The 144,179-nt window shown below is 40.8% G+C and overlaps 2 protein-coding genes and 1 long non-coding RNA gene across 5 annotated transcripts in view; 2 read left to right on the forward strand and 1 right to left on the reverse strand.

Annotated features, from left to right (window-relative positions):
* Positions 1–1,601: 1,601 nt before the first annotated feature.
* Positions 1,602–87,835, reverse strand: WASL (WASP like actin nucleation promoting factor). The gene is made up of 11 exons (XM_038411514.2): positions 87,413–87,835; positions 41,017–41,151; positions 38,469–38,555; positions 37,682–37,778; positions 31,949–31,972; positions 21,184–21,355; positions 15,740–15,782; positions 15,133–15,286; positions 8,073–8,593; positions 6,209–6,317; positions 1,602–4,321 (listed from the first exon to the last, which is right to left on the reverse strand). Exons 1-11 carry the CDS (start codon positions 87,530–87,532, stop codon positions 4,260–4,262), a joined length of 1,524 nt encoding a protein of 507 aa, XP_038267442.1. The 5' UTR covers positions 87,533–87,835; the 3' UTR covers positions 1,602–4,259.
* LOC119859413 lies at positions 85,852–97,770 on the forward strand. 3 transcript variants are annotated; one of them, XR_006275399.1, is made up of 3 exons: positions 85,852–86,675; positions 93,761–93,837; positions 93,913–97,770. It is a non-coding gene; the product is annotated as an uncharacterized LOC119859413 (long non-coding RNA). The 3 variants fall into 3 exon arrangements; XR_006275398.1 differs by lacking the exon at positions 85,852–86,675 and having other exon boundaries at positions 93,182–93,837; positions 93,913–96,365; positions 96,513–97,770; XR_006275397.1 differs by lacking the exon at positions 85,852–86,675 and having other exon boundaries at positions 93,182–93,837; positions 93,913–94,077; positions 95,461–97,770.
* Positions 97,771–138,362: 40,592 nt separating this feature from the next.
* Positions 138,363–144,179, forward strand: part of LOC119862926 (hyaluronidase-1-like) — a 10,639-nt gene continuing 4,822 nt past the window's right edge. Inside the window, exon 1 of the mRNA XM_038420467.1 lies at positions 138,363–139,283. Coding sequence (XP_038276395.1) covers positions 138,363–139,283 — 921 coding nt within the window. The remainder of the gene's footprint in view (positions 139,284–144,179) is intronic.

Genomic DNA, 144,179 nt, shown 5'->3' on the forward strand with positions numbered 1-144,179 from the left:
TAGAATAAAAAATAACCAAGTGTTAATTTCTCCCAAACATTCCTTAAACAATTTTTTGCTGTACTATAAATAAGACTATCACTGTACTTGAACTTCAGGAACTTTACTAACTAGACCAGGAATTCCTCTAACGATTAGATAAAAGCTGTTATGATGAAAAGACAACAATATAAAAACCCCAAGACTCCTACACACATTTCACTCTTGAAAGTAATCCTAGTGAAGATTGTCATTCAATATAAAAACATTTTTATTTCTCAACATTAACTAAATTGAGAGAATGTTAACATTAGTATGTTGTTTTTAAAATACATACACTAATAACTTAGATTCATAGATACTAAGGTCAGAAGGGACCATTCTTATCATCTAGTCTGACCTCCTGCACATCACAGGCCACAGAATCTCACCCACCCACTCCTACGAAAAACCTCACCTATGTCTGAGCTATTGAAGTCCTCAAATCGTGGTTTAAAGACTTCAAGGAGCAGAGAAGCCTCCCTCAAGTGACCCGTGCCCCATGCTACAGAGGAAGGCGAAAAACCTCCAGGGCCTCTCCAATCTGCCCTGGAGGAAAATTCCTTCCCGACCCCAAATATGGCGATCAGCTAAACCCTGAGCATATGGGCAAGATTCACCAGCCAGATACTACAGAAAATTCTTTCCTGCATAACTCAGATCCCATCCATCTAATATCCCATCTCAGGGGATTAGTCCCATTTACCCTGAATATTTAAAGATCAATTACTTACCAAAATCCCATTATCCCATCATACCATCTCCTCCATAAACTTATTGAGTAGAATCTTAAAACCAGATAGATCTTTTGCCCCCACTGCTTCCCTTGGAAGGCTATTCCAAAACTTCACTCCTCTGATGGTTAGAAACCTTCGTCTAATTTCAAGTCTAAACTTCCTGGTGGCCAGTTTATATCCATTTGTTCTTGTGCCCACATTGGTTGAATTTACCTTGCCAAACACTTAGGATTGTTGGGAGATATTTTGGATCTCCAAGTTTAGGAATGGAGATGTTTAGATTACGGCAGAGAAAGGTGCAAGATTTTGCAAACATGGGAGGATAAGGATTCAATTAATAGTTTATAAAAGATCCCAAACTCTTTTTATGCTTTTTAGGGTAAGAAGTGGTCCTCTGCAATTCAAACACTGCAATATTAGGTACAAAGTTTGGATTTACATCGAGAAAAGTGTGTCAAAGTACATACAATACTTGTGACAACAAGCTCAAACATTTGGGGATTATTTGGGAATGCTGTCTAGTCAGGCCACAATTGTTTGACCTTGAAGTGTTAATGCATTATTGCACTTGCCTGTAACAGCACTTGCTTCCAGGGGAGCTGCTGAGCAACTGTCCCATTTGCCAGCAGGACGGGATGTTACGATGAGTAAGAGAATGTGTTTATTCAGTGGCACAATCCAACTTTCCAGACATGAGAACTATTCAGATTTGAGGGCACTATTTACTGCTTTGTGGTCCTGGCTCAGCAGTTGAAATTACTTTTAAAGTTTGTAATCAATATGTAAAGCTATTTTAAAAGCTGTGCTACAGTTAGCACTTAAAAAAAACTACACAAATTTACACTATTTGGGTCAAATTAATTTTATTATGCTCGATGATGGATTGCCACCAGTGCAACATCCTATTCACTGTACATTTCAAAAATTCACATACTAAAAATTTCAATTTGATAAATGGAAAACTGAATGATTGAGAAGTTCTTATGAATTCCATACGTATAATAAGTGGCTAGCTGATATTGTCTATGCACATAATGTCGAGATAACTAGCATGAGGCTTTTAGTAATTGCTAAGGCTATCTGGACACAGTCATTTAACTGGAGTATATAGAGAGGCCTTCATTACAATGTTTAGCGATAGTGAATCAATGCCATGAAACACTATCTTCGGCCCAGAGTGCAAGTGGGGGAGCACTGAAACATGCAGCCATGACATTATTTTAGCTTAATTGCAGTTGAAGTCTTCATGCCTAGATTTAACCATACATATGCAATTTTAAGCAGTTATTAATTTGGACTTTGTGCAATCAAGTGGATATATTTATAGAACAGCAGCATCAAATGCCTTCTTTGCTAAGTGATCCGTGGATCAAACAGAGTTATCCCAAGTACACAGTGTTTAACTTCCAGCTCTCCCAACACAGGGAATGGAGATTTCTTGATGAATGCTAATTATGTATTAAAGTACAGAAATCCCAACTCCATACAGGTTAAACATACCCTATTAAGCAATGTATTAGGAAAGCATCTGGGCCTTGTCCACTTAACTTTAAAATGCCCTTAATGCTATAAAAGAGATAAAATGCTAGAAGTTATATCAAAGCCATAGAATATTCTCCATATGCACATTCTTAAACCCACTTCCCAGACCTCACCCACAGTCAACTCGGAATACTCAAGCCATTACAGCAGCAAAGCCAGGAGAAGTATTTCTAGCAGCAGAGGGCAATGTGAATATTACTGGAAGAAAATGAGACCACTTGGAAGAGATTTCCAAAGTTACATGCTTAAGTTACACTTGGAAGGGAGTTAGCATCGCTGGAATAATTTAACTCCTCTCACACCAGTTTTCAGCAACATAACCTTTTAAATTCTTTTCTTCTCACCCGATTAAGTAATTGATTACTAGAGACTAAATAGCTGGGCTAGAAATCCCAAGCCACATCATGCAGGTCCAGCCTGCCAAGATCAGGCCAAAACTGGGTTTCAGTCAATACAACTCTGGATAACTTAAATGCAGTTTGGTACCTTGACTATAGTCAGAAAGTCTCAGGATTCTATGTGTTAACTATACTCCAAATACGACTGACTTATCTAAACATTCTGTATCAGTGAGATAATGTGGTTCTTTAAAAAGATTTTCTACCTAAATCTTACTGCAAGTACAATAATTAGTGCTGCAGACATTAAATACCCAGGCTAGAGCAGAGTAGTGTATTTTAATAGGCAGATACTCCAATTTTTACCTCACTATTAAGTACATCTTATATAAAGGTGAAACCTGTGAAACAAGAAACCCATTTTCCAATTATGTACTCAAACGCTATTCTTATGAATAGGGCCCTTGATTTTATCACAACTCTTGGTCTTAAAGCCAACATATGCAGACAGAATATTGCAATAATAAAGTTCAGTACATATTTAAAGTGTATATTCTGATTTATATGCTTTTAAACTTTTTTTTTTTTTTAAATGTAGGACTGGTGTCTTAGTGTTTGGTATTACCATATCCCATAAAGACTGCAATGTAACACCACGTAAGTTTACTTTATTAGTATGCCAGTGTCCTACACATTTAAAAATGAATTTAAACCCAACATTATTGAAGCAAGCATTAAATGCAGCCCTTCAGCCCAAAAAAATACATAAAATTGATTTTAAAAATAAATCAAATGATGGTAGGAACAGCCAGATTACACTATAGCCCCAGCAATTTAGGCTCTTCCTCATTCTGAAAGACAGCTGGCAACAAGGACTAAACTGGTTTGCATCAAAAATGCTTTCACCATTGCTATAGCAAAGAGCCATCCTATTTAATCTCAGGCAGAGAGTTTCCTAATTAAAGCCTTCAAATATCACTGCTATCCAATATCAGACAATATTGCTACAGTATAATGGTAAGTTATTAATTTTCATAACTAGCTGTGTATTTTTGTAGTTTTATGAAAAGCATACTGCTAAGATTCGAACAACTGCAATGTTGTGATGTATTGAAAATCGTGCAATATTATAATCAGCCTCAACATTCATGTAGCATTGTATTCGAAGTGAAGGGGCTCAATAAACTAAGAGCTGCATCACTTAAAGAATGTTGTACTATACTAGGTTTTAATAAGAAAATTTAGATACAGAAAAGTAGGGTATGAAAATAGTGTTTTCCTTCTTGCATTATAACTAAATTACATTAAGGTTTTTGTCAGTCTCGCATATTACATTTAAACTCCCTTATTGATGGAATGGAAAGTATTCATGTGTACACTGAGCATCAAGATGTAAACTTGCACACATTAACAGGGAGCAGCTTTGTAGAGGATTATGACAAACCTTTACAGATTAAATGAGGTATTGCACAGATTAATAAAAAAGCAAAAGGCAACAAAAATATACAGCAAATTGGTAGAACATTTACATGATAATTTTACAGACTCCATAGACAGAAAGTAGTGTTTAGTATTTCATTCACCTTAAAAAATATATATATATATATATAATATAATATATTGATCAATCATCCCATTCGTCATCATCCTCAAAGTCTTCTTCATCATCTTCATCCTCATCTTCATCTAGAAGAGGAGCAACAATCATTTGAGCAAACAGAATTTACATCACAAAAAATATTACCTTTCCATTAGAAATCAATCCAGTAGCTGCATAGATGAAGTATAGTTACTAGCATTACAGGAAATGAAATTCACAACTCTAAATTGCTCTCACTATCAATACCTAATATATAAGGTTCCAGTTCTGGGTGTTTTCTTCTCCAGGGAAGAAAAACAAACAAAACAAAAAACAGTTTTTGGATATAGTAGTAAAAAATGTACTTTCTAATACTCTGCCCACCTAAGTATTGAGTGAGGCAGGGTGAAAAACATGTTCTAAATTAGGTTTTCTACTTTTGCAAAGAGGAAAAACCAAAGTTAGATGTTTGCCTCTCCAAATTTAAACTCCTATCATAGGGGTTTCTTTTCCCTTCAAAAACAGACAAAAGTATTTCTATCATGTCCACAGAGCACTTGTGGTTCATGGAATACTTCTAACTTGTGTGTAGGACTATATCCGCCTAAGCATGAAGTACGTATCAGTCTTCAAATAGAATTGTTTGCTGTTCATAGTAGTGCAGTCCAAAATTGTTAACATTTCTAGAATTATTTTTTGACTAGCTGAAGTTTTTTTTTTTTTTTTTTTTTTTTTTAAATAAGCTAAGGAGGGCATGACATTGGACTTAATGTCCTTGTGATATTTCTCTGGAGTAAATTCAATAGATATCAAATTTGCAGAGGACATCAAAATTAAAAGGTTCCCATACAAAGATAGAACCAAACTAATCAAAATATTCACACACAGAAGGACAGAACCAAACTGCCAAGTGACCTGTGGATATCAAAATAAAGATAACTGCAGGCAACAAGGGAAGATTTGGTATTAATACTATATAAAATTCTGGAAGAAATAAGTAACAAGGGGCAAAATGAAGCAATACAGTAAAACAGCTGTACCCACAGCATTAACAACAAGATAGTGAGAAAACTAGCCAAAAACTACTATCCTAAACCTTACTTTTTGCATGTACCCAAGCATTAAAAATTGCAACAAGGCTGGCATGAGCAAGTGATGGTAGTCACTTGTTGGTTGGGCAGCACGTGACATTTAAAGATCATAGTTACAGTTCTAACAGATGCATCTTCAGTTAGAAACAGACTCTTTGGCGATTAAAAAAGGTTTTTCTGAATAAAGGACTCCTGTATGCAATGTTCATGAATCTGGCATTGCACCAAACACTGGGCTGGCCAAATTAATTATATTTAAGATCATACATAATTAGTAATCACTTTCTATAGTCTAAGATTTTACATCAGGTGGTGGATAGTCTTAACTGGTAATTTTCAATACAGCATTACTGCAAACTACAAAACACTGGCCATTGTCTGATGAAGTATGCTAGACCAGTGGTTCTCAAAGCCGGTCAGCCACTTGTTCAGGGAAAGCCCCTGGTGGGCCGGACCAGTTTGTTTACCTGCCGCATCCGCAGGTTCGGCCGATCGCGGATCCCACTGACCGCAGTTTGTGGCTCCAGGCCAATGGGGGCTGCGGGAAGTGGCGCGGGCCAAGGGATGTGCTGGCTGCCCTTCCCACAGCTCCCATTGGCCTGGAGCGGCAAACCGTGGTCAGTCGGAGCAGCGATCGGACGAATCTGCAGACGCGGCAGGTAAACAAACCGGTGCGGCCCGTCAAGGGTTTTCCCTGAACAAGCGGTGGACCAGCTTTGAGAACCACTGTGCTAGACTACTGCGGATGGTCCAGTGGCTAGGTCTGGTATATTCTGTTTCACTATACATCTAGAATTCAATATAGTCATCAGGAAAAAAACAAATGTAATTAACATTTCATGTTCCACTGTATGTTAACAGCTACACTTTGACAAACCAAAGCAAAAGTTCCCACAAACCTACCTGAAGAATGAATGGCTTTGCTCCTTTTCTGCATAACCTCCATTAATGCACCCACAATTCCTGAGGTGGGTGCAGCTGTGGGTGGCAAGGGCTCTTGGCCATCAGATACCTTGAAAGAAGAATACAATGCTATGATATAATTAAACGGAGAACCTTTATATTTCCAGGCAAATCGTCTTTTAGAAAATTGAATTTTTTTTTCAATTATGGAGGGAGATTAGAAGTTATTTGAAACTACAACCTCCGGTATAGCTAAAGCTAAGAAAACTAAGAAAAAAGAAAGCTTGGCAAACTCCATGTTTTCTAAATGCAAGTTCTTCCACTGTTTTTTGCCCAACACAGTTCCAGTTAATCAGTACTCTGACAGTGATGATTAAATACATACAACTAAACTCAGCAAGCCTTATCATCATCAGGAAGAGATCCCACACGGCTGAGGGAAAATTCCACAATAGGATAGGCAAGCCTTGTTCAGTTGCATAATGGTCTATGTTCAAGATAACAGAAAACTTATTCGCAAAAAGAAAAGGAGTACTTGTGGCACCGTAGAGACTAACAAATTTATTAGAGCATAAGCTTTCGTGAGCTACAGCTCACTTCATCCGATGAAGTGAGCTGTAGCTCACGAAAGCTTATGCTCTAATAAATTTGTTAGTCTCTACGGTGCCACAAGTACTCCTTTTCTTTTTGCGAATACAGACTAACACGGCTGCTACTCAGAAAACTTATTAAATTTTTTTGCTAAAGTTTGTTGACTAGGTCTAGTCTAGGCAGATAAATCCTGCATCTCCCTAGTAGGGATTTATAAAATTGCGTACTGCGCCCATGTATTAACAAGTCTATTAATATTTATAGATCTCCATACTTCTAGACAGTACTTTACAGAAAGACCTAGTCTGCCCCAAAGAGCTGAGAACATGCTCAGAAAAACCTAGAAGCAGACCAGGCAAGGATCCGGGGTAAGGAAAGAAACAAAAATAATGTGAGTATTGCACTATTAACAATGTTACAAATTCAGGTGTTTTTGTTTTTTTAAAGACTGTGACGGCAAGACGAGAGATGGTGCAGAGCGGGTTTGAGAAGGGATCTGACAAGAATGAGTATGTCTGCCGCACTGGAAGAGGGACTGTAGGAGCTAAAGATTGAGAAAAGTGGTCAGAACGAAGGGTGTTTGTATACATGCATTAGGAGAGGAGTTGAAAACTGGAGCAGACCTCTGAGGATATGGAGTTTGAAACTCAAGAGTAAAGACAGGGAAACAGTGAAGAGAAGTTGAGCATAAGGAGAAATCCAGATGTCTCCCATGGAATTCATCCTCTACAGTTCTTCAGAAAACTTTCATAAAGCACAGATGCTCCTGGCAAAGTTCACCATAACCTCATGTGCCATGCTAACATTACTAAACCAACGTTTAATGAAAATGTAATTTGATTGTAACGTCAGAGGTGCAGGACTGCACGTTGCGTCTATACTAGATAATTCCAATAAACTAACTTTTAATCTCCGTTTTCAAACTAAAATCGAGAAGAATTATTCAATTATTATTATTTAAAACATCACTGAAAAAGAGATCTAATTTGCTAAAAAATAATGGAAAAACCTCCTTTAAGGATTTCAGAGGTGGGCCAAAAGTCATAAATATTGGAAATGGAGAATCAATTTTAATGATGGTGTGGCAACAGCCAAGACATAACATTAAAGAAAAGTGGCCTAGGATTTATCAAAAAACAAACAAACAAAAATATACACCATATCAATTCCCTACGACTCCAACCCCCACCAAAAAAACAAAAAAAACCCCAACCCATTGGCTATTGCTCTAAATTAGTTTTGGAAATTTAGAAGACAAACAATAGATACTTACAGACTTCAGCTGTATACCCTGTCGTATCTGGTCTAAGAGTGCATCTCTTCCTGAGCTGGACACAGGTCGACTGTTCTGTTCTACTTTCTTTAACTGGGCACCTTCTCTGATTTGATCTAAGAGTGCTGCTTTATTTCCTGCAGGAGCTGGAAATTGGTTATCAACCTCTGAAGTGAAGCCAGGTGGTGGAGGAGGACCAGGAGGGGGAGGTGGTGGAGGAGGCGGTGGAGGTACACATGAACTACTTGCTGATGGTGGAGGCGGTGGAGGTGGGCCAGACGGTGCAGATGATGAGTGCACTGGAGGTGGAGGAGGATACATCCTGTTTGGAGGAGGAGGGGGCACTCCTGCACCTGGTCTAGATGGAGGTGGGGGTGGAGGTGCTGCTGTGGGGGCTCTTGAAGGAGGAGGAGGTGGAGCTCCTCTTCCCCTTGCAGGAGGAGGAGGAGGACCTGAGCTATGTGGAGGTGGTGGTGGAGGAGGGGGTCCTCCTCTGGATGGTGGTGGCGGCGGCGGTGGAGCTGAAATAAAACACAGAAGATAGTGCCTAGTTATATATGACACAAAATTCTTATCCCAAGTCATTCCATCTGAGACGCATAGGAAGGAGTAAAACATAACGATGCCAAAACACCTTTGCCATGTCTCTAACAAGGATCTCTGTGCCTATACAAAGTCCTAATCTTGGTATGCTGAAAATATTGTCCATGTGTCTTCTTGCCTGTGTATTTTTCAAGAAAAGAACTGATATAATACTAGTTATCAGCACTGCACTATGTTTGTAAAAAACACCACCAAATAAGCCATAAACCATAAGCTGGGTCTTGATGAGTGGCTTGTGTTATCATTGGGTAGGAATTTCCCTGAATATCCACAGTCCTTTTTGTATAGGGAAATATTTTAGGACATTAACATTAAGCTTTCCAAGACATTCTCCTCAGATACAGAGGTATGGTTTCAGAAATATTTAGTTTTTGCTAAATTAAGGGTGAGCAGGCAGAAAATACTAATTAAATGGAAACCTAGTCATTTCTACAAAATATAGAAAAAAATGCTCTATTGCCCATGTGATGTTTCAACTCTTACAGTTTGAGTTTCACCACTTTAAGTGAATCTCAAGTTATAATTAACTTGTAGATGCTGATTTGTTTTTTTGAACTGCTTTTCATCTTGCTCAGATCATGAAAAATTTATTCTTTATAACAATATCCTAATGTGAAAGAATGACAGAAGGAAATGACTTCTTAGATGTCCACCTGAATACATTTTTGATAACTAACTTAACTGAATTTTGTATCGAAATGATTTAATATTTATTTGGACAATAGTTATCTTCCATAGCATAGGTTCACTTTACTTTCAACTGGGCTTCTTCTAATAGTTTGTGTGATATTATAGTTTGTGTACTTTATTTAAATACTTAACTATATGGATGATCTTTAGGTTTTTTGAGAAGCATGTGCATTCTTTTCATTTGTTATGCTTTGGAAGAAGGAATGGTATGTGAAGTCCTGGGGCTCTGGATAAGGGAAGTACAAGAGGAGATGAAGGTGTAAACTCAGCTCCTCTGTTCTGTGAAATGCAGAGCTAGAGCTCCCTCCCTGCCTTGCGGGGGGGGGGGGGGGGGGTCATGATAAGAGGTTTCCTAAAGTTTATGATCAGAAGGGCCATTATTAATTCTATACTACAAGGAAAGGTGAAAAAATTAGGGCTGTCAAGCGATTAAAAAAATTAATCACGATTAATAGCGCTGTTAAACAATAAAAGAATCTCACTTTTATTTAAATATTTTTGGATGTTTTCTACATTTTCAACTATATTGATTTCAATTACAACAGAATACAAGTTTACAGTGCTCATTTTATATTTATTTTTTATTACAAATATTTGCACTGTAAAAAACAAAATAAATAGTATTTTTCAATTCTCCCATTACAGGTACTATAGTACAATCTCTTTTTATCATGAAAGTTAAACTTACAAATGTAGAATTATGTACAAAGATAACTGCATTCAAAAACAAAACTGTGTCAAACTTTAGAGCCTGTAAGTCCACTCAGCCCTACTTCTTGGTCAGCCAATCGCTCAAATTCACAAGATATTTACGTGCCAGATGCTCTAAAGATTTGTATGTCCCTTGATGCTTCAATCACCATTCCAGAGGACATGCAAAACCTGTCATCAGCATGGATGCATGTCCTCTGGAATGGTGGTTGAAGCATCAAGGGACATATGAATCTGTAGAGCATCTAGCACACAAATGTCTTGTGATGCAAGCTACAACAGTGCCATGAGAATGTGTGTTCTCAATTTCAGGTGACATTGTAAACAAAAAGCGGGCAGCATTATCTTCTGCAAATGTAAACAAACTTGTTTGAGCGATTGGCTGAATAAGAAATAGGACTGAGTGGACTTGTAGGCTCCAAAGTTTTACACTGTTTTGTTTTTAAGGGCAATTATGTAATAAATAAATAAAGTAAATTGGTAAGTTACATTTTCACAACAAAGAGATTGCACTACAGTACTTGTATGAGGTGAATTGAAAAATATGGTTTCTTTTGTTTATAATTTTTACAGTGCAAATATTTGTAATAAAAAATAATACAAGGCGAGCAGTGTTCACTTTGTATTCTGTGTTGTAATTGAAATAGATATATTTGAAAATGTAGAAAAACATCCAAAATATTTAATACATTTCAATTGGTATTTTATTGTTTAACAGTGCGATTAATTTTTTTAATCACGATTAATTTTTTTGAGTTAATCACGTGAGTTAACTGCAATTAATCAACAGCTCTAGAAAAAACCTAATGTCCCTGCCAATATGAGCTGTGGGAAATTCCTTCCAGACCCCACATCTGCTGATCGTTTGCCTTTGAGCATGTGAGCAAGACACACCAGCCAGGCATCTAAGAAAGATCATTATCTGTACCTCCTTAGAGCACTGGTCCATCCCATCTCGTCTCCAGAGTTCAGATGTGGCCAATTCCCAATGCTCCAAAGGAAAAACTACCAGAACAGATCTGGCCAATTATGCACAGGGGTTGGGGTTGGCGCTTCCTGATCCCTGTGTGTGACTGGCTGATGCCCTGAAGAATGAGGTTTGATTATAGTCAAATCACCAGGAAGAGGAATTTGAAGCAGGAACTGCAGGAGGCACAAGTTCCTCACTGGGTAGATTCAGGGGCTCCCAGCCATTCACCCTGTAGGTGAAGCAGGAATAGCTTTAACAAGAAAACGTGTGTGCCAACAGAGTTCAACATTCACTTCCTCTCCTCTAAAAGGAGTGAGGATCTCTCCTTGCTATTACCTCTCTCTTCCTTCCAAAAAGAGGGAAAGAGGATATTCTACTCCCTGCCCAAACCTCAGTTTCATAGATTTTTTGCCTCAGAAATCAATGCTGCCAACATTCTTGGTATTATGAGTATGGGCTGTATTGCGGAAATTTTCCACTTTGGCCGCTAGAGGTCACTGTCACCATATGTAACATCTTCAGTAAGAGCTATGTATGTTTTTCTGGATTACTGAAAAAATATACAACTTTGCCATGCTTCAGAATTTGTGCTGCCTCCATAACTTGTTGCAGTCCACTTTCCTTGACAGAGTAGTGTTAAAATCTGATTTACAGATTTTACAATAGATTACAATACAATTACAATAGATTCATATCTAGAGGGGGAAAAAACCTGCCATATCCCTGACAATACAGTTAAAGCACCAACATGATGACTGTGGAAATAAGAGTCTGAAGTTTTATGAGGCTCACTTGCACGCAAAGAAAGAAATTTGTTGAACAAATGTTACATACCACCAAGGGAAAGGCTGAATGCCTTATGGATTTTCAAAACTGTACAACTCAAAGAGCGAGAGTAACCTCACACCAGAAAACAGAATGAGAGAGTATCTGAGTTTTATGAGGAAAAAAAGTGAGTAAGTGAAACATTCCAAGCAAAAGATAGTTCAGTTATATCAGTCTTGATAAAAGCTAAATTACTCTATTTTTGCCAATAGTTATGTTCAAAGTTTCTTAAAACCTTCTAATGAAAACAGCCTTGCTAAAAAACCCATCAATTCTGCAAGAGTTAGAAATGAAACCTAAGACAAATGACTTCTATTTCAAAATCAGCTAGCAGCAGAATGGATTCAAACTCTACCCAACATCCTGTCAGGCCTAATGCCAACCATAAGCACAGAGAATCTTGCAATAAAACACAGAAAATGAAAAATTTCAGGGGGGGAAGAGGGAGAGAAGGAGGTGGTTTTTCAGTGAAAATCACAAAGCACTTCAAACCGCAGTCAAGATTAAACATTACCTTGTACATTATGTATAAAACAGTTACAGATAAAAGCATTCTAGCTGACAAAGTTAAGACCTTTAGGACTATTGAGCTACTTCTAACACAAAGGAGGCCCCCATTTTATTTGTCATGCATGCTAATATGAGGCAGCAGCTTTTTATTTGACTACACCCATGCAAAGTGGTGGAACTTTAAGTTAATGCACAACGTAGTAAAAGCTAGTATTGTACGCTATCTGTAAAACACCAAGGACAAGTAAAGAAACACCTCAAAGACTAACATGGTCAGGCAGTTTCAAAATTTGGTTCTTTATACATATTTTAATTTTAAAAGAGAATCAAACTTCTAGAAGAGAGAAATACAACTGGAAATTTGCAAATCCAATGTTTTGATATAAAAAGTCCTAATCCAAGCCAAATTTCAATGGTAAACCAACACTGAAGGGTAGTTTTTGACTAGATTTTTTTAGTGTCACAATTACTGTGTATTTTATTGTTAATAAATAAATTTTTGCCTAACACTTCTTATCCATTAAGTAAGGGTCACACAGTCAAAAAATCCATATTTTTTTAGTGATATATGCTTAAATGACAGCTCAATACATACCACTCCAATGTGGGGGACCTAGAGAATAAATGTAACAAGTTACTATACTCTGAACCTGTAACTGATGAACAAATATGAAGCAATTTACCAAGCACCCTGAAACTGCTATAATTCCAACAGCATTAATATCGGTACTCCTTGAAAAATAATCAGGAATTATTTTGCATTTTGATAATATCAATCTATTTTTAGCAGAATGACATGTCACATTACATCCTCCCACCACTACCCGATCACTCTCTATAGTGTGTATGGTAATACCCATTGTTTCATGTACGTTGTGTATATAAAATCTCCTCACTGTATTTTCCACTGCATGCATCTGATGAAGTGAGCTGTAGCTCACGAAAGCTTATGCTCCAATAAATTTGTTAGTCTCTAAGGTGCCACAAGTACTCCTTTTCTTTCCACCACTAGTAGTTACATTAAGATGTTATGAAAAACAGCAGATAAATATGATGGCAACAAATATTTGAATGGAGAGAGGTAAATAGTAGTGTTCCTCTGGGGTCTGTACTGGGACCAGTCCTATTCAACATATTCATAAATGATATGGAAAAAGGGGTAAACAGTGAGGTGGCAAAATTTGCTGATAACTATCATGAGTAGTTTTGTAAGTTCAAAGCAGACTGCGAAGAGCTACAAAAGGATCTCACAAAATGGAGTGACTGGGCAACAAAACGGCAGATGAAATTCAAGGTTGATAAATGCAAAATAATGCACACTGGAAAACATAACCCCAACTCTCTCTCTCTAAAATGCTGGGGTCTAAATTAGCTGTTACCACTTGAGAGAGATCTTGGAGTCATTGTGGATAGTTTTCTGAAAACATCCACTCAAAGTGCAGCGGCAGTCAAAAAAACTAACAGAATGTTGGGAATCATTAAGAAAGGGATAGATAAGAAGACAGAAAATATCATATTCCCTCTATATAAATCCATCGTAGGCCCACATCTTGAATACTGCATGCAGATGTGATCGCCCCATCTCAAAAAAGATGTATTGGAATTGGAAAAGGTTCAGGAAAGAACAACAAAAATGCGTGGAGGTATCTTCCGTACGGGGAGAGATTAATAAGACTGACTTTTCGCCTTGAAAAGAGATCACGGGGGGGGGAATATGATAGAGGTCTAGAAAATCATGACTGGTGTGGAGAAAGTAAATAAGGAAGTATTATTTACTTCTTCTCATAATACAAGAACTAGGGGTCACCAAATGAAATTAATAGGCAGCAGGTTTAAAACAAACAAAAGGAAGGATTTTTTCACACAACGCACAGTCAACCTATGGAACTCCTTGCCAGAGGACATTGTGAAGGCAAAGATTATAAGAGGGTTCAAAAAAGAACTAGATAAGTTCATGGAGGATAAGTCCATCAATGGCTATTAGCCAGGATGGGCAAGGATGGTGTCCCTAGTCTCTGTTCGCCAGACAGGGAAAGTTCTGTTCATTCCCTCAGAGGCACCTAGCATTGACCACTGTCAAAAGACAGGATACTGGGCTAGATGGAACTTTGGTCTGACCCAGTATGGCCATTCTTGAATACATTAAGTAGTATTATGCTGGAAATGGCTCATTTATGAATAAAGTTCCAGTAGAAACTTAACTCCGAGACCATTTGATTACCAAGCAATAGTTCCGCTACTTGAGTTAAAAGGAGAACAATCTGCAGGCCTCTGTATATTAGAAGGTACATTACCTACTGTACTAGAAAGCTTAAGTTTGCATCAGACACACATCTGTCTTTCCTACATTTGATGACTCAACCATGTTCTTTACCTTGAAGCGACAGCAGCAATGGATTTCTTGAATCATATCTTTAAATATTTATGATTTTGCAAGACCATAAATAAAATATGCAATGGAAACTACTTTAAAAATTCAGATGGGAGATATTGCATAGCTTTGTAGTCAGTGAAAGTGTTACTGAAAATTACTTATGACATGCAAAACATTTTGATCAAAGAAATATTTTAGAACTATACTCATGGGTGACACTGGGACACTTATGTAGTGTTCTGCAATGCACAGAAATCTCAGACTCAATATTCAATTAAAAGCATGAGAAGACTTCCAGAAACTGCTTCACATCAGTAACATTTTTTAATCCTTAAGTCAAATAGCTCAGTCTGATGCATTAGTAGCAGATGACTTACCTTGCCTACGCAGCTCATTTTTAACAGCTTCTACTCCTCCTGTTTTTTCAATGAAATCATATATCACCTTCGATGTTTCTTTGTCTTTTAATTGAGCCTCTGAAATTCCACACAAATCAAATAGTTTTTTCAGTTCCGGGTCCAAGTTGTTCACCTGCAAATCAGACATGTCAGTACTATAATTTATTTATGGATACTGTTTTCTCACCTGAAGTAAACAAATTGAAAAAAGATTCTTATTTTACTTATAAATCATTTTTGGGATTAAAATCCCATCTAGCTAAGAGGAACAGCTAAACAAAAAATGAGACTCAAGCACAGATTTCTGTGCTGAATTCCTTAAGAACAGACATTTCTTAGTGCAGAAAGAAAATATTAAGCACAAAATTTAAGGATTAGCTAGCCTTCTACAAATATTTCCCCCGCACAAATCCTTTTAGTATTTTCCCTCCACACAGAATTTTTCCAGAGGGCATCATTCTGTAGCATCGCAATAGCCATGATTTGCGATGGAACTTTTAGTTTTTGATGCCATTCTTGGACAATTTAGTCAAAAACATGATGCCCTTAACCATCTGATGTTATGTACAATACTGAAGTTACTTACATCAAAACCTGTGTTTGGATCCCAACCAACGTGCCCAATGTGTCTAAAAAAGCAAAATTAAAGAAATCCATGTCAGGGAAATGACAGTCTTGTGGTTAGAACACTGGACTAGGACTCCAGGAGCTCTGGCTTATGCCATACCAGCTTATGCCATAGTCTTTTTGTGAGACACTGGGTAAGTCAACAGTCAACACCTCTCAGTGCTTCAGCTCTCCATTTGTATTATGCACTATAAAGTAATTTTCCTCTCACCTGTTTTCTGTTTCACCCAGATCACAAGTCACACTCATTTGGTGGAGAGGACCAAATTCCGCTACTTTTGGTTATTGAGTGTAGCATAAATGTATGACTCTATACCCCAGCATAATACACAGATGTTAACTGGAGGCTTGCACAAATATCAAGAATAGATTTTAGCTTTTATACAGTAACTACACTTCTGGCTACTATTAAAGTTATTTATTGTCACATTCAATACCACACAGTGCGAAAGTATGCTGGCCCTCCTTCTTTGGGCCACCACCATTTTTGCTCTGTTTCTTTTCCTCACCAACAGCTCCTTTCTCCATTTCTCTCCTTTTCCTTCTCTTAGTGTTTCTGTTCTACGCTGCATTTCCTTCCCTAAGCAATTCCCAGTTCCTATCAGCCCCGGAACTCTCTCCCACACCCTTCCATCCACTAAAACAGTTCGTGTTGACATTTACGTGCCAGCATTTTATTTAACATTCCCAAGAGATTAACAGAGGACAAGAGTTCACACCTCTCCAAGCCATTGTTTCAGGCTGCCTACAGAATCAGGAAGGCAGCACTACATTAGTTTACAAGCATTTCATGTTTGGAATGTCTTCTGACAAAAACAAGGGTTTAAAAACACCTTTTTAAAAATCAAGTTGAGATTCTGCACAATCTGAGTAAGTCATGACAGTCACAAAAATACCTCAGGGGGGATATTCAGTTGAGAAACAGCATACTTCCAATTAAGTTCATCAAGACAGGGACTGCCTTCATATGTGCCTAGCGCACTGGGGTCCCAAACTTGGTTAGGGCTTCTAGGTGCTACCCTAATACAAATATTCCCTTACAAGAATGATAAAAATGGGCTTTAAGACCAAAAAGTAAGCAAAAATTAGAAGTCTCTTACATAAGATGGGCAAAATGAACAAAAAAGTCTAGTCTAAAAAACCCCCTTATTAATCATGCTATTATTCTAAACATTCATATGAAGTGACATGAGCTGTCTCTAGCTAAATCATTTTATAAGTGTTTACGTAAACCCATTGTCTCATATCAATATGAAATATAATTACATATACAGTTTACTCCTAATACTTATTGTATAAAGTCAGCTGAAATTAACAGAGAAATTAAACATTTAAGCTAATTTATATTTCACACTGCTCCTCAAAAGTCTTACAGATGGTGCACAGAATATCATGACTGGCACTAAATTAACATGTGTATGTTCATTTATTTCTTAAATATTCATGGTCATTGCTAGTGGTATTAAAAACAATAAAAAAAATCTTTGGAAAAACAAACATGGAGAAATATCACACAGATTACCTTTATGTATTGACCAAATTTATTTTGGAAAATGCTACATTACTCTTTCCAATAAACAAACAAAAATAAATTTGTATGAAAATGCTAAAATATTTCACATACAAGTTTTATGATTATGTGTAAGGTAAGGTCTTGTCTACATAAGAAAGTTGCAACAGTATAATTAAGAGTTGTTTTTTTAAGCCAATTTAGTTAACTCATGGATGCACAACTAACTAAATTGGTTTCAAACAACATCTTTAGTTAGCCAGGTTCAACTTTGATTTATACAAGGTATATGTAACATGAATTATGCTTAGAGTTAGTAGAGAAGCCAAATTTTAGGTTTGTGAAATTTAAGTTTCAGGAAATATTTTTTGGCCTAATAAAAATGTGGCATTTCCAAAACAAAATATATTCCCTGAGATCCCTGGATGCCTGCCTGGCAGGTTGAAGTAGAACCAAGGACCCTGAAAGCCTTCACATGTGTTGACTGAAACGGACATGATTCTTATCACTTCAGTGCTGTCACCATCAAATAGCAGTGATGAAACTGACCAGATTCTGGCTAGTGTGACAAGACACAATGTTTCATTTTTGATGAATCAGCAAATTCTGATGAAAAAATGTTTCACTGGAATTTTCCCAACGAGCTCCAGTTCTGATGCTCAGTAGTTCAGTACTGTAACCACAGTACTTATTTATATCTATGCTGGACCAAATTACGCAACATCTACTGTGCTGTCTTGACAATATCAAGCATTAGAACTTCCCTACGTTTGTAACAAAAGCAGATATTAAACATTTATCCCACAATACTAGGTCACTTTAAACTGGGAAACTTGTAATGTATGTATGTACATATACACACACACACACCACAGCCCCACACACTCCAGAATAAGACCATGTCCCACCAAAGTAAAAAACAATGGAAAAACTTTATAAATGTAATTTCTTCACTAAGAATTTTGCCTTTGTTACAGATATCTGTGATAAGCCACTGGTATGGCCACACTAGTGCACACTGAGTGTTGGTTTAAGCAACGATAAACTCCACTAGTGCAATTGATAATTTATTGTGATTTTGCTTATCTATGCTAGGGATCTGCATCAGTGGAGCTCCATCATTAGTGGGCCACAGATAGCTGAAATCTCCACTGTAGACCAGGCCTGATGGTCACTTGAGTTTTTCCTTCTTTTAGGTCACGCAGTTCAGCTTTTCCCTATTGTCTGTTTTTTTGGCAGTAGTGCTTCTTTTATTGTTTATATTCTGGTTGGGGCCAAGGAGCCCCAGTCACAGACTAGGACCCCATTGTACTAAGCACTGTACAAACAGATAAAATGATTCTGCCTCAAAGAACTTAAACATCACATTTGGTAAAAGGATACATTTTATCCTCTCTTTCTTCACCTTTACTGAGCTCTCACTATATTCCACATTCTTTCCAAACACTATTAAATGAGATTGCTATAACGGTAGTGCTACTAGTTCCATGGGAAAGTTTACCAGGCTATCCCAGCGTGCTAGTGATGGAGGATGAGGGTTCAACAAAACAGGATTGCTCGACAAGGGCATAATCCCACATTGAAGAAAACCTTGATTTTGTATTAAGGGAATTAAAGGGGATGCCTTCTGTAGCTAACTCAGGGTCTTTAAATTCCCGTTGCTATAATATGACTATGAAACCTAGTGGATAATCACAGAAACAGAGGGCTGGAAGAAACCTTGAGAGGTCACCTAGTCTACCCCACCTCCCCTGGGTTTTTGTTTGTTGAACCTCTTCTTAAAAATCTCTAATGACAGGGATTACACAACATCCTTTGGTAATCTATTTGAGCACTTAACTATCTTTATAGTAAGAATTTTTTTCCTAATATTTAACCTAAATATTCCTCCCTGAAGATTAAGCATCATCCTCTTCATAACCACCTTTTACATATTTGAAGACTATTACCAAGTCCTCCCCCATCCTGCAATCTTCTTTTCTCAAGACTAAAAACTGCACATTTATGTTTATTAAAATGTTTCCTCACAAGTTATGTTTTCTAAACTTTTTATCATTTGTATTACTCTCCTCTGGATCTCTCCAATTTGCCCACATTTGTCTTTAAGTGTAGTACCACAATTCAAGCTGAGACCTCACCAATGCTGAGTAGAGCTGAGAAATTACCTCCCATGTCTTACATACAATGTTCTTGATAAATACATCCCAGAATGACATTTGCCTTTTGTGCAACAGAATCACCACTGTTGACTGATGTTCTGTTTGTGACTACAATGCTCAGATTCTTTTTTGCAGTACTGCCTAGCCAGTTATCCCCCATTTTGTATTTGGGTATTTGATTTTTTTTTCTTCCTTAGTGTAGTACTTTGCACTTGTATCTATTGAATTTCATCTTGTTTATTTCAGACAAATTCTCCCATTTGTCAAGGTCATTTTGAATTCCAATCTGCTTGCAATCCCTCCCAGCTTGGTGTCATCTGAAAATTTCATAAGTATACTTTCCACTCCATTATCCAAAATATTAACTAGTACCAGACCAACGATGGATCTTTGCAAGACTACTAGATATTCCCTCCCAGAGAAGTGAGCTGTAGCTCACGAAAGCTTATGCTCTAATAAATTTGTTAGTCTCTAAGGTGCCACAAGTATTCCTTTTCTTTTTAGTAAACCATTGATAACTACGGAGTACTTTTTTTTTTTTTAAACCGGTTGTACACTCATCTTATAGTAATTTCATCTAGATCCCATTTCCTTAATTGCTTATAAGAATGTAATGTGGGACTGTGTCAAAAGCCTTACTAAAAATCAAAATGTATCACCTCTACTGCATCCCCCTATACATTAGGCCAGTAAACCTGTCAAAGAAGGAAATTAGGTTGGTTTTGATATGCTTTGTTCTTGACAAATCCATGTTGGCTAGTACTATTACCACAGGTTTCAGAGTAGAAGCCATGTTAGTCTGTATCCGCAAAAAGGAAAAGGAGTACTTGTGGCACCTTAGAGACTAACATATTTATTTGAGCATGATGCTCAAATAAATATGTTAGTCTCTAAGGTGCCACAACTATTCCTTTTCTTTTTACTATTACCTTATTATCTTCTCATTGATAAACAATTTATTCAGATGTCTTTCCGAGTATCAAAGTTAAGATGACTGGTCTATAATTCCCTAGGTCCTCTCTGTTCCACTTTGTAAAGACAGCTATCATATCATCTCCAGTCCTTTGATACTCTCACCAGTCCTCTATGAGTTCTCAGAGAATCACTAATAATTCTGAGTTTGAGCTAGTTCCTTAAGTACCCTAGAGTGAAATTCATCAGGCTCTGCAAACTTGAACACACCTAACTTAAATAAAAATATTCTTTAACCTGTTCTTTCCTTACTCTAGCTTGTGTTCCTTTCCCCCTTATTGTTAATATTGTGTTAAGCATCTGGGTCACAATGAACTTTTTGGGGAAGACTGAAGCAAAACAGGCATTAAACCCCTCAGTCATCTTGGTGTTATCTGTCATTACTTCTCCTTCCCTGCTAACGAGTGAATAATGCACACTTACTTTTCAAAAAGTATTGAGATTAAATCTTGTTAAATTACAATTCAGGAAACAGATAAGAATTAATCTAAAATGGTATGAATGTGAAATTTTAAAAAAATAATATAAGTGAAATAGGATCTAACATATTTCATGTGTAAAAAGAAATGAAATTAGAAAAGAACCGTTAAGCTATATAAAAAGATACGATACCTAACAAAATGTTAAGAGGAGGCTTTGTTAACTAAGCAGTCAGTTTGAAATTTAGGGCTAACTTGCTAACAACCATTTAAACAAGCCATATTTATGTGGCTGAACTGTTTTTCTAAGCGGGAAAACAAACAGTAATACAAGTGTCCTTACTGGAAGTTGCTTGGAGTTCCAATATCTGCCTTTGTCAATTTCTTCTTTTTCACTTTTCCTTTTTTCTTGATCTCTTTGGTATACGAAATATTGTTGACTTGTGAATTATAAAATCTGTTAGTTGTAATTTCTGGATTTTTGATATCAACAGTTGCCATTGGTAGATTTGGACCTATGAAGAAAGGACATGGATTTCACTACTGTACTATACTTAACCAAAGTGGATTACACCTTTAACCTACCAACTGGATGATTCTGTATTGCTGACACATACATATTGCACCCATTCGCTCCCCAAATGTGGTACTCTGCTTGAGTTCTGAGTGTAAGTAGATTAGGAATCAGTAGAGAGGCTCAAGATAAATTATTCATTATTCAGGACTAAACTTTAGTCTGATTTGGGGTACTGCCATAACAATTTCACAAACAGGACATTTGTTTTATATCATTTTTGTATAGAAGAAATCAAACAAAATCAGAGTAAGAAAGCTCGTTCATTCCATGATTTTTATTGAAGCATAACAGTAAGATTTGCTTGCACATAGATCTGTGTTTGAAATATGGAACACTAAACCCTATGTAGTCAGTAGCAGTGTACTACCACTATCATAATATCATGGCAAACAATGATGTCTAGAGACAAGAAACCTCAGACTACCAGAGTGTCAGCCTTGTGATTGAAATATTTGTGATGAATGCCTGTGATGTCAAACTGTTTTTAAAAAGGACAGTAGCTAGCAAGATAGCTACTCTGTTTCTGAGATTGACAGCAGCCAAAAATTAAACTCTCCTAAAGCCAATTCCAATTTACTTTACTCACATAAGTGGCCCTATTGACATGAGTAAGGTGAGTAGGATTTGGTCCTGTGACTCATCCAGTCAATATTTCCATTATAATAAAGAGGATACTAATGTAGAGGAGAGTAATGACACGTGGGACACTATAGGCAAATTCTCAGATGGTGTAAGCTGTCATCTCTTTATTGAAGTCAACGGTGCTATGAGAATTTACCAGCTGAGGATATACCCGTGCATCTATACAAACCAATTCTGTTAGTGAGTCATTCTTTTGTACTATTCATTCAAGAGGAGATATTAATGTAGTAATTCAACTGATTATATGAGAGAGTTTTATGCTTATTTCCATGGGAAGTCCCATTGATTTCGAAACATTTACTCCCACAGTTCAGCAATCCACATGAAATTTTTTTGGAAGGGACATTAAAACTCATGCTTCAAGGCCCAAGTTAATCTACAACTATTAGAGACCAGAACAAGACTTAACATCACAGACAGATTATCCCACGTCTACCTCTTACAGGATTTTTACACCTTCCTCTGAATTTTCTGTTGTTGGCCATTGTCAGAGACTGGATTAGATGAGCCTCAAGGTCTGATTAAGTATGACAATACCTAGATTCCAGGATAAGTGTTCAAAGGATTGGGCTTTAATGTTGGAAGTATATGGCAGCTGCAAGGATCATTCTATCTGGTCCCTGCTCAAGCTCAGGAAGGTATGTCACTGGTGGATCAACTGACTGTCAACTGAATATAACCTGAAGTATCAGATATCCTTAAAAATCCTTTATAGTGTTAGAAATGCTTTCATTTTAACCATGGGCAATTTCACATCATATGATAAAGACTGAATAATGAAGGTATGGAAACAAAGGTAAATCTGCAGTCTTGAAAAAAGAAAAAAAAATCACTTTTAGCTTGTTTTTCTAGAATACCTCAATGTAGAAAAAAGTAATCTTCCAAATACACCTGTCTGTGTTTCTAGAAGTCAGTATTATTTTTCTCCATCTTCAATTATTCATAGGTGGAGCTGATAGCAATGCCAAAAGTTAAGGCTGCTCAACACTTTGCATTAGAAGACCCTATTTTCAGTTGCTTATAACTTTAGAAAACTTTAATCTTTTGGGCTGAAACCGCATATGCCTCAGGAAGACTTGGTTTTGGAAAGTTTTGGCTAAAACAGTTCCGCCATTTCAGAAAACAAAATTTGGGAAAAAAACATTGGTCTTACCCATGTTAAATTCCTACAACTTTTCACTGACACAAACAAACCTCTGTGCTTTGGAGCAGGAGCTTGAAGTTTGGCAGGGGATTGTCATAGTACCAGGGATCTGCATTTTACAGTCCCCATGAAAGTCTACCCAAACTTATCCAAGCTATAAGCCACTGAAAAGTCAGTTTGCACATGTTCAGTATAGAGGTTTGTTAGAGGCTGGCAGCCAAAATCCATCCCTCACTGTTCCTGCGCCATCTCCAGAATGGCTGAGCATATTCCGTCCTGAGGCTGCAGGGCTGAGCAGGACTTTCTCAACAACTGGATCTCACAGCAACTGAGGGCTGTTGTGGTACTGGCACCAGAAATGAGAGCAAGACTTCCTTCTGTTCAATGCCCCTCCTGCTGGCTCCCAGACTGCATAGAGAAAGAAGCAGCCTCACTGGAATGCAGATGGATGAGGAAAGATGGTGGGGGAACAGAAAGAGGACTGGACAAGCTGGCAGGGATGAGGGTAGAAGGGACCAGGCCAGAGGAAGAAAACAGACAAACAAAGGTGTGTAGCCACTACAGGATATTCCCTTCCAAAATTTAGAACTGAACTGAGGATCACTAGTCTCAACATTCCTTGGCTGTCTATCAAATACAATCACACAATTAAAGTCAAAGCATACACAGAACGTGACTGATTGAAGTTGTAAAAGAAACCTTAATTCTGGCATTTCTTAACTTTTGGGTACTTGACTTTGCAAATTTAGCATATGTTCTTCTAACAGTTGTTCTGGATGTCATATTAAATATCAATTGAACATCTGACTTTGATAAGCTGAAAAAATAGAACACTCAGTATTAACAACTAGAAATTTTTTTCTGAAGGCAACTGACTATATTCAAATACAGATATTCCTAATACTAATGAATTCAGGAATTATTTGTCTTACATTTTCCTTAATATAAAAAGGTTATTAAAATGTATTCTTGGTAGTATTAGCTAATAGGTCTCCTTTTTTAGTTGCCTGTTTGTTTTAGTGGACTTTAACAGGGAACGATTTTTCTCTGCACAGCCTTGAATACGTTAAGTATTGTTTGACTCCTGAAATTTGTCCTTTGAAAGAATGCTTGTGTATTATTTTTTCAGAGACTTACTAAATATAAATGAAAAAAAGATAAGATAAACTAATTGTATGCTCAGTGCTTGGTTACTGGGGCAGTGAATACATATTACTATAGGTGACAAGATTTTGTAGAGGCACTGCATATCACATTTAAAAACTGTATTTTAAAAGCTTACTGACTCACAACCAAATCTTAAACCTGAAGTTATATATAATCTTGAGTTCTGTAATAAAATTTTGAAACAAAATGAAATTACATTTATATTTACATGATGCATTAACAATTACATGCTTCCAAAATAAAGTCACTACAGAAATATTATTTAACTATTGATTTTACTCTTAGTTTTCATGATTATGGTTATACATTTGCATGATAGCAGTAGTTTTAATATATTACTCTTAAAAAAATTATTCCAAAAATCAAACGGAATTTGTAACATTGTCTTGGGGGCGGGGGGAATATATTGCATTTTCTTTTGAGATCAGAACATTTCGTATCTCACCTTTTCTAACAGAAAGACTAAATCTTCAAATATTCAGTATGTTGAATATATGCTGCCCACACACTGTATGTAAAATGCTACAACTATAAATGGTTGTCCATTCAAAGAGTTAGATAATTTCATAATTAATCTTTATTCAGCTGTAATATTTGAAATGTTAATCAAGTTCCCTGATATTCACAACACCTGTTCCAAAATTCACAGAACAATTTTTAGCCAGCTGAGAATGCTTACCGCCAGGTAAACCTTAGTTGTCCATGAGGAATACAAGAACCTCTGCATGAACTATCATTTTCTTCTAGTACTGCCATATTTATATCCAACAAAATATTCCCCATCATAACACATGCACCTTCCCCATCAGCTGTAGACAGCTCAATAAATGAAGATGAGAGAGGCAAATAGAGTTCATCATTTGGAAGTACTTGACAATATAGTGGCCCTAAGCATCCACTGATGTTAATATCTGATATCTTCTGAAGCGGCTCCAGAAAAAGTAGTACAAAACATTTCAGTATTTTGTATTTTATAGAATCCTCTGTATTTTAAAGCTTTGCATGTCATCTGTCCCAGAGCGCAGACAACTCTAGAATAAATCTAATTGGTTGTAGTACTGTATTACAGCTGAAATAAAAATTGTACCACATGGTTCTTAGAATCTCTCAAAACCTAATTCTCTGACAAATCCCTTTCTTTTTTCATCCAGAATTTTACCATGATGTCAGTATAACCACAGCAACTCCTTCAATTTGCATAAAGAGACTTTGCTATTACCAATGAGAGTAAAACAAATCCCAGGAAATTTCAGGCTAATGCATTTTACATAACCATTTATGCTAATTTGGTTTTAATCCTGCAATTCTGTTTGAAATCTTAAATTCTTAATCCTAAAGGTCATCCATAACAGGATTTTTTTTTTATTTGAAGTATAGCTCTACAGACAGCCTTCTCTACATGTGCAGAAAACTTCAGAGACTTTTAAACATTTTGGGTGAGATCTGGCCCAAATCAATGGCCACTAACTTTACTGGGGCCAGGATTTCACACATCTATTAAAAAAAATCATATAGCTATGTTTATAAAAGGTTTTGTTACCTGGAATATATATCCATTTTATATCTATCTATATAAAAAATGATTATATTCCAGTTCACAAAACCTTTTATAAAAATAGCTATGCATTGAGATGATACAAAAAGTAAAATAATATTTTTTCCTAGAAGAAGGAAATGTATTTTTGTTTTTTATTAGAACCTCCTAGGAGCTGGAGGAAGTTATATGAAAGAACAGTTACTTAAGCTGCAGTGACTGTGGTTCTTAGGGGTGTGTTGTCCATAGGTATTCCCTTCTGGTGCACCCCTTCCACATCTCAAGTTGAGAATATTTTGACCAGCAGTATTTGTTGTGGCCATCCCTGAACCTTGAGTACCCTCGTACTTCCTCCTCCTCCTGAGGACAAAGTGTGGAGCGGGGCCAAATAGCCTTCAGTTCCTTCACCAATACAGAATCCAAGTATTATCAGACTTTATAGTAGCAGGAAGGAGTGCAGGATGTGGAATACATACAGACAACCCGTCAAAGCCCCCCACTTACTGTACGGTAAATCACTGTTCTTTCTTTCAGTGTTTGTCTATATGTATTCCACTTTGGTGACTTACAACAGTGAATTGATGTAAATAAGGAGGGTGCTTGAAGTCTACCTGAATAGTGACTCTAGGATAGCTTTGCCAAAATGGACATCTGACCTAGATGCCTCAAAAATGCATGTAATGATCCCCATGCAAATGATCCCCTACAAATATCAGAAATGGGTACGTTTTTCAAAGAAGCTGCAGAGGATGGCTGAGCATCCTCAGAATAGGCCAAGATCCGTATGTAAAGGAAGGTCTAATTTATCTAGCTTATAACATGCCCTAATACAATTAGCTACCCACTTAAAGCCTCTGGGTGAATATTACCTGACTCTTCATCCTATGGATAAAGGTCATAAGATAACCTTGGGCAGACCCCAAATAATTTAGTTCTATTAAGGTAAAAGGAGAGGGCTCCAAATATATCCAAGGTGTGAAGTCTATCCTTTCCTTGGTTGGCATGGCGTTAAGGGAAGACTGAAGACAAATGAATCATCTGATTCAGACGGAAGACAGAACTTCTTTGGTAAAAATTTAGGGTGAGCCTAAGGAGAACTTTGTTTTGATGGAAGACAGTGTATGATGGCCCATTCATGAGTGGCTGCATTTCCCTACTCTGCAGACTGATGTAATTGCCACTAGGAATACCATCTTCATGGAGAGAGGAAACTGAGTGCAATGAGATCCCAGGAAGGAAGGGAAGCTTTGAGGAAATGAGTAGACTAGGCTCCTCAGGAACTTACCTACCTTCAGGAGTGAGAATACAGAATGCCTTTTTGTAATTGCGTGATCAAACACCTATAGTCTACTGAGGACTACTGCGCCAGCCAGAGTGACCATGGTTGATGGCATCACATTATGTAGTGAAGTTCACAGATCTGTCTCAATCCTGTAAATCCACAAATCTCTAAGGTGGTCCCGCAGGTGGCAACAGCTGGGGTCAGGACATACCCCCTTTTGCATGCTGATGGAGAGTTTGAGACCAGTAGCTAGGGTGTTTTTGTCCATCCTGGCAAGATGGCTGAAGAGCATGCAAAATGACTTTTGAATATAATGAGCGAGATCATGAAGCTTCACATGAAGTCAAACCACTCTACGCTCAGGATTTTGCACTCACAGTGTGTATGGAATGCCTCTAACTGATCCAAGTCTGCCTGTAAGAGGATCCACGTTTCTGCATAGCAATGCGGGCAGAATGCAGGTTTGATAGATCCTTGTCTCAGCACAAACTTTTTTGCATCCATAAATGAGACACAGACTTCACACAGAAGGCAGCAAGACCTATTCATTGAACAACATCTGGTTTGCTGCAACTGCTTGAATTCTACTTGCAGCCTTGGTAGAGGAACTAGTTAGTGCTTTCCACAGTACTCAAGCGCCCCTGCTCTGAGGGCTTTGGTGGCCCAACTCCAAGGTTCTGTACCTTGGTCTTCTACCATGAAATGTTTAACCCCATAGTATGGACAGCATCTACCTGTCAAAGTCTCAGTCTCCTCCACAAGCAAGGCAGTGTCATCTGTGTAGTCTTGGTTGATGAATGCTTCTTGACCAAACTGATGCTGATGTATGAATCAGCAAGTTCCAATATCCAGTCAATAGCTCAACAGAACAGTGGTGGAGTGAGAATGCACTATGTCACACACCTGATGTTATGCAGAAAAGTGGTGAAAACTGAGGACCAATGCACCGGTACTGGTGTGAAGATTTTGCACTAGCTTTCCCAGAATATCAGGACTGCCAATTATCAGTATGAGCCAAAGTGCTGACCTGCTGGTGGAATCAAAAGCCATTTTAATGTTGACAGATGCCAGGTGAAGCAGGTGGTTAAATTCTCAGTGCAGTTCAACCAGAAGCTGGAGGGTAAGAATAGCGTCCATCATTGACCATCCAACAGCGAAACCTGATTGTTGTACACAAACAATACCTATTAAGGAGCACCTGTATTCTACCAAGCAGAATGTGAATGAACACCTTTCCAGGGACCAGTAATGCTATTGGCCTGTAGGTGCACCACAATGTGCGAGATGCTTGCCCTTGTTCAGGGACACTGTGATGCCATCTTTCCATTTTGCTACTATTCTGATGTCCACACTTTTAACAATAGTTGATGCAGGCCAATGCTCACTGGTTCCAAGGCACCTTTGATCAGCTTGAGTGGAATACCATCAAGTCCCGCTACAGGTCTGTTCTGAAACTTTTGGATGGCCTTTTGTAATTCCAGGGACTAACACTGATCCTCTGTCACTTGAGCATCTGAAGCGGTGTGGTTTGCCAAGTCAGGTAGCTCTGGACAGTCATCAGCATGTCTGTAGTTCAACATGCTTTCATAATGTGTTTTCCATCTGCCCAGAACCGTGTCCACTGATGAGCAGGGACAGCAATCTGGTTTCATAACGATGTTAGAAGGCTTTTATGGCTGCCAGCCAGGGGCTTGATGGGTCCGTACACAAGATGTACATTGTTGTTCTTAGGCCATCCTCTGCTTCATCAGCCAGGGATTTGATGTATATCTCATGGTCACATTTTGCAATGGGCCAGAAAATGCCTTTGTGTTTACATTCTTGTACATCTCCCAGATTCCATGCTTCTACTTTTGCACTAATATCACACCTTAAATTCAGCAGTGGAGTAATGTTACTCCTTCAACAGTAACTTGATTGCTTTATAGCAAATGAGCCTCTGTGGCAATAACGATTTTGCAATGGGTGAGTTCTTTGACAAACTGTCCTGTACCCAATGCTGTTTAGTGTTAATGCATTCCATGTGGTGATAGAGAACATGTGTCTAACATCTGGTTTGGACCATCAGGAAGCTGCAGTCACTGGGGTATTTCACTGTTCTGGGAAACTGGAATTAGCAGTAGCATTATTGATGGCTGACTAGACTGTCATCAGATCTGCCTACCAAAGTTTCCTGGGCCAAGTTGCTGCTTCCAGGATTATTACCATGAGGGGTTTCCTAAGCTTTCTCAAGACGCTTCATATTAGAGGAATTGGTGGGTAGGCATACATTACCCTCAAGGCTCCTGGGATGAGGAATGCAATGGATTGTGATCCAGGGCTCAGACCTTCCCTGCAACAGAAATTAACATTTTGCCTCCGAGGCAAACAAGTCCACGACTAGGAGACCTCGCTGGTGGAAGTGTTCTGTATGATGGAATCCTTGACTGAACATTTGCGATCTCATGAGAACTTTCTGCTTCGTGATTTGCTAGGTTGCCTACTTCTGGCAGGTGCAGAGCTACTAAGTTGATGCGACAGCCTAACACACCAATTCCCAACAGAGAAGGAGTACAATCAAGCCCTTGCTTGTTCACATAGAACGCGGCTGCTGTATTATCTGTCATAGCTCGGCCCTGGACCATGGGCAGGAAAGCTACATAGGCTAATCAAAAAGCTCTAGAACATTTATATGTAGCGAAGGATTAAGTCTCCTTGAGTGTCCAAAGGTCTTTTTGATTTGGTCTTAGTAAGCTCTCCACAGGATGCAAGGACAGCTGTGTAATTAATAAGGAGCTTAAATCAACAAGTTTTGCAGAAAACTTTTTTGGAATGAAATTAATATTGTCTGATTTTTCTGATACCAGCTACTTTAAAGAATTCTGATAGCAAAACCTTTCAATAATTGTCGCAGTTTAAAATATTTTCTTCTTTTAAAAGAAGAACGAAGGACAGTTCTGCTTCCCTGTTGATGTTTACGTGTCTTCAGCAGGGAAGACTGGACAGGCCTAAGACACTGAACATGCTCAGCCCATTCCTTTTCAGGCTCTTCCCCAGACCCAGGGGCCTGCTACGTGGCAGCCTCTTCAGCAGCAGCACTAGCATGAGACCAATCAGGTTTCCAACTCCCCCGCAGGACTTGCAGAGGAATTCCACTGCTTCCCTCCTGCACCACAGTAGCCTCTGCTCCCTGGAAAATCATTTCCCAGGAATCACTGCTTTTCAGTTTCAATCACATTCAGCGCCCAGTGTGCTCGATATCAAAGGTTGGGTAACCCCCTCCCTCACCTCTCCACATGCACACACTTGTGCCTCCTCCTCCTTCCCCCATCTGACAGAAAGATCCATCCCTTATGGAACTGCTTGTTTCCTCAAATCCCTTAGAGAGGCTGAAGGGATACCCCCCCCCCCCTTCTGTCAAGTCTTTCTGGTGAAAATAGCATGCCTCCTTTCTCCCTGCAGCCTAATGCCTGACTGCCTTCTCCATGCCTATGGATGAATCCATCCCCACACACCACCCACTGCCTCCCTTCTCTCCTAGTCCCTGGTAGTGGCAGAAGTGAAAAAGAAAGCATCTTTCCTGGCCTGACTGTTCGAAGTTTCTCCCCAGGCCCCATGGAGCAGTCTGGGGTTGTTATGCATACCCCATTTAGTGCTAGATGCTCCCCAAATCCTTGAAAAATATTTGGGAGTGAAGGGGCAAGCCATCCAGCCCCCATTTCTCCCCGCTGCCATCCTTGTGTGGAACTTCTGAATATAAACAGGCTCCCATTACTCCTTAACCCTGTGCAGGGGCCTGGGAAGTGAAAAAAGGGACTTCTCCTGGCTGCCCATTTCTTCCTGGCTCCATGCAGAGATTCTGGGAGAAGAAGGAGACACTCCTCTGGTCTTAAACTCAAACAGCAACTCTAGTGCCTTGAGAAAATTGTGCATATGCGCTCTTCCACTCAGTGCAGGGCCAAGAGTGATGTCTCATAAGTACTGAACATGAAGACAAGGGAGTGCTATTGACCAGCATAACAGAGAAATCAACTGTCCACAAAGTGCTGTCAAATGCATAAAATAACCGAACTGAGAAGGAGATTTTTTGCTGGTTTTGCAGTTATGGTAATCTTAGATGCTGCAAATAGGTTGAAACAGTTTTCTGGAAGATTAGGCTGAGCACATGCCCTCAAGTTTCTAGTAGCACTTTGAGCTGAGAAGACAGTAAACTTCACAAAGTGAACTAAAGCCGTTTTGTCTTCCTAAATTAACAGGTAGTTCCAATGCCTGTTCTGCTTTTACAAGCAGCAGCACAAAACTGTCAAGACTTGGATCAATTTCACTGTTGCAGTTCAGAACCTTATAGATACTTGTGAAAGATGAGAATGTCAATTTTACACTGTTTAAAAAAAAATCACTGCCTAGTAAGACTTAAGCACTCCTGTTTTTACGATAAAAAGGCCACCCCCCTCTGATTTTATTGTTGTTTGCAACTTGATTGCTGCAATTTGGAATTTGTTTGTATATGAATCTATGGTTTACCTTACTTGTAGACAATTCCAAACCTCAGTTCTGATCTCATTCAATAGCTGCCCCTTATCTTCACTGGTAGTGTTCATGAACTACTGTACAGGTAAGTAATCATGTAAACATTAAAATTCTGATTTACTGGAATCGATCCTTTCAGGACAGTCTAATACAACCATTAGGTTACGTTAAAGAAAGCCAAAAGTCAGTGTTTATGTCTAAATATGAGGGAGTTAAGAAAAATGAACTGCAGTAACCCTATGCAAAAGCTTACCATTTAGTGGGTCCCGTCTTTTTTCTGTTAAAAAGACAAAACAAAAAAGTATTTATTCAAAAGGTAAAACTGAATTCAACATTACACACATCTCCATAACTTGTAGTTTTAAAAATTATAAAGACTTCCTACATCTGAATTTTATTCTTTTAGTAATATACAAATTATCCATAATTGCAATTTTGTTTTATTTTAGCAGTTATATTTTTTGTCCAAGAACAGAGGAAAAGATAGCAGATTTAGTCTCCTCAGGGACTTAGATTATATGCCACAGAGAGCCTAATCACAGCAAAATTAGAAGTTACAAAACTATAAAACCCACATTAGGAAAGAATTAGTTGTTTGAACAGTTTACACTGAGTAGGACACTGTGGAACTAGCTAACTTTTTTTCCAATTGAAAATTTGATTCAGGCCAATTTGAGGCTGTAACATTTTGTATGGTGAAGTGTTCACATAACGTTAGTTTTCAAATGAAAAATAAAAAAATATGCCTGATGCAAAGATTGTTAAAGCAGAACTTCTAAAGAGAATGCACTATACTCTGTAAAGTCCTCTCTGAACAGACACTATTCATTTATGTGAAACTACTCACAATCTGAGGTGCTTATATAGTGCCTTTATCAGTAGATCTCACAGCACTTCACAAAGGAAGCATCATCCCCATTTCACAGATGGGGAAACTGAGGCAGAGGTGAAGCAACTTGCCCAAGGTCACCCAGCAGGCCAGTGGCTCGGCTGGGGTTAGAATGCAGGTCTCCCGAAGTCACAGTCCACTGCTCTATCCACTAAAACACTGTCCCCACTGAAGCAAAAAATATTACATTTTGAAATATTAGAATTTAATTGCAAGTATTTCATATAGAGCTAAAGCTGAACAAGCCAAATAAGGCCAACTTGGCCACCAACCTACAGCTTTAACTTTAACAAGCAGAGGGGTCAGCTTTGATGTTCAACTCTACCATTTAAAATGGCTTTCCCTCCAATAATATTATTCTCTTCTTCACCCATATGCACTCTTCTGTTTGTAAATGCTTATGTGTGAGACATATTTGGGATCAGCTCATTTCTTTTTTGGAATTAAAATGGGAAGGTTTATTTTAGATTTACTTTATTGCACAAATGGGTATGTGTTTTTATTCATCTATATTAGCTTCCTGATCATCCCTCCTAATGCAGCAGGCAGCTAAATTTGAAGTTTCTGGTTTAAAATTAGTCATCTAAATGAAAGCAGCCTTGATGTTAAAGGCACTGAGCACCCACACTACAAATGAAGTCAACCGAAGTGGCACGTACTCAGCATTTTTGATTAAGTATGGATTTAAGATGACTAACTTCTTCAAAGCAGGGTGTCTAATTACAATTTTCATAGCTACCTATTTTCCAGCAAGGCAACTGAAACTGATCATAAAAGCTCTGGTGTGTAGCAACTGGATTGCAGGGGAAGAAGCAGCTTTCCTCCTGCAGTTAAATGTAAAAAAAAAAAAAAAAAAAAAAAAAAAAAAAAAAAAAAAAAAGCTGCCAGCTGATACTCTCTAGAAATGGCTGGACGGTTTTTAAGAGGACTCTAGAGATCTAAATTGGGAGTCAATGTAAGACTTCTAGTTCTGTTCCTTCAGAATTTAAGGTGAAGGCAGGTAAGGAGATCTTTTCAGGGGAGGTGAAGGGAGAAAAGACTGACAAAAAGCAAAGGGCACGGCTGCAGGTCTACAAGGTTAAATGACCTTCCCAGCCAAAACCTGTAGCATTTTAGAACAAAAAACTCTCCCTAACATCCCACAAACCAATTAAGCTTGGGTGTGGGGGTGGAAGATACAGTAAAGACTCTTTCCTCCTATTTCCTTTTGTTTTATCCATTTAGCTACATGGGCTTAAGACTTTTGTTTTGTGGGAGTTCACAACTGTGCTTAATTAGGAGTCAGTCACAGCCATGTACCACCAAAAACCTCCAATCACCCAATCAGAATATGTTCAGTAATTGTTCTTTCCCTCCATACTACCTCTCGTTTTATTCTCTCCTTCCTTCATCCAGATTCTCTTTCTATCCATCCATTCCTCCTCCAACTCAATTTCTTTCTCCTCGTTTACTACCCAGTCAATCCATCCTCCTTTCCTTGTTTACCTGCACCCAGCCCTACCAGACCATTCCGCTACACTCTTCCCTCCACACTGTACTTTCTCTTTTGAGGAACACTAGGGGCCTCCCCTCTTCTTCCTGTCTTCCAAATCTCTATTTTAGCCTTGCCAGATGAGCTCCTGGGGTAGCTGTTACTGCTGCTCCTGCGCACCTCTGTTAAAGAATCCGTGTCCTTATCACATCCCAGCACTTCTAGTAGGAAGCGGTTGGCAGAAAATGGGGAAGAGCAGGAAGCAGCAAGTAGGCACTCTATGTGCAAGCCCCAGCTCCAAGACCTAGTTCACAAGAGCATAAAATTGTTCTGCTCAGCCCCTTCCAATGATGAAAAGCCTCAAGGGACACCTGGAAACTTTCCCAATAGTCCTGCGGGCTAGTCAGAACCTCCCAGGAGTACTTTGGCAGTGTGATCACTTGCCAATATGTCAGGTGGCACCTGTTCCATGTGAAGTTTATTTTGAGAGATATACTAGAGCGGTAGGATTCTTGTAAAAAGCAGAAAAAGATTAACATTCCAGTGTTTGGCATTATCAAAGTAATTCCTTGGAAGTCTAGAGTATCACCCATTACCAAAACTGCTCAATATGTATGACTATTCTAATACCATGTGCAGACAGCACTAAGAGCATTAGAATACATTATTTCTACATCTGAAGAATCAAGGTGGAGACGCATCAGAAGCACTACATAAGCATATCCATTTACTAATCAAGCTATACTGTGTAGTTTTCAGATGAGTGAGAAATACTGTAGCTATTAATTCAAACACCCAAAATTAGATAAAATCCTGTCTGAGGTATATACACATTCAGAACTCCATCTGGTGGCTTGATCTGAGAACTTCACGAGTTCTGTACATGAAAGGAAAAAAACCTAGAAATGAATTAAAAAGGAGAAAAGCAATCAACTGAAAACTATGCAATTAAGTAGCTGTTGATTATGTAGCGTTTTAAATTAAAACAGAGAAACTTTTCAAAAAGGATGAATAAGTCACAGTGTTACTATGGTGCATAAAACATGAAGTTCAAACACACAAAGCGGTACAGGTTAATATGGCATGCTTATATTGTGTTGTAAAGTAAAAGCGTCTTTACATGAAAAATACTATATTAAAAATGAACGTTATTTTTATGAAATCTTTTTTCTGTATTTTTGAAGAACGCTTACCATGGCCAACATCGTGCAAAAGTCTGCTCTGCAGCCATATATGAATAAAGGCTTTTAGAGTTTTAAAATGTTGCTTTGCTTTAGAATCATCTTTATGAGAGTGAAACTTTGGGCTTGTGAAAGTTGCAAGGCTGATAGCCTTGGAGAACATGTTTACCCAATGAACAGTTAAAGCACAGGCACCATTCCTGCGAGTGTCCACCACTGTACCCCACTAACATATTCCAACTCTGGACATTCACTAAAGGACTTAAGTTTTGTGATGCCAAGTGTCACAATACCTAACTTAACTGCCTAGATAATCACAGGAACAACACTGCAGTTCACAAAGCCTGAATTAGGCATGTAGGCTTCCTATAAAATGAATGAGTTGAGACAGGCACTATAGACAGTGATTCACAAAAGTCAGCATGGTCGGTGGGGAGCCACTTAAGCTAGTAATGGGAGATGGCAATGAAATGGGTGTGTCCTAAGTCTTGGTCCTCTCTTGATGATAAGTGCCTATCTCTACCAGTGATTCACAGCTGGGAACCGCTCTCCTGGAGTCAGGAGGCAAAGGCACCCAAAGTGTTTGTTGTGAGAAGAAGCTAGGTGCCTGCCTCACTTCACACAAGACAGGAGGTGGTGGTGGGGTGCACCTTATCACTGTTAGCTCATTATTTATTTATAATTAATAATAAAATAGTCGAAGAATTAGGCACAGGCACCTGCAAAAGCTATAGAATGACTCTGGAGCTTGGTGGGAGACCAGGGTCCAGACCCGTTGCTTCAGGGACTATTTATCCGAAATAGAACAACTTGACCAGGAGAGACTGAAGCAGCCCCACATCGGAATATCACATTGCTCTAATCACTGAGCTCTAATTCTGAGAAGTCGGGGATCCCCGTTCAAATCCTCTCTCCCCCTCAGGCAGAGAGGGATTGAATCTGGGTCTCGTCTCCCACATCCCAGGTGAGCGTTCTAACCACAAAAGCAAAAAGTTATAAGGGGCACCACCACCATCTCCTCCAGTCAGAATCTGAATGGAATCCAATCTGGTAGGTGACTTCTGAGCACCTGCATGCAAGATTGGCGTTCACCCACCTATCTTCTTCCAGTTGTGAATCGCTCTGGGGCTGAGATGGGAGAAGGTATCCAGACACCTACAGTGAGGCAGCAGTGCACATATCCAGAGGCAGAAACTTAAATATCTAGGGAACTTTTACTCTGAAAATTCAGGTGCTGAGTTTAGATGCCTACAGAGTTTGGTGGGAGTTTTGTGAACTGCAGCACAGCCTAAAACTGAGATTTAGGTGCTTAAACCCAGATTTAGGAACCTACACAATTTAGGGAATCCCACCCAAAGAAATATATGCTCCAATCCTGTTAATGAGCTCTACCTGCATGGGGCCTCAATGAAGAACAGAATTCAATGAGGAATGCACTGCAGGATCAGGCCCTTAGCCTCTAAATGTATTCAGATTTTGGCCTCTGATCTGATTACCAATTGTTAGGGCAGCAGATTTGTCACAGCTTTTTTTTTAAAAATCAAAAATAATGGCACAGTCATAGTAAATTTAGTAAAAGTCACTTGACTCTTTGCGTCATCAAGGGGGCATCAATTATTTGCAGCAGCACCATCTATCCCCCGAGCCACAACTCTAAACTTGGCTCCCGTGTCCCTTGGCGCTGGACCTAGCACACTGCTCTGCGTGTTGCAACCAGGTTCATGGGGGTTTGCAGCACCCTCTAGGTTTCACTCACCCAACCCTCCATCATGATGGGAGGGATGGTTGTGCCATACCTGGAGCAGGGAGCCAGCCCCACAGGACACAGGAGCTGCAGAAACCACCACTGTGGGATGAGACACTGACAGAGAAAAAACTCAAACGGGGGGAAAAAAGTAATAAATTTTCTGTGTTTTTTTTCATGCCATAACACATATGTAGCCTTACCAATTGTGACTAAGACATTTCTCCACTAATAACTCGATTGATGCCAACAATCAATTTCACATGGACTACTGGACACACCAGATAGTAAGAGATTTCAGTTACTAATCATTTGGGCCAAATTTAAACAGTAGAGTTAGTTAAGAGAAACCCAGAACTGAATGGCTGGTTAGTTTAATTTGCCCACAATTTACATAAAGATTTTCAGTTCACAAGCAAACTTTCTTTACCTCTTCCTGTCTGTTCTTTCAAATACCACATATTAGAGGAGCTTCAAATTGCAAAGAAACTTTAAGATAAATACATTTTTGTATTACCTTCAGGAAATTTGTACTGCATATTTTTCTATATCTCACACACGAAATAAGCTTGTACAGGGAAATTAACTTCTAAATATGGCACTAAGTTCTTAAATAGCTTTCAGATATGGAAGTATCAAATAATCCCCCCGTTACCCATAGCCTAGCCTCAATTTAATGACGTGTTAAATTGAATATTTACCAGATTTTCTTTGCCGTCGTCCAAGCAAATCAGTTATTGTTTTCCGGAATTTTTTAGCTTCTTCTTCATTAGCAAAATTAAGACCAACCTGACATGTCTGAAAGAAAACATCAGTTTTTTTTCCCCCCATAGAGACCAAGAAAGTTGCTTTAAAGTTTTCTAAAAAAAGCTTAAATTGTGAAATATTCTAAAAATTAAGTGAACAGATTTTGTTTATGAAGGAATAAACAATTAAGACTCATCACCTTATAGTTGTAAGTAAAAAACGTAGAAGCAAATAACATCAAATTAAAAAAAAATCCACAATTTGAATGTTTTTAAAACAAGATGTGTGAAGTCCACATTTTGTCAGATCTGAGCAACATTTCAAGTACAAAGAATGACAAAAATGAAAATTTTATGTTAAGGGTTCATAAAAATTGCTTATGTACTTGAAAATGCTCGTTTGGTGACACTAATGAAGCAACTATCAGTTGCAACTGAGGGTGTTATTTCCTTGCCAGAGAAAGAGCACATTAAAGAGATTTTTTTGTGCTCCTGTTCCATTCGTAGTTTAGATTTTCTATTTTATCACTGACATTAGAAAAAGTTCTTATTTATAATTAAATCTGCAACAAGTTGCTAGAAAGAAGATATAGGTAATACTGTACTTTATAAAATTACTTGATTTACAAAGTGAAAGGTGAAAAAAGATATGAGATATTAAAAAGTTATTGTACAAAGAAAAAAAGCAGGACAAACATTTTAAAAATAGCTATTCAAGAATTAAGTTAATATTGAAACTTACATCTCCAGCAAAGGTATGAAAATATCCTTTAGGACTATTATATACAAAATTATTGTACAGTTCCTGCTCCCACAATAGTTTCCCATCCTGGAAAGGAAAGAAATGCAGATACTGAAAACCGAAGACAGTAATAAAAAAAAAGAATGACTAGACAAACTTGTATTTCAATAGTGTTCAGAGGCCACAACTGGAGACAACAGTCCTATTTTGCTAGACACTGTATACGCACTATGAAGAAGAGATGGTGTCTTCCCCACCGAGCTTACAATCTAAGTCAGATGATTACTTGAACTTGCAGAAAAGCCAAATTATTCTTACAGGTTACTATATTATTGCCCAATTTTCCAGATATTATCCAACTATATCCTTCAAAATTTTATACATATACAATGACACTGGTCAAAATCTAAATAATGGGACAAAATAAGACAGGAGCTATGGAGCCTTTCATTTATAGGTTGCTGTGTCATATCAAGGTCAGGTTTGTAACAACTGGAAATAGTTATCTTCCAGAGGACTATGAAATTTCACCTTTGCGAAGTGTTCTAAAATGTCTGAATGAAAGGTGTTACAAGAGTGCAATATCAAAAGAATAGGTGGTCTCAGTCCAGTGCCTAATGATCAAGTGACAAAAATCACAGACGTACAGCTCCTCGGCGCTCAAGTCTCTTTTGAGCATGGGATTTAGGCACCTTTGAAAGCTTTATCTCTGTCTGAATTGAGACACATTGGCAGGATAGAATGGGAAAATCTGTTGTACAGCTATGTGCTATAGAGTATACTTTTGTTTATTCAGCACTTTCCAAAACAGATACTCTCAGGTTGTGACACCTACATGGTCTAGACAGCAGCTCAGAGTTGGCATACCACTGACACTACACCAACTCCCCATGATTTCCTCTAGAAACAGCTCACAGGAGCCTTTCTTTAAAATTATGGCTCAGATGAAAGGCTGCTTAGAAATAAAAATTGTCTTTGTCACAGTTTTAAATTCATATTTTAAATTAAATATCAGATAGTTACACAGCATACTTAAATATGAAAAACGCCCCCTACAATTTCCTCCCCTCCCCCATCATAGAAATGTGGGGCTAGAAGGGACCTCAAGAGATCATCTAAATCATCTCTCTGTGCTAAGGCAGGAATAAGTATACCCAGACCATCCCCGACAGATGTTTGCCTAACCTGTTCTTAAAAACCTCCAAGGATAAGGATTCCACAACCTCACTAGTAACCTGTTCCAGTGCTTAACTATCCTTAAAGTTAGGTTAGATATTAAGAAAAGCATTCTATATCTTCCTTGCTGCCAGGGGTAAAAGTAAATCACATGACTTACCGGTATGAGGGCCGGTGCCTCGGGCAGAAGGGGCAGGGCTGGGGGGGACAGCGTCCCCCCAGCCAGACCATCCACGCTACCTGGCCCACACTGCAACAGTGTTTTAAGTAGGGTCCTTTGCCGTGCCAGTGCTTTAACATCGCTGCCCCCGCATCAGTGGCCCTGCTGGTAGGGATCTGGCAGGGCCGCCAACCCGTGGCGGGGTGGGGGGGGCACAAAAGGGGCAGCGATGTTAAGATCAGCTGGATGCGTGCCGGTACTGGCGGCCACTTTTTACCGGTATGCTGTACCGGCCTGTATTGGCTTACTTTCACCCCTGCTTGCTGCAAACTAAAAGGATTACTTCTTGGACAGGGAGAACGACTGATCACTGTCTGTTTGTTAACCTTTTACATATTTGAAGCTTGTGTCTCCCTCATTCCTTGCCTTCTCTTCTCTAGAATTGCACCGGTTTCTTCTTTCAGCTTTCTTTACAGGTCATAATTTCTAAACCTTTTATCATTTTGTTGCTCTCTTCTGGTGTATCTCCAATTTGTTTACATCCTTTCTGTAAGTGTGGTGCCCACAACTGAAGTGGAGACCTCACCAGGGACAAGCAGAGCTGAACAATTACTTCCCATGTCTTATGGCAATCCTGTTAAATACATTGCAGAAGGACATTTGCCATTTTCACAACAGCAGAGACTTTCTTAAGTGAAGTACTCCATTTGCCGTTACTGAATTTCATAGTGTAGATTTCAGATCAATTCTGCAATTTATCAAAATAATTTTGAATTTCAATCCTGTTCTCCACAGTGCTTACAACTCCTCCCAGCTTGGTGTCATCCACAAATTTTATAGGAAGACTCCACTCCATCATCCAAGTCATTAATAAAAATATTAACTATTATTGGACCTAGCACAGACTCCTGTGGGATGCCACTTGATAGGTTCTCCCAGTTTGACAGTAAGCCATTGATTCTAATACAGTCTTTCAGTCAGTTATACACACCACTCATAGTAATTTCATCAAGACCATATTTTCACGGTTTGCTATCAGAATGTCACACGGGACTTTATCAAAATCTTACTAAAATCTAATAGGCATAATTCTTGCATTACTCACTTTATAACATCCCTTTATGTAATTCATGCAAACAGTTCAAGGAAACATTTAATATAAAATGACCTTATTTTAGCAAGTAAAAAGTTAGACAGAGAAATGTTTCTCACCTTGATGTCAAATATCCTGATAAAATAAGACCTTTGTGGATTGTCTTTTACAAGGCAGGCTACTCCACAGCATTTTTTTGACCACATGGCATTGCGATCTGCTGCATATATCTGGACAACTGCTGAAGACATTGTCTAAAAAAAGATGAGAAAATTCACACTAGTTAAAGCTTAAAATTAAGAGTTCCACATTCCTTCTTCTAGAGAAACCTACACCTAGTTTGAGTCTATGCATCAGGCAGCAGCAACAAACCACCAGTTGTAGTCAAGCTTAGAAGGTCTAAACATTTTTTTTTTAAATATCATAGAATCAGTCTTTAAGGTCAGAAGGGACCATTATGATCATCTAGTCTGACCTCCTGCACAACGCAGGCCAGAGAATCTCACCCACCCACTCCTGTAACAAATCCTTAACCTGTGTCTGAGCTACTGAAGTCCTCAAATCATGGTTTAAAGACTTCAAGGTGCAGAGACTCCTCCAGCAAGTGACCCGTGCCTCATGCTGCAGAGGAAGGCGAAAAACCCCCAGGGCCTCTGCCAATCTGCCCTGGGGGAAAATTCCTTCCTGACCCCAAATATAGTGATCCCCTGAACCCTGAGCATGTGGGCAAGACTCACCAGCCAGACACCCAGGAAAAAATTCTCTGTAGTAACAGATCCCACCCCATCTAACATCCCATCACAGGCCATTGGGCATATTTACTGCTAATAGTTAAAGATCAATTAATTGCCAAAATTAGGCTATCCCATCATACCATCCCCTCCATAAACTTATCAAGCTTAGTCTTGAATCCAGATGTGTCTTTTGCCCCCACTGCTCCCCTTGGAAGGCTGTTCCAGAACTTCACTCCTCTGATGGTTAGAAACCTTCATCTAATTTCAAGTCTAAACTTCCTGATGGCTAGTTTCTATCCATTTGTTCTTGTGTCCACATTGGTACTGAGCTTAAATAATTCCTCTCCCTCTCCGGTATCTATCCCTCTGATATATTTATAGAGAGCAATCATAGCTCCCCTCAGCCTTCTTTTGCTAAGGCTAAACAAGCCAAGCTCTTTGAGTCTCCTTTCATAAGACAGGTTTTCCATTCCTCGGATCATCCTAGTAGTCCTGTGATCAACCAATATTCTGAGGTAGTTCTCCTCCTCTGTTACTTGCAAGTGATGCATCCCCAGTTTATAACAATAATTCTTGTTATTAATCCCTAACTGCATGACCTTGCACTTTTCACTACTAAATTTCATTCTATTACTATATCCTTTTGTAAGGTCCTTTAGATGTTCTTTTAAAAAAAAGAATAGGATTTTGAGAATTCTTAACCAGACACCAGCTAGTAAAAATAAATACAAGCAAGAGGCGGATAGGTAACTGGGGTGATGGTATAGGTGATGTAGTTAGCATCTGTTTGCAAAGCACCTATGCAAAAATTAATGGAACGCGAGAACACTCAATAGAGAGAATTATTTAATTAACTCAATTAGGACTTCCTTACACTAGGATTTTGAATAATGTTTTCACATGTTAATTAACGTTTCCTGTCAACTCTAGAATTTATGATGAGGTTAGTTAACACACAATTAAAAACAATTGAGGGGTGTCTCCAAAGGGGATTTTTTTTTTTTTAAAAGATGAGCAACAGCTTCATTTTTCAGGTTTCAGAGTGGTAGCTGTGTATGTCTGTATCAGCAAAAACAATGAGGAGTCCTTGTGGCACCTTAGACTAACAAATGTATCGGGCATAAGCTTTCAAGGGCTAAAACCCACTTCATCAGATGAATGGAGTGGAAAATACAGAAAGTTTTGCTTTTTTCTACATCAAGTAATGTTTTAGAACCTAGGAAAAAGCAGCCAATTCCTACTCTTCTGCATCAACTACCAATGAGGGCCTCACACATGGCAATTTATGCTTTCCATTGACACTCCACATTACTCAACTTCTGCAAGATTGATAGCATAAGTAATTTTTAGTCTCATTTCAGGGTTCAGAGACTTGGAAGCTCTGCTGGCAAAGCTCGTAACTTATTCATATTTACTGTACCAACAGATTTGTGAGTCAACCACTATGAATATCAACTATTTGAGTCCAACTTCAAAGTCAGTTTATTTTTCCAATTTATAAGAACTGCCTGTATCATAGCCTGAGAACATTGAACCAAGTTTTAATTTTACATATCTCAGAATTGTAGTACTGGAAGGGACCTCAAGAGGTCATTTTGTCCAATCCCCTGCACTCATGGCAGGACTAAGTATTATTTAGACCATCCCCAACAGGTGTTTGTCTAACCTACTCTTAAAAATTTCCAGTGATGGAGATTCCACAACCTCCCTAGGCAATTCATTCCAGTGCTTAACTATGCTGACAGAAAGTTCTTCCTACTGTCCAATCTAAACCGCCCTTGATGCAATTTAAGCCCACTGCTTCTTGTCCTATCCTCAGAGGTTAAGGAGAACAATTTTTCTCCCTCCCCTTTGTGACAACCTTTTATGTACTTGAAAAATGTTATGTCCCCTCTCAGTCTTCTCTTCTCCACACTAAACAAAACCATTTTCCTCCCCAATCTTCCCTCATAGGTCATGTTTTCTAGACCTTTAATTATTTTTGTTGCTCTTTGCTGGACTTTCTCCACATAATGTTATTTAAAGTATGTTGATTGATGTGTCAGATTTTTTTTGAAGTCATCTGATTTCAAGAGTTCAATTTCTGACAAAACATCCTGTGACATTCTGCATTCCAAAGCACCCCATATTTACCACAGTGATGTAATGATGTGTTTTGTACAAAATATGCCCTGAGGTATTATTCTAAAAGTCTTGATCTGCTAAACATTAATATTTCATTGGATTATATGTGCTGTCATTGTATGTGAAGTTATAAAGTTTTGCTATGTATGTGTTACTGAAAGATATTGTAAAGTTGGAAACACCCACAACTAGCCTTTCAGGTATAACAATGAAGAAGCTAGACAGTGCTAATGGCCCATCAATAAAGACAATGGACCATGGAAAAGGCTTGTCCTCACCTGGGAATCTTTCAGACAGCCTACGGATGATGATAGGTTTCAGAGTAGCAGTCGTGTTATTCTGTAGCCGCAAAAAGAACAGGAGTACTTGTGGCACCTTAGAGACTAACACATTTATTAGAGCATAAGCTTTCGTGGGCTATAGCCCACTTCATCGGATGCATAGAATGGAACATATAGTAAGAAGAAATATATATACACATACAGATAAGTTGAAAGTTGCCAGACAAACTGTGAGAGGCTAATTGGTTAAGATGAGCGATTATCAGCAGGAGAAAAACTTTTTTAGTGATAATCAAGATGGACCATTTAGACAGTTGACAAGGATCCTCACAAGGATTCTCTTTCTTGTCAAACTATCTAAATGGGCCATCTTGATTATCACTAAAAAAGTTTTTAGTCATCGGAGGGTGCCATTGATATTGCTCATACTGGAAAGAAGTTATATTTTTATGAGTACACCACATTTCTTGGTCCATGAACCAGATTTGGTTGTTTATTGTTACCTTTTTTTTTTTTTAATGCCAACACATATGTTGGTTTTATATAATTTCCAACAACCTTTTTTTTTACTGTAAATTTATGGTGAGATTACCTTCTTTTTATTTTAAATTTCACTTTCCTTTTTTAACGAAGGTACCCCATTTTTATTGGGCTTCTATTGTTTTCTTTCATTCTAATTCAGGTATTTATCATAATTTATTTCCTTCTGGAGCTATTTTATAGGACCCTGTTTCATTTCCCCAGGTGCTGACATATATTATCGGATACATTTCCTGTGCCTTTCCACTGGCTACACCGGAAAGGACAAGAGTGCACTGGCATATGGTACATGTACGCACTTGCACCTTCCAGGTATCTTTGAACGATTGATTAATGTAAAAGTCTTGTTTTTTAGTTTCACTACTACTGAGGGGGACACCTGTGCCTCCCAGATGCACTCCCTAAGCTAGGCAGCAAAACAGCCTCTTCAGACCCTGAAGAATTAGTCCCAGACATACATGAGAAACTTCTACTCAATGCACAACCACACTAGAGCATATGAAGGAGAAGGAAGAAAAAGAGGAAAAAGTAGGACAACCTGGGTGACCACTCCATCTGAGTCAGATTAGGAGTTCACAGCAGCTTGGCTAGCCAGGTCTATTCCCAGAGGGATGACATCCTAGAATCTAGATAGAATATAAGCATTCTACAGGAAAAAAAAGTGAACTGAATGTACAACACAATGGTGTCAGAACAAATCTCTAGACCAGTGGTTCTCAACCTTTCCAGACTACTCTACCTCTTTCAGGAGTCTTATTTGTCTTGCGTACTCCAAGTTTCACCTCACAAACTACTTGCTTACAAAATCAGACATAAAAATACAAAGTGTCAGAGCAAACTATTATTGAAAAATTGCTTACTTTCTCATTTTATCATATAATTATAACATAAATCAATTGGAATATAAATATTGTACTTATATTTCAGTTTTCAGAGTAGCAGCCGTGTTAGTCTGTATTCGCAAAAAGAAAAGGAGTACTTGTGGCACCTTAGAGACTAACAAATTTATTAGAGCATAAGCTTTCGTGAGCTACAGCTCACTTCATCGGATGCATTTGGTGGAAAAAACAGAGGAGAGATTTATATACACACACACAGAGAACATGAAACAATGGGTTTATCATACACACTGTAAGGAGAGTGATCACTTAAGATAAGCCATCACCAACAGCAGGGGGGGGAAGGAGGAAAACCTTTCATGGTGACAAGCAGGTAGGCTAATTCCAGCAGTTAACAAGAATATCAGAGGAACAGTGGGGGGTGGGGTGGGAGGGAGAAATACCATGGGGAAATAGTTTTACTTTGTGTAATGACTCATCCATTCCCAGTCTCTATTCAAGCCTAAGTTAATTGTATCCAGTTTGCAAATTAATTCCAATTCAGCAGTCTCTCGTTGGAGTCTGTTTTTGAAGCTTTTTTGTTGAAGTATAGCCACTCTTAGGTCTGTGATCGAGTGACCAGAGAGATTGAAGTGTTCTCCAACTGGTTTTTGAATGTTATAATTCTTGACATCTGATTTGTGTCCATTCATTCTTTTACGTAGAGACTGTCCAGTTTGGCCAATGTACATGGCAGAGGGGCATTGCTGGCACATGATGGCATATATCACATTGGTAGATGCGCAGGTGAACGAGCCTCTGATAGTGTGGCTGATGTGATTAGGCCCTATGATGGTATCCCCTGAATAGATATGTGGACAGAGTTGGCAACGGGCTTTGTTGCAAGGATAGGTTCCTGGGTTAGTGGTTCTGTTGTGTGGTGTGTGGTTGCTGGTGAGTATTTGCTTGAGATTGGGGGGCTGTCTGTAAGCAAGGACTGGTCTGTCTCCCAAGATCTGAGAGAGCGATGGCTCGTCCTTCAGGATAGGTTGTAGATCCTTGATGATGCGTTGGAGGGGTTTTAGTTGGGGGCTGAAGGTGATGGCTAGTGGCGTTCTGTTGTTTTCTTTGTTGGGCCTGTCCTGTAGTAGGTGACTTCTGGGTACTCTTCTGGCTCTGTCAATCTGTTTCTTCACTTCAGCAGGTGGGTACTGTAGTTGTAGGAATGCATGATAGAGATCTTGTAAGTGTTTGTCTCTGTCTGAGGGGTTGGAGCAAATGCGGTTATATCGTAGCGCTTGGCTGTAGACAATGGATCGAGTGGTATGATCTGGATGAAAGCTAGAGGCATGTAGGTAGGAATAGCGGTCAGTAGGTTTCCGATATAGGGTGGTGTTTATGTGACCATCGCTTATTAGCACCGTAGTGTCCAGGAAGTGGATCTCTTGTGTGGACTGGTCCAGGCTGAGGTTGATGGTGGGATGGAAATTGTTGAAATCATGGTGGAATTCCTCAAGAGCTTCTTTTCCATGGGTCCAGATGATGAAGATGTCATCAATGTAGCGCAAGTAGAGTAGGGGCATTAGGGAACGAGAGCTGAGGAAGCGTTGTTCTAAGTCAGCCATAAAAATGTTGGCATACTGTGGGGCCATGCGGGTACCCATCGCAGTGCCGCTGATTTGAAGGTATACATTGTCACCAAATGTGAAATAGTTATGGGTCAGGACAAAGTCACAAAGTTCTGCCACCAGGTTAGCCGTGACAGTATCGGGGATACTGTTCCTGACGGCTTGTAGTCCATCTTTGTGTGGAATGTTGGTGTAGAGGGCTTCTACATCCATAGTGGCTAGGATGGTGTTTTTAGGAAGATCACCAATGGACTGTAGTTTCCTCAGGAAATCGGTGGTGTCTCGAAGATAGCTGGGAGTGCTGGTAACGAAGGGCCTGAGGAGGGAGTCTACATAGCCAGACAATCCTGCTGTCAGGGTGCCAATGCCTGAGATGATGGGGCGTCCAGGATTTCCAGGTTTATGGATCTTGGGTAGCAGATAGAATACCCCAGGTCCTGGCTCCAGGGGTGTGTCTGTGCGGATTTGTTCTTGTGCTTTTTCAGGGAGTTTCTTGAGCAAATGCTGTAGTTTCTTTTGGTAACTCTCAGTGGGATCAGAGGGTAATGGCTTGTAGAAAGTGGTGTTGGAGAGCTGCCTAGTAGCCTCTTGTTCATACTCTGACCTATTCATGATGACGACAGCACCTCCTTTGTCAGCCTTTTTGATTATGATGTCAGAGTTGTTTCTGAGGCTGTGGATGGCACTGTGTTCTGCATGGCTGAGGTTATGGGGTAAGCGATGCTGCTTTTCCACAATTTCAGCTCGTGCACGACGGCGGAAGCAGTCTATGTAGAAATCCAGGCTGCTGTTTCGACCTTCAGGAGGAGTCCACCTAGAATCCTTCTTTTTGTAGTGTTGGCAGGAAGGTCTCTGTGGGTTAATATGTTGGTCAGAGGTGTGTTGGAAATATTCCTTGCGTCTGAGACGTCGAAAATAGGATTCTAGGTCACCACAGAACTGTATCATGTTCGTGGGGGTGGAGGGGCAAAAGGAGAGGCCCCGAGATAGGACAGATTCTTCCGCTGGGCTAAGAGTATAGTTGGATAGATTAACAATATTGCTGGGTGGGTTACGGGAACCATTGTTGTGGCCCCTTGTGGCATATAGTAGTTTAGATAGCTTAGTGTCCTTTTTCTTTTGTAGAGAATCAAAGTGTGTTTTGTAAATGGCTTGTCTAGTTTTTGTAAAGTCCAGCCACGAGGAAGTTTGTGTGGAAGGTTGGTTCTAGGTGGACTCCTCCTGAAGGTCGAAACAGCAGCCTGGATTTCTACATAGACTGCTTCCGCCGTCGTGCACGAGCTGAAATTGTGGAAAAGCAGCATCGCTTACCCCATAACCTCAGCCATGCAGAACACAGTGCCATCCACAGCCTCAGAAACAACTCTGACATCATAATCAAAAAGGCTGACAAAGGAGGTGCTGTCGTCATCATGAATAGGTCAGAGTATGAACAAGAGGCTACTAGGCAGCTCTCCAACACCACTTTCTACAAGCCATTACCCTCTGATCCCACTGAGAGTTACCAAAAGAAACTACAGCATTTGCTCAAGAAACTCCCTGAAAAAGCACAAGAACAAATCCGCACAGACACACCCCTGGAGCCAGGACCTGGGGTATTCTATCTGCTACCCAAGATCCATAAACCTGGAAATCCTGGACGCCCCATCATCTCAGGCATTGGCACCCTGACAGCAGGATTGTCTGGCTATGTAGACTCCCTCCTCAGGCCCTTCGTTACCAGCACTCCCAGCTATCTTCGAGACACCACCGATTTCCTGAGGAAACTACAGTCCATTGGTGATCTTCCTAAAAACACCATCCTAGCCACTATGGATGTAGAAGCCCTCTACACCAACATTCCACACAAAGATGGACTACAAGCCGTCAGGAACAGTATCCCCGATACTGTCACGGCTAACCTGGTGGCAGAACTTTGTGACTTTGTCCTGACCCATAACTATTTCACATTTGGTGACAATGTATACCTTCAAATCAGCGGCACTGCGATGGGTACCCGCATGGCCCCACAGTATGCCAACATTTTTATGGCTGACTTAGAACAACGCTTCCTCAGCTCTCGTTCCCTAATGCCCCTACTCTACTTGCGCTACATTGATGACATCTTCATCATCTGGACCCATGGAAAAGAAGCTCTTGAGGAATTCCACCATGATTTCAACAATTTCCATCCCACCATCAACCTCAGCCTGGACCAGTCCACACAAGAGATCCACTTCCTGGACACTACGGTGCTAATAAGCGATGGTCACATAAACACCACCCTATATCGGAAACCTACTGACCGCTATTCCTACCTACATGCCTCTAGCTTTCATCCAGATCATACCACTCGATCCATTGTCTACAGCCAAGCGCTACGATATAACCGCATTTGCTCCAACCCCTCAGACAGAGACAAACACTTACAAGATCTCTATCATGCATTCCTACAACTACAGTACCCACCTGCTGAAGTGAAGAAACAGATTGACAGAGCCAGAAGAGTACCCAGAAGTCACCTACTACAGGACAGGCCCAACAAAGAAAACAACAGAACGCCACTAGCCATCACCTTCAGCCCCCAACTAAAACCCCTCCAACGCATCATCAAGGATCTACAACCTATCCTGAAGGACGAGCCATCGCTCTCTCAGATCTTGGGAGACAGACCAGTCCTTGCTTACAGACAGCCCCCCAATCTCAAGCAAATACTCACCAGCAACCACACACCACACAACAGAACCACTAACCCAGGAACCTATCCTTGCAACAAAGCCCGTTGCCAAATCTATTCAGGGGATACCATCATAGGGCCTAATCACATCAGCCACACTATCAGAGGCTCGTTCACCTGCGCATCTACCAATGTGATATATGCCATCATGTGCCAGCAATGCCCCTCTGCCATGTACATTGGCCAAACTGGACAGTCTCTACGTAAAAGAATGAATGGACACAAATCAGACGTCAAGAATTATAACATTCAAAAACCAGTTGGAGAACACTTCAATCTCTCTGGTCACTCGATCACAGACCTAAGAGTGGCTATACTTCAACAAAAAAGCTTCAAAAACAGACTCCAACGAGAGACTGCTGAATTGGAATTAATTTGCAAACTGGATACAATTAACTTAGGCTTGAATAGAGACTGGGAATGGATGAGTCATTACACAAAGTAAAACTATTTCCCCATGGTATTTCTCCCTCCCACCCCACCCCCCACTGTTCCTCTGATATTCTTGTTAACTGCTGGAATTAGCCTACCTGCTTGTCACCATGAAAGGTTTTCCTCCTTCCCCCCCCTGCTGTTGGTGATGGCTTATCTTAAGTGATCACTCTCCTTACAGTGTGTATGATAAACCCATTGTTTCATGTTCTCTGTGTGTGTGTATATAAATCTCTCCTCTGTTTTTTCCACCAAATGCATCCGATGAAGTGAGCTGTAGCTCACGAAAGCTTATGCTCTAATAAATTTGTTAGTCTCTAAGGTGCCACAAGTACTCCTTTTCTTTTTATATTTCAGTGTGATACTTGAGCCTGTTTTTCACTTGTGAGCCTTGTCTGAAGCCTGAGCCCCACTCCCTGGGGCTGAAGAATGTAACAGCTTCACAGAGCCCCCTGTGGTGTGAGGTCCTGTTCAACTGCCCAGCTTGCTACTCTCTAATGCCAGCCATGCACTTGCAACCCTCCTGAACCCATCCCAGGATCCCTGTGGGGGTCACAACCCCCAGATTGAGAAACAATGACCTAGATGAGTTGAGTTGAAGATCTCTGCGTACCCCCAGGGTTGAGAATCACTTCTCTAGACAGCTTAAACCGACAACTTTAAGTATAAACTCCTATTTCTTTCAGTGGAATGAACTCCGAAGCCTGCTAATTGCATGTTTAAATTTCAGTGTTAACAATTTCACCTGAGTAAAGGAAACGAAACAGAAGTTGGGTAATCATATAAAAAATTGCATAAGGTACTGTGACTGATCTCATTTTATAGCATCCTAAATGGATGGAGCTTGTGCAAGTATTTGGCAGTGTGGTTTCCAACTCCATCATCATTATGAGGGCTCTATTATTAGACTACACTGTTCTTGTCTCATATTTGTGTTTTCCAATAATCACTTCACTTCTTGGTTAGACTCCTTAACATAGAAACATGATACTACTGGCCCTTCAACCTGGCCAAGTATTCAGAAGGTGCTTAGCCGCAACTGGGAGAAGTTCTCACTTTCTACATCATTCTGGAAAGGAATTCCTCAAATACACCTAAAATGTATACACATTAAGTCTGGTATCTCATTCATTTGACCTTCCTGGAAACGTTTTGCCACTCAGAAGAGAATTGGGGCAGGAAAGCTCCAACTACCCCAAAGTCTATTACTTATTCCTTGGAACCAGAAGTTTTGTTGTCACTATGTTTAACACAAGTCTTAAGCTAGGTCTACATTTAAAATGCTACTGCTGCAGCACTGCAGCTACACTGTTGTAGTGCTTCAGTACAGACACTCACAACAGGAGGAGTTCTCCTCTTATTGTAGTTAATCCACCTCCCTCAGAGGCAGTAGCCAGGTCAAGAAAAGAATTTTTCTGTCAACTTAGCACTATCTACACCAGGGTTAGGTCAACTCAGCTATGTTGTTCAGGGGTGTGGATTTTTCACACACCTGAGCAATGTAGCTGGGTGGACCTAACTTTTCTGTGTAGACCAGCCCTTAGATGTTAAGAAGGAAAGGACTGTGGAGAGGAGTGTCAGAGACTGGAAAGGTTTCCCTGTCTAAATGTTTATCATCCTTTCTTCCCAAGACTGCATCTGCACTGGCATAAATGGGAGCTACAATATTATGTCACCCATTGGTGCAGTTTGAGCTACTCTAGCTACACTACAACTAAAGGTTAGGCATTTTTGCAACTTGAGCAGGGCTAGATGACACTGTACAGCTTCAACCACTGCCATCACCACTCAAATTACGGTCTCATTTTTGCCAGCATAAACAAGGCAAAAGAAAGCAACAGTCCAAAATGGCAATAAGGAACTTTGCATAATCACAGGTTTCAGAGTAGCAGCCGTGTTAGTCTGTATTCGCAAAAAGAAAAGGAGTACTTGTGGCACCTTAGAGACTAACAAATTTATTAGAGCATAAGCTTTCGTGAGCTACAGCTCAGATGAAGTGAGCTGTAGCTCACGAAAGCTTATGCTCTAATAAATTTGTTAGTCTCTAAGGTGCCACAAGTACTCCTTTTCTTTATAAGGAACTTTGTATCCAATGGAGAACCTCAGCACACCGATCTCCCATTCCCCTGGACCTCATGAATTGGGATAGGCTCTGGGATTCACACAAAGAGAAGGGACAGACAGGAAGATAGGCTGAGAAAATATACATTACTCCACCACTTGAGCATGGAGAATGTCTAAGGGCAATAGCTCCAAGCTGTATAATATTTCTGTCATCTCTATTAAATGTTACAGATATCCTCTAAAGGGTATCCCTCCAGGGTGAGCTGCTAGCTGCTAAACTCTGCCGAGGAGTTTGGAGTGGGGAAGGTGGAAGAAGGGTGACAAAGCTAATGCAACTGGCTTCCCACCCATACACCCATCCAGAGAGCCACAGGGTTTATGGGCTGGTCCAACACCCTGTTCCACTTTCACCCAGATGGAAAGGTAGTTGAGACAAGGAAAAAAAGTCTCAGATTTTCTTCTCAACCTCTTCTGGTGGGTCTTCCTCAAAGGAGGGTTGATCAGCTACACAAAATGTATTAATCAGAGGCTTGAAGAATGCAATGACATTGAGTTTACAGCACATATGTAGATTTTCCTGTGGATGGACACATTTGACTTTTGGGTCCTTGAAAGACCCTACAGTATTTTGAAGCAAAAATTTAGATCTCTCTTTGATGGCTTTTAGATTGTGCAGCTATCAAAGCCTGGCTTTGGATTCTGCATTTTAGCACCAGATGGTTTCCTGAATCTTCACAGAGGACATTAGTCCCACATTTGGCAACATTCATTTATTGTAGCTTTAGATGCTATTTTTTGTGATTTAGATAAAATTGTATGAACTTTAACTTCAAAGCTATTACAGATTTTGATTAATGACTTGCCAGTATTTATTGTGTTTTTAAGTTAAACTGTGGATTTAGATTGACTGACTGCTGAGGGACAAGACTGAGCCTTTAAATGAACAAAACAAACCAACCCCACAGTTCAACAGCAGTCCCCCTTAATGCATTTACCTTAAAACACTGTGTACAGAGTTTTTACTAGACAACTTTTGTTGTGGGCTCTAATTTAAAACAACCTGTCTCTCATAGCTGAAATGTCTACTCTACTTGAAAGTTGTGTTGTGAATATACATTGCACATATGACTTTTTACACTCTCTTTACTGTTAGCTTTCCAGTTTTTCTGCCTGAAGTTAGAGTATTTATTGAGAGAGAAGTCCACAACAAAAGGATGCTGCAAACTTTTCCTTCACTGTTCAAATAAAGGTGGACTGAGGAAGTGCAATGGAGAGCTACCACAATACTTCAGGTCACTCAGAAAATGTGAAGGATTTTAAGAAGGGCTAGAACAGGGGTCATGTCCAACACATTCCCTCTGAAGACAAAACATATTTAAAAAACTAAAAGGCAAGGGACAAACAAAAAGACAACCCAAACCTTTGCAACAGATTCTCAGTGCTTCTCCAATCAACATAGTAGGAACAGAAATCACCTGCAAAAGTTCCCTGCTCAGAATTCCCCGGGTTGTGGAAATCCCCAGTGACCATAAAGTCATGCCGGGGGGTTGGGGGGGAGAAGAGGATGAGTGGCTGGAAATGTACTCAAACAAAACAAAGTTAATGCTGAAGAACATGGAAAGTTGAGATTGACCATTTTAAGATTCCTTCACCTTCAGTGAATTCCAATTCCAACACTTTCAGTGTTTTATAGGGAGAGATTAACGAGGCTAGGACTTTTCAGCTTGGAAAAGAGGAGACTAAAGGGTGGATAGGATAGAGGTATATAAAATCATGAGTGGTATGTAGAAAGTGAATAAGGAAAAGTTATTTACTTGTTCCGATAATATAAGAATTAGGGGCCACCAAATGAAATTAATGGCAGCAGGTTTAAAACAAATAAAAGGAAGTTCTTCTTCACTCAGTGCATAGTCAACCTGTAGAACTCCTTGCCTGAGGAGATTGTGAAGGCTACGACTATAACAGGGCTTAAAAGAGAACTGGATAAATTCATGAAGGTTAAGTCCATTAAAGGCTATTAGCCAGGATGGGTAAGGAATGTGTCCCTAGCCTCTATTTGTCAGAGGATAGAGATAGATGGCAGGAGAGAGATCACTTGATCATTACCTGTTAAGTTCACTCCCTCTGGGGCACCTGGCATTGGCCAGTGTTGGTAGACAGGATATTGGGCTGGATGTACCTTTGGTCTGACCCAGTATGGCCATTCTTATGTTCAAATTTTCACTAACTGGGAGCGCTCTCTTTTTTGGAGAAGTTAAAAAGGTAGGTATGTCATTGATTTTAATACTAATGTGTTTTCTCTGCATGGTTTATCTATAGGTTTTTGTTAAATTAACAGTTGTGATGCTTTGTATTTAGTTTTTAACTTTGAAGTTTTTAAGATGCCTTGTACAGGAATACATCTAGAAGTCCAGGATATAAAAATTTAAATAAAAAAGGCATATAATTTCTTAAAAAGGTCAGACTAAAATTACAGCCCATTTTAAAATGGATTTTTTGTACGGGGAAAGAGAAAGAACACCATTTATTTCAATGAGATACTATTTCACACTTTTATTTGCAGAAACATATCCACAATCTATTCCATAAATTAAACATACTGCTTATCTTTCCAATGAAGCTGCTTTCAAGATATTTGTAAGGATTTTAAGTCGCCTGTTATTAAGAAAGTTACCTTAGACACCCCACAAATTCCTCCTTGAGAAGATACAGTAAGATAAGCAACTTCACATCCACATTTTCTGAAACATTCACATTTTTGATCATATATAGCCTACACAACTTGCAAAATGTTATTAATGCAGTTTGATAAGCACTCAACCTGCTATATTCAAGGAAACAGCAATCCCCATCACTTTCCCCAATATTCAGACTACAGGAGCTGCTCATATTGTGGTTCACAAAAGTCCTACAATTAGGGTGTGGCTAGACAAAATACCAAATTCCAGTTCAAATCAGACAACCCCAGGACTGGTTCGGGGGGGAGAGGGGGGAGGCCCTTAACTAAACAAAGCGTAATTTAAACTCCCCCCCACCCCAATCCCTATCTAGAAAACAAATATTATTGAAGCCTTCCAGAAACAGGATGTAACCATAAACACATTCCAGTATAACTATGCCACTCAAAGCTCTCTAGTAAATTTGACTAATCCATCTCTCTGCCAATTTGTCTACAAAGATTTATTACACTAGATACCAGCTTGACTTCCTTCTACCAATAAAGAGTGGCATGTGAATATTGTAAAGACCTGTTTACATCATTCACCCATATAACCTCAAGTATATTGTGTTCCCGCCTGTAAACCTACAAAATATGAATAGTCAAAATGTGTAGCTGCACGCATAACGCATAATAGCAGTCATGCTACTGAAGTTTTAAAAAATGGTTACTTTCTCATCACTGTTCTTCGAGATGTGTTGTTCACGTCCATTCCACGTTAGGTGTGCACACACTGCGTGCACGAGCGTCGGAAACTTTTTCCCTTAGCGGCTCCCATTGGGTCAGTGGGCCAATAGCCAATATATAGCCCCGCCAGCCTGACCCCCTCGAGTTCCTTCTTGCCGGGAACTCTGACAGAGAGGTAGGAGAGTGAGTGGTGGAATGGACGTGAACACCACATCTCAAAGAACAACAGTACAAGAAAGTAAGTAACCGTTTTTTCTTCGAGTGCTTGTTCACATCCATTCCACATTAGGTGAATCACAAGCTTACCACTGGAGGAGGGTAGGAGTCACAGAAGAACTGCTCGGAGGACTGCTCTGCCAACCGCCGCATCATCTCTGGCCTGCTGGTTGACTGCGTAGTGAGTCATGAAGGTATGCACCAAGGACCAGGTGGCTGCTCTGCAGCTCTCCTGGATCGGGACCTGTGCCAGGAACGCCATGGAAGTCGCATGCGCCCTGGTCGAGTGTGCCATGACTGCCGGGGCCAGAACACCTGCGAGCTCATAGCACGCCCGGATGCAGCTTGTAATCCAAGACTAAATCTGCTATGCCAACACTGGGAGGCCTTTCATCATCTCAGCTACAGCCACAAACAGTTGTGCGGATTTGCGAAAGGGCAAATAGAACACCAGCGCTCGACACACATCCAGGATGTGCAAGCTGCGGTGACTCGGGTCCGTATGGGGTTTTGGAAAGAACACCGGCAGACAAATGTCCTGGCCCAAATGGAATTGGGAGACAAGGAAACGTCCCACCATTGGGTGGGAAAACACTGAGCCCCCCGAGAACCCCGGATGGAAGGCGGAGATGGCTGCCAGGTGCACTCTGAGTGAGGATGGGGCTAGCCCTTGCTGCTTGAGGTGCAGGAGATACTCCAGGATGGCCTTCACCAGGGCCTGGCATGGACGCACCTGCCAGGGTTCACACCAACATGAGAACCTTTTCTACTTGGCCATATAGGCTGCCCTGATGGAGGGCTTCCTACTGCCAAGCAGAATCTGCTGCACTGGAAGGGAGCACTGGCTCTCCAAGGCGTATAGCCACAGAGTCTCCACACCGTTAGGTGCAGTGAACGTAGGTCGGGGTGGAGAAGCCGCCCATCATCCTGTGTAATGAGATCCCAGTGTAGGGGCAGGACTACTGGGGCCGCCACCGACAGCTCTAAGAGTGATATGTACCAGTGCTGGCGGGCCCAGGCTGGAGTGATGAGGATCACTGCCGCTCTGTCCCTGCGCACCTTGAGTAGGACCTTGTGCACCAAGGGGAGTGGGGGGGAAGGCATACATCAAGCTCCCCCTCCATGAGCGTCCACTCATGCATGCTGTACGACCTGCTGAGGGAGTTTGCCAGCTCATTTTGTACTCCCGGGAGATAGGACGCCTAAAGGTGAATTGCATGGGCTATGCAAAGGTCCCAGAGAAGGAGAGCCTCATGACAGAGTGGCAAGGAACGAGCCCCGCCCTGTTTGTTTATATAAAATATGGCAGTAGTGTTGTCTGTCAGAACTGTCATGCTGTGAACACTCAGAGTGGTGTGAAAGGTCTGGCAGGCAAGACGAACCACCCTGAGCTCCTTCACATTGATATGGAGCGACTGCTCTGCTCCGGACCACAACCCCTGCGTCATGAGGTCCCCCAGGTGAACCCCCCATCCATGGTCTGACACGTCCAGCGTCAGGTCTGGTTGTGGGGCAGCAAAGGGGATGCCTTCGCAAACCACAGGCTGGGACTGCCACCACAGCAGGGAGACCAGCACGTCCCTGGGGGCTGTCACTACCAAGTCCCTTGGGGCGGTCCCTGCCTGGGCCGTGCACCTGAGCAAGCCATGCCTGCAGAGTCCTGAGCCTCAGTCTGGCATGCCTGACCACATGCGTGCGTGCATGCTGCCATGTGGCCCAGCAGCTGCAGGCAGCACCTGGCTGTTATCGTTGGAAACTGGCACAGGGAGGCCACCGCTTGCTGGATAGCCCAAAATTGGGATACTGGAATTCCACTCTCCACGTGGGTACGAGCGTGGACTTGGGGACGTTGACCAGGAGCCCCAGCTCGTGGAACAATCTCAGGGCCACCTCCACATGGCCGCACTTCTGCCTCGGATTGGCTCGCCAGGAGCCAGTCATCAAGGTATGGGTACACCTGGATTCTCTGCCTCTGTGAAGGCGGCTGCCACTACCAGCATGCACATCGTGAACACCCTTGGGGCCACGGCTAGACCAAACGGGAGAACCGCAAACTGGTAATGCTCTCGGCCCACGGTCAAACGTAGGAACCACCGATGTGCTGGATGGATGGCGATATGAAAGTACGCGTCCTTCATGTCGAGGGCGGTGTACCAGTCCCCCGGATCCAGGGAAGGGATGATGGTGCCCAGAGAGACTATGCAGAACCGGGCCTTGACCAGGAATTTGTTGAGCCTGCACAGGTCTAGGATGGGGCAAAGGCCCCCTTTGGCCTTGGGGATGTGGGAGTAGAATCCTTCCCCCTTCGGCTGTGTGGCACCACCTCTACCGCCCCAGCCTCTCACAGCGAGCAGACTTCCTTCTCTGGGAGATGCTCGTGAGAGGGGTCCCTGAAGAGGGACAGGGAAAGGGGGTGGGAGGGGGAGAGGGAGGCGAACTGCAGCGAGTACCCGTTCCGCACCGACGGTCCGACGTAATGGTGGACCACGCACGGGAGAAATGGGACAGGCAGTTCAGAAAACAAAGGGACGGATCGGGTGACTGGTCTGGTACGCTGTCCTTGAGCGCACCTTCAAAAGCTTGGCTTAGTGCCCGGCTGGGGTTTGTGCTGGCCTTGGTTCTGGCCCAGTGCATTATTGTTATTATTGTTGTTGTGCCGTCGCCTGTTATCCCTGCCTTGCTTACGGTAAGGCTCATGCCTATGGCAAGGCTGGTACTGGCGTTGAGTGGGAGACTGCGGCTTAAAGGGCTTCCTCTGGGTCGCCGGGGTGTGCATACCCAGCGACTTGAGCGTAGCTCGCGAGTCCTTGAGGCTATGCAGCCTCATGTTTGTCTGGTCCGAGAAGAGCCCAGACCCTTTGAAGGGGAGGTCCTGGACTGTATTCTGGACCTCAGGTGGCAGATCTGACTCCTGGAGACACGTCGAACGCCTCATGTCCACCCCGATGCGATTGTTCTAGCCGCCGCATCTGCTGAATCCAGGGAGGCCTGGAGAGAGGTCTTGACTACTACCTTGCCCTCGTCCACCAGGGCCGTGAACGCCTGTTGGGAACCTTGCCAGGAGGTTGTCCTTAAACTTCTCCACCACTGCCCAGGAGTTGAAATTGTGCTTGTTGAGGATGGCCTGCTGGTTCACAATCCTCAACTGAAGGCCCCCAGACAAGTACACCTTTCTGCCAAAAAGGTCCAGGTGTTTCGCCTCCTTGGCCTTAGGGGCCGGGGCCTGCTGTCCACGGTGCTCCCTTTCATATACCGCTGAAACCATTAAGGAGCATGGACTCGGGTGGCAGAATAGGAACTCAGAATAGGAGCTGGGGCAAAGTATTTACGCTCCACTCCTTTAGCCGTTGGAATGCTGGAGGCCGGGGTCTGCCATATAGTCTTATAGTTGGACTGAATGGTCTTAATGAGCAGGAGCGCTATTCTGGATGGACCTTCAAGGCTCAAAATGTCCTCCTGCTCAACCGTCTACTAGGCCTGCAATCCCAAGTTTTGGGAGACCCTGCGCAGCAATTCCTGGTGGGTTCTATGGTCTATTGGTGGAGGACCAGACATCTCTGTACCTGCCACCGCCTCATCGGGGAAGACGAGGAAATTAGCTGCTGCTCGACCCCCTCTGGTTGGTCCTCCTGCTCCTCATTTCCCATGGGAGGGGCCTCCGGCTCAGGCCGGGGTGGGAGTCCATGGGACAGCACCAGCTCAGTGCTGATCTCTCTGGTCTATGCTGGGGGGATGCTGGAGGCCTGGATACTGTTGCCTCCAGCACCGTCTGGCATCCGTGCGGAGACCAGGACCGCTGCACCAAGTAACCTGCACTGGACAGGGCCCCTTGCCGCTCCTAATAGGCCCAGGGGGTCCAGAAGGGCCAATGGCCTGGCGGCCCCCATTGGAGTTGCCAGCTCTCATGAGGGACCCTGCTGTCTGTGGCCCGGTGTGGATAGCTATAGTGGCCAGAGTCGGCACCAGACTGCGGCGATGCCGATCACAAAGGCCATGGCAGTGTCAACAATCTGCACCAGCGGGAGAATGAGCGGCTCCTGGCTTAGCGGGAGCAATACCGGTATCCCCGGGACCGGGATCTGGACCGGGACAGGTGCCGGCATTCCCTGGACCAGGACCGTCTGCGGGAGTCCTCTGGTGAGGGCCATCTCAACTCCTCCCGGTGCCAGTCTCTGGGTGGTGCCCGAGAGTGGCATGCCCTTTCTGGTGCTTCTTCGCGTCGACCCACTGCCGGTACCGCAACCTCCTTCTGGGCTGCTGGCAAGCGTGAGTCCAAAGAGTCAGAGCTCGACCAGGACTAACTCCAGGAGCGGTGCCAGGACGGTGTCCTCGAGCGGCACACCGTTGCCGGCTTACTCCTTGACAGCACCCTAGGCATGGGTGCCGGAGGGTTCTTCTGATACAGGAGGGGGCTCGCCGCCGACAGCTCGATGAGGTCCTTTGCAGCCTCAAAAGGTGCCAGGCATAGAGGGCTGATCCATTATGCCCTCGAGCCCATCGTCCACACTGAGCTCACTTAGGTCTGGGCTCGGTGGGGCTTGTGCTGCTGGGACCGCCGGTATAAGCGCTGGTACCGCGGCCTTCCCGCTCTTATCAGTGCTCAGGGCTTTGGGAGGCGCAGTCATCCTGTGCGGGCAAGAACTGCGCCTTCCTTTAGGCTGCGCCGGGGTCTGCACCAGGGAGGACGAGCGGTGCCAGGGCCTAGCCTGGCGGGGCCCACAGTTTACCGTGCTTAGCCGCTGCCGGGTCTCTTGATGGCTCCGGGGTACTACGCACCGAGGAAGCCTGAGCCGGTGTCGGGCACTCCAGGGCCGGCAGCTGCAATGCAGCCTCCAGCAACAGCTGCTTTAGGCGAAAGTCTCTTTCTTTCCTTGTTCTTGGCTTAAACACCTTGCAAATACTACACCATTCAGTTTGATGTCCGTCCCGCAGGAAACGTAGACACGAGTTGTGGGGGTCACTAACTGGCATAGGTTTGCGGCAGGTGGCACAAGCCTTAAAGCCGTGGGCCTGCGGCATGCCCCGCAGCCTGGGGCAGGTGCTGGAGGTCTCCAAGCACCTAATGACTTAAGCGTCCACAATCTGTATATAAACGAACTGATAACAGCTACTCTAAAGGCTAAGGGACTGCTCTTCTACAAGAGATAGAGGTTGTTCCAGAGCCGCCATGGACGGTAAGAAGGAACTGGAGGGGGTCACGCCAGCCGCGGTATATATGTACGGCGCAGTAGCACCACTCGGGGGCCCCACCGGCCTGCTGGGAGCCGCTAAAGGAAAAAGTTTCCAATGCTCGTTCACATCTAATGTGGAAGTTTCAGTTACTTCCAAGAGAAAAAAAATCAGATGTTGTAGACTGAACACATGGTTCCTTGCAGGTGCTCCTCTTTCCTACCCCATAGAGCAGTATGTAGTTAATACTTTAAGAAGTTCGGATATGCCCTGCCTTATTAAAAAACTTTTTTTTCCCCAAAACAATGGATGTTCAGCAATATTTAACAATTTCTGATATGGGGTTTAAATCTAGGAAGTAAAGAACATTTCCTTGAGCTTTTTCTGTTAATTTGAAGGATTTTGAACCACCCCACCAGTTTATTAATAAAGACAGCCAAAAACTTGACATTAAGCCTGTGGGCATGTAGCACATTTGGTTGCCAGCACTGTACTTAGTGGATCTGGATGGATAATTTTACATCAAATCCCCCACAGAGCAGAACAAAAGTTCCGTATGGCTGCCTCCAACTTGCTGTGTGGATTGCAACTTTTGTAGAAGTCATAGCACACAGAGCAGTGCTTGAGATGGGGTCTGTTCTGTCTTGGAGTGAAGTTTGCTTGCCCATCACAGACAGAGCCATGCCAGCAGATGCAGAGCTTGAAGATAGTGGACTTCACCTAAATCATCCCAAAAGACAAGTGTAGGTGGGAGTGGGGTTCAAAACCCACAACAAACAAAAGCTCAGTGGGCTTTTCTTTCCTTTAGATTCAACCGCCACAAACCTTGGTAAGTGTGCCCAACTACACTTCAATTACCTTACCTAGTTAAAACATGGAGAGGCAATTTTCTCTAACTGCATTCCTGCCTGATATTAATACAGTTAGCCACAATTGTTACTCATCCATCTATTGGCCTAGTATTTTTGGGTGGCAGGCACAAAGACATACTTCCATCCAGAAAGATTTTAGCTCTAGAACTGAGGATATGCACTTTCCCTACATTGGGTATCCAAGCAGGTAATGTTTGAAGAATATCAAAAGGTTCCAGTGTTAATCTCTTTAAATGTGACAAGATTTATCCAAGTACAGTACATTCCTTTATTCCTTCTACAGCTACATGTGTGATGAGTGGTTCTTATCTAAAACCCCATTTTTCAGAAAAATATAGCTTAAAACATTTTTGGTAAAATACACAGACAAAACCCCAAAACAGTATGCATCGTCAGGTATAATTTAGCAAGATGCAGACTGCTTTTTTATCTGAGACATCTTTAAGTTTTAATAAGTCATATAATATGGAGTGCTTTCCACAAACGAAAAACAAAACCAATAAAAGACTCAAGTTTCCCTGTGCCAGCCTAGCCAGAAGTTACTCATTTTATGCAGGAACGATGGTTCTTTGAGATGTGTCCCCCTATAGTAGGCCAAAAGCCTAATGAGAAGAAATTGTCTCAAGTAAAATTGTACCCCATTTTGCTTATTTTGCCTTATACTCCATTTTGCTAGCTTTGAATTAGTAAGAAGAAACCGTTTTGAGTTTATTTTTTACTGATTGTGTTAATGATTGTTTTTAGAAGAATAGATGTTTAATGGCTGTAAATGCCTTATTTACTGTTTGGTGTGAGTGAAGAATGTATGGCAATTAACTGAGAAAGGACAGTCTGCTAGGCCAGATGGTCAAGAAGGGAATGGGGGAGTCGAGAGGTGTCAACTTTCACCCAGATGGCAGACTGACTACTCTAAAGCAAAAGCATACATCCCAAGGACAAGATAAAGAGTGAAGCCAGAGGGACAAAATAAGAAACAGCTGTGGATAACTCACAGTAACAACTCAAATAATGCCGACTGGAGCAACCTTGAACAGCTCTGGTGTAACACAGCAAGGTTCAGAGACTTGTATGGGAACTTATTACTATGAAAGAAGGGTGTATTGCCATAGGACTTTGGGTTCATTCTGCATCAACATCGGAGCTTCCAACGCATTCGACAGAGCCCAGCTCCCCCTCCCTTGTGTGCAGTTTCAGCTGGCCACTGGAACTGACCGAGCAACACTAAGGACTGGTAACTGTATGATCCAGCTGCAGAAGCTTTTGTGTGTGTGTGTGTGTGTGTGTGTGTGTGTTTGTACGTGCGAATGGAAGTGTATGCTGATTTCATTGCTTAAACTGTACTCTCAATAAACTTGGCGTATAGTCTTATCCCCTTTAAAAAGATTCCATGTGGTTCTTATAAGTTTAACACTGTGGATGGGTCCTTCCATCAGTCTAAGAATTTGCTGGGAATGGGTGACGGGAATGGATCACTTGACAATTTCTGTTCACTCCCTCTGGGGCACCTGGCATTGGTCACTGTCAGAAGTATGCTCAAATAAATGTGTTAGTCTCTAAGGTGCCACAAGTACTCCTTTTCTTTTTGCGAATACAGACTAACACGGCTGCTATTCTGAAACCTGTCGGAAGACAGGATATTGGGCTAGATGGACCTTTGATCTGACCTAGCATGGCCATTCTTATGTTCTTTTGATTGCTTGTCTCTGATGGTCATTGAAAGGAGCTTGCTTATATTGTCTGGTCTCAGGTTTCAGAGTAGCAGCCGTGTTAGTCTATATTCGCAAAAAGAAAAGGAGTACTTGTGGCACCTTAAAGACTAACAAATTTATTAGAGCATAAGCTTTCGTGAGCTACAGCTCACTTCATCGGATGCATCCGATGAAGTGAGCTGTAGCTCACGAAAGCTTATGCTCTAATAAATTTGTTAGTCTCTAAGGTGCCACAAGTACTCCTTCTCTTATTGTCTGGTCTGTATACTGAACCAAACCATGCTTGGAGGCATCTTATGTGTAGTCGGGTACGAGCAATGACCGATTTGCCTGCGACCATGTGCCCCAAAAGCTGAAGGCAGTGCCTGGCTGAGACTTGAGGACTAGATTGTATTGTCTCTATCAATGAGGAGAGACTGAGAAATCCGTGATGTGGTAGGAGTGCCCTCACTGGAATGGAGTCGAGGTTGGCTCTTATAAATCTAGTCTTTGAACTGGTCTTAAGGTAGATTTTTGTTCATTGATCTATAGGCCCAGACTCAGAAACAGGTCTCACATGACCTGAGTGATTTGTTGGGCCTACGCAAAGGATCGTGCCCTGAGAAGGCAATCGTCCAGGTAGGGCATCATGATTTTTCTTGAGCGCGTAGGTGGGCCACCACTAATGAAATGACCTTAGAGAATATTCTGGGAGCTGATAAGAGGCAGAAAGGGAGTACTCTGTACTGGTATGGTTCTGGCCCAGTGTGAATCTGAGGTAACGTCAGTGCCTCGGTATGATGGAGATGTGAAAGTATGGGTCTTAAAAGTCAAGGGCCAAGAACCAGTCTCCCCCTCCTAATGCTGGGATGATCATTGAAAGGGTGACCATCTTGAATTTTTATGTATCTGTTGAGCGCTCTGAAGTCCAGTATAGGCCTCCCTTTTTCTTCCATATCAGGAAGTAATGAGAGTAGAAACTTTTGCCTCTGAGATGCGTGGGTACCGGCTCTAAAGCGCCTATGCTGAGAAGATGGTTCACCTCTTGATGTAGTAGACTCATGAGAAGGGTCCCTGAAGAGGGACAGGGAAGGTGTTTGGGAGGAAGAAGGGAGGAAGTGGATGCACATCTACTCTGGATGATTTCTAACACCCACTTGTCGGAGATTATCCACTCCCAGGTGCAGCAGAATGGGATGAGATGATTTCTGAAAGGAGGGGTGGAGATTCCCAGCGTGAGATGACAAGGAAAGTGTTCTATCAGCACCTTGACAAATCCATCAAAACTGCCACTTTGAGGCTAAGGGCTGAAACAAAGATGGTTGTGGCCCCAATTGTTCGGGCTTAGAAAATTTTGATTTCTCTCTCTATGGCATGTACAATCTCTGAGATGGATATTGAGATGCATACTGTGATGATCTGGACTTGAACTATAGCTGAGGGCTATATTTTCTCTTGTAGCCCAGCATGTATATCCCCAGGGACCAAAGAGTTGCTTGAGAGTCCTTCAGCATATGAAGGGATGCACTTGTCTTCTCAGCAAACAACTTTGTTACTTCAAAGGGGAGGTCATCCACTGTTTAGATCTCCTTAGGGAAGCAGGACAAATGGAGCTAAGAGGCACTCCTCAATAACCACAGGCATGGAGATTGAGCATCCTGACAAATCTGCCACATCCAGAGTGCACTGCAGAGACTTTTTGCCACCAGCTGGCCTTCGTTGATAATGGCCAAGAAATGGTCCCTGCATGAGTCCTGGAGTTGGTCAATAAAAGCATTCATTTTTGCATAGTTCTGATAGTCATATTTGGCCAATAGGCCCTGATAATTCACCACCCTAAACTGGAGGATGGCTGAAGAATAGACTTTCCTGCCAAACAGGTTAAGCGCTTCCCGTTGCAGTCATATGGGGTAGACATGGATGGTATTGTCATCTCCTAAAATTAACCACATCCACTATGATGAAATGCAGAGGTGGGTGGGTAAATAAAAATTTCATGCCCTTCGAAGGCACGTAGTACTTTTTGTCTGCCTGCTTGCATGTCGGCAGGATGGATACCAGGGTCTGCCATATGACCCTAGCAAGGTCTAGGAGCACTTCGTTAACCTGGAGAGCCATTCTAATAGAGGTGGAAGAATGGAGAATGTCCACCAATTTGTGATGAGGCTCAGTCACCTCATGCAGCTGTATTTGCAGGGCTTCACCCACTCTTTGAGCTAAGTCTGAAATGATTTAAAGCAGAGGTTCTCGAACTGGGAATCATGACCCCTCAGGGGTCACAAGGTTATTACGTGAGGGTCACGAGCTGTTGGGGTATGGGGATGGAGGCTGCTTCACCTCCAGCATTTATAATAGTGTTAAATATAAAATATATATTTTTAATTTAGAAGAGGGGGGTCTGACTCAGACTTGCTGTGTGAAAGGGGTCACCAATAAAAAACTTTGAAAACCACTGATTTAAAGTAATCTGCCAAAGATGGCGGGGCCGGGACGGAGGGATCACTGCCTCATCAAGTGAGAGTGATGACAGGCAGGCTTGAGGAGTGTCTTCCTTTTGTGCCTTGGCCTCCACTTCCTCCCCCAATAGTTCAGGAGGGTCAGACACCTTTGATCCTGCTACTGAAGGAGGATACCTCTTTGCCTGCTGGTATACAATGCTACGGGCCTGTGAGGCTTGTTGTCTCTTGGCCTTCTAGGGGTCCCATTATGGCCATTCCAGGTAGAGAGCTGGCGGCTGGGAACCACAGCTTCCTGAACCATGGAGGTGGAGAGCCTGGCTGGTATGCTTGTTGCCCAGGGTGAGAATGAGGCCCATAAGATGGATAGGATGAGCCCCAGTCCTCTGTCTCACTATTCGAGTTCGAATAGGATGGTGTATGGTCTGGAGATGTCACGGAGTCCGCTAGTCCTGGTGAACTCTGTACCAGAGCCCTGCTGCTGAGATGGGGGAGAGTCTGGTGTGTTGGACACTGAAAGGTCCAATGCGCACCTCTATTTCGTCGATGCAATGATACCAGTATCGGTGCCAATGACCGTCGGTGCCAGGAGGCTTGTACCAAGTTTGTCGGAGACACAGATCTGGTTGTATGGTCCATCGGTGCCATATGCACCGGGGTCAATGCTGGTGGCTTTGTGGATGGATCTGTCCCTGGGGCGGAATGTCTGTTTCTCATGCCTCTACGGTACTGGTATTGCCTTGTCCATGCCCACTGGGTCTTTGGGCGCTCCGACTGTCTATCGGCTTGGTACCATGCATGCCCTGTATGTGTAGGTGACTGTAGGTGACTTTGGTGTCGTCACTGAGCTGGAAACAGTTTCTGGCTCGATCTGGGCTCGCTATGGGGACTTTCAGATCTTTTCTTAGAGGTCTTTAGTGAGTGGCACGTCTTCTTCGGATCACCTGCCTTCAATGTAAAAGGTTGCAGTGACAGCTCTCGCTGGGACTCCAGGGGTTGAAGGGCCAACTCCATGAGCAGGAGTTTTAGCCATAACTCTGTCCTTCCTGGACCTGGATTTTCGCTGCTGGCACCAACCACACTTTGGTGGATTATGCTTCTCCCAGGACAGCCTGAGGAGCCAGACATACCCTTATCCGGAGGGAGTGGGGTGGGGGGGCCCTCACACCAGGGTTGGCGGGAAGCAAACCCTTTCTCTTTTTCTTTTTCGGCACAGCCAACTTAAAAAAAACCCCAACAATTAAGTAGCAAGAGAAAAGGTGCATCAAAGCAGCAAACATTTGAAAAACTGCAGAAGTGAACTATCCACGAATGGACAGCTCTAACTCCATCTCCAGCCTAGAGTAGTTGAGAAGAACCTGAGGAGGGAATGCCAGCACACATTAGCTAGACTTATGGCTGGAGGGGTACCACACAATCAATACAGACTGCTACTGAAATTCTCTGACAGCACGGGGACATACACACACCTAAAGTGGAGCACTCATAGGGACACTACTCAAAGAAGAAGTTGAAGATTATTGCACACTGGGTTTTTTAAAGAGTTCTATAACTCATACAACATGAAGATGCTGAGGTGTTTTAAACTACTAGTGTGGGAAAGCTAAGTCAAACAGATGGGTTTGCATTCAGGTCTGGACACAGAGAAAGGATGGTCATTTTAATTGCACCACAGGAAGTTTCATACTTCTTGTCCACCTGCTGTGAGTATTCTGTCTCCTGCTGACACACAACTTAGTTTTTATAGTGAAAAACCACTGTTATGTGAGGTCATTATCTCAACAGAGAGATTCTCCTCTTATAGTTAGCTTGCGTGCTGTGCAGAGCTTTAAAAAAAAAATACTGGTACAGCAACCTTGAACTGGGTTGTATTTGATGGGAAAGAAATACAGAGAACAACAAATTTGTTGTTATCCTAGCAACAGTGGAGTAATTTTTCCCAGAAAGTTGTGGGAGAAGAATAATCCTTCTCTCTAAGTGACAGGAATCTGCTCAAGGACCGCCTATCCCCTCACAGCCCATATGGTTCAAAACCCTTCCCTTCCCCACATTTCTTCCCCTTTTCTCCTGCCAAGTGTCCAGTTTACCCTCCTCCCAGCAAGTGCTTCATTTTCCTCAGTGTCTCCATCAAATCCTTCCCTTTCACTCGAAGGGATCACTCTCTGCAGATGTCTCTCACTGATTTCCCATTCACTGTGGTGTTTGCCAGAATTTAAAGACATGCAGAAGAGACCTTTGGGAAAAAAAAATACACCACATCTTGTACCATCCTTGCATATCAAAACAAAATAGGCACAAAAGTTATTTTAAAACCTTTAGACCCAATTAAGTGAAGGCACAAATTCTTCATAGGCCTACTCTATGTTAGTATACTTGCTTATACCAATGTAAGAAAAAAAAATAAATTAAGGGTCCAAAGCAATACTTTTTTCAGAGTAGCAGCCGTGTTAGTCTGTATCTAGTGGGAGGAGGTGAGAAGTTTGAACACCAGGAATTCCTGACTCATAATCCTAGCTCAGGAACTAACTGCCTGTGCCTTTGACATGCTACTTAATTCGTTTTCCCACATAAAAAGTGGTGATGATTACATCGCAGAGGTGAGATACACATTTGCTGCTCTGCAACGTTCTTTGCATCAGAGTGTCTATCATGATTAATACTCCTAGGGAGTTTGGAACACTTTTCAGGAGTTCTGACTCCACAGACTTTGATAATGTTGGAATAAAAAACAGCTCAGAGCACTTTATAAAAAGAGAAAATGTTGGTCAACTAAATCGTTTTTATTAAAGCTATCACTTTTATGCCAACACAAACAAGCACACCCTTCTTAATATGAACCAACTTCCAGAGAAGGCTACTAAAAGTAAAATCACTATGAATGACAGCCAAAGATATAAGCATGCCACCAGTGTCCTGACAGCTCACTCAAAAGCAAACCCAATTAATATATATAAAAGACATAAGGATATACAAAACAAAAGTTGGGCTTGCTGAAATATTTCCTCTTAGTTCAGTAATTAATGAACAATAATTGCTTTGTTACTAACTAAAATTAGAGATAAGCAAGTCAGTAAATGTACATAGGGTCAATTTATAGCAAAATGTTTGAATCTGTTAAGATGCCTACCCACCCTCAAAGGCCAAATTTTGAAGGGCAGCTGTGCTTTTGGAAAAAGTAGCAAAGAAAATTTAGCAGTTATAATTACATCATCATTGGCTGGATTCAAAAGCTACTGTGCACCGTGAAGACAAGCCCTTAGTTTGTTTGTGGTTGTTCTTGTACAAATCTTAACAAGTTTGAAGAGAAAAGTACTACAATTCCTTTTCAAGTAAGATGTACTACAAATGTAAATTCTTTGTAGAGACTGTGAGTTTACTTACTGAGTTGTTTTTGAATTTTGCTACATTGTTCATTAATTTCCTCCACACTATACATCTTCACCCTAATCCTTTTGGTTGTTTTTCTTAATACTGAGGAAGCAGGAATATTAGGGAAGAGACTCAAAACCAAGTGATGAAACACAGCGAATTACCACATGGTCAGAAGTCATCCTGAACTCTCCTCACAAAAAACAGGACTCTATAAACACCCACGGGGGAAATTTTCGACACAACAAAAATTAAAGCAGAGTCCTAAAAAAAAAAAAAGAGGAGACTTCGAAAGGAAACCCTGAGGTCTGATGAGAGATACCTAGGAATTGTCATCCACATACAAGTGATAGCCAGGATCAGGAATCAAATGGAGAATTATGAAATAACCCCTGCCAACAGAAGTTTCATCCAAACACTCAGTTTCTGTTTTGCTTATATCATGAAGCATGAGGGTTGTATCATTATACACGTATCAGACACAAACTATGAAAAAGTTCTAGTTTTGAATTTTGGAGTTCTGGATTTATTAATTTTTTGAATCCAACTAACTGTCTCAGTGTTACTCTGTAACAAGAAGTTAATGAGTAACTAGTTAAAATATATATATTTCTTTTAATCAAATTTTAAGTTCTTATTCCTAGATTCTTGTCATGCAAAAGAGTAATTCTTTCATTTGCCATTTGTTATTTTGTGTGTTTGATATATTTTCCCCTTATTAGGCTCCTCTCTAAACAGAATGCTTACTGAATGAAGTCATACCAGGGTAATATTTGGATGTAGTTATTTTATTGATGGGGAATAAAAATAAGGAAAATTGAAATCTTGAGATGTAGCTTGCCAAGCAATGCAATTTTCAGATACAACAGGAGAACACAGGCTCAGAAGCCAGGTTGAACTATTATGAAAAAACATGCAAATATGGGATGAAGAAAAGATAAATTAACTCTTGAGTAATTGTAACTCTAGTGTTATTCTTGACAGTATTTGCCTTTTTAATCCGACATCTATTAACCACAAGCAGACATAAAAAGGGGAAAGAAACCCTTTCCTCTTTTCCCCATACAGATGAGTCTCTTCTTTCAGAACCCATCCCAATACCTCTATTGACAATAGCTTTTCCAGACAGCAGTTTACCATTACTTAAGACTATGAACTCTTTATTACCGTGGAGATCTACAAGCAAAAAGCCTTCAAGAACAGTTTACGGATTTGCATAAAATAATTTACCCACAGAATATGTTCACCAAGAAAGAGGGCAGCTAAACCTGTTTCGCCCCTTGTCCCCCAACACCTTTGGCAGGGGTGACACAGGAAGACATTACGTTTATAGGATTCAAGTCTTTGATTGTATGATACACATACCTTTCATACTTTAATGCAGTGGTTCCCAACCAGGAGTACATGTACTCAAGAGGCTATGCAGAGTTCTTCCAGGGTGTACCATCAACTCATCTAGATATTTGCCTACTTTTACAACATGCTTTATAAAAAGCACTAGAGAAGTCAGTGCAAACCAAAATTTCATATAATTACTTGTTTTATGCTGCTCTATACGTTACACTGAAATGTAAGTACAATATTTATATTCCAATCATTTTATTTTATAAATTGTATGATAAAAATGAGAAAGTAAGCAATTTTTCAGTAGTAGTGTGCTATGACAATTTTGTATTTCTATATCTGATTTTGTAAGCAAATAGCTTTTAAGTGAGGTGAAACTTGGGGTACGCAAGACAAATCAGACAAGGGGCACAGTAGTCTAAAAAGGTTGAGAACCACTGCTTTAATGGACTGCAACTATTCCATTCGGGAGGTGGGATAGCTCAGTGGTTTGAGCATTGGCCTGCTAAACCCAGGATTGTGAGTTCAATCCTTGAGGGGGCTATTTAGAGATCTGTGGCAAAAACTGGAGATTGGTCCTGCTTTGAGCATGGGGCTGGATGACCTACTGAGGTCCCTTCCAACCCTGATATTCTATGCTTCTAAGAATGGCTCCATTTCAAAGAAACAGAATAATCTTATATCATCAATTACAGAAAAGTGAATATGTGCAGCAATTTAAATCCACAAGCCCTGAATACAAAGAAAAAAGGAATTTTCTGTTTGAGAGAGCCCACACAACTCCTGTTATAATTTAACGTATATGGCTACTTGTGAAACTTCTAGCTAAAACGCTAAATAAGATGTTTTTCCATATCCGATATTAGGTTTGATACCTTACAACACAATGTACCATCACAAACAGAAAGCAGACTCTCTGTACTGATGATAGTATCAATGTGCACCTCTGTTAACTGCAAACTGTGGCAGATAGACAGGCAGCTTCTCAAGTTGGTAGATCTCAAATCCTTTAAGTCTATAGATCAAAGATCAGCACTTTAAACTCTGCCTGGAAACCAATAACCAGCCAGGATAAATCTTCAATACACTTTTCTGAAGGGATATCATTTTTTTTTAAAAGCAACATAAGATCAACAATTTGACTTAAGAACTAAAACCATGGAAACATATTTATTTAGAAGATTAAAACATGCATAATTACTATATCATAACAAAAAAGAAAAATACCATAAGGATGCTAAAAGATTCTACAACAGACTGACTGATTTTCCATCTCTATGAACGACCAATAACCACCACAAACGAGGTTATGTTTTTCTAAACAAATACAACCTAAAAACTAGCAGTTCAGCACTAATGAGTAATAGTATAACAACAAACTAATTTGCATATGACTGAGCACTGAAAAGGTAATACAGCAGTCGGCTTCAGTATGAGTCTCGTAAGTGTGTTAATACGTTTAAGCAACTGTAAAACTTCAACTTGAAAAAAAACAACATCAATGAAACTCTTAATATACCATACTGTGTACTAGTATATGACATATTTGATTTTAGTCCAAGGAAAGCTTACAAAGCGAAATAGTACTCCAACCAATCACATTTGCTTCCTAGGTTAAGACTATTAATTTGAGTAGCTGCACATATATTGATATTATATAAACCTTGTTAAAAGAAAATTATGGTTCAAAGTCAAGCATTCAGTTGTTAGGAAATCCAGAATTAAGGTTGACCATTCAAGAACAGGAAAATGCAGTTTCTGCAGTTTTCCGGTGCATCTGTTCATGAGCCTTTGCAGCTTTGTGCAACATATTGATCAGTAAGTTACAACTATACATTATGTCATAAAACATACAACCAACCTGAATTTAAGTTTTGTCCAGAAGTAAATTTTCCCATAACAGATACTGTTACAGCCTTCAAGGTGTCAATAACGCCACTCAGGTTTGTACTAGTTACCCACTACTCCACAAAAACAAATACAATATTACGCAAATTAGAAATACAACAAGCTTCCAGTTTTTACTATTCTGACTCATAAAAACCATTTGAAGTTCACTCACTTTAGGAAAGACAAGCTCTGAAGACAAAATACACTCAATACCTTCGACCAAACAAAAAAAAAAAACCCCTCTAAATCACTCCATTTTTTTTGCATTAAGTACAGATTTCCATTTATATGTTGCTATTTACTGCTCCTTTGGACTAGTCTTGTGAGTTTTTTAGTTAATTCAGACTACTGCTTGAAGCAAAAGAGTGCTGAGTGTTAGGGTTTCAGCTTCAATTCTACAGCCAAATAACTCTTAGGGAATAGTCTCCTTTCTGTACCGTAGTTAGAATGAAACATGAAAACAAAATTTTCAACCTGAAGTTCAATGGAAATTTAGTCAACAAGTATCCCAAGTCTAAAGAATATCAATGCATACTAATCACATTTTAGATCTGAAGCATTATATACTTCTATATCCTTTATGCAAGTATTGGAAACTTTTCTTAATTTACTGAAATTTATGAGAGACCATTCAATGGTTAGTGGCCCTCTGATGTGACAGAAAATACAGCAACAGTATTGGAGACAGGTCAAGGGCTTGTCAGTTCTTGCATAAATGGAGGACTTTAGAAATAAATTGTATTGGCTTTACTGTGATAGATGTACAAATTGCATGTCAGCAATATATCTCAGGTATGCAGCAATCTGCCTCACTAGTTTAATCAACTGAGAACCCTCATCTGTGCTTATTTAATCATTCAAGTTTAGAACTACACATGCCATTCATTTCTTCTAATTTAAAGAACTGATTTGTTGTATCAGCATTGGGCTTTTTGCCAGAAATCAAGCTAATGCAATAGATAATTCTGCAGTGACATTTAAATAGTCATAGTCTACAATGCAATGAAACTTTGGTTTGTGGTAGAGTACAAATTCATAGACTGAAAAGATGATGAATGATGGAATATAATGCCCAAAGGTGCAGGCCAAGGTTATCACTGTCAAAGGAAGGTCAAACCACATGGCATATTCTATGTCTACTGTAAGCCTAAAATCCTTCATTCCTAAATAAAGAGCCTGATTAGTGTAGAATTGGGACTAATTTGTAAATCAATCACCTCAACTTTCCTCCTCCCAAAATAGGTACATGGCAATTGCTAAGTATACAAAATAATAAGTTTAACTGACTAGTGAAATGACTGAAGAATCATTTAGTCTTATTTTCCCTCTAGGAGAAAAAGGTTGTTTGATATATACTCTTAACTATCAACTAAAGTCAGTAACAGAGACATTTGAGTAGTTTCATTTTTCTGATCCTATTGCTTCCTTTTAACAAAGGAAGGAGGAAGCTAATCTGTGGTATTTCACTTTAAAAACAACCACCACAAAACCACACCACTATAGAAAGTTCATAACTTTCTTTCTCTGTTTTCAATTACCAAAAAAGCAACTCTGTCTTTATATAGAGAGGAGTCTTTATATAGAGATGCATCTGTGCATATTTAGCATCATAAATAGACTGGGCAGAATTTTTTTTTTTAATAATTGACGTGCCAATGTTTATTTTTAAGCATTTTTATTTTTGTTGATTTATATTTTCACAGTTGTTGGAAGTTACAGTGGGGACAGTCGGTGGGGGGGAGGTGAGGGGAGATAAGAATTATTTAATGACGGATGCCAAGATTCAAAAATTTAAGGCTTTAAAACAGTTAAAGCTGAACTGTAAGCATCACATTGCAAAATTTACAAAGCAAATATCCTAAAATCAAATTCTAGTAAGTTCTCAAGTAGTTTTCTTACTTTGTTCATCTATACATTTCAGTTATTACCTATGGAAATATTTTGTTTGGGTTTGAATGTATAAAGTGAAATCAACATTTATTGATAAAAATCTAATCCTTCCAAGTCTATTCATAAATCAAATTATGTTTCTCTTGGTTTTTGCTGGGGACAAGAGTGAGCAAAGGAAGACTGTCTACATACAAAGTCTGACCATAGAGAAAGAGATAATAGTAATGAGAATACCAAAAAAAAAAAGGAAATAACTTGCATTACATTCAAATCAGTACTACAAAATTCTGTGGTTTCAAATCTCATCTTGAAAAGTAGCTGTTGCTCCATCTTCCATCCAATATTTGTTCCATTAATGCATTACTGGTAAGTCAAGTTTTTATACACTTCATAAGAACCTTAACATTCCATATTAACTTTAAGGCATATATTTTAAATTTAAGTCAATCAGCACAAAACCTAGTTCTAAAAAACATAATTTTCTCATCTGACATATAAAGGGTTCAATTTTACTGGCATAACTAGTCTAACACAACTTACAATTTCCTTGAGAAGTCAGCAAAAAAGACACTCCTTACTGAAGGTTATTTACATAGAAACTAAGTTTCAGGTGTTTTTCCTATAATTCTGTCTAAAAAGACTCAGATTTTAAAAAAAGACAGGAAAGGTATTTTTCCATATTTGCAGAATTCAAACAGCTACGTGAATGTTCCTTTAGTTTTTCAAAATATGAGGAAAAAAATCTCATTTTTTTGGGTTAAGGCTAGGTATAGAAGTTTCTACACAAAAGGAAATTTTAACATTATGAGCATGTGAAAATACATGTTAACGTTAAAAAATGGAAAACCTGTGAGGAATATTTCTCACCTTTGACCATGAGCCTTGACAGAATCTTCTAGCTTTAGACTGGCCATATCAAAACCATAGAAGATCCACCAACTACACTGCTCAGCAAATTTATATGAAACAAGAATGCCGGATAGACATTAAGGGCCATAGTCTGCTCAATAAAAAAACACCAAGATCTTTTGATATAGAGCATAAGAATAAAGGTCTCAATGGAACGGGGGTACAGGTGTTAAGAAATGTTGACAGGATGTTATCCTTATTAGTGTATAATGCCATCACAATCTTTAAAAGGAATCTATCATGAGTTCTTAGCCCTACTTTATCCTTGTAAAATCTGAAACAAAGTGAAGCTGCCATTAGGGCCTGAAACCCTGCCAATTGAAATCACTTTCCTGGTTAGTAACCCTCGATGCAACAAACACCCCAAAATAAGCTCAAAGGAACTCAGAGATCCAAGAGACGCTTTCATCAGCTTTTTCAGGACTACATTAATATTCCACAACACAAGAAGCTTTTTAATAGGAGATTCCTAAGATGACTAGCTCTGCATTAACGTGACAAGAGACTGCGGAAAAGTCACCTGCTGCTAACTCACCCATGGAAGGTTGAGCTAGCAGCCAAACATACTTAAGTTAGACTCAGTCAAGTTGCGTGGGACAAGTAAGGGGGCCATACCGGAGTAGTACAGCGCAAACAATGTTCCTCACCTTGGCTCTCCTGGTACTCTGCTTCCGAGATGTCAAGAAAATCACAGCCCAGGTTGGAGTCGCAGGTCCACTTAGTCTGCTTTGCACTGTTTGACTAGTGCACAGTGAACATAAACTGGACAAGCGGAGAACTCCCTCTATCCAAAGATAATAAGTAACACCTTCTACAATCTGTGATTACCTGTAAGATCCCAATAATGACCTGGCCTCAGTTATGCAATAGACTCTTTCATTGCTTATCTGGACTACAGCAATGCAACATATGACGGTTTAGGAAACTACAGCTAGGACACAGTTCTGCAGTGTCTCTTAAGAAACACAGGATACTGCAAGCACATCAAACTGTCCTTCACTTTCTACACTGGCTTCTTATAGAATATTAAGTTCAAAGTCTTAGTCCTTATCTTCCAGACACTGAATTGTCTTGGCCCAGGATATCTAAAAGAACACTTAATACACAGGAATTAGGACAGTGGTCAACAACTCAGTTTCTACCATATGGCTAAAGGTCATCTGTGTAGAGCTTTCTCAGGGGCAGGTCCAAGACTGTGAAATGAACTCCTACATGAACTAAGGTAGGATTACAAACATCACCCCTTCCATTTTAAGTGCAAGACACACTTCTTTGACTTGCTTTCTCTGTCCAACAAATAGCAGCATGTACATTTTAAAAACCTACCAAAAGAAAACTATATTGCACATACAATTCTCCTGGTAGGGAGAGAATGAAAGAAAAGAAAAGAAAAGAAAAGAAAAGAAAAGAAAAGAAAAGAAAAGAAAAGAAAAGAAAAGAAAAGAAAAGAAAAGAAAAGAAAAGAAAAGAAAAGAAAAGAAAAGAAAAGAAAAGAAAAGAAAAGAAAAGAAAAGAAAAGAAAAGAAAAGAAAAGAAAACACATGACTGATGTTAGTCAGGTCATTTAATGCACTATTTGAAGCCACTCAGATTTTATGGTAAGGAGGGATGTATTAAAATAGCATATAGAATAAACAGAGAAGCCCTCTACAGACAGAAGTGACATAGCCATTATCCACTGGGGGAAAATCTGATCTGCTTCTCCCTGACTCAGGAACCCCTTGCAAGGATTTATCATGGACCAATTCAGCCTGATACCTGTCATAGTTCAGGGCAACTGCACCAGTATTTCCTGCCCCCGCACCCTGATCCGCGAAGGGACCCACTCTAAGTTTCTCAGCCATTGCACTTCTTGGGCAGAGAACCACATCACTCCCACTCCTGACTGGGGTTTTTCCAGGCCACACATTTCTCTGCCTACCCTGTGTTATTCCCAGCAAGCCTGATCAAACAGGCCAGCATCTGTACTTTGTTCTCTCCAGAGGCTAGCAACAGTGTAATTGCCCACGGTTATAAGTAAGGCTAAGATTATGTCATGGAGATCACTGAATTCATGACTTCCAAAGACAATTTCTGCCCCCGTGCTGGAGCTGTCAGCAGGCAGCCCCGCAGCTCTTGGCTTCTGCTGGCAGTGGATCCCCAGCAGCTCTTAACAGGGCAGCAGGGGGACCCCAGAGCTCCCAGTCACGGCAGGTGCTGAGGGGTCCCTCTACAGCCACTGTGTATGGGAAGGAATGAGGGGACCCCAGAGCCCCCAGCTGCTGTGCAGGAGAGAGGTGCTATACCCTCTGGGTGCTATACCCTCTTCCCTTCCCATTTTGTGAGGGATCTTTTTAGTAAAAATCTCAGACAGGTCACGGGCTTCCATGAATTTTTGTTTATTGCCCGAGACCTGTCCCTTATTTTTACTAAAAATATCCCTTACAAAATCTGAGCCTCAGTTATAAGTTACCACACAGCTCTTTTTAAACAAGCACATTTATCCTTAAGGTGAAAGCATTACAGAAAAAATATATTAAAACAAGAAAAGAACATGCATGCATGGTAATAAGCTTACCAGAGATCACCCCCAATTCCAATAAGGTCTCCAGTAAGGGTCAGTCCTTCAAACCACACCAGCAGGTTTTTCTGTGGTTATAACAAGTTCATAACAGATTTAACTCAGAGCAAGCATACCCATTCAAAGGTTAGTCTTTCCTTTATTCAGCCTTTGCCTATTATGATCTTCAGGTTCCGGAAATGGGTAATCAGTAGACAATTGTCCTTTCCTTAGGGGACAGCGTCAAAAGATTGGGCTTTCACCTACTCCTAAATACTTCGCAGGAAATCCACTTTACACGCATTGTCCCAAAAGACCATTCTTGTCTGCCACATTGTTCAATATAATCCTTTAATTTTCCAGGCCCACAATAACACAGAACCTTTGCACTGGACTCCAAAGATACTCAAACTTAATTCAATAAGGGTTTTCAAGGATACTGACATCTGTCACACCAACATCCTTCTTCATTGTCAAGAATATAGCAACAAGGAATGTTTTGTGACACAAAGACCACTTCCACATCTGCAGTGCTTCCCGATCCAGTAGGCAAGAACTGGTAACTCCTTCCTTGTTATGTAAAAACATGGAATGGTCTGAATGTTTCAACTAGAGATTCCAGATCTCTGAATGTCATTAAATAATACAGGACTACCCTCATCTCTAGAAGTTTATGTGCAACTGCTATTTTTGGAGAGTTCAAGTTATCTGGGTTTGGAGTCCCTGTGTGTTGGTCCCCACATATCAAGCTGGATGCATATGTGGTTGAATAAATTTGGATGTCCATTCCTAATTGTCAGATGTCCCTGAATTAACAGTAGGACATTATCCAGGTGAAATGTAAGAGTGCTTGTCATGCTGGCTTTCACAGGGATTTAATAGTCCACTGTAGCTGCCTCACAAGGGGACATGGCATGTGCACTAAGAAAAGTCATGAACTTTAGACCCAACTTTTAAAGCATGGTCTGACCAGTCATTTGTTGACTCATGCTCACCCTTTTTAACAGACTAGCAGCATTCTGGATCCTGTCATAGGGAAGAACACCGAGTTCAGCTAAGTCTAGCAGGACTCCTATATACTCCAATTGTTTGCTTATTACAAGGTAAGACATTAGGTAGTTTAGCATGAACACAAGAGACCAACACTCCAGTGATGATACAGATTAACCTTTGACAGACTCCAAAGTGGTGCCCCTGATCAACCAATAATCCAAAGAAGAAAATGCATGAACTCTGCAGGTACAAAGCACAGTCTTTGCCTTTCCTCCCATGGAGGAAAAGATAGATGAGTGAGATAAGACCCAAGAAATCAGAGTGCGACTTAAGGCAAAGGAGCCACCACTTGTTTTCCAAATTCTCTCCAGTGCAAGGCAGGTCATCAATCTCTCTGGACTTCTTGGTGAAACCCCAATGCTTGCAGCCAAGTGCTCTGTGAGCACAGTCAGCTGCCTTCTATATTCACACCTGCATTAAATGCTGCCTGACCCAACATGGAGCCAGGTTTTTGGTTTTTTTAAGTTTTCCTACATTTCTCTTGAAGAAGAAAATGGACCAAAGACCTTCATACTAAAGTGCACCTGGCTATAAAGACCTAGTAGTCTATGATGCAGGGGGCTGCATATACAGTCCAGCTTCTTCCCTTTAAATTCCAGTGGTGCATCTCAGGATTCTGGGATGCACTATCATGAATGTGGCTGATCTTTTCTCTAGACACTAACACTTCCAAACTCTTGTGGGGAAGGTGGGAGATTTATCTAGCAGTCTCAAGAGGTACACACTTCTTTGACCACTTCAAGAGAGCAGCAGAAGCTTAAAGAGGTCTGCAAGCTAATCCAAAAGAGGGTGTGAGAGCTCTGCAGTCCTACTGGATGGCAGTATCCAGATCAGATACCTCTTACTGGATATGTCTTCACAGCAATGTAAGCCTAAGGTTAGTGGGACTCAAGTCAGCAGACCCATGTCAGGGAACCCTGGGCTTGAACATCTACACAACATTTTAACTCTAGTTTAAGGATTTTCTGACCCATTCTTAAACCTATAGTTCTGGTGTCCACACTGCAGTGCACAGACCTGAGTCAAACAAAGTGACCCTATCCCAGAGAGACTAGTACCCCTCACCCCTGCAGTGTTGACACTCTAGCCCTAAGAATGTGTTGCACTGTGGGAAAAATCTACTGCCCACCCTATTCCCTAACTTTGATGGTGCTACTGATGGGACTCAGGTCCCTAAAGATCACGAGTACATAAAGTGCTTAATTAGCTACTTCGATGGCTGTCTCAATAGAATGACTGCAGTTCAATAAGGCTTTATAATGAACGACAATCTAATTGAGAATTGCACTATTCACCTCTAAACTCAGTCACATTGAAAGGAAAATGCCCATGTGCACCTGGCTCTAGTGATAATAAGGACATCATTCTCTAGAGCTGAGAAACTATTAAAATGAAACTCTGCAATTCTTAATTTTTAAAATGGAATGTTCAATTAAGGTGTTTTTGTTTCGTTGTCTTCTTTATTTACTATTGTCTGTTTGTTTTGAAGTTTGTAAAATCAAGGTTTCAGAAGAAAAAGCATACACACGCAACCCAAACCTGCTGCCAACGGTGGAACAGTAAAGTGCATCCCCCAGGGCTTGGGATGCAGTGTGCTCCAGAACTGCCCGGGGGATCCCTTATCTCTGCCCCTGCTGCACTCTAGGAGGCAGGAATAAGTAATCCCAGAGGGGTTGTGGGGAATTTTGGAGGCTGGCTCCCACTCACTGCCATCATAATGTGCTCTGCCCAGCCGCCTCTACACATGCAGACCCAGAGACGGCAGGAGAGCCTGGGAGCAAGGGACAGAGAGCTCAGTTTCTCGTATTTCCACTTTTCCCACCCCAGCCACAGCAGTGACTCTCCCTTTGGAATGAATCACACCCAGTCCTGTCCCGAGTCTGTCCATATTCCTTTCAACTGATCAGAAGGACATACAAGAGTGAGGCACTCTGGGTCTACACCAAGAGAAATTTTCACCTAAACATGTTGCGACACACGTGGAGCTCCTCTGAAATATTTTATGAATACTGTGTGCTGACCTGGTAATTGGGATGTTTATGGTTTGAAATATACTGCTTTAGTTTACTAGCATGCTGTAAGGAAAACAAGCAGGAAGGATGAAGAATAAGCTAAGGATAAGCTACCCTTTAGCAAACACCTGAAGGTCGTTACGGTTGTTACGTAACAATAACAGAGCCACTGGCTCCAAGGAGCTTGGCTCAGCCTCCCATTGAGCCTAGAGACCCAGTTTTGACAAAATGAGCCAAAAGTCCGGGAACTGACAAGAGGGTCTCCCTCTCAAAAAGTGAGATAGTTATTTGGGGAAAGCCAGGGTTCCACAAGGGTGTCTGAAGGTGAGGCCTGCCAAGGCCACCATAACAAGACGGTAGGGCATTAAGTAAAACAGATGTGTGGTTAGAGTATTTATTGTTTTAAAATCCTTTCCTTTTAAAAACTTTGTTTCTACTATTAAAATTAAATACTTTGGTTTAAAAAAAGGCTGCTTGGTCACTGTATTAACTATTCACAAAGAGAAGAAATACAAGTGCTGGGAACGGTGAACCGCAGCCACAGGGAACTGATGGGCTCCATGCCTGCAGACGCTCCAGGTAAACAAAACAACAATGTATTAGATATTCAATTCAATGATTTCATAGAGTGTAAAATCATCAACTTTTGATGTAGACCTGTTTATAAGCCGACTCCTGCTCTTTGATGCGTCACGTTTTTACCAAAAATATTCGGGTTATGAACGAGTATATACGGTATGTTGACGCCATTTCCAGCTATGTGAAGATATGGAACATCAGAGAGAAGAAAGAACTTAAAAGCTTCAAATTATTTTATGATTAGTACATGGTACTTTAAACATTAAATACTGCACTGATATGAAAGTGCTGTGAAAAGGTGTCACAAATGTACATATTAAACAATCACTCTAGTCTATGACTAGAGTTGGATGGAGAAAGATAATTCTGTTTCAGTATGTCAAAATATGGTTTAGTTCCACTTTGGAACAAAACTCAAATTTCAGAATTCTCTGCAAAAAGGAGTGGAATCCCTGCTCCAGAGCAGTAGACTCTGGAAGCTCTGGCCTCAGGACAGCTCAGGCTCCCTAGCAGCCCATAATATACGTTGCTGAGGAGCCCCTTCCAGGGGGATGGAGAGAAAAGATGAGAAACTGTCAGGAAATTAGACAGGTTTTGATATCTGCCTGGCAGGCAGTGTTCTGTCAGAAGTTCAGTCAAATGTAACAGTGTCTGTGATTTTAATCAGCAGATTTTAACAAAAAAACTAAATTATTCCAACCAGCTCTAATGATCCAAACAGTTATATATTGTTGCTCCCATCCCTTCCATGTAATTTTAATGGTATTAACCTTTCATTAAAGGCACATAAGAATTGTGATTTTGAGACTGTCAGTATTAATTTATAATGAAGTTCTTTTCTGCAGACTCTGTTGCTTTCTATTTGGACAGAATATGAAGAAAATGTAAGGTGCTTCAATGCCTTGTAATAAACCCTTGAATGCACTGGTTCAATCTATTAGAAAGTTTTTAAATATATGTAGGAAGGGCCATACATATTCTGTGGCATAAGCACAGAACCCACACCTGCAGCTGTGTGAGAAGAAGGTATCATTTTAAAAGTTGCAGAGGAAATCTTATAAACACGAACTGAACATAAGCCCATGGAGAGCTGTCTTGAAGAGTTTGATCAGACAGCACAAAACAGCTATAAGAGTTCTTAATTACACAATTCATCTCAATGGGTTGTTAACACTGAAATCTCAATGTGTCAATTTAAATATTTGTTAACTATAAATTGCCTCGGGAGGTTGTGGAATCTCCATCATTGGAGATTTTCAAGAGCAGGTTAGACAAACACCTGTCAGAGATGGTCTAGATCAGGAGTTCCCAAACTTTTTCCTTCTGAGGCCCTCCCAAAAATGCTATAAAAACTCCACAGCCCACCTGTGTCACAACTGTTTTTCTGCATATAAAAGCCAGGGTCGGCATTAGGGGGTAGCAAGCAGGGCATTGCTCAGGGTCCGATGCCACAGGGGCCCCTGAAAAGCTACATTGCTCAGGCTTCAGCCCCATGCAGTGGGGCTTCGGCTTTCTGCCCTGGGCCCCAGTGAGTCTAATTCTAGCCCTGCTTACAGGACGCCTGAAACTTGGGATGGTGTGCAAACAAGGACCAAAAGCAACTCTGTTTCAGCACCCTGAATTGCCCCTGGAAGCAGACAAAAAGCCAACAGTCTGCCAAACAGAAAAACTAACACTAAACAAGAAGGAAGTCAAATTTGGTGCAGATGAAGCTCTCAAAAAATCTTAAACGTAGGTCTACTAAGAGTATTATAATAGTCTAACCTGGAAGGCTATGACCATTTCTTTCATAGAAGCCATTAATATAATGCCAGATGCTAACAAAACAAGTATTTTTATAGATCAAAACCATCAGAAGTAATCAGACCACATGAGAACCTTTAAACCCGACTCTCATTGAGCAGGTAAACTCATGTGTTGTTAATGATGGAGCAGACATTGCCACCATCAACCTCTTTAGATGCTTATCCAAACAAGATCTGCTCTCTTCTATGGACTGAGATGCCGCGACCTTACTGTCATCCATCCTCGGTTAGGCACCAATAGTGTCTGGGTCCAATGAAAGAAAAACCTGCTTGCAATCTGCATATCCATTGTTCTGTAGCCCAAACCACCTTGCTATCTCCTTACTAGTCAACAATACATGTTGAGTAACAAGATAGGAAACAGAACATGGAAAGTGTAAGAGCACTTACAAAGACATCTTCCAAGATAACACAGCAACACTAGGCCACACCATCCTGAAAGGGTCAACATTATCAAATTTACCAACCAATCGAAGACCTCAACATGGACACCCTACCTTTATCACTTGGAAGAGATAATCAACCAAAAGCCATCTTTGTGCCTATATGCTAGCATGGGCTGAAACCCTCCAGGTGACACTACACTTATTTTGCCTACCACCTTCTCTAATAAATCTGTCCCAAAGGTGTGTTAGACCTTTACAGTTGAAAGTTTAGCACAAGAGTTAATATCAAACAATGGTAATGAGGCCACAGATAACAAACCCACATATTTGAGATGTCAGCACCACGTTCTCCCCAGCAGTAGTGTCTAAGGACTTGTCTACACTGACACTTTACAGCGCTGCAACTTTCTCGCTAAGGGGTGTGAAAAGAGCGCAGCAAGTTTTAGCACTGTAAAGCGCGAGTGCAGACAGTGCACCAGCACTGGTAGCCACGCTCCACGGGTAGGTGGGGTTTTTTTAGAGCACTGGGAGAGCTGTCTCCCAGAGCTCTGCCACGACTACACAAGCTATGTTAAAGCGTTGCTGCGTGTAGCTTAGTCCTGAATCTATTCTAATATAAAGAGTGTTTAGGGTGACACTGACATTCCCCACCAGCAATGCATCCCATACTTCTTAGTTTGATTTTACTAGCTGTGTAAACAGGTCCAAGTAACAGCAATAGCTTGAAGTCTGACAGAACATCCAATACATCGTATTAGTGAGCTAACTGGTAAAAACAGACTAGTGACACATGTCCCATCCAGACTTGGACCTGAACGCAAACCCTTGTGCACAGTCAATCCAGCCTAAATCCAAGTTATCTCAGATCTCAAGAAGTTAGGTTAACTTGTCATAGTGAGAAATACTTGGTTTGCAGAAAATGGCAAGTGCTCACCAACTAGAAAAGTGAAGAAATACAATGTATGTTACAGAGAAGAAAGCATGCATCAGCACAGCACACAACTTTAAATACTCTGATGTTGAAGCCTGTCAGGTCACCAGTACTCTAGCCTCTGCCTTATGTTTCATCTGTCATATAGATCATAGCACAGCAATTTGAGAGAATGATACAAGAGGCGGAAGCATTAAGGATGATGGTTGTGGAATACTGGATGATCCTAATGCCCCCAGAGCACTACGCTCAAGATATCTGAAGACTCTAATCCAGAAGACTCCCAAGGCAGACTTTAGTTACAGGTCCCTACAACAATAATTAAGGTGATCTAATTGCAAACTGGAGTGTGCTGTGTGGTCAGTAGAGCTAGTTGGGAATTTTTAGATGAAACATTTTTTCATCAGAAAATGCTGATTTGTCAAAACTAAAATTCTGTGGAAATGTATTGCTTTGACAAACTTTTTGTCAAAAATGCCTTGCACATCCAGGATGGAATTTCTGGTCACAACCAGCAAAAAACATGCACACAGAGCCTAAAGGTTAGGGAACTCAATTGGGTGTGGGAAACCCAGGTTCAAGTGCCTGCTCTGCCTAATTTACAGCAGGAGACCCATATTCAAGACTATTATCCCAGGTCAGTGCCCTAACCACTGGACTATTGGCTATTCCAGGGTGGAGTCTGATTTTTTCTACAAAAAAAATTTAGGCCTAGTTTTCATTCTGATACAGAACAAAAACAAATGCTGAAACCTCAATTGTTTTTGCAAAATGTAACTCCTGTTTTCTAGGCAGTCCTACTACTCAGACCATAATAAAAGCATAATCTTTCTTGAATTCCTAAAATGTTCAACCAAATTAAACAACAAGATTCAGAGTATGCCACAAATATGAGTAGAATCTAAGAAAAGATGGGATAAATCCAGTGTTGTTTGGCCATCATGGTTTACAAAATCAACCCAGAAGAGCTGCCATCGGCACTGACATCCTGCGTGCATCCGATGAAGTGAGCTGTAGCTCACGAAAGCTTATGCTCTAATAAATTTGTTAGTCTCTAAGGTGCCACAAGTACTCCTTTTCTTTTTGCGAATACAGACTAACCTTTGTGACTTCTGCTAAGACTTGTGCATGATACACTATTTAAAAATGAGTATTAAATTATAATATAAACCATACATACAATAAAAATATAATATAAATTATAAAAATATTAGGTGCCTATTACTGATGTTCTAGGCACATGACAAACAAAGAACAGCATCGAGTCAATGTACCATACTATGTTGTAGCCTATCAAGGAGTTTTATACCAGATTAACAAGGGCTGATTCTGAAAATCTTCAAAAATTATGAAGAGTATTCCATAGATACGAGTCCTCTTTGGCAAAGATCTGAACAGTAATTTTTCCATTTTTGCAGCCCCAAAGCAGCTTATCCTCTATCTTTAGAATACAAGATGTCATTTAAGAAACCTGAAACTAATGAAGGTGGCTAGGACCAGGTATATGAATGGCTTTTAAAATCTTTTTATTGTGTTTTTGGATGAACGCAGCAATGGAGTTACTGTATCTGCAAGTCTGAATCCATTGTTCAGGCTAACAAATTCATGTGGCCAGACAAGCTAAAAACAAGTTAGACCCAACTCTGCTAACAGTTTTCCTGTAGCTTTCTGAATTCAGCTTTGTCCTACTGCAGGTGCAATCTGGCCAGATTTGTTCAACCTTGTCAACTGATTAAACTTTTCTACCGGATGCTGCAATAGCTCTATTGTTGACTAGCTCTCACACCAAGTCAGAGATTAGCTGCACTGCATACTGGGCAAACCCTCGTCACACATACCCACAGAAGTACTCGGTAGCAGGTAGAGGGAGCGGGGAGGAGGAACTGAGCTGCCCACAGCATTCGGAGACCAGCGGCTGGAAAAGCAGGTCTGAGCAGATCTGCACTACCCAGGCCAGTGAAATGAATACCCCTGCCCCTCTCCCATAATGACATTCCCAGCTCCTCAGCAGCTGAAGTCCCTGAATCTGGCCCAACTCCCGAGTGCTCCAGAACCAGCAGGCGCAGACGCTGGCTCCATTGCGCATGGCAGCATCCCAGGAGCCATGGGGGGGCGGGGGGGAGAGGGCGAGGCCTGGCGGAGAATTTCGGGGAAACAAGCCCTCCGTGCTCTGCTGGGGGAAGCAGAGCAGCGGCGTTTCCTACTTCAAGAGCCCAGGGAGAGGCAAGAAGCGCCCAGCACCTCCGCAGCGCAGCGCAGCGCCCGAGGAGGCGGGTCGCGCAGGGGCGGCGGCGGCGGCCCCTCGCCCCAGCTTCATTCATTCCTCACGCCCCTTCCCCCTGTTCTCCCCGCGGGAGGCAGGAACCCCCCCCCCCCGAGTAGGGCACCGGGCCGCTCTGGACGAGACACCGGGCCGCCCAGGGAGCGCGCTGTCCCGGGGCCCCCTCGGGCCAGCGCCCTGGGACACGGGGGAGCACCTCGGCCGCCTCACCCAAGGGGCCCGGCGAAAGGCCGCGGCAGGGAACTGCCCCCACCCAGCACAGGGAGCCCACCGGGCAGGGCCGGGCCCCTCTCGGGGTGGGTGAACGACCCCGCCCTGCGCTCGGCTCCTCCCCAGGGGCTGCTGCCCCGGGCCGCGCTCTGCCCTCGCCGCCCGGGACTCACCACGCATTTCTTGCCCAGGAAGCCGAAGAGGCTCTCGTTCTCCTGCGGGGTGAGGAGCAGCGAGCCCACGTTGCAGACCCTCCGCGGCGGCGGGGGCTGCTGCTGGCTGCTGCTGCTCATGGCCGGGGCCGGCCCCCGGGGCTCCGCGTTGCTCTCGCCGTCCGCGTCCCCTGGCCCAGCGGCCTCACAGCGCCTGCATCGCGGAGCCTCCTCTCCTCGGGGTGGGGGGGGGGGGCAGCTGGCGGCGCCCGGCAGCCCAGCGACGGGGCGGGCCAGCCCCGGCTCCCGCGGCCCGATCGCCCCCAGCCGCTCGGAGCAGCACTAAACTTCCAACTTCGCCCCGGCTCCCACGGCCGCACAATCCAACATGGCAGCGGGGGCGGGCGAGACCACACGGCACCGGAGCGAGAGGGGAGGCCGGGACTTGCGGCGCCGCCGCCGCCGCCACACGCTGACGGAGCCCGGCCCCGCCTGCAGCGCCTGTGCTGGGCCGCCCCTGGCTGGCTGGGAGCCGGTGCCGCTAGTGAGCGGCGCCGCCCTCACCTTCGCCTTAAATACCTGCCCGCCGCCTGCTCCGACCTGCTCTGCCTGTGCGGCGGGCGGGAGCGGCCGGCCGAGCGGGGCCGGGGCCGGGCTCTTGCTGGGGGGACTAAAGCGCTTGCAGGGATGCCGCTGGGCTGAGTTGGGCGGGGAGCCTGCCGCGTTGCTAATGCCTGGGTGGGTGCACAGATGGTGGGGTAGCCTGGGGTGGAAATGGCGGGGCGAGCCCGGAGTTGTGAGCGGCCTGTGGGGGCCAAGGGATGGGGGGAGCCTGGTTTGTGAATAGGCTGGGGAGCCAGCGATGGGGGCGTGGTGGCAGAAGGTATGGGAGAGGGGACTGGTGGGGCGAATGGCCTGCGGGGGAGGGGGCAAGGGTTGGGGGAGCCTGGGTTGAGAATCACTAGGGGATGAGAGGCTTCAGAGTAGCAGCCGTGTTAGTCTGTATCCTCAAAAAGAAAAGGAGGACTTGTGGCACCTTAGAGACTAACCAATTTATTAGAGCATAAGCTTTCGTGAGCTACAGCTCACTTCATCGGATGCATTTGGTGGAAAAAACAGAGGAGAGATGTGTACACACACACACACAGAGAACATGAAACAATGGGTTTATCATACACACTGTAAGGAGAGTGATCACTTAAGATAAGCCATCACCCACAGCAGGGGGGGGGAAGGAGGAAAACCTTTCATGGTGACAAGCAAGGTAGGCTAATTCCAGCAGTTAACAAGAACATCAGAGGAACAGTGGGGGGTGGGGTGGGAGGGAGAAATACCATGGGGAAATAGTTTTACTTTGTGTAATGACTCATCCATTCCCAGTCTCTATTCAAGCCTAAGATAATTGTATCCAGTTTGCAAATTAATTCCAATTCAGCAGTCTCTCGTTGGAGTCTGTTTTTGAAGCTTTTTTGTTGAAGGATAGTCACTCTTAGGTCTGTAATCGAGTGACCAGAGAGAGTGAAGTGTTCTCCAACTGGTTTTTGAATGTTAACTGGTTTTTGATGAAGAAGCCCTATGTCGTGAATGGCCTGGGGGAAGCCTGGGTTGCAAATGGCCTGGGGATGAGGAAGCCCTGGGTTGTGAATGGCTGGGGGGAGGGGCCAAGGGATGGAGGAACTGGGATTGGGGAGGAGTTAGGGGATGGTAGAACCTGATTGCAAATGGGGGGGGGTGTGTGGAAAGCCTGGTTGCAAATGCCCCCCGGGATGTCAAGGGATAGGGAGGAGCCTGGGTTGCAAACGGCCTGGGAGAGTATGGGGGGTGGGAACCTGGGTTGCTGATGACTTCTGCCACTTCTAATGAAGCTCTGTATTAGGTCTCTGCTATAGAAATAGCCTTATGTTGGTTCTAATCTGCAATGTGACAGTTGCAGGTAACAGGTTTCAGAGTAGCAGCCGTGTTAGTCTGTATTCGCAAAAAGAAAAGGAGTACTTGTGGCACCTTAGAGACTAACAAATTTAGCTGTATAGAGTGGAATATTTTTTCTTAAAAATTTGTTAGTCTCTAAGGTGCCACAAGTACTCCTTTTCTTTTTGCGAATACAGACTAACACGGCTGCTACTCTGAAACCTGTCATTATGCAAGGCACTGAATTTAGCCGTATAGAGTGGAAAATTTGTTAGTCTCTAAGGTGCCACAAGTACTCCTTTTCTTTTTGCAGGTAACATTCACACATAGGTTTGGGGCCTGATTGGGCAACTCTCTCTGAAGTCAACAATTGCTGCGGAAGTTCAGCTTCTCTGTAAATCAAACCCAGGGTGCCTGATTTTGCTCCCACTGATGCCAATAGCATTCACAACAACAACAGCAAAAACCCAACAACTCCAAGGAGCAAGGAAGAGAGATTTGATCCTTAAGTCCCATTAAAATTAACTGGAGTGTGATTGCATCAAGAACTATCCACTAAAAAAAAATCATTGATACATTTTCTTAGTTGTAAACTATTTTCATTATCTATAATTGGTGTATGACTTTTCAAGGAGGTTTAACTTTATGGAGTATTTGAAGGGGTATTGGTTTTGAGTGAAAGGGAGAAAAGGAACATTAGATAGAAGTCAAAAATTTAATTCAAGGTAATTTTGTAGTGACCTGTAACTTAAAAATCCTATGAATTTTTTTCTTTCGATGTAGGAAAATTCTCTTTTCAGCATACATCTGGCAAATTTTCAAGCCAATCTAATTTCCCAAACCAAAGTTGTAGTGTGGGTAAAATAGGATTTTATTGGGAAATGTATACATCCCTAAATGTAGAGAGGCTATTACAATCTATAATAAATCACACTTGTGGAGAGCAGGAAGTAGGATAATGGGATGTTAGACTCTGAAACACAGGCCATTTGAGGCAAAGGAATTTTCCTCTTAGCTAGTGCTAATGGCAGTAGATGCTTTGGGTTCTCTGTGGGCCAGCTATTAGAGATTGTCATAAAACGGATACACAAAGTCAGTAGTTTTATCAATTGGACTTCTTCTCCCTCTTTATTGCAGGGGTGGGGTGTCTTGGTGAGATGGAGGCTTAAGACAACTATAGGCTCACTTTAAACCAATTCACATAGCCCCCAACTGCAAAGGGGAAACAGTCAATCCTCCACTACGGCTTAGATGAAAGCAGGTATCAATGAGAGCCCCTAGTTAAAATTTTCTTGGCTTTTTAAGGGAATATTATGTCAGCTTCCCCCTCTCTGTTGGAGTTTGGCACCTGCCTGGATAATGTTAAATCAACCTTTCCTAATAATTCATTTCTTGCATTAAAAATGAGCTGAGCAGGCTTGGGGGGAAACCACAAAAAAACAAATTTAAGAGAGCCTATCATGGTGTCTGGGAATGTGAGGGAGGCATAGTATTGTGGAAAGTCCTGAGCCTCTGATGTGGAGAGATTGAGATCAATGCATGAGAAGTGCAGATCTCTGGGGGAAGAGAAGATGACCTGGGTCTTGGTTACGGGAAAATAATTTATTTAAAAAGGAAAAACAAATAGCTTAGGCCATGATCCTTCAAAGACTTATTCAATAACTCATAGCTGAAAGCCTGTGCTTTTTCTCTTGCCTGGGTGTAGCATGATAATCCACCATCTGTGCAATCTCCTTCATATAATTTACATTTTGCATGCAAATTAGCTGTAGAGTAAGAGTTGTAATTGGTTGAGTTATCTCTCGTCTCACAATGGCCTAGGACATGGCATGGCATAGATAGATGCCTTGCTGTTGCATGGGTTTAATTGGTAAAGTCAAAATGGCTGAAAACTTAAAAAATGGCCGGCAACAAACCGAGAATCCCAGTGATGTTTGAACCTGGTGATGTTCTGAACAAAAAGAGCCCTCAGCCCTGCTCATTTCCTTCACTTCTCACTGACTGCACAGACATTCTAGGCTTCAGAGCGATGCAGACAGGTGATGATCCTGGAATTTTATTATAGAGATACTGCAGTTCCTCATCCCTCTTCTGTGTAAGCTTATGCACCCTTTGGACACGTGCTGAGAGAAACATTTTAGTGGAAGCCCCTTATTAGAACGTTGGCAGCATTACATTGACTGAAAATATACACAGATGATAAGACATGGAAATACTTTACAAGCTACGGAAGCTTTTTTTGTCTTACAAATAGTGCACTGTTTTGTAGCCAATAGCTACTGTAGATAAATTCATAAACCTGGCTTTATTGCTGGTCAGACCACGTACTGGAAATTTGACAAACCTCCGGCCATTAAAACCTGGGCAGATTCATCTTTTGTATTGTCCCTTGTTCACCCTGACTGTTGTCACATTTTCCCCACTTCCTATTGACTGTTCCTCACTTCCTGTATTTCCTCCATCCACTCTCACACCCGAGAGTCCTGGTGCTACTGGCGTTATTTCTTCCCCTGTCCAGCAATCATTCCGAACTGTCATAGATCCTTCAAATTCTGATATTCCACTTCTGTTATTATAGGGTCCTCATCCAAAGGATCTTGCTTACTGTTTTAATTGTAGTAGGTAGGTGGGGGGAAATTACTATCATTGTGTGAATCCCATTATTTATGCAAAACGCTCTTCTGTTCCTGCAGCATTGTCATAGTAGTGGGATAGAAAATATCAATAATTGGCCAGGGAATCACTTTTTTGTCTCTTGTGATGGCATTTGCAGCACCAACAACAAAGAGCTGCTGTTCCCCAGTCCCAAATAAATCTCCTCCTGCTAAGTCACCAACCAGAATTATGAGCTACTGTTTTAAGAGGTTGCAAGGCTCCTGAGAAAAGCTCTTAGGGGGATTGCTGTTCTATATATTGCCCAGATGGGCTTCTGAACCTTTGGGTTTTTTTCCTGAAAAGCTCTATTCCTGTTTCTTCTGGGTTTTGTTCTGGATTTCTCCCTTGTCCTCTTAAGATTCAAGCTGAGTGGGTCTCTGGTGACAGTGACTACAACTCTGTCACTATTTGTGGGGAACTGGTGGCTGTTCTTAGAGTCATGCAAATGTATTTGTTTTTTGAACCTACTTATAAAAGTGCCCATCACAACACCATGACATACGTTCTTCAATATGAGCAAGTTCAATTATTTTTGTGGCCTATTTTATAAATGTGAAATTTTAGTAATTTTTTTATTTCTTGTTAGAGGACTTACTTTTGTAAACAAAACGTATCTATTAATATCTTGATTGTGGTAAGGTAGCGCTTGATTTAGTAAAGCATTTGACACAGTCCCACATAACATTCTCATAGGCAAATTGGGAAATATGGTGTGGATGACATTACTATAAGGTGGGTGCACAACTGGTTGAAAGACTGTACTCAAAGAATAGTTAGCAATGGTTTACTGACAAACTGGAAGGGTGTATCTAGTGGGGGTTCATCAGGAATCAACTCTATATCCTAAGTTCCCTGTAAGCCTATTAAGCACCGTGCAGGCACTCAGGGAACCTGCCTTTCTCCTGACCTGTTGTGGCTGGGAGAAAGGCACCCCTCCTCTGGCCCCAGCCTAGCCTGGCTCCCTGCCCAAACCCAGCCCCTGCCCCGACCTGATGGGGGAAGGGTGCCTATCCTGCTGCCCTGTGCCCCCACCTCCCCTTAGAGCTGCCACAGCAGGGAGAGGCACCTCTCCCCTCAGCCCAGCTGCTGCTGTGAGGAGAGAGAGCTGGGGGGAGTCCTCTCTCCCTGCCGTAGCCCCAGGGCAGCCTGCACCCCAAACTCCTCATCCACCCCTACCCCAGAGCCTGCACCCCCAGTCGGAGCCTTAACTCCCACCCCAACCCAACCCTCTTCCCCAACCCTGAGCCCCTTCCCACACTCCAAACCCCTTGGCCCCACCACCACCACATGAATTTTGTTATGTGCACCGATATGGAGGTCACACATCACCTCCATATTGGTGCACTTAACAAAATTCGTTCCTCACATGTGTGGGAAAAATTAGAGGGAACACTGCTTATATCCAGTTGTTAAACTGAAACTCAGAGTAAGTACGCCAGCTACAATTCTGGTTTCAGCAGCAGGCTGTTTTCACCCCTCAGGATCTATCACCTGGGGTTAGATAGAAGTTGGTATGCCTCCCACCTCCCTTGTGTGGTATAGTGGACAAGAGAGAGGATTTTTCCAAAACAACAACAACAGATTTATTTAAGGAAAGTAACAACAGGAACAGAAAAAAAATCATGAACCATAACCAAACAAGTGAGTTGTGGTTTAACAGAGGCGAGTATAAAACTCGGGCCTGAACTAACCAAAACCTTTGCAATAACTAAACAAAAGAGAACAAAAGAATACCCCAAGATACTTTGCTGTCTCTAGGTTTTATTAACCAACAGGAATGAGGTTAAGATGCATTTGTCTTCACAGGTGATCCACGGGTTCATGGGATGTGGAAGCTGAAGTAGTGGGACCCGAAGGTGAGAGCCCTCAGACTAGTCCCAAAAGTAAGATGTTGGAACTCAGGAACACGATGTTTAAGGTAAGTGACTAGATGTTAATAGTCTTTAATGTCTTTACAGCTGCTGGTGATCTTGATCCAAATTGCCTGGTCTGGTGTCTTGATCCAAAGACCGCACAAAAAAGATTGCACCTTGACTGTCTCTATAACGGACATCCCCCAAGCAATGGTTGCTGAGAGTAATTTAATTTAATTTTTTTTAACGCGCACTCAACAAAGTTCTAAGGTAAGTAGCTCTACAGGAGCCAGTTGGAACTAAGTAGGACAAGAAGTAATGGGCTTAATTTGCAGCAAGGAAGATTTAGGTTAGATATTAGGAAAAAAACATTCTAACTAAAAGGGTAGTTAAGATCTGGAATAGTCTTCCAAGAAGTATCCTCATCATTGGAAGTTTTTGAGAAAAACTTGGACAAACACCTGTCAGGGATGGTCTAGGTTTACTTGGTCCTGTCACAGTGCAGAGGGCTGGATTTGATGATTTCTCAAGATCCATTCCAGCCCTATATTTATATGATCTATGAATTCTGGTTATTAATTTCCACAAAATCTTTTATGACTTGTCATTGGTTGTGAATTAAATGTCATAATTAATCTGAAATTATAAATAAAATTAAAGAAAACATACAAAGAGAATAGAGATGGAGAAGCCTATTTAATATTAAAATCAGTCTCCCTGCATTGCATTGTCTCATAGATAGGGCCCTACCAAATTCACACCATGAAAAACACATCACAGATCACAAAATCTGGTCTCCCCCATGAAATCTGGTCTTTTGCATACTTTTACTCTATCCTATAAAAGTACCCTATACTATAGAGTAAAAATATACAAAAGTACACAGCATTTCTAACACTGGGGATTCCAACCCAAAAGGGATTCATAAGGCTATTGTGGGGAGGCAGGGTCATAGTATTGCCACCCTTACTTTTGGGCTGCTGCTAGCAGTAGTGCTGCTTTCAGAGCTGGGCAGCCGGCCAGTGGCCACTGCTCTCCGGCCACCTAGCTCTGAAGGCACAGAAGTAAAGATGGCAATATCGTGACCCGTCTACAATAGCCTTGCAACTCCTGTTTGGGTCAGCACCCCCAGTTTGAGAAACATGGACTCTTAAGGGCTTTACATGTTTATATTTTGCTGTTGTAAAATACACATTAATGTTCGTTACAACAATGTGAAATTTAAGATTTAAATATCTGAAACCGTGAAACTGAAGATTTTTAAAATGCTATTACTGTGAAATTTACAAAAATAGTGAATTTGGTAGAGACCTACTCAGAGAATATTTTAAATGCTTTGTCAAGTCTAGTTTTAAATGCCCAAAGTGACTTCCATTACATCCCGTTGGAAACTCATTGAGGATTTTTTTTTTATTCAGCCAAATTTCCCTTCACTTCATTTTTTCCCATTGATAAAGTGAACTTTATCAAAATGTGGTAAAGCCCTACATGGCAGTGTAATTTTTTTAAAACAGGAGTTCAAGGTAACTGCTACATGTGGCAGAGAAATGTTTTTTAATTTTTCCAGCAGACCAAGAGATAAGTGATTTGGCCACAAGAACAAATAAAATCAAAGGCCAGTGCAGATCTTAATATAAATGTCTTTTTGCTCAGATCTCACATTTTCAGACCTCAGAGAAGATAGAATCTAAGTGACACAACATATGAAGAGCAAGATCATCATAGTTGCTGCCACATAAATATAATTGGTGGAGACCTGAATTGAGAATGTATGATTATTGTAGCCACATTGAAAGAGGACATGAATGGTATAGTAAAAAAATGGGAGAGTGTAAGGGGGACCATGTTTCCCTCATCGTCCTTGTGGAGGATGTTACTCCATTTCCTCCAAAACCACTTGTGGTAACCAAGAAAAAACTCCAGTTGTGGTTGAAGATGCGGTTTGAGCTGTGACAACAAACACTTCTCTTTTTAAGAAAACAACATTTCCCCCCCCCCCCCCAAGAGAGAATTTGTCTGACAGAGCTAGTTGTTCAAATGGCTATTGAATCAATGAGGAATAGATGTGTATATAGTTATTTTACTGTCAGGAGATTAATTCATTCACTCACTCATTTACTCTCTGGGTACTGAACCTTTAAATATATGAGGAAATGCTAGCTTGTTGCAGAAGCAACTCTGAAGTATCTACTATTTTATTGTTCAGTTCAGATATAATCACTGTATTCTTTTTCCCATGGAGACTTTATTCTTTCTTTCTTTCTTTCTTTGAAATAAAAGTTGATAGATTGTGGTATGCAGGTTTCACTCTTAACTGAATTTATGCCAGAGAAACTTCTGTCACAGAAAGACATGAAACAACCATACAGCCTTAACAGAGGTGCTAATTATGTTTTATTTTAATTAGTCAGTAAAGCCACTGATAATTCTCTGAGAGTCCTGGACTGGGTTACTGTTAGCAGGAAGCATCTCTTTTTGAACATTGACAGATCTGCAGACCACATGGAAGTGCACCCTAGCCACCAGAGTATCCCGACTGAAGTCTGAGACTCAGTGTGGTAGGACAATAGGGTTTTTCATTACCTTTCATTAACACTGCTGGGGTGCCAGCTAGAGCTGTGTTTTAATTGTGCCTGCTGTTCATTTCTTCCTGCTTACTGTATCTTTTTCTATATACTTTTAAACCTTGATCTGTTTATTTTCAGATAAAGAAGGAGGAATTTCCATGTTTGTACCCCTTCCAGTTTGCTCAGCAGAAGACAGCACCAACTTAGTTTTAGCTATAGAGCCAGAAGATTTCACTGACTTGGAATGTACTAGGGAAGAATAAACCTAGTGGTGATACTGATTTGACCCTAGAATCACTAAGGGGCAAATCCAGTCCACTTCTCCATAGCCAAGGAGAGTCCATGTGCAGTCCCTGAGTGGCATGGAGCCTTCTCCTGCATGAGCCCCCTGTTCAATGATAAGGAGAGGCCAGAAAATCTGGTGTTACAAGGAACCTCCTATCTCTGTTCCTACACCCTTCCTGCATAGAAGCTGCACAAGTGTCCTGGCCATTGGGCTGCAGTAACCTTTGTGGAGCAATTCAACAACCACTCTACAGAGTGGAGGGAAGTATTTTTCTTTCCTGCCCCACCAAACATCAGCACACCACCACAGGATTTTTTGGACAGTTGGCGTATTGTTTGCATTTTGTGCTTATTTTGTTTAGTTGGTTCATACCTTGGTGGAAGTGTGATTTCTGATTTTAAACCTGGAAACAATCAATAACGATGTGTTTGATTGTATATATTTATTTTGATTTATATTCACATCTGTGAAAAAGGGAACCTATTCCTGTCTATAAGGTTGACAATTCTTAAATAATACAGAAATGAAGAAGACCATCCTGTAAATCCCTTTTCATCCTCTAATCAGCATATTTACAGTAACCAACAACCCCACAGCAAAACTTTGGCATATTGCCATTTAATTTCCTAGATAGGCCTCACAATCCCTCAAACTGATTGTCATACCGTCTGGAGTGGCTCATGACTGGGAGTCCCTACCTCAGGGCAGTCTGTCCGAAGAGGAGAGACACCCCAAGCTGGTGATGTGTTCTATAATTAGATTTCACCAAGCCAGTAACAAATATGAACTCCTTGATCAAGATAACAGGCTTACCATGGAGTTACAGACAGTCCCCTCTGGTCTATCTTGCCACCCAGACAATCTGGACTTAGTGATAAATGGTCACTTTCACAAAAAAAACCTCACAAATTTTAGGTTGCATCCAGTTCCATGAGACCAGGCACTTACCACAGATCAACTGGTACCCTAGATCTTACACAACAGACAATACTTATAGCCAATCCTGTGTGACAAAGTTCCTGCTCTGCCTTGGTGGGTCTTGCGCTTATTGGCAGATTTGCTCGCCTTGGAGCTTCACGGCAGCCCTCAGCTTGGCCGTTTTTCTGAACTCACGGTCCAGGTCGACTCCTCCTGTGTCTGACCAGGAGTTGGGAAGATTTGTGGGGAACCCGGGCCCGCCCTCTACTCCGGGTTCCAGCCCAGGGCCCTGTGGAATGCAGCTGTCTAGAGTGCCTCCTGGAACAGCTGTGCGACAGCTACAACTCCCTGGGCTACTTCCCCATGGCCTCCTCCCAACACCTTCTTTATCCTCACCCCCGGACCTTCCTCCTGGTGTCTGATAATGCTTGTACTCCTCAGTCCTCCAACAGTCCGCTTGCTTACTCTCAGCTCCTAGTGCCTCATGCTCCCAGCTCCTCACACGCACACCACAAACTGAAGTGAACTCCTTTTTAAACCCAGGTGCTCTGATTAGTCTTCCGTAATTGATTCTAGCAGCTTCTTGATTGGCTGCAGGTGTTCTAATCAGCCTGTCTTAATTGTCTCCAGAAGGTTCCTGATTGTTCTGGGACCTTTCCTGTTACCTTACCCAGGGAAAAGGGACCTACTTAACCTGGGGCTAATATATCTGCCTTCTATTACTCTCCTATAGCCATCTGGCCCAACCCTGTCACACCTGTAATAAACTATCTAAAGGTTTATTAACCAGGAAAAAGAAATGAGAGTTATTTAGAGGTTGAAGCAAGCAAACTTACATACACAAATGAGTTCTCAATCCTAAGAGTGACAGAATTATAGTGGTAAAGAGTCCTGTGGCACCTTATAGACTAACAGACATATTGGAGCATAAGCTTTCATGGGTGTATACCCACTTCGTCAGATGCATGTCATAGAATTGTAGTGTTCTGTCAATTCAATTCATAGTGGACCTAGGGGTAACTCCTGAGGCACTCTGCCTCAGTTTAAAGTCTCTAGTCATGTCAGTGTGAAAACAGTCAAGAGAGATGGAAAATTTTCCTGCAATTTTGTTTTATTTCCTTTATTCAGCTTCCAAGTCCCCAAAATAAGCTTCCTTGCACATAGCATTTCCAAGGTGCATTAACCAGTTGTTTGTATTGTGACATTCCTTCATGGCCCATCTGATTTTGATAGTCCTTCTGGATGGGCAAGGGAGGGATGGAGATGGGGACGATTCCCATGCTGGGTTCACAAATTCAGAGCAAATATTTTCAAAGTTATAAAGCAAAACTTGCATACTTATTGCAAAGGCCCTAGCAAATTCATGGCCATGAAAAATGTGTCATGAACCATGAAATCTAGAATCCACCGTGAAATCTGATCTTTTTGCACTTTCACTCTATACCATAGAAATTTCGTAGGGGAGACTCTTCTTACTCTAACTGGGGGTCCTGACACAAAAGGGGGTTAAGGGGGGGGTGGTTGCAAGGTTATTTTAGGGGAGTTGTGATATTGCCACCCTTACTTCTGCGCTGCCTTCAGTGCTCGGTGGCCAGAAAGTGACAGCTGCTGGCCGAGGGCCCAGCTCTGCAGGCAGCATCACAGAAGTAAGAGTCGTAATACCATACCATGCCATCCTTACTGCTGGTGATGGCACTACCTTCAGAGCTGGGCTCCTGGCCAGCAGCTGCCACTATTCGGCTACCCAGTTCTGAAGGCAGCGCTACCTTCAGCAGCAGAGAAGTAAGGGTGGCAATATCATGACCCCCTCCAATAATTTTGTGCCCCCCACTTCCCCTGTGAAATTTCATATTTAAATATCTGAAATAATGGAATTTATTATTTTTAAAATTCTAGGACTGTGAAATTGACCAAAATGGACTGTGAATTTTATAGGGCCCTACTTATTGCATAGAGTACTGACATTGCAAGTGAGATTAGTGCATGCAGCAATTTACTAGCATTTCATAGAGTCTAAACACAAAATACATCCTTATAAGACTAATACCTGTTTTGAGCAAAACTAACAAGTGAACTGGTTTGCTCTCTAGCTATGAGTTTGCTAGTTCTTAGCTAATGCGTGCCATCTTGGCAAGAGCTGGTACCTGGTTTGCCAGTGTCACACTAATATTAAAAAAGATTTCATTAACAACTAAAAGCTCCCACTGGATTTGAAATGTGGATTCTCTTTTGTAATGTCACCAACCTCCTCACCCCAACCTGCCTCTTTCTTAACCAGGAAGGAACATGCTGGGGGAGAGGGTAGTATAATCTTCATGTTCATTCAAACTTCAGCCCTTCTGCTGAGACTAATAAGTATGATGTGCAAACTGTCCATTAAGGACTGATTCAATATCACAAGTTAATTCACATAGGCCTCTGAACAGCTGTCAAATGGTAATGACGGTCAGTCAGTAAGTATCACCCCCTGGGTTGGATCCTCATAGTTGACTTGGTGGGTATCATTCATTACAATAACTATAATTCTTGTTAATGTTTATCTTAAGAAAAATGGAAGTTTTCAGCCCTGAATGTGACATAAGTTCACCTGAACTGTTGATAAAATATCAAAAAAATAAATAAGTATTATTTAGCTCAAACATTTTTGTAAGGGTTTTTAATAACCGTCTAATATGGCCAGATTTGCATTAACTTCTGTGCTGTATTTTCCAAGAGACTGGATAAAATGTTCACATCCATATTTAGGAGAGAAAATTTGCCTATAGAACATATAGTTTCCTGTGTCTTTGTAGAAAAAAGAGAATATGTTTAACAAATATGGCAGCTTGTCATCTGTGGAAAAAGAAAAAGTAAACACAATATCTACCTTGAAAAGAGAAATGAAAGTGATATATAAGAAAATCACTTGCAAAATGTTATGCTGGCTGCTAGTACTGGGGATGAGTGGGCTGGGAGGCTAGAAGATCAACAATCAGTCTTGTTATTACACAAAGTCTGAGTGAGTCTGAGAAATCTGCATTTTCTGAAGACTTGTTTAGATTCCAAAAGAAAGAAGATTCTTAATTAAAGAAGATTATACAATTATTTTAAGATCTTATGAATGTCTAGAAGAACGTTAATACAAGCAGTCAAATTATTCTAACTAGTGTTTTCATAGCTACCCTATCACTACACTTGATTAACTAGTCTCCCCTATTATAAACAATTGTTATGAAATGACACATAAAATGAGGATGTGGTATGCAGATGCCCACTTAACATGCTTGCCAATTAATTCAAAACAACATGAAGGAGGTGGAAAAGTTGGGGCTTTTTTATTTTCTAGCAACTGTCTAGCTATTTTGTCTTATTTTTATTTATTATTTGCATTACAGTAGTGTCCAGAGGTCACAATCACATACAAGAGCCAAGGTTCATCCCAAAAAGCCTTAAATATTACACTTGCTGTAGATGAACATCCACAATGATCTTCCTATTAAAATGTTAAAACTTTTCAAGTGTGCTTGTAATTAAGTAATCATGGGTGCTCAAGTTGGACAGACTAGTCAACTAGCTTCTCTCTTTCTCTTCGTCCCTCTCCCAAAAATTGGCAAATGAATATTACACAACTTTTGAACTGTGGGGAAAGTCTCTATTTTTAGGGTGTGAGAATTCATAAAACCCTTGTCTTAGTAACTTCAAATCTGACAGAAATTCTAACTCAGCGCCAGATCTAACCTACTAATTTTGAGTTGATATGACAGTTTTATGGATTTTAGAAGAGTGTCAGAATTAGATTTATAATGGAAACTCATCTGGAACATTTGCAATGGAGTGTTTGCTGCTACTCCATAATATGCACACTGAGCTTACTTATTCAATGGTGTTCTGTGGCCTTGGATTTTTCCACATGTGTATAATAGATAACACCAAGTCTGCTGACTTAGAATATTTTTTAATTCATTAGACTAAAACAAGCAGTTGCTTGGAGACTACAAACATACGGCACAGACAATGAGGCTATCTGGGAAAACATCAATGCTTCTATATTGCCTTTTCATAGAGGTCAGGGCAATGAGCCAGAGGGAGGTTTGGTAGACAAATAGGAAACCCAGAAGAGAACCAGTTTGTCAGCATTTACAGCTGATTACCTTGAGAATAATTTTCCTTAAGTATAGACTGTGTGGCATTTGTTTAGGAGGAGTATGTTTGTTCAATAAACCTCCTAAAAACGAAGTCTATATTCTATGTGGTGTGGAATCATTTGCTCAAAACTGATGAACTAAGGGTTAATGGGATTTTTAACTATGTCAGCAGGTTTGTCCCTGGACTTGATGGGGAGTGAAGAGAGCCTGTTACTACAAGAACAAGGAGTATTCTGAGCTGAATACTCCTAGATATGAGAAGGCAACTTGCTAACTTTTCTCACATAAGAGTCCTTATCATAGTTGTATATGTTGGGAAAGGTATTCTTAGGTTTGTGTCTGCCAAATATTTTTATTTACAAAGTAGCAGAGAAGGAAAGAGGGGAGACTTAAATTCAAATAGAGACTGAAGTTAGAAATAAAAAGAAGTCAGAAGGGAAAAAAAGTAACATGAGTGAGAATGTGAGGTGGAGTAAAAGTGCAGCTGTACACCCAGCTAAAGTAGATGGTAATATCACCAAAAGAAAATACCAGGTGTAAACATTTAGTCTGGGAAATAGAAACATTTGTCCAAGAATTTAGTTAGCTAAGACTGAGAACTGGTAAATTGGTAGTTATATGAGAGAGAGGATCACCCTTCAGTTAAAGAGAAAGACATTTCTGTACCTTAAGAGGATGATTTTGGATATGTGAGTGTTGTCCACTGATTCCTGCTGGTTCCAGTGACCAAACACAAAGTGTCTCAGACCATTAACTGAGAAATTGAATATTAACAGAAGAAGAAAGTTGGAAACCCTGTGTCTCTAGCCAGCTGCCATTTGCCTTGTGCTGTTGACTGCCAGTTGGAAAGCCAAAATACTGCCAACACAAAATACACTCATGCAGAGCTTTGAGTGTGGAACTTTGCTGGAATAAAGATATATGTTTCAAATGTTAATGTCAAGCTAAGATTTATTTGCTAGAATGCACATGACTTTGGTCATATTCTCATCTGCATAGATGCTGTGTCTGGCATAGATGTGATAGGAGGTAAATGTAACTTCATGCCATCTTTATGTCACATTCCCACCCAACAATTTTGCTGTCAGACAGGGGCTCAATTGTCCATTGAAGTAATTTAGAGACAGATCAAGACAGCTTTAAATTATGTCAGCTATACTGGACCTCAAGGAGCAGTTTTAACAGCCTAGGGTCACTGGAGTGAAGCAGTGTTACATTCATGCCTTCCTTTTCCCGGGCCATGTCCATATGCTAGGACAGGGCTACAAAAGAGGGCAATACAGGGCCATTACATCAGCTCTATGCCATCTGGGGACCTTCTTCACACTAGAGAGTAGCTCCTTTACTGACTGGAGCAAAGCAGGTGGAATGCAAACAAGGTACAAGGATCTGGCCCACAAATTCAAAAGCTGTAATCTGCAGTTTTCCGCAGAGAAGATAAAAATCATAACATTTACACTGAAAAAGGTATCTGCTGAAATAAGTGATAACTCACTCATAACGTTACTTGGATGTACCTAAACATTTGCCTCCTTAAGTCTGTTTGCTTTATATGATAATGTTTTCATTTAATCAAAGCATGATGCAATCCATTATCTGCATTTTGGTTAATTTTTCAATGAAATGTATGAGCTGCCTTACTCACTGTATCCTAATGTTATTTACCCTTTTGATTTCTTGTTGTTTGAAGGGTAGCAATAAAAACGGTCTCTGATTTTCCAAACGGGAGGAGTCCAGAGTCCCCTGTCTTAAATTATGTGGATGACTCAGTGATTTTGGGTCTCCAGGAGAAAAATTAGTCTCTGAACAAATGTTTCAAAAGATTAAGTTTATTAAGACTTTAGCTGCTACAGTGGGACAACTGGTACTATTGGAAAGCACATAATAGAATGGCAAAAATATATTGATATATAAATAATATAAGACAGATATATTAGTTATATTTTGTCAGTCTATTAAGTGTCTTCCCATAATACCAGTACTGTACTGTATTATTTACTACAGTATACTGTAGTAAATAATACAGCATATAAGAATAAATTATAATACCATTGAAGCCAGAGCTTATTTTGATTAGCTAAACATTTTTTTTTTAAATTACAAGGAAAATCTTCTGTTTACAGTTTAACAGCTTGGTCTATTTTCTTCTCACTACTCACTCTCCCGGTCCAGAACCAAGGGATGAATATGTTCCTCCATGGAAAGAAACATCTGTTACTCTGTGATAAGTGTTGGATGGACCATGTTTACAGAAAATTAAATGTAAAATCCTAATATGTTTCCTCTCTAAAGACTAAAGAATATGGATTTTTTAATTTTATGGCTGGTTAGGCATTAAGCTGCAGTATCTTGGTGGACAGCCTTTGCATATTGTATATAACTATACATAAATTTAATAAGGTTGGGAGTTGTTGGACTAGCGCACGTCTACTATCTAATCAGAAAGATGTGATATGTAATAGTACAGAACGAGCCAACACATTGCAATTATTTAAATAACATTTCCTATGGGAATAATGGGTGAGGCAGCTCAAGACAAATGAAAAAAAGTGTTTGTTTTTTCTATTAAATAATGTTACTTCCTTTGCAAGCTTCATCTGAAACAAATATATAAATACAATGCAAATAAGTATCTTAATGCATCACAGTGGATGAGATTTTAAACATACAAAAGTTGGGAAATTCAGAGATACTCAGGCCAAATTCAGCTCAGAGATGCGGTAGTTGTTGGTATAATTCTACCGAAGTTAGCTTCACTCCAACTTTATACCAGTGTATCTGTGATCAGAATTTGGGCCAGGCACACGTAAATAATCCCCTCACCCATATATCGTAGTTTGTCTCTCTGTGCAGATTGTTAATGATAAAGTCTTAAAATGCATGTGCAATGTGACTGAGTTGCTGCAGGAACCATAACTGAGTTTCTTGACTTTTGTGTATTCAAAATTTCAATCATCACGTTTTTGTTACTGTAATTAGAGAGAAGCTCAGTATAGAACACTGGGGATCTGAGCTCATGCAAATGTTGGGGAAGTTCAGGTCTAGATGTTGGTCCAAACAGTACAGCTCAGGTATGCCGTATCTCTACAGTAGGCTGTTTGGAACAATAAATCTGAAGAAGACTGAATTTTAAGTATGGATTTCATTTGTAATTTAAATCTCGACTCTATCATCTGATGTCCTGCCCTAGCATTAACATTTTTTCTTGTTTCCTTGTGTTTCATTTATATTTTATTTAAAAAAAAACAAAACAAAAAGAGAAGAATGTGGCTGAGAAAAAAGTAAAACACCTAAAACCAGGAGACTATAATGGGAGCCCATCTTTAAGTTTAGTGACTGCTTTAGCAATGCCATAATGTTTCAGCTGAGTGTTTTTGGCTTAGGTTGTGTGATTATTTTTATTTTATATTCATTATCTGAAGAAGAAAAGGAATCTTCTTCACTGTCTCCTTCATAAAAATTTAAAGACAGCATTCCTTTTTTTAATTTTGTTACAGTACGTATGCTGGCATAGCAACTTCTTCCTGTTGATTGTCTGTGAAGTGAATCAGCATGCTATTTCACTTCCTGGATTTAGTAAATATTTATTTGAATTTAGTTGAAGATAAATCGCGGTGGGAGGGGGCGGAGAGGGAATCCTTATTGTACTAATAAGATGTTAGATCATAAATTCCAAAGAGGATAATATGCTGCCTTAGAGCCTGTTCTATTAAAGTTAATGGAAAGATTGGCTTCAATGGGCGTTGGATAAATGCCTTGGACTATAATATGAGAAACAACAACAGACAACTATGCTGTTTCCTTCTGGAAGTTTATTATCCCACTCAGAGCCAAGTACAGGAGGAATGATGTTGTTAATTTTGAGCAATGCTTAACCATATATTAAATGAGCACTGCAGCATGTTGAAAGTCATCGCTCATCAAGAAAGACATATCATTCAAAATGTAACAGATAAAAGGGGCAGATCCTTCAACTGGCATAAATTGTCTTCAGTGGAGCTTTGACAATTTACATGAGCTGCGCATCCATCCCAAACAATCTAATCTTGCTTTCATTGAAATAAATGGGATTTTTACTGTTGACTTGAATGAAAAGGCTTGGGCCCATAGAGACTTACATTGTTGTCCAGTTAACAGTGCTCGAAGATCACTCACTACCAGGTTGCTCTACTACTGCCCATTATAAAATCTAGGCCTCCTACACTGGACCTATCAATACCATTAAAAGCATTACATTGAAGGTCAAAGAAAAGGTGTACTGTCCTTTTGATCAGGACACACAGGAGAATGAGGACAGACACAGAGATGGATTTTAAGCTGCAGGCCACAACATTATAAAAATTTAACATTGGAGAGGGGCACTATTTGTCCATCTCCCCAAACCCCTAGAACAAATGATCAAGCAACCTGAAAACACAGACGTATACAAAAGATCTGAAAATCCCAGACCAGAGTTTTAATAAGTGACTGTGGGAAGCCAGAACCAGTTGGATCTTATCTCTCAGGCTGGCCAATGGCAATGGGGCACTTAGGGAGGAGGGGCCTATCCCTGTATATACTCCCCTTTTATCTTAAAGCTGTCCAGTAACTTGCAGGTCCAATCCAGTTGCCCATCCATTAGATTGGGGGATGGCATTAGATCTGAATGGCAGACTGATTGGCAATTCATTTTTAAAAAATAAATCACTTTCAAATATAGTGACTAATAAAGGGAAAACCTCAGAAGGCTCATAGGTTGGCTGGGTTTGGAGGCTTATGCAACGTTTATCCAAATCATAGTTTATAAACCTTTAAATCTCTTCGGTTTGGGAAGTAGTCTCATAAGAACAGATTTCCTCCCAAAGTTTCTGTTGCTTTCTGGTTTAAGCCAAGTCAAAAATACTGCAAGAGAAGCTGTATTTTCCCAGTGCCAGTTCTAAGGTAGCCCAAAATGAGGAAATCCAGAGCACCTGATAATTAATGTGACAATTAACAAACATGACAGGCAGGTGACAAATGAAGTTAACCAAGCATTTGGGAACTTCAAAACCAGCTTGGATTTGGTTCACTCTGAATTCCGGATGAAGGTTCAGGTGGGTCAATTCTTATTTTGTTCAAACTGACCTGAACAAAATTTGGAAGCCTGGATGGTTATCTAAGAATTTTCTGAACTATTCACACCTCTTCTGTGTGCAAAGTTAGGCTGGGAATCCCTTGAGAACAGGTTTGATGGAACAATTTCTATTGCTTCATGTTTGTGATTACACCAGAAAATACCACACAAGCAGTCTTATGATTTCAATCTGTCTTTCTGCTAGGAAGCACTGAAGCATGTGAAAATGTGGGTGGAGTAGGTGATCAGAAAGTCTTTGTAATTATGTTTCTATTAGGCTCAGTGTGACTACCAACAGTTTCTTGATAGGTATGTTTTGTCTGACAGCATTTATAAAACAGAACAGAAGATCAAGTGAATATATTTGTCAAATATTAAACAGCAGACATTAAATATTTTTGGTAAGACTGAGGTTATCTTAAAAATGAATTTTCATAGATCATTTTGTGTATCATCTCAAGTATCCCATGTAAGTCCACGTACTGTGTTCAAGTTACCAAAATGGCATACATCTGATCAATTTTTGGGTGGCTGTGCTCTAAAGACAAAAGTAAATGTTTATCTTTGTTAATCCTCTCTGTAGAATTCTGTGGAGCATTGAAGAAATATTAGAGAGAAATGAAAGAAGAATAGAATGAAACACACTAAATGAAGTCTAAATTCACTTTAAGAAAATTTTTTACTATCACCCACAAGATGGTGCCACTTCCTTAATTTAGAATGCAATTGTACTCTGAAAACTATGTAAAAATTATACTTCTATTAAATTTATCCCTGTGAAAAGGGCTATGGACAACATAAATCTCATATAATCCTTTAGAATAGGGGTTAAGAGGGATTTAAATAATGTGTATGCCTTGTGCTGGCCATCTGCAAAATGCAGTCATATTTTTTGGCGTGAAAGACAAAAATAAGCTTCGCTGCATTGTGTTCTTGTTAGCCCTGAAGAGCTAACATAACTAAAAGTGAGTTGGATTCTGTTCCTTTCCGTGTATCACCAAAATAATTGTTTACAAAATTCTAAAGAATTATATCCATGCAAACATATTGAAGACAGCAGAACTGCACAGCTATTACTGATGGTATAATTTAAAAAAATGAGATTGCAATGTGTAACTGAGGGCATAGTTTGGTTTATATAATTGTCATTACTGGTGATGATTAACAAGGTGGAAAGAACCCAGCTTTACTTTCAGATCCCTACTGGGTTTTCAAAGCTGGCAGTTAGAAAAATGTTTACTTATAAACTGAATACATACAATACAGAAATAATTGAAAGGCAATAAATATATATGCCCATGATGCCATTTTTAGTCACGTTTCAAACTAAAACCACACTTAGCTCTTTTGGGATGTTAAGTGTTGGTCATGGTTGCACATTAGTTCATTATTCAAGACAAAAAACTGTAAGACCAAAAAACCTTTGGTCCAGTTGATTATAGAGAATATTATATCCATAAAAACTATGTGAAAAGAACATTAAGGTTGAAAGTTATGAGATACCAGAACTTAAGTGCTCCTCTGCATCTATTCACCCCTGCTGCTCCTAGCTTCTGCCCCCTTTCGCCTCTGCTCCTATCCATGCCACATCGCTCCTGCCCCGCTTCCTCTCTGTGCCAATCCATCCCCTTGACTCTCGACCCCCTCAACTCCTATCCACCCTCCACAAGCTCCAGTGTCCCCTTCTCCCTTTGCTTCCCCCACATTCCCCTTCTAATCCTCCTCACCCACTAGCTTCTGCAACCCACTCTCCCTATGTCTAACCATGTCTCAACCCTCTGCATGCCAGTGTAACTGTTTCCTCCCACATGGTGCCTGGGCGATAGCCAGGGCAGGGAAGAACTAAAAGCACAGGAGAGAGAGCTTCTCCACACTCAGCTCTGGTGCCTGACACTACAGGAGCAGCAATTGTAGGGAATCTCCTGCTTAGCTGGAGCATGCTCAGTGCAGATGGATGTTGGGGTTTTCAGATAATTTAGCTGCCAAACTCAAACCAATCTCTGCAGAGCATGTGCAAACTGAGATTTTTTGGAGCTTTATAGCTTGGCCAAATTTGGGTGAATTTTCAAGGGGATGGCAAAAAGCCCATTCCCGATAAAGAAACATTGTCCCCTTGCCACATTTCAAGCAAGGAGATGCCAGAGCTTGTCAATGAAATGGTTGTAAAAATTTTCTTAATATGAGCAAAAAAACCCCCCAAAACCCATATTTTTCCCCCTAATCTTCCTCTTGGTTGAATTGTTTTTGAAGAAACTTTCCAAAAATAATCATCCCGAGGCAGACTCCTGGCAAGGAAACTTTCAGCCTGAATGGTTCAAGTTTGGCAATGTTATAAGCAACTGAAAATAGGGTCATATAATGGAAAAGCGTAGGGAAAACTCGAGGCATTGTTACCAGCTCTGGCTCAAATAACAACACTGATCAGGTTTGGTAAGGCTTTGGAGAATTCATTTACTTTTTACTAGAGCTGCCGATTAATCACAGTTAACTCATGCAATTAACTAAAAAAAATTGTGATAAAAAAATTAAATATTTTGGATGTTTTTCTACATTTTCATATATATTGTATTCTACATTGTAACTGAAATCAAAGTGTATATTATTTTTATTACAAATACTTGCACTATAAAGTTGATAGACAAAAATGTCCCCTGGAATGGTGGTTGAAGCATGAAGGAACACATAAATCTTTAGCGCAACTGGCACATAATATCTTGTGACACTGTCTACAACTGTGCTATGAGAACACCTGTTCTCACTTTCAGGCTGTATTGTAAACAAGAAGCAGACAGCATTATCTCCTGCAAATATAAACAAACTTGTTTGTCTGAGCGAATGGCTAAACAAGAAATAGGACTGAGTAGACTTGCAGGCTGTAAAATTTTATATTGTTTTGTTTTTGAGTGCAGTTATGTAACAAAAAAAATCTACATTTGTAAGTTGCACTTTCATGAAAAGAGATTGCACTACAGTACTCTTATGAGGTGAACTGAAAAATACGATTTCTTTTGTTTTTTTACAGTGTAAATACTTGTAAGCAAAAGTAAATATAAAGTGAGCACTGTGCATGCTGTATTCTGTTTTGTAATTGAAATAAATATATTTGAAAATGTAGAAAACATCCAAAAATATTTAAATAAATAGTATTCTATTATTGTTTAACGGTGCGATTAATTGTGATTAATTTTTTAATTGCGCGATTAATAGCCATATATTTTTTTAATTGCTTGACAGCCCTACTTTTTACCAATGGGAACCAAATGTGTATTTAAGTTAGAGAGGTTTCAGAGTAGCAGCCGTGTTAGTCTGTATTCGCAAAAAGAAAAGGAGTACTTGTGGCACCTTAGAGTCAAACATTGGTCAAACTGGACAGTCTCTACGTAAAAGAATAAATGGACACAAATCAGACATCAAGAATTATAACATTCAAAAACCAATTGGAGAACACTTCAATCTCTCTGGTCACTTGATTACAGACCTGAGGGTGGCTATTCTTCAACAAAAAAACTTCAAAAACAGACTCCAACGAGAGACTGCTGAATTGGAATTAATTTGCAAACTGGATACAATTAACTTAGGCTTGAATAGAGACTGGGAATGGATGAGTCATTACACAAAGTAAAACTATTTCCCCATGTTATTTCTCCCCCCCACCCCACCCCACCCCCCACTGTTCCTCAGATGTTCTTGTTAACTGCTGGAAATAGCCTACCTTGCTTGTCACCATGAAAGGTTTTCCTCCCTCCCCCCCTGCTGCTGGTGATGGCTCATCTTAAGTGATCACTCTCCTTACAGTGTGTATGATAAAACCCATTGTTTCATGTTCTCTGTGTGTGTATATAAATCTCCCCTCTGTATTTTCCACCAAATGCATCCGATGAAGTGAGCTGTAGCTCACGAAAGCTCATGCGCAAATAAATTTGTTAGTCTCTAAGGCGCCACAAGTACTCCTTTTCTTTTTAAGTTAGAGAGGTAACATTTTCACAAGTGCTTAAATGACTTGGGAGTCTAACTCCTATTGCAGGTCACCATGATTTAAGTACGTAAGTCTCTTGGGCACTTAAAATTTTACTTGAGAATAAAATCCAAATTGCTTCTATTCAGATGGCTATAATTAGCTATAATAGAGAAACTAAACAGGCAAAGAGTGACTAAAATGATATCAGTGATGCTGTTGCACAATGACACATCATAGAAACAGAACAACAGGGAGAGGTAATTTGGTTAAAAAATGTGGGTGACTCCAAATATGAGGCAACTTATTATCTTGTGATAATTACCCACCCATACACCTGAATTTTTCCTGTCTCAAGTGATGCAGTAAGCCTCATCTATATTTTAATCTTTGCATATCTAATTTTCCAGTGAACCTATTCAAAACATGGACCTTATATAACTACATTTCCATCCCACTACATGTTGAAAGTCATTCAGTTAACTTATTTTTCAAGTATTTGCATCAACCACAATCATTTATATGACTCTCAGCAGCCCCGTAGCTCTACACGTATTCAATTAGGTTAGCTGCCATCACAGGGACATGTCCCAATCTCAGTCATACAGGATGCTTCCACACCTTCTGAATATTCCACTTTTCTTATGATAGTTCCAATTTCTCCTGATCATGCCTTAGGCCTACTGAAAAGACATGCTGTTTGTGAAATTTAAATTGAAGACTAAAATCATCTCAAACTTAATAAAGAGTATTTTTTGTTTTAAGAACAATAACAAAAATTTCATTCAGCTGTTGGATTACCATTAAAAGGAACTCTATATTAAGACTGTAAAACATAAGCTCTTCAAAATTTGTAACAGGAAAATCACTGACAAGATTTGGTAATTACAAATATAAGGCTTTGGACTTTGGATAACAAAAATCCCCTGACAAATCCATATTTGCAGAAGATAAAGAAATGTTGACATTAAAGAATCCTAGCATGCTGTCCAGCCCCTCCCACTCCCCATAATAGATTAAGGGAGTAAAGTCGGATAATATAGACTGACATAACATTGAAATATAAAAGTGAAGGATTGCTAATGATAAGATTAAAAGCTTTTATAGTTGCAAATCATTAAAATATAGCTATGGATTGATGTGCTAAAGCAGTGGCCCCCAAACTTTTCAGGGTCGCACCCGTCTTGCCCCTGTCCTTGCCCTCCTACCCCCGCAAGCTGTGTGAAGGGGTGTGAAAATGTATACAAATCCAAGTGCCAAACTGGAGAACCACCTTACCAGGAAATGAAGGAACAGGACTGAAGGACCACTCCAAAGGATCAGAATAGATCAAAAAGTTTCCATGCAGCTTTTAGGCATTCCACTCTTGTGCATGTTCTTTTTAATTTCCATTTAACTAGCCTCCTCATTTGTGGGTAGTCCCGCTTTTTGAAATTAAATGCTACCGTGGTGGGTTTCTTTGGTATTTTCCCCCTTACAAGGATGTTTAATTTAATTACAGTATGATCACTATTAATGAGTTCAGCTATATTCACCTCTTAGACCAGACCCTGTGCACCACTGAGGACTAAATCAATAATTGCCCCTCCTCTTGTGGGTTCAATGACTAGCTTCTCGGCATCCCATCCTGAGGTGACATGTTCCCAGGCCAGATGGGGATAGTTGAAATACCCCATTATTATTGGGTTTTCTGTTTCAGTAACTTCTCTAATCTCCCTGAGCATTTCACAGTTACCGTCACCCTCCTAGTCAGGTGGTTGGCAGTATATTCCTACTGCTATACTCTGATTATTCAACCATGGAATTTAAATCCATAAAGATTCTGTGGTACTGTTTTATTCATATAATATAGAAATATATTTGACTCTATGCTTTCTTTCAAATATAGTGCCAGTCCCACATCAGCATGACCTACTCTGTCATTCCTATATATATTTTACCCTGGAATTACTGTGTCCCATTGATTATCACCATTCCACCAAATTTCTGTGATGCCTATTATATCAATATTCTCATTTAATACCAAGTACTCAAGTTCACCCATCACATCCCCTCAATATTTAGACTTCTTGCATTTGTATACAAGCACTTATAATATTTATCAAAATTTAGTTGTCTCCCTTCATGAGATATAATTGAATTTGACTCTTTTTCATTTGACTGTTTTTCTTCAGTTCCTACCTGTATTTTATCAACTTCTATCCTCTCCTCTTAAATAGGATATAGAGAATTCCTGTTAATAGATAGTCCTCTATGAGCCATCTCTCTCCGAACTGGTAGTCCTCCGCACCTGTGGCTTTCCCCCAGCACTTAGTTTAAAAATTCCTTTAGGATCTTTTTACTTTTACATTGCAGCAATCTGGTTCCATTTTGGTTTAGGTGGAGCCCATTCTTCCTGTATTACAGGCTTCTCCTTTCCCCCAAAGTTTCCCAGTTCCTAATAAACCTAAATCCCTTCTCCAAATACCATTGTCTCATCCATGCACTGAAGCCCTGCAGTTCAGCCTGTCTAACTGGCCCTTCACATGGAACTGGAAGCATTTCAGAGAATGATATCATAGAGGTCCTGAACTTTAATCTCTTGCCTAGCAGCCTAAATTTGGCTTCCAGGACCTCTCTTCTACTTTTCCCTATGTCATTGGTACGTGTAGCACAACCATTGGCTCTTCCCCAACGCTGCGCAGAAGTCTGCCGAGCTGTCTCTAGCGATCTGCAACCTTCACACCCAGCAGGCCATTCACCATGCAGTTCTCCTGGTCTTTACAAACCTAGCGACCTATATTTCTAATGATCAAATCCCCCATTATTATTAACTCTCTTTTCCTAATAATAAGGGCTCCTTCCCCTAGAGACGTATCTTCAGTGCAAGAGGATACCATGACATCATCTGGAAGGAGGGTCCCAAATATGGGATCATTTCCTTCCTCTCCAGCTTGATGTTTTCCTTCTGTGAGACTTTTGTCTTCCTTAGCAGCACAGAGGCTGTCAGACTGGGGGTGGGACCACTCTATCGTGTCCTGGAAAGTCTCATCTATGTACCTCTCCGTCTCCCTTCACTCCTCCAGTTCATCCAGTCTGGCCTCAAGAGCCCATACTCTACCTCTGACAGCCATGAGCTGCTTGTAATGAATGCACACATATGTCACCTGCCCAAAAGGCAGGTAATCATACATGCTGCATTCTGTGCAATAAACTGGCTAACCCCCACTCTGCTCCTGGACTTCTGCCTGCATTATTTTTCCTGTTGCTGGGGTTTTTGTTTGTTTGTTTATTCTTTGTCTGTGGTGATTTTTTTGGGGGGAGGTGGATGCATATTGGCTTAAATGTAGAGAATTTTTTTAGGTGTAACTGGCTCTCATGCTACCTCTCTAAACTCCTTCATAAAACTCCCCTGTCTGCTGCTCCAGTTTGCTAGCGCCTCTGGCCACTTACGAGCTGTTTTTCTGTTTTTTTAAACACCTGTTCTCCCTGAGTTAGTCCTGACCCCTTGTCAAGGAATCCTAAAGGGGTTAGGGATTAAAGGATGATGGGAGAGAGCTTCATTAGGAAGCTCTCAGCTTTGCCTAGCAGGCTGCTAGGCTCAGCACACAGCCCCCCAAACAGACCACACTATAAACTTCAATCAAGCAGGCACAGAGCGAGCAAGCAAGCTCACAACAACAAACAAACTAGCAGACAGCAAACTCACACACGGTTACATCGTTGCTCCTCCTTCACCTGGAGAACTCCCTTGTTTGCTGCTCCTAGTCACTAGCTCCAAATAGTCATTAGAACAGGGACAAACTTGATCTTCCACCTCCCATCTCAGTGCTTTAACGATTGGGTTATAGAGTCAGTGTCTCTTTTGTGCTCTCTATTTCTCTCTGACCCAACTGATATTTATTTATTGGGTGAATCCAACAGATCAGAATTGAAAGACAAAGACAGAGAGGCTGACCCAAGAAGAAGTGGTGGGATGTCATAAAGGAAGACAAGGAAGAAGAAGGATACTGCAGAGCAGGAGGTCAGTAAAGCTAATCCAGAGTCACCTTCTGAGTATTGAGAAATGTAAGAACAGAGTTTAAGATATCCTAATCTTGTCAGTTATGATTGCTGCCGTTAAAGATAAGTGAAAAATCTGAACTAAATATAGGAAATAGAATACAAAAACCCATGTGAGGGGTTTTTTTTATCGCATGTGGTCCACAGTTGGTGCAGATATATTTGAATTAAATAGGAAGGATTACCTCTTATGAATGAACTCCTGCTCTGATTTTTTTTTAAACTGAACTATTGCACAACACATCAAGTAGCAGCGTATGCTATATTGCAAATTGCAGTTTGCTTGCCATGGGAGTCCAGATAAATTAATAACAGATATTGGCCCATGAGTAGCCCGTTTTGGTAATTCTCTCTGATATATCAAGTTAGGCACACTGTATAAAGCATCACCATCCCGTCCAGTATGTTAGCAGAAAAGTCAGTACAAATGACAAAGAATTGTATACCAAAATAAACAAATAAAAGTAAAAGCAAGTTCTGATGCAATCAAAAAATCCATTCTTAGTGCTGTTATAATATTGTAGGATACCTCACTATACTATAGTAAGATCACCATTTCAGAGACTAATGACTGGAAGAACAAAAAATGTTATACCATACAACAAGCTTCTTGAGACTAAATAAATAAATACATAAATAACCTTGAAATAATTGCAAAAGAGCCATATGCCCAGAAACTAGAACAGAAGATATACTATTACAAAACGTCCAACAGTTACCCCCACTGCAAGTGGGAGAGAATGATAAATTTCAAATCGATATTGCCTGGCAGCTTACCAAGGTAACAGATATTCCATTTGCACTAAGGTTATATGTCAGAACCACTGCTGAGGGTTAGTTCTATAAGATGAACAGAAGATATATAAACAAAACCAAAAGGCTGGCTGTTTCTTGAAGGTATCCACAATGCTTCTGCACTGACAGAGTAACAGAAGGCCATCCAGGACTACAATAAAAATCCCAGGAGCAGCAAGCACTAGCTCCTGATGGCAGAACTACCTCAGTGGCCAAACAGTCCAAAGCAGAAGGAATTGTTTCAAGACCAAATAGTGGCTGTATGACCACAAAACCACTGAGGTTCTGAGAGAATAATCAATGACAGATCTTTAATAAGGAACAGAATAATCTGTCAGGAGTCAGGTAATCAACCTTGATCTCCATACTAGATATCCTGTTGTAAGCAGGGTATGAATGAGCTCTGCCCCGACAGCTAGTGATGAGCTGGGGAGGGGAAAAGGCTTCAGGACCAGACTATATTTACATGAACACACCCACTCTGCCTAGGTTTCAGAGTAGCAGCCGTGTTAGTCTGTATTCGCAAAAAGAAAAGGAGTACTTGTGGCACCTTAGAGACTAACAAATTTATTAGAGCATAAGCTTTCGTGAGCTACAGCTCACTTCATCGGATGCATTTGGTGGAAAAAACAGAGGAGAGATGTGTACACACACACACACAGAGAACATGAAACAATGGGTTTATCATACACACTGTAAGGAGAGTGATCACTTAAGATAAGCCATCACCAACAGCAGGGGGGGAAGGAGGAAAACCTTTCATGGTGACAAGCAGGTAGGCTAATTCCAGCAGTTAACAAGAATATCAGAGGAACAGTGAGGGGTGGGGTGGGAGGGAGAAATACCATGGGGAAATAGTTTTACTTTGTGTAATGACTCATCCATTCCCAGTCTCTATTCAAGCCTAAGTTAATTGTATCCAGTTTGCAAATTAATTCCAATTCAGCAGTCTCTCGTTGGAGTCTGTTTTTGAAGCTTTTTTGTTGAAGTATAGCCACTCTTAGGTCTGTGATCGAGTGACCAGAGAGATTGAAGTGTTCTCCAACTGGTTTTTGAATGTTATAATTCTTGACGTCTGATTTGTGTCCATTCATTCTTTTACGTAGAGACTGTCCAGTTTGGCCAATGTACATGGCAGAGGGGCATTGCTGGCACATGATGGCATATATCACATTGGTAGATGCGCAGGTGAACTCTGCCTAGGTATGAGCAGAAAGTGCTTTGTTGCCAAAGTGACCAATTTTGGATGGTGTTGGGTTACAAATTACTTTAGTATTGAATGCAGGGGTATTGAAATGTTATCTTTATTGTATGAGTAAAGGGCAGCAAAACTGTAGTAGCCTGTTCTGATTGAGGGGATCGCCCTCAACTTAATTGAACTTGCTAAACCGGGGGCTCAGATACCAGACCACTGTGAAAAGTAAGAGGGGATGTCCCGGCCTGGAGGTGTGGGCTCTGCCTAAGGTCCTAGGCCTGGCTTAAACCATCCCTCCGCTCTGTTCAAAGATAGAGCTAATTAAGGCTCCATTAGGAGTCTTTGTTTTGTTAAGTGCTCACTAGAGTTGAAATCACCTGTTATGGGACAACATTTCTGCCCAGCCTGCTTCTACCACTAAGAGCTGAAAATCACTGACAGCTGGGTGGAAACTCAAGAGACCGATCCACAGAGGTCACAGTAGAGAAGGAGGTGGCAGCAGAAGATGATAGTGTGCATCAGTGATGGCTAGCAGGATGGCCGACGGAACGGCAAGCGGCCAACAAGAGCGGAGCAGCCAGCAGAGCAGCCAGCCAAATGACTGACGGAGCAGGGTGGCCAGCAGAGTGGCGCAGTAGCTGGCCAGCAGGGTGGCAATGCCAGAGCAACAGCTAAGACAGCAGAGTAAGGAAGGTGCCTTTTCCCCCCGGATTGGGAGGTGAACTCAACTTTTGATTGTTGGAATCAAGAACTTGAGGCAAAAAACACTGCCCAACTCACTCAGAGATGGGTGTTTTGCTCATGGTTTTATGTTTATGAACCCTGCTTGCGGCATTTTCCCAAATTAATGCCAGGTTACTTCCCTCCTTTCATTAAAAGTTTATTTTCTATACTCAGACTCTGTGCCTGTGGGAAGGGAAGTATTGCCTCTTAGAGGTGCCTCGGGGAAGAATGTAATTTTCCAAGGTTACTGGATCGGAGCTTGAGCTGATTCTGTGTTGTATTATTGAAAAGGAACCTCTAGATATTGTTCCTGGACCTGGTTGCTGCTGACTCCACCTGGTAAAAGGGTTACACCTATTAGTGTATGTATTAATAACTGGATGTATTAATTTGTGATTATTATTTTTAGTTTGGTGTTGTGTTATGTTTGCATTTGACTTTTCAAAATTGGACATGTGGAGGGAAATGTGACAGTAGTCATCAGAATCAGTAGATACTGAAACCTGCCATGTGACAAAGGTGTACCTGTAATCTTTTGTAACTCTGGCACATACCAGGTGACTCGGACCAGGCAATAAAGGGCAGTCCCTTGCCAGCACTCATGTCTGTCATGCCTTTGTTACAACATCTGAAAGCCTGAGATGTCTTAAGACAGTTTCTTTGGAATGCCGGACTCTTATTCTGAGTCACCATAAAGTCAGGTGCTAGTACCCTGAATAGCGATACATAGTAACTTCCGCTAACTCATAGTGGTAGATGGATCTTGTGGGCTTCAGTCTTGCTATAAAAGAGGTTTAAGCCTCTCTCGAAGCAGAGAGAATTAGGGGCTGTGTCAGAAGCATTTCTGAAGGGACAGTTGAGAGCGGGGTGATAATTTAGACTGAAGTTTATGTGTTGTTATTTGTATTTGAGTCACCAATAAAAGCAAACCCTTTGAGGGGCTAAATTTGGACTACACATGGTATAGGCATAATCTGTTCAAAGCAGGGTGGGAACTTCGGCCATTTACAAGTTCTTTACAAATAGCAGAGGTATAAAATAAATAATGAGGGCAAGGTAGCTTGTTTTAAAGTATCTTTCCGGATAAATGCAACCTATCCCTTTGGAATGCCTAAGGACACCTGGTAATTGTAGGAGGGAAATGATCTGCTACTTGAATAAAATTTAGACTGCCTTAAATTATTGAACCCCTTTATTCATATATGACAAATACATTTAAATTTCTAAATTATGTCTCCTTAATTAATACGCTTCACTAATTACTAATCCTGTTAAGGATTTAAGACTGTCAAGAAAATAAGAAATCCTGATGTACGAAAGTGCAGGTTCCAACCTGAGTCTCATACATGTGTTGTACAACAAATACTGATAAAAACTGATCCTTTGTGAGATTACCTACATGGTCTACATGGTGCATATAATATCCTTCTAAAGTAGAAATGATAGTTTCTTTTCTTAGACAAAACTCAAGTCAGCCTTTATGATGAAGCCTCAACTCCATAATTAGGAAAAACATTCGTGAATATATTTGAGAGAGTGCAGACTCATGAGATCTATGCTTTCCACAGTTCTAATCCTAGCTCTGACAATGGCTCCCTCTATATTTTTGGTCAAGTTAATTAGCCTTCTCTGCATCCCATATATAAAATGAAGATAATATATACATATTTTGTTGGGGGCATTGAGATAGTTAATTACTGAATGTTTGTAAAGCATTTTAAAAATGAAAAGTGCAACATAGATGTTAAATATTGTTAACATATGGTGTAAAAATAAGTGAGGACTAAATCATTTAGGAAATTGGTAATGGGATAGAGCCTTTCTAATCAAGGTTGCTTTAATCTAGCTCAAGACAGTAGTCACCAAACTTTGTCACAATCCAACAGTTATTCTGTGAATAGTACAGAATGAATTAGTGTTCTCAGACCAGCTCCTGTACAGCCACATGCAAAACCTCACATAAACAGAACAGGAACACCAGGCTATATTAATTACCACCATCAACACACACAACTCCCGTGATTATATTCCAGTGGTGAATTTAATTCAGTATAGTCTGAAATTGTCCAAGTCTACTGACCATCAGAGCATATCCATTTACATAGGCTGCTGCAGCGGTACGGCTTTTGAGGAAAATCAGCTTTGTATGTTTGGGAAGAGGTGTTCTGTGGACAGCTTCATTTTATTTGTTCTTGCAGTTTATGCCAGGAGCACCTATGGCCAGATTTTCAAAGATCTTTAGGCACCTAGTATGATTTTCAAAAGCTCCTAAACAGGCATTTAACCTCCTGGCATGCTTTTGAAAATCCCAGTAGGTGCTTATCTGCATCTTTAGGCACCTAAATTCCTTTGAAAATAGAACCTTGGGTAGGTGCCTTTTTTATTTTTTTGTATAAATCTAAATAGATAAATGTGGGAAACAAGAATCCAAGATCAGATGTCCACAGAGCAAAATGAACTTTAAAAATATCTAGGTAACTGTAAAACACAATATATTCCCTTCATTCTGTGGGGAATATCACCCCATTGTGACCCTGCAGGAGTCAAGGATGTCCAAATCTATCACCACTCCTCCACTAGCAAAGCATTCTCACTTAATAGCAGGCCTACAACACAGCCTCCACAGCTTGTGTCCTACCTCCATCACTCAAGCTACAGGCTCATATCCAACCTGACCCCACTGATTTATCTTTTCCATCTTCCTGTTTTAGACTGTTTCCTCTTCATTCTAGAACTTAGTCCAAAAGATACCAGAACTGCATGCTGGTGAGTTACCAAAGCAGCCCCTGGATGTCATGCCTTATAGCAGGGCTGAAGTTCTACCATAGGGGAGTGACTGATACAGAGATACTATGTATGACTGGCAGTTTTCCTGTGGACCTATATGGGTAAGTAGAGTGAGCCTAAGCAAACCTGCTCTCAGGGAATAAACTGGAATGGATTAAGGCAGGGATAATAATTAATGCATACCTATCTCTGATGTAGCACTTTTTGTCAGTAGATTACAAAGTCTGTATAATTATTCCCATTTTACAGATGGAGAAATAGAGGCACCAATCTGGGACCAGCAGTCAGAGGGCAGATTCAGTGATGAATCTGAGCAGCAGGTAGCAATGCAGTGCTAGGGTTTATTAAAATGCTTCATATGGAGGAAGGTCAAGAATTCAAAGGTGGGAAGAAGAGATTAACTGAATCATAGAATCATTGAATATCAGGGTTGGAAAGGACCTCAGGAGATCATCTAGTCCAACCCCCTGCTCAAAGCAGGACCAATCCCCAACTAAATCATCCCAGCCAGGGCTTTGTCAAGCCGGGCCTTAAAAACCTCTAAGGAAGGAGATTCCACCACCTCCCTAGGTAACCCATTCTGGTGCTTCACCACCTTCCTAGTGAAAAAGTTTTTCCTAATATCCAACCTAAACCTCCTGCACTGCAACTTGAGACCATTACTTCTTGTTCTGTCTTCTGCAACCACTGAGAACAGTCTAGATTCATCCTCTTTGGAACCTCCTTTCAGGTAGTTGAAAGCGGCTATCAAATCCCCCTTCATTCTTCTCTTCTGCAAACTAAATAATACCAGTTCCCTTAGCCTCTCCTCATAAGTCATGTACTCCAGCCCCCTAATCATTTTTGTTGCCCTCCGCTGGACTCTTTTCAATTTTTCCACATCCTTCTTGTAGTGTGAGGCCCAAAACTGGACACAGTACTCCTGATGAGGCCTCACCAACGCCAAATAGAGGGGAATGATCACGCCCTCAACCTGCTAGCAATGTTCCTACTTATACAGCCCAAAATGCCATTAGCCTTCTTGGCAACAAGGGCACACTGTTGACTCATATCCAGCTTCTCGTCTACTATAACCCCTAGGTCGTTTTCTGCAGAACTGCTGCCTAGCCACTTGGTCCCTCATCTGTAGTGGTGCATGGGATTCTTCTGTCCTAAGTGCAGGACTCTGCACTTATCCTTGTTGAACCTCATCAGATTTCTTTTGGTCCAGTCCCTCTGTATCCTATCCCTACTCTCCAGCATATCTACCACACCTACCAGTTTAGTGTCATCTGCAAACTTGCTGAGGGTGCAATTCATCCCATCCTCCAAATCATTAATGAAGATATTGCACAAAATCGGCCCCAGGACTGACTCTTGGGGCACTCCACTTGATACCGGCTGTCAACTAGAGATGAAGCCATTGATCACTACACATTGAGCCCGAAGATCTAGCCAGCTTTCTATCCACCTTATAGTCCATTCTTCCAGCCCATACTTCTTTAACTTGCTGGCAAGAATACTGTGGGAGACTGTATCTAAAGCTTTGCTAAAGTCAAGGAATAACACGTCCACTGCTTTCCCCACATCCACAGAGCCAGTTATCTCATCATAGAAGGCAATTAGATTAGTCAGGCATTACTTGCCCTTGGTGAATTCATGCTCACTGTTCCTGATCACTTTCCTCTCCTCTAAGTGCTTCAGAATTGATTCCTTGAGGACCTGCTCCATGATTTTTCCAGGCTGACTGGCCTGTAGTTCCCCCGATCCTCCTTCTTCCCTTTTTTTAAAGATGGGCACGACATTAGCCTTTTTCCAGTCATCCAGGACCTCTTCCGATCACCATGAGTTTTCAAAGAGAATGGCCAATGACTCTGCAATCACATCAGCCAACTTCTTTAGCACCCTCAGATGCAGCGCATCCGGCCCTATGGACTTGTGCTCATCCAGCTTTTTTAAATAGTCCTGAACCACTTCTTTTTCCACAGAGGGCTGGTCAATTCCTCCCCATAATGTGCTGCCCAGTGCAGTAGTGTGGGAGCTGAACTTGTTCGTGAAGAAAGGCAAAAAAGCATTGAGTACATTAGCTTTCTCCTCTGTCACTAGGTTGCCTCCCTCATTCAGTAAGGGGCCCACACTTTCCTTGACCTTCTTCTTGTTGCTAAGAAGGGGATGCTGAGTCATGGAAACTTTTTAAAAACACAGGCTTAAACTATATGAATACCCCAAATAAAGAAACAGTAAGAGGATAAAAAAAAAAAAGGCCACCATGGCTAAACAACAGAGTAAAAGAGACAAAACGACAGCTTTTAAAAATTTGGAGTAAAATCCTACTGTGGAAAATAGAAAGGAACATAAACTCTGGCAAGTCAAGTGTAAAAATATAATTAGGCAGGCCAAAAAAAAGAATTTGAAGAGTAGCTAGCAAAAGACACAAAATCTAATAGATTTTTTTTAAAATACACCAGAAGGAGGAAGCCTGCCAAACAATCACTGGGGCCACTGGATGAATGAGGTGCTAAAGGGGCACTCAAGGAAGACAACACTATTGGGGAGAAGCTAAATGAATTCTTTGTATCAGTCTTCACTGCCGAGGATGTAAAGTCAATTCCCACACCTGAGCCATTCTTTTTAGGTGACAGATCTGAGGAACTGTCCCAGATCAAGATATCAGTAGAGGAGGTTTTGGAACAAATTGATAAATTAAACAGTAATAAATTACTAGGACTAGATGGTATTCACCCAAGAGTTCTGAAGGAGCTCAAATGTGAAATTGCAGAACTACTAACTATGATATGTAGCCTATCGCTTAAATCAGCCTCAGTACCAGAGGACTGGCAGACAGCTAATGTAATGCCAGGGCCATCCCTAGGGGGGTGCAGGGCCCAGGACAAATCAGCCTGTATGGGCCCCCCCTTAACATTTTTTATACAGGTGAAATCTGGTGTGGACACCAGTGCTGGGGGGCAAGGGATGATGGAGAGTCACAGAGTGGCACCTTGCTGGGGTGAAGGGGCCCCCTGTGCTGGGGGGGGGCCAGAAAAGGGAAGGGTCTGGGGTGGAAGGGCAATGGATGGAGTCAGCCTGTCACTGGCATGTTCCAGTGGTGCTAGGACATTGGTGGCCAGTGCGGTGGCAGGCGAACTTGGGAGGCGGTAGGGCGGGGTGAAGCGGGGTGGGCTGGGGTTGCTGCTGCCACTGCTGGACACTGAGCCTGAGCCCCATGATGCTGAGCAAGAAAAAGAAATATACTATGTGCTTCCCGCTGGTGAGTGTGGGCCTAATTCCTGCTGCCGGCACCAGGTGCCCTGCTAACCCCCAGGGCTGGCCTGGTCCCCCAGGCACCCGTAACCTCAACCCCCTGGGCCGGCCTAGTGTCCAACATAAGACTGAAATGTGGGGGCCCCCAAAGCATGGGGCCCAGAGCAGTCACCCCAATTTACCATACCCAAGGGATGGCTCTGTGTAATGCCGATTTTTAGAAAAGGCTCCAGAGGTGATCCCAGCCATTATAGGCCAATAAGCCTCACTTCAGTAACAGGCAAATAGTTAAAACTGTAGTAAAGAACAGAATGAGCAGTCCTATAGAAGAACATGATATGCTGGGGAAGACTCAACATGGTTTTGATGATGTATTTATTTTGCAATTACCTGAAGCCTTGTAGGTAAAATCCGCTCTTCCCTCCAGATCCTGTCAGTATCTCAATAGTTAAAAGTACACCCATTAGGAGGAGCAAACTTCTAATACAAACACAGCAGCAACTGCTCTGCCAAAGTTTTCTTCTACTCACTGGCTTTATAGAGGTGAGTACCAATATTGTTTACTCAATTAATAATCGTAAATGTCAATGTTTTATCTTTTGTTTTCAGTCCAATAATGAGGAAAATATTTCTGCAATGTTTTCTCTTACAGTGTCTCACCTCTGGGTTAATTTTCTCTTTATTTTCCAGCCAAATAACTGTGTGATTCTTTACACTTTGATGCATAATAAATACTTTGGTTTAGAATATTGATCTGAAACAGGCACCTCAGAGACACCTGGTTAGAAATAAAATTCACATCTGAGAAGAACAACATTGCTTTGACTTCAAATATATTTTAGAACAGGATTAATCAATATGTTATTTAAAAACATAGAGCTGTGCGTTCAGTGTCAGAGACACAGAAAATAGACTGTTGGGTGTGGATCATATATTTAAGATTCACTAAGAAATGTATTTTGCCTCTTTGTTAGTATCATGAAAGCACTAGTGAGGGTATGGTTTCAAAATGTGAATATAGCATGCCATTTGCTGACTTGAAAAGAACTTCACCAATCCCTCCTTATCAGTCTTACCATAAAACAGCATTTAATGACCTAAAACCAATGTCCTGTTACGAACATCTTCCCCAAAATCATCTGGAAAGAATTCATTGGACTATTGCTTGACAATATTCTGAAATCTTCTTACCACTGCTGTGTGTTAACACACTGCATCATGCCTCTGCAGACACAGGGATATTTGTAACTCATTTGTTGAGGCAGGCTGTGGCATGCCAGAGAAGCTACATACAGTCCTGGAAATAAGATATAAAACATAACTTCACTTTGGATACTTTATATGTATTATTTATCATATTGCCTATCTTCTGTTCAGCAAAGTATGAATATTTTCATTCCTAGTATCCAGAGATTAGGAAACATTTATAGAATACAAAACAGGTTTTTTTTTATCATTTTAAAGTGAACATGAGCAATTATTTTAAATTTAGACCAAGGTGTTAAGAAATATTAACTCATTATGGGCCATATTTTACTCTCATTTACAGGATTATAAAATCAGAATAACTCCATTTGCCTCAATGGAGTATTTCCAAATGTACTCCTCTCAAATGATTTCACTAGAGTTTCTTTGAATTTATACCATTCTGAGAGCAGAATTTGGTCCAGCATTCACTGAAATTTGTTTAGCATGTAAGTCTAAGTCCTTACTTATTTCACAAAGTAGGGAAAAAAGGCCATACCAAGTGTGACAACCAATATCACTTCACATGGGAGGCAAAATAACTATGCTGGAGGCACCTTCCTTTATTGTTTGAAAAATATTTCTTTGGACACAAAATGAAATCAAGTTAAGCTTTCATTTGTAGGAAATATAGTTTATAGTTTTAATATATACACTGAAAAATAAAATAATCTTGTATAAGTTTGTGTCCAGAGTCAGATGTATAGAGGCAGGTGAAATTGAAAACAAATGCACATGAAACTTTTTCTAAAATCAATACAGGGTCAGTTGGAGTTGTTGGTCAAAATTCAGGTTAGTGGTTATTTCTAATTCATGTATTAGATAAAAAACAAAGTGATGAGATATTCTAGCTTTTTCTCAGTCTCCTCCACCCAAAAAACTTTCATTTTGTCAGCCAGAAGCAATGGAAAGATGGGACATGACATATATATACTTATGCCCACCTATGTCTTTGTGCCAGTTAAAGGATTGATGTAATCCAAGGTCATTTGTCTTGCCCTATTATTCATCCACAATTCATGGTGGTTACAGAGGGAAAGATGCTCATGTGGCTAAAACTGGGAATCGGGAGATTTACATTTCATTCTTGATTCTGTCACTGATTTGTGTGTGACCTTGGGCAAATCACTTAATCTTTTTGTGTCTCAGTTTCACAATATGTACAACGGGGTTAATAATATATCTCTACCTTACAAGGTGTTGAGTATTACTTAAAGGTTGTAAAGCACTTTGAGATCCTTGTATTAAAGACTCTACTGAAGGGCAAAGTATTACTATTATTAGAGGCACAACATAGAGTGGGTAATATCTTTTATTGGACCAAAATATATTACTTACCCGACCTTGTCTCTCTCATATCCTGGGACCAACACAGCTAGAACAACACTGCAAACTATTATTACTATCAGAATTCTGAGCTAGATTCTATGGAAAACCAATGACAGGGAGCTAAGAGAGAGAAAAATTCTATTAAATTACCTTTTCCATTTCCCCAAGATCATTACGTCTGTGTGTGCATGTGCATGTGTATTTGGTTTCCAGCTGAATGGGCAGGGAATACAGTCCTGAGATCTGTATGGTGCCTAGAGGATCCATTTGAGACAAAAGCCATCAATACTGAGGCCTGTGAAACTGCACCAGTCAAAGCTTATGCTCAAATAAATTCGTTAGTCTCTAAGGTGCCACAAGTCCTCCTTTTCTTTTTTGCACCAGTCAAAGGGCCTTGTTCCCCTCTCACTTCCCAGGGAGCTGCCCTGCCAGGGACAGTTCTGCCCACTGCTGATCCCACCTCTTCAAGAGGGTTTTACAGAATAGACCAGATTCAGCAATCAGTGAAGCTACACTGGTCAATACGAGTTGGTTGCAAGTGTAGACAAGGACAAGCAGAGATTTGCATTCATTGAGCTAATCATGGTTTAGGCCTGCTTCAAGTGTACTGAAAACTCTGTAGCCCAGATCTTCCTCACTAACCCCACTGTTAGTGCCATATACATGTTAAACAAAAAGGGAGACAAGATGGAGCTTTCCATAACTCCACACAAGAGAACCCTCAGGACAGAAGAACAATGCCTGTAGCCTGAAGCACTGACTCTACTGCCTGACCCTGTCCACAATGTAAATAACCTGTACACCAGAGGGACTGGATTCTTAATGTCCCTGGTCAGTAATATAAGTTTTGTGACTTTTCATTGCATTTCTCATTTTATTAAAATGAATGAAATAAAAACAAATAGCTGTGTATAATAGCATCAAGGGTTTGATTCACAGGAAGTACAACAACAACAAAAATCAATATTCTTCCATTGCTAACCCAACCAATTGTTCCAGGTACTGCAAGTATACCTAAAATCTCAGTGATTTCACATACATAATATTGCATCTGTAGAACAAAGATTCGAGTTTCTTGTGTTGATTTGTTACATTAATTTGGCCATACTTTAAATGATGATTTGTATTTAATTTAAACTAGTTGTATGATAAAGCTAAGGCTAGATTCTATTCCCCTTATTCCCACTGACTAGTACCTTACTCCATGGGTAACCCTACTGAAATGAACAGGACTACTTGGAATAAGGTACTAGTCAATTTGAGTAAGAGTGGTAGAATTTGACTGCTAGAGACTAGCTTACAAACCATAGAATATAGATGCCATATAGTATTAAAAACTATTTTGTTCAAAGACTCAGATTTCAGTGAAGTCTGCGATACCATGAGAAGAAATATAGGTTTAGTGGAAAGCAACATAACCTTACAAGAGTATACCCCAAATGCTGGTTCTTTGATCTCTAATTCCCATGCTCATTTACAGTATTTCCTGTTAATTTAAACAGTATCATTAACCACACATCACAGCAAGGGTAAAACTAAACAGGAAATGCTCAAGCAGACCTTTGGTCTCAAAAGTGACTTACTAATACTGTATAATCTGACAAAGAATGTCTTTTGGTATCTTTCATTTGCTTTTAAAATGAATTCACTGCTCATGAACGGCGTGACAGTGCTGAAAACTGAAGTCGATTTGGCCACAGAAAAGACATTCTGGACCTAATTCCCCACTGCCTCACAGCTTGTATAGGCTCTTGCACTTTTGTAAAGAGCTACCAGATGAGAATGGCAGTATTCTACATGCATTCTGCCCAAGATTTGCACTGTTGTAAATGGCTGTACAAGTTGGAAAACATGCTGCTCCATACCTTGCCATTATGTCTCAGCCCTGACCCAAGAGTGCAAATTTAAAGTTGACTTGCAAAAGAAAAAAATTGGTCATATATTCTTTTTTGCTTCTTTAGTGGTTTATAAACAAACCCTGGAAGGTTTTGTTTTTATTTGTTTTTCTGCTTGTTAAAAATAAGAGATCTTGTCTAGTCTGGAAACCAACAGTGACTGGAGCATTTGTGAAATAATGATATCTTTTATATCTCTGTCCCTTGTGAGAACTCATAATACACTCTTTTCCTCTCTCCCCTTCCCTAGGTCCTGCAGTAAAACTAGGAAGGGCAAAATCTGACATATTTCCAAAGTTATTTTTAAGAAGCCGAATATTTATATATTTTATATATATATATATATATATATATATATATATATATATATATATATAAAGAAATGGCACAAACTCAAATTTTAAAGTTATTTACAGGCCACTTTTAAACTATAGTTCATTCTGAAAAGTTCCTCTGTAAAAATAGAATTTGAGGGTCCATATTTATTGTCCCTAATTAATTTTGACCCCAAATATTATCAGTTTATAAGTAAAAAATATTTGTTTTAAGTGCTAGTTATACACCCTCTCTCCCCCACACTCCCGGGATCCACAAGTCCAGGCGTTTTTCTTTCCTTCTCATCCTCAATAACAAAGGTACTGCAGGCCAAACGATCTCTTCAGCTACAGGAGAAAAATGTAGTAAAACTATTCTTTGTCTTCAGTGCACAAGCGTACTTGACTGTCATTAAAATTTAGCTCACAATTTGTTGATGATAGACAAGAAACAGAATCCAAGTCTCTCTCTGTTATATTTTTGGCTCTGTGGGGCTAACAGGAATGAAAACTAGTAAAACATATTTGCGAAACTGAAGTATGCAGAATGCAGATATGACTCTACATATAAACAAGAAGCAGATCAATTGAGTAAGAAATTGCCATTTTTACATACTGACTTTTCACCATAGAACCACACTTAAAAGGCGACAAACGTGAATTGTTAATGCCCTTTCCACCCTCAGCCTTTCCGCTGAGACTATGAAAAGGAACTAAATTATTGCAAGTTGTGGTGGCAATTTTCTAGTGTGGACATCTGCCACTAGGAACTATACCGAGACCAGGAGCTCATTTCACATAGTCCACCGTATAGAGTTCAACCATTTCTTCCCTTGGCCAGATTTGAACCAGTATTCCACAGGTGAAAAGTTCGGTATGCTATCCCCTAAGACATCTAACCCTCCAAAATAGTGTACCCTTAAACAATTACACTAACTTTTGCTAAAAAAAATATAGTATGTTTATTATTTGGCTGCTAGAGAACTAGCAATTAGACAAGGTAAACATTCACATGAACTAGTAGTATCCCCAGATTTATTTTAACAGTATAGCTATTAATCGTGGCTCCATTCAAGTCAATGGGAAAATCTGGCATTGGCTTCAATGGAGCCAGGATTTTACCCATTGTCTCTGTACAAACAAGGAAGAGCACATTTTCTAGTCTAGTCTATTCTATTCATGTTCTTATGCTGGGCCCATCCCTGTGCATATTGAGAGTTGTATCTGTTTTTGATATGTGTTTTGTAAGAAACGCAGACAGACAATTAGTGCTTTCTAAATGTAACATGAGAAAACTGCAAGGAAAATATGTTCTATATGTTCTAAAATTGGTTCTAAAAGGAAATCATCAATACTGAAAAAGGGGTTTTAAATAAATATATGCATACTTGACAATGGCATTTCATTAACGGTGACTTCTTGTTACACGTGGCAAAATTAGAGTGTGACAAAACATGATCTGGAATTCTCTTTAGTACATCCAATAACAAATAACAGCACAACTTCTGAATGCCCTGTTATGTGTATAATTTCTCCATATTTTTTCACATAAACAGAGAACCTGAAACATAAAAAGCTATGTATTTAGACATCTGATCTCTACAAATCTGTAATGTTTTCTAAAGGTGGCGAGACCTGAGTCTAACAATTCAACAGGGAAAGTAAAAGTGAAAAATATGAAGAACATTCTAACAGTCAACCAGGGTGCCTAGTAGATACAGTAAGTTATCTTCTATAATTTATACTCTTCCTTTTTCCTTTTCTTTTTGTGAAATTTCAGTTTGAAAAATAGGAACGTAAACTGAAAAGGGGACAGGCAAACATATAGCATATTGACAGGTTTCAGAGTAGCAGCCGTGTTAGTCTGTATTCGCAAAAAGAAAAGGAGGACTTGTGGCACCTTAGAGACTAACAAATTTATTTGAGCATAAGTTTTCGTGAGCTACAGCTCACTTCATCGGATGCATTTGGTGGAAAATACAGTGGGGAGATTTATATACACAGAGAACATGAAACAATGGGTGTTAACACACACACTGTAAGGAGAGTGATGACCTAAGATGAGCTATTACCAGCGGGGAATGGGGGGAGGGAGGAAGAAAAACTTTTATAGTGATAATCAAGGTGGGCCATTTCCAGCAGTTGACAAGAACGTCTGAGGAACAGTGGGGAGTGGGGGTGTGTGATATATGCCATCATGCACCAGCAATGTCCTTCTGCCATGTATATTGGTCAAACTGGACAGTCTCTACGTAAAAGAATAAATGGACACAAATCAGACATCAAGAATTATAACATTCAAAAACCAATTGGAGAACACTTCAATCTCTCTGGTCACTCGATTACAGACCTGAGGGTGGCTATTCTTCAACAAAAAAACTTCAAAAACATACTCCAACGAGAAACTGCTGAATTGGAATTAATTTGCACACTGGATACAATTAACTTAGGCTTGAATAGAGACTGGAGTGGATGGGTCATTACACAAAGTAAAACTATTTCCCCATGTTATTTCCCACCCCCCACTGTTCCTCAGTCCTTCTTGTCAACTGCTGGAAACTACAAAAGGTTTTCTTCCTTCTTTCTTCTTCCCCCCCTCCTGCTGGTAATAGCTCATCTTAAGTGATCACTCTCCTTACAGTGTGTATGATAACCCCCATTGTTTCACGTTCTCTGTGTATATAAATCTCCCCATTGTATTTTCCATTGAATGCATCCGATGAAGTGAGCTGTAGCTCACGAAAGCTTATGCTCAAATAAATTTGTTAGTTTCTAAGGTGCCACAAGTACTCCTTTTCATATAGCATATTACATCTCATCTTACTAACAACTGTGAAATATGTGAGAGTTTAAAAATACATTGGGCCATATCCCACTCAATTTACTCATTTGAGTAGTCCCACTGAAATCAGTGAGACTACTTTCATTTAATAGGGCAGAGAAGATCAGGATTAGTCCATTGTTCCTGAAAGACCAGTAGAATGTATGGGCCAAGTGTATACTGGTGGGTTTGGACTCCTCTAATAAGGTGATTGACCGGGTGGTAGCATAAATATCACCTAATTGCAGCCACTCTTATGTTAACTAATCTTTTTTATATTGCAACAGTTAAATAGTTATGTAAAACATGCATAATTGCAGAGGCAAAATATTTGGTAAGGTTGTCATATCTCTCTTCTAAAAATGTGAATAGAGGATTGTAATCTAAAAAACTCATTAATGCTCAAACATTAATAGGCAGTAGGTTTCAAACAAACAAAAGGAAAAACTTCTTCACACAATGCACAGTCAACCTTTGGAACTCATTGCTGGGGATGTTGTGAAGGCTAAAACTATAACCAGGTTCAAAAAAGAACTAGATAAATTACTGGCGGTTAGGTTCATCAATAACTATTAGCTAATATGGACAGAGATGCAACTCCATGTTCTGGGTGTCCCTAGCCTCTGACTGCCAGAAGGTGGAAGTGGATGACAGGGGATGGATCACTCAGTGATTGTCTGTTCTGTTCATTCCCTCTGACGACCTGGCATTGGCCACTGTCGGAAGACAGGATGCTGGGCTAGATGGACCTTTGGTCTGACCCAGTATGGCCATTCTTATGTAATACAAGGTTAAGATTCCTGTACCATCCTCATCTTTGTGCTCTTATTCCCAACTATTTTTCATTTTGCAATCATAGATTACAACAGCATGGGTTTTTGATGATGTGACCCACGCACACCCTTTTATCAGGTACAGGTGGGGTACTGGCAGTTTTGCAAAGATTTACACTGCACTGAGAGGTGAGCCTGTTGCCCACATGTGAAGGGAGCACACAATGCAGGTTAATCTCTTGCCTACATTTGGAGTTTAGGGTCTCTGATCAGTACTGGAAGGGTGAATGGGCATATGGGATTTCCAGATGACATAGATTCATAGATTCATAGATACTAAGGTCAGAAGGGACCATTCTGATCATCTAGTCCGACCTCCTGCACAACGCAGACCAAAGAATATTACCCTCCCACTCCTGCGAAAAACCTCTCACCAATGTCTGAGCTATTGAAGTCCTCAAATCGTGGTTTAAAGACTTCAAGGAGCAGAGAATCCTCCAGCAAGGGCCTCTTCCAACCTGCCCGGAATTCCTTCCCGACCCCAAATATGGCGATCAGCTAAACCCTGAGCATATGGGCAAGATTCACCAGCAAGATACTACAGAAAATTCTTTCCTGGGTAACTCAGATCCCACCCCATCTAACATCCCATCACAGGGCATTAGGCCTATTTACCATGAATATTTAAAGATCAATTAATTATCAGTCATGTTATCCCATCACACCATCTCCTCCATAAACTTATTGAGTTTAATTTTAAAGCCAGATAGATTTTTTGCCCCCACTGCTTCCCTTGGAAGGCTATTCCAAAACTTCACTCCTCTGATGGTTAGAAACCGTCTAATTTCAAGTTTAAACTTCCCAATGACCAGTTTATATCCATTTGTTCTTGTGTCCACATTGGTACTGAACTTAAATAATTCCTCTGGGTAATGTATGGGAACTCAATAGTTTATGTGGAAAGTAAGATATAAGGTGTCAAAGTGCACATACAAAATTTCAGGTGGAACGGGGGTATGTGTGAGAAAGTTTGGTTGAGGGATCAAAATTGGATTTATAGAGTGAATTATAGTATAGCTTGGAGCATGAAGGGAACTACCATCACAAGGCAGCAGTAAAACATGCATGCTCTTTTTTTTTCATATTTACTTTTTCAATCTCATGAGATTTTATCAGGAGTATCACAATATTTGGTGTTTTTTCAAAGCCCTAGCTCCCAGAGTCCTGTGACTACATGAGAATCTCAGCTTTCATTTAACAACAACAACAACAACAACAAAAAAGTACATTTCTAGCCTTCCTTATTGTGGGTGAAAAAAGCTTGAAAACATGAAACATACAGCTCATATGCCAGAAGAATCCAAATAAAAAAAATCAGAATGTGTTATTTTTAAAATCTCATGATTTTTAAACTAATCTCATGGTTGTCTGATGTCTGATTCATGAAATATAGGAGCTGGCAATACTTCAATCTCTTAGTTTCAACAAAAAGAAAAGGAGTACTTGTGGCACCTTAGAGACTAACAAATTTATTAGAGCATAAGCTTTCGTGAGCTACAGCTCACTTCATCCGATGAAGTGAGCTGTAGCTCACGAAAGCTTATGCTCTAATAAATTTGTTAGTCTCTAAGGTGCCACAAGTACTCCTTTTCTTTCTTCTAATACAGAGCAAGGAACTCTATTGGAAATAAGAAAAACATTGTTCCTTCTAAGGCCTTGTCTACACACAAAAGTTGCACTGTTTTAACTATACTGGTGTAGTTAAAGTGTACAACACCCCTAGTGCAGATGAAGTTATAGTAGTATAAATGTACCTGTATCAATGTAGGTAATAGGCTATCCAAGTATAAGGGCTAGTCTACACTGGCAACATTAAAGTGCTGCCATGGCAGCGCTTTAACCTGTCTTGTTTAGTCGCAGTGCAGCTCTAAAAAACCACCTCCATGAGGGGCATAGCTACCAGCACTGGGAGCGTGGCTCCCAGCGCTGGTGCACTGTCTACACTGGTGCTTTACAGCGCTGAAACTTGCTGTGCTCAGGGGAGTATTTTTTCACACCCCTGTGCGAGAAAGTTGCAGCGCTGTAAAGTGCCAGTGTAGACAAGCCCTTAGGCACCTTTATATTGGTATAACTGCACACACACTACTAGGGGTTGTGCCAGTGTAACTATTTTGGTAAAAATTCTCACCTCTAACTTAAATAGTTATACCAGTCCAAACATTGTGGATAGGTCATGCCTAAAGCTTTGTTTAGGCTAGGTCTTAAAGGTGTGTTAGTTAACATGTGATAACTAACATTTTCTAAGTCCAGTGTAGACAAGGCAGTACATACTTTAACATGTTGCTAAGCTTGTTTTAAAGCCTAAATTCCCCCTGACTTTAACTCAACCAGCTCAGTATGTATTAAAACACACACTGCCTTGTCTATCCCAGAGTTTTATAACATGTTAGTTAGAAGGTGTTAGATAATATGTCCTAAGAGCACACCTTTAAGACCTTTAAGTAGCCTAAAGCTACTCTCTCTGCTTCATTGCAAAGCATCTGCTTCGAACCTTGCCAGCCTTCTCCTGCCTGGCTCCTGCTTACCAATTTGAAGAAACAGTACCCAGACCTCATAGTAAGTGGAAAGAAAGGATTGGATATCCCTTATTTAGAAAGAAGAATCCTTACGTTACAGGGACAAAAATAATAATGAGATAAAATCACATCATATTGTTATGACCTTTAGACCCATACCTTTCGAACACTGAATATTAACTAAAATACATGGTGGGTGGTTCTCAAGTTTTAGTAAGCAATTATTTGAATGAAGAAACATTCTTTATTTTTGTGATTTTTGACACAAAATGCCACACATGATCAATCTGTGTTGATGAAAAAATTATTCCAGTTCTTTAGAATAACTTTTTAATAGAAAACATGTCCATAAATGTGACTCATTTATCCAGTAGAGATGGAAACATTTGAGATTCAAAGACAATTAGGAACAAGGATGGTAAAATAGAAAAATAGAAATGTATTAATATTAAACTAATAGATTATAGCTTCTCAAGAAGTCAGTATACAGACGGTAGAATATTACATGGGAGATTACATTAGAGAGCTATTATATTATAAATTAGACACTGAAATATCAACTGTCATGAGGAGTATTGGAGTCCAAATAGCTCAAATAATCAATAAAAATGACAAGGTAGCAGTTGGTTGTCTGGAAGAGATCAAAGAGACCAGTTGAATGAGATCTTTTATTGGATTAATTTCTGTTGGTGAGAGAGACAAACTTTCAACAGAGCTCTTCTTCAGATCTCTGAGTAAGCTTGAAAGCTTGTCTCTCTCACTAACAGAAGTTGTTCCAATATTAGATATTGCCACCTGGTATCTCTAATATCCTGGGACCAATATGGCTACAACAATGCTGCATGCATGGAAGAAGTCAAGTTAGATGTAATCACAATTTAGGAGGGTATTGTTTTATTAGTGCTAAAAGTGTAGCTCTGTCATTTGGGGGTTCTATTGATTAGGCAGAAAGGTGTTTCTTTTAAAGTAAAAGAGAATAACTCTCCCCGCCCCTCAATTTCAGCTGATATCAACCCATTGCGAGTGGCATACTTTGATGGAAAATATTTAGGCACAGTGGACATAAAAGTTTATTTTAAATTAACAGAATTTGCTTGGGAAATCTGTATTGTGAACATTTTTATTTACATAAACAGTGAAGGAAACTCGCAGAAATGTTTCAATGCTTTTTTTATTCAGTGAGGAGCAATTATCAGTGATTAAAGGATATACTGTAATTAGTCCAGCAGCCTCACAGTGCTAAACTTCAACATATGCAGGCATAAATAGAAAATTGCACTTAATTTTGTGCTTTGAGTGCCTGATCTGAAGCCCACTTGAAGTCAACAGAAAGACTCTCATTGGCTTCAGAGTGTTTTGGATCAGGTCCTTAACTCTTAGTTTATGAGGGGCTGTTTTTGTTTTTAGAATATAGAGCAGAAACATTGACAGCAGATTCTGTTTTGAGAACACTCCAGGAATAAAGAAAGATAGGCATGTCCTTTGAAAGTTAAATGAACTATGACAAAGTGTCACTGAATGAGAAAAACAGGCAAATTTGAACCAAGATTGACAATTAACTGCAAAATGGAATCATTAGTGCTTGTGCTCCTTATAGAGCTAGGGATTGAGGCAGTCCAATTAGTGCTTATCATGAGACCAATAAACTCACAGTCAGGATAAACAACAGTGGCCCCAGTAATAAAAGATGTTTTGTTCATGTTTAGGAGATTGTGTGGTGCATTTGTGAAACAGTAGGTAATTGTATTTTCCCTCAGTTTTTCAGCATCAAAGATGAACCTTTTTTGTTTTTGTAAAGACTTGCTCCACTTGGTCTCAATCACTGTTCTGAAGTGAAAAATAACATCTGCAATAAAATCACAATTTGTAAAAAACAATTTTAGGTCATAGATCTAGATTGGTTCTTGTTTACAATACAAAGAGTTTTAGGAATTCTCTCTGTTCATAAACAAAGTATTATCCTTTGGTGACTAATGGTGAGAGGTGTTAATGAAAATGCCTGTGACCACAATATGCATGAGTAAACCTATTAAAGGTATTCAACATATGTTGACTGAGAACAGATGAGAGCCTTCTGGAGAAAGAATTCCTTGCTTTCCTGAAGGTTTCTGTGCAAATGAAACTTTTTACTAGCTATAAGCAAGGAGAAATTACAGTTCTAATGGGGCTTGAATAGTAAACATTATTTTTATTTATGTTGTGGTAGTGCCTCAGGATCCCCATCAGGGATCAAGGCCTCACTGTCTAGGCTCCATACAAACAATCTGATAATTTCAGATAAAGAGAGGGAGAAGGAGGCAGGAAATTTGCAGGGCCAAGGGGAAGTAGAGAAGGCAGCTGTCAAAATATTTCAGAGTGTAATGAAAGGTACGTTCTATTTATTTTTATGTGTGTGTTCCAACATTTTGGCTGGGTTATTCAGGGCTGCTGCCATCGGTAGGGGAGGGTAGGAAGTTTAGAAGGGGTCCTCCTTGTCATCCTCCCCAAACTTGTCGACAGGTTGATAGCTTAGTACTGATTCTGTCGCTCATCTTTCCCGTTCTCCTTACTGTAGCAATTGGCTAAGGAAAAGAAAAGAGTTGGAGAGGGGGCAGGAAAGGAGAGAAACAGGGGCTGGGGAGGAGAATGGCTGCTATATCAGAGACAGGAGGCCAAAGGAGTGGAATCAGGAGGAAAAGCAAAAGACAAGGAGAAGGGACTGGTGAAGAGGGAGAGACACACAATACTAGAGGCTAGAGGATAAGAATGGCAGGGAGGCACAAAAGACTAGGGGAGTCCCAGTCCCGTCCCAGATATATCACTTGCAAGCGGCAACACTTCCTCAAATAATGTACAAACTAGATATCCTTCTACTTCATTGTACCCACTGTGGGTAATTGGGGAGGGTGCACCTGCAGCCTGATGGCAGATCTGGTCTCATAATACTCATCCACTTCCAGTAATATTTTAAACAAAAATCAATTCCTCTTTTTCATAGGTACTTGACACTTCCATGGATGATTTGTTGAGTTTAATATAATTAATTCTCTTTACCATACTGATATTTAAGTTACATACAGTATAACAACTAGCCTTCCCACTTTCAAGAGTCATTAAAAATATCATCCTTCTGACCTGCTAAAGTGGTTATAATTCTTCCACCTACTCCTTTAGAAAAATGATGATTTTGTACCACAGTAGACAGTAATAAACATGGGCCTTATTCTTTTCTTCGACATGTGGTATACTGTATATTACCACATATCTGAGTTCTCTTGGTTAATCTAAGTGAGAAAGACACCCTAAGCTTTCATTATAATAATAATGATGATTGCACTATTTGTATTGTGATGACCCTTAGATGTCCCAAAAGACACTTTTAGGTCCCAAAAGGTTACATCCTAAGTAAAACAGATGGTGAGTACACAGGATATGCAGGGAAACTGAAACACAGAATAAGTAGGATGCTTTTGTTTAAAAATTATTCTAATATTATTATATTATTAAGTCAATTCTTGTGTCTTCATGGAAGAAGTGAGTCCTTCAGAGGGGTTTGAATGAAGAGAGGAAAGTGTCTTGGCAGAATGGAAATCAAGAAATGGCTGAGTATTGGAAAGTGCCTCCTGACCTGAGAGTAGAATCAACCAATCTGTAGAATAGTTTCCCCAGGTTCACGCCTCATCCTTGAAGGCTTTTAAACATTGACTTATTTTTGTCCTGATTATAGTTTTGTCTTTGTCCATATCTGTTGTGAGTACAAAGTTAAAAAAGAAACTCAACATAAAAGCCATATCGTTGACTCAATATCTTCCTTGCTGTGAATGTTTTTTTTAAAAACGTCTCTTCTTGTTTTTGTTTTCAGGGAAACCATCGCATTAGCCCCAGCGAAAACAGCATACCATGTGCAATTTATGGATTAAATGGATAGAAATTACAATGCTGCTTATTATGGTTAATGGCCAACTGTTCAAGCAGGCAAAGGCCCCGCTGCTACTTCACAAACCTTTCATTGTTGTTTGGAATGCACCTACGGAACAGTGCAGGCTGCGGTATAAGGTGGACCTAGATCTCAGTGTTTTTGACATTGCATCAAACACCAATGAAACTTTGAGTGGATCCAATGTGACAATCTTTTATCACACTCATTTGGGGCATTACCCCTATTATTTAGACACTGGAGTTCCTGTCAATGGAGGGGTGCCACAGAATGAGAGTCTGATAAAGCACCTTAACAAAGCTAAGTCTGACATTGACCATTCCATACCCATGAAGAAATTCCAAGGACTTGCAGTCATTGACTGGGAAAACTGGAGGCCCCAGTGGGACAGGAACTGGGGTAATAAAACCATTTATAGAAATAAGTCTCTCGAACTGGTTAGGAGATGCCATCCTCAGTGGTCAGAGGACAAAATTAGGAAAGTTGCTAAGGAAGAATTTGAAAATGCTGGCAAGAGTTTTATGAACAACACTATCCTTCTGGCTGAGCACATGAGACCGAATGGTCTGTGGGGTTATTATCTTTACCCAGACTGCTACAATTATGATTACAAAGAACATCCGAAAGCATACACAGGTAGATGCCCAGACATTGAATCTTCCCGCAATGATCTCCTGCTTTGGCTGTGGAAAGAAAGTACCGCTCTTTATCCATCCATATATCTGGATTATATATTGAAGTCAAGTCCAAATGCTCTGAAGTTCGTTCACTATCGGGTTAAGGAAGCAATACGTATTGCCTCAGTTGCTAGAAAAGACTATGTTTTGCCTGTTTTTGTTTACTCCAGACCATTTTATGCCTATACTTTACATGTTTTGACAGAGGTAAGCAGACATATATAGAAATCTAAAGATTAGCCATGCAATCTCTTGGAAAAAGCACATCCTAGGACTTTCTCCTTGTATAATAACAATTATAGATGCATTTGTGTTTCATATATAGAACTATCCTGGTAAAGAAAGACACTACAGTCATGGTACAAAACACTACAGCTTTCAATAGTGATCCTGCTGTGGTTTGGTCTATTACTGTACAATAATATTGTATTCTTTTTATGAGAGTAATTTAGAAGAAAGTACAAAGCAATTGTTTCCTTAAGTAATTAAATATTTCAGATTAATTCTTCAGCTTGAGAAATGGAGTTGACAAATCTCAGTGAAGTTTGAAATCCGTTAATATTAAGGGAAGATAAACGTTCATGAGAAAGGAATCTCAGGGTTGAGTTTATTTGTTTTTTTCCCAAAATGGAAGCTCACTTGGTACAGAAATTAATGAAACATATCAACTAGGTAAGCCCAAGTTTAGCTCCTCCATGAGAAAACTTGCACAGATGCAGAATGTGACTGCAGGCTTCTTAGAGGAAGGGTGAGTGTGTTCTCCTGGCCATATTGTTTTCTGAAAGTACAGTGAAAAGGAGTACTTGTGGCATCTTAGAGACTAACAAATTTATTAGAGCATAAGCTTTCATGAGCTACAGCTCACTTCATCGGATGCATTTGGTGGAAAATACAGAGGGGAGATTGATATATACACACAGAGAACATGAAACAATGGGTTTTATCATACACACTGTAAGGAGAGTGAAAAGAAAAGGAGTACTTGTGGCACCTTAGAGACTAACAAATTTATTAGAGCATAAGCTTTCGTGAGCTACAGCTCACTTCATCGGATGCATCACCAGCAGCAGGGGGGAATGGATGAGTCATTACACAAAGTAAAACTATTTCCCCATGTTATTTCTCCCCCCCACCCCACTCCCCACTGTTCCTCAATTGTTCTTGTTAACTGCTGGAAATAGCCTACCTTGCTTGTCACCATGAAAGGTTTTCCTCCCCCCCTCCCCCCCCCCGCTGCTGGTGATGGCTCATCTTAAGTGATCATTCTCCTTACAGTGTGTATGATAAAACCCATTGTTTCATGTTCTCTGTGTGTGTATATAAATCTCCCCACTGTATTTGCCACCAAATGCATCCGATGAAGTGAGCTGTAGCTCACGAAAGCTTATGCTCAAATAAATTTGTTAGTCTCTAAGGTGCCACAAGTACTCCTTTTCTTTTTGCGAATACAGACTAACACGGCTGCTACTCTGAAACCTGAAAGTACAGTATGTCTGATCATGCACAGTAACTGAGTATCTGGGTTTTGGCTTTTTAAATCTACTGTATTACAAAAATACAATTTCTATGTCATGTGATGCCTCTTCAGCCAATGATAATTGAAGGAAATATTTTAAAAAATACAATCAAAATATGCAGGTTACAAAATAGATATACACACAGACATCAAGATTTCTGATATCATTGTGGTAATCATAACCCTGGTCTTGGATCTTGTCTATGCAACTGCTCAGAGCATGTAATTCCTGAATGGCTTCCTAAATAGCCTTTTGCTATAGGCTGGCCCACCCTGGACATGGAAGGATTTGGTTTGATCCATACCTAAGATGCGGATCCAGCTGGAGGGCAGGGAGCTCCCTCCCGACAGAACGAATAGCCCTCTTTGGATACTGATGCCCCTCTGCCCCACAGGCCCATTCTTGGATCATGGAGAACTGTGATGTTCCCCATACAAAAATGGCATCATGGTTGGTGGCTTGGAGTGTCGGGGGCTCAATATCAGGGCTGTATCCATCTACTTTCAGCTTGTTAGTTCTCAGCTGGAGACTCCTCCATAAGACATCAGAGTTTCAGAGATACAGAGGATTTTTTTCCATGGGAACTGCCTGTCCTCAGCACCTCTGACAAAATCAGGCACCAAGGGGTGAAATCCTGGCCCCACTGAAGCCAATGGGAGTTTTTCTATTGACTTCAACAGAGTTAGGATTTCACCCAAGGTGTCTCCACCTGAGAACTCAAAATAGAGGCACACAAAGTTAGTGAATACTTCAGCAAGCATTGGCTCTAATAGGTATGTTCATCATAAACGTAGATCTCGGGATTAAAATGAAAATACCATTAACACTAGCTAACATCCTACAATATGAAAAGGAGTACTTGTGGCACCTTAGAGACTAACAAATTTATTAGAGCATAAGCTTTCGTGAGCTACAGCTCACTTCATCGGATGCATTTGGTGGAAAAAACAGAGGAGAGATTTATATACACACACACAGAGAACATGAAACAATGGGTTTATCATACACACTGTAAGGAGAGTGATCACTTAAAATAAGCCATCACCAACAGCAGGGGGGGGGAAAGGAGGAAAACCTTTCATGGTGACAAGCAGGTAGGCTAATTCCAGCAGTTAACAAGAATATCAGAGGAACAGTGGGGGGTGGGGTGGGAGGGAGAAATACCATGGGGAAATAGTTTTACTTTGTGTAATGACTCATCCATTCCCAGTCTCTATTCAAGCCTAAGTTAATTGTATCCAGTTTGCAAATTAATTCCAATTCAGCAATCTCTCGTTGGAGTCTGTTTTTGAAGCTTTTTTGTTGAAGTATAGCCACTCTTAGGTCTGTGATCGAGTGACCAGAGAGATTGAAGTGTTCTCCAACTGGTTTTTGAATGTTATAATTCTTGACGTCTGATTTGTGTCCATTCATTCTTTTACGTAGAGACTGTCCAGTTTGGCCAATGTACATGGCAGAGGGGCATTGCTGGCACATGATGGCATATATCACATTGGTAGATGCGCAGGTGAACGAGCCTCTGATAGTGTGGCTGATGTGATTAGGCCCTATGATGGTATCCCCTGAATAGATATGTGGACAGAGTTGGCAATGGGCTTTGTTGCAAGGATAGGTTCCTGGGTTAGTGGTTCTGTTGTGTGGTGTGTGCTTGCTGGTGAGTATTTGCTTCAGATTGGGGGGCTGTCTGTAAGCAAGGACTGGTCTGTCTCCCAAGATCTGAGAGAGCGATGGCTCGTCCTTCAGGATAGGTTGTAGATCCTTGATGATGCGTTGGAGAGGTTTTAGTTGGGGGCTGAAGGTGATGGCTAGTGGCGTTCTGTTGTTTTCTTTGTTGGGCCTGTCCTGTAGTAGGTGACTTCTGGGTACTCTTCTGGCTCTGTCAATCTGTTTCTTCACTTCAGCAGGTGGGTATTGTAGTTGTAGGAATGCATGATAGAGATCTTGTAGGTGTTTGTCTCTGTCTGAGGGGTTGGAGCAAATGCGGTTATGGATCGAGTGGTATGATCTGGATGAAAGCTAGAGGCATGTAGGTAGGAATAGCGGTCAGTAGGTTTCCGATATAGGGTGAATACAGACTAACACGGCTGCTACTCTGAATCCTACAATATGAAATCTTGCACAATTATATATTATGCAAACCTTCAAACATATGAGGCTATACAAAGTTAATTGTTTACCTGGAACTAGCTTCCACATTCGATAATAGTAACTTAAAGATTGCCCATAAGTTACCCTTTTATTCACTGGGCTGTATCTTAGTTGCATATCACCTTCTTTTCCGATCTGGATGTTTCAGAGATCTTTTCTAAAACATTCAGCACCTGTGTGCACAGCCCATTCACAGCAGGGGGAAGCCCCAGTGAGGAATATTCAAATATTTACTTTGTAGTGAAAACAAAATATACCTTTTCAAAGACTGATCATGGGTATCAGGCTTGTAGCTTCTCCAGACTACATATTTGGCAGCATGAGCTCTCTGAGTGCAGCTTGGGGGCTGGCAGGCTTTTTATAGAGAGAGCACCGGAAAGAGCTGCAAATGCCAATGATCAGGAAAAGAATGTTCATGGTTTTATTGTTTTAAAACTATTGTTTCACAGCCCTGATGTCCTCAAATGATTTTATATCAGCTTTTGTGAAACATAGTTGGACACTGTTACCTACTGTAACCTCACACTCTGCACTGCTCCAGTAGCAGACAGGACAACCAACTGTAGCTCAGAGAGTCAGAGATTCCTTCCCAACAGCCTGACCCCTGGGAAAAGTTTCACTTCTTTTTCTGGAGCACTTTAAATCTCCCTATAACCCCCATCAGCTACTCTGGGAAGCAAATATAGGAGGAACAGAAACAAATCTACTCACACTTCCCACTCCGCCTTGCTAACAATGCAGAGTAGCTCCCTGTTCTCTTCCCTATAGTCATAATGTGAGCAAGGCTGAGCAAGGGAGGAGGGTAATAGGGACTTTACTCCCCCTTATGCCCTACCATGGCTGAGCAAGAGTGGGACAATCTAGCCCTATGGAAATTTAGCTTTTGTTTGGTTGCTGACAGAATAAGATGTGGTGCTCAAGCCCTAACATGTACAGCTAACATGTACAGTGCTAAAGATACAGCAAGTGCCACAATGAAAGAAGTTAAGTTGAAGCAACAGTTGTGGGAACCACCAGAAAGAGCTGCAGATATAAGAGCCCCATGAAAGACAAAAATCCCGAGACAAGAAATATCCCTGCAGTTGGGTCCCCCATGCCTCATTTCTCTTTGCAAATCATTTGCCAACAGATCCTAACTTCTATGAATGGCTTTCTTATCTCTAAGTATTCACCAAATAATTTATACAAATGATTCTCTATATTGATGCTCTTGGGTGTTCAGAAACTGTCCCCCTAGACTACTTGCTATTAATAATGTGTGATCAGTGATTGAAGTTACATGGCATTGTTTCTGCTCCCTGACTGGAAGAACAAATCTTTTAATAAAGCAGAATGATAAATAAATGATGAATAATGAATAACAGCGACTCTCGTTCATGTAGAAATACCTGTGTCCTCATGTCAGGGTGTGTATTTGTACAAAGGCCATTCCCCATGA

This window comes from Dermochelys coriacea, chromosome 1 (assembly GCF_009764565.3).
Source record: "Dermochelys coriacea isolate rDerCor1 chromosome 1, rDerCor1.pri.v4, whole genome shotgun sequence".
Lineage (NCBI taxonomy): Eukaryota > Metazoa > Chordata > Testudines > Dermochelyidae > Dermochelys > Dermochelys coriacea.

Excerpts from the sequence above, each read along its gene's own strand:
- WASL (XM_038411514.2), bottom strand. The coding sequence starts at position 87,532 with ATGAGCAGCAGCAGCCAGCAGCAGCCCCCGCCGCCGCGGAGGGTCTGC. Across the intron at positions 37,779-38,468 it reads TTCATACCTTTGCTGGAGAT|ACATGTCAGGTTGGTCTTAA; the intron begins GTAAGTTTCAAT and ends GTTTTCTTTCAG. Across the intron at positions 15,287-15,739 it reads ATCCAAACACAGGTTTTGAT|GTGAACAACTTGGACCCGGA; the intron begins GTAAGTAACTTC and ends TCTGATTTGCAG.